Source organism: Salarias fasciatus, chromosome 14, assembly GCF_902148845.1.
Source record: "Salarias fasciatus chromosome 14, fSalaFa1.1, whole genome shotgun sequence".
NCBI lineage: Eukaryota > Metazoa > Chordata > Actinopteri > Blenniiformes > Blenniidae > Salarias > Salarias fasciatus.
The window spans coordinates 28,393,175-28,505,750 of NC_043758.1; the positions used below are offsets into that span (position 1 = coordinate 28,393,175).

The following is a 112,576-nucleotide window of genomic DNA, read 5'->3' on the forward strand; positions in this document are numbered from 1 at the left end:
GAGACCATCACTGAATGTGAATACTACATTCTGGGCTGGAAAAAAAATGACCAGAACTCTCTCCACTATTCTAAACATTCTGAGATTTAAATTCCATGTCAACATGTCCTCCTGAGATTCTTCTTCTTCTTCTGCTGCTTCTGATTGGGAGGAGCTGCTGTGAGCTTTTCTTCAAACACTTAGTCCTTTTGGTCAACTTTTCATCAATTTGCTCAGATCCAAACACCAGCTCATCAACCTCGGTCTTCCCCTCATTGTGGAGGCTGGAAGCGAATCTCCTGGACTGTGAAGTTGGTAGTTTTTATCATGACTGCTGGCAGAATCTGACCTACTGAATCATGGAATTCATTTTGCAGAAATTCTTGACGATTTTTATTAATGACTCGACTGACAACATTATCAGATTATTGAGTTAAGTATCAGGTGAATTCTCCTGATTGGGAATAAGATGGTTTCTTTCAAATATTCAGAGCACAGGCACTCAAGTAGTCACCAGAGCTTAAGTGTGTGCTTGTCTGTGTCAAAGTGAATGAGTCATGAATTCATACTGCAGTATAACCAACTGTACCATGAAATCCATCCCAAGCCCTCTGCTACAATCCCAAAGCTGCTGTGAATGAAACAAAGTGCCACACGGCGAAGGGAGAGCGAGTGAGAGACAGCGAGAGAGAGAGAGAGAGAGACTGCCATTTATTACCATTCAGTGACGCATCTTTCTCCGCATATACTAATACAAGGACGATGACTCATCCCGATCCACTTAAAACCTCTTACAGGTTCCTACAAAAGTAAAGGTTATGCTTTAAATGCCACAGGTTATGAACAGTACAGTGTTACATACAGTTTGAGTGAATCGATTAGCTTTAAATACTGGTGTCTCCGACTGAACAGGGACGAAAACCCGGACACTCCAAATGAAATCAATGAGGACTAAAAAGACGAGCACAGCCTTGGGAGATCCAGGTGAACCCCGGAGCACTACTTTTCAGATGCAGATGACGACTCAAGCTGTGCGCTTAATAAAACACCCAGATGATCCAAAATCCTATTAGCTTTCCATTCAGACCGCATGTGTTGCACTGAAGCTGCCAGATGTCATGAGCAAAGGAGATACAGAGCTTTTTTACAGCATCGATTCCAAGCAAGTGACACCATATCAGAACATTTCTCCAGTTTCAGTTGCTTCTCAAATGATGGACAGATTGCACAAATTGAAGGAACCAAGGAGGAGTTCAATTAATCCTCAAAAAAAAAAATAAAAACAAACAGTAGCAATTGGAACAACTGACTCTCATAAGCAGCAAAATAATGTACTTCTTCATCCACTGATCAGCCATAACATTATGACTACTGGCAGGTAAAGCAAGAAGACTCGATATCTCGTTGGCTGTTAGTAAGTGGGATATTTTAGGCAGCAAAGTGAACATTTTGTATGAAATTTCTGTGCTAGATGCATATAAAAGGGCATGTCTGAAGGTCAAATGTGATTGCTGCTGCAGCTCTTGAGTCGTATTCCAGGTCCGCGGGGGTCAGTATCAAAAGACGTTCAAAGATGGAAAATCAGTGAACTGCGGCGGGTGGTCCCTCGGAGGTGTAGTGGAGTCCATGTCTCCACATGTCAGGGCGAGTCGGAAAAATATAGGTCACAATGTCATGGCCGATCGGTGAATGTTGTGTTTTTACTGCTTTACAAACCCGATCACTTTCACACACAAAGATTTGAACAACAGAGCAACAGAGCTGCGATTCACACTTCCATTGGGGAAAACTTGGGTTCCGTCGTCTTGTCAACCTCAACAGAGATGAAGATGGAACTGGAGGTCCACCAACCGAGCCACAACCACCTCAAATCTAGACTCAGAGCAGCCATTGCTTTGCAATACAAAGCAGAAATTGAAATGCAAGGACTGAAATTATTATTGTATGAAGGAAATCTAAATATTGATTCACTGTTGTGGCTCTGTTCCACAATAATAATTGAAGTTAAAAATTAAATAGCTATATATGAATTTAGACCATAGTCATAATTTAGCAAACAGCTTAACATGCTCATTACAATGTTGTGAACAGAGAAATTAGTTGGTTCATATCCTTATGCGAAGTTAAAGAAAAACAAGGTAACCTTGAAAAAAAAATAAAAAAGATTCATATTGAGTAAACGGAATAATCCTCACCAAGAAGGCCGATATGTAATTATCAGAATAAATATGTCTATTTGTTTTTTCCAATGTCATATTACATATGAATGTGTAAAAACATTGGAGAAACACAGTGATGTTGACATCAAATGAAAAAAATAAAATGAAATAAATAAACAAATAAATAAATTCTATGTCCACTGATTGCACTGTATTGTGGTCTGTTGAGGCCTCTGCTGGTGGGTTTGTTGTTTTTGTCATCGATCAATAAACTGTAAAATCTGATGAATGATGTGAGAAATATGGCTCTAGAAAGCCTCACAGTATGAGTCTGGGTGACTGACACCAAAACCTGAAATTTATCCCTGACAATCCCGTCGGTCTGATCTGTCAAACAGCAGCAAGGCGGATAAAAAAAGACAAGATCAAATCAGTGCCGTCACATCACATGTAGAAAAAGGTGTTGATGAGTTGGAAGTCTGACATGAAATCAACAATCATCTCTGAAGTGACGCCTGACACCAGTTAATACGGACAATGAAACTGGATCACACAGCAGCCACACAGACCAAGCAAAGCACATTCACTCAGACATGTAACGATACATTCTTAATAACTCAAAAAATTACTCTCCACACCGACTGTGAATCTAATGTGAAGTACTAATGAAATAACGACAGGTTAGTGGTTAATTGAAATTCTTCTTTGTGTCATAGCTTTTGAAAATTATCTCACAGGCCACAAATAAGACAGCTGAGGGCCTCCAGTTGTCCATGTGTGCTTTAGTACAGTTGATTCTTCTCTGTTCAGTTCTGATTATGAATTTCTGAGCATTTATGGGTGTCTTTTGGCAAATAGAGTTACCTAAACACACAATACTGGAGTATGGGACGGATCACAGTTTTAACTTTCTGTCAGAAAGGAACTATATGGACATAATTATTCCTTAAAATCCACCAAAAAAAAAAAAAAAAAAAAAAGTATTTTAGCTGCTTCCTTGATCAGTTCCGTTGTGCTATTTCGTGACTTCAGCATGATTTTCAGCAGTGCTTTCAAAACCTTTGTCCAGGTTCTGACTGTCTGAGTCATTTACACAGGTCTGCTCCAGAGTCACGAAAGGCCCCATTTATACAGTACGGCAACATTTTCAAATGGAAAATGAAAAAGCTGCATTTTTCAACAGCCTGACTCTGTGTAAATGGGGAAATAAAACGCAACTTTTTGATAATGCTGACTGAACAGAGTGGAGAACAGTACGATGGTAATATTCAAAATCCTTTTAGCTTTGATTCTTCAGCGTGTAGGTCCATTCAGTCTCTACCGATATAATGTGTCTGCACTTATGCAGATGATGATGTAAATGTACACTTTAGAGACAAAGACGGGCACAATTGAAACCACTACTGTCGTTTCTCATTATCAATCAAATACGTTCAACAATTCTGAATGAAATAAATGAGAAATAAAAGTCTTACTGTTTGTATTTGTGTCTTACTTCATGGTGTTCAGGTCAATACAGCCTGATAACTCTAAAGAAAGTTCCTCATGAGCAGAGCTTTCCTGACCAGATGAAAAGCTGTGAAAATACTCCAGATAGAACGTGTCTTTACTTGAAATGCCTGTCTTCTATTTTGTAACGACGTACATCGACTGCACACATACTGAAGCATCCCCTCAAAATCTGCAGGAAGCAGGAACATTCTCCGGGGCCATAAGAGTTATAAAAATCTTCATCGAAAGTCGTTCGATGGGGCAGTAGGACTCACAACAAACATTAAAATCCTCAAAAAAAAAAAAAAAAAAAAAATCTAACTATTTCAACAACAAAGTTACATCCAAGTAGGCAATATGACAACTCTCCCAATAAAACAGAAATTCATGAAATAAATAAATAAATAAATAAATAAATAAATAAATAAATAAATAAATAAATAAATAACAAGCATGCGTGCCATTAAAACCACCCACCCCTGAAAACAATTACACCCCACATGTTCTCATTTCATACTAATTGCACATTGATTAATGCACATATTTGAGCTGAATACTGAAGTGGATGCTGCTGTGCTGCTTCCTATGGCTGTGCTACGCTAACACTCAAAAAGGTACAGGAACGCTTCCCTTCTAACCTGCTCCCTACGGATAAAACTTTACAGTCTTGTTCAAGTATAACAGTAGCATTATAAAACTCACGCTGCTGACCGATAGCTTGGAGGGGAAACTGTTAAAAGGCCGGAGGTGAAGGTTCAGGAGTCAGTGGACGAGCTGGAGCGGAGCTTTTTTTTTTTTTTGTTTTCTTCTTTCTAAATTTAACACTGTGATTGGACCACTGCAGTGACCCCCGTGTAAGGAAACATCGAAAGCTATAGAAAAATCTACAGCGCCAGACATGTAATGTCAATGCTCCTCTCAGGCAAAGGCGGGTGCACCGGACAGAGATAAACACACACTTTACATGTGTTCCATATTAAAAGAATAATGCTAACATCATCCGCTATCTTTGGTGTAAGCAGAGGGGAGAGGAATGATTGCAAATAAAAACACTGATGAAGGTTAAAGTTGCATATTAATGCATTTAGCAGAGACATGAGCTGGAGTTTAATGGGTGAGAAATTCAAGGAAAAGCCAACAAGGAGTAGGATTGTGTCTGAGGGTCTCATGTTAATAGTTGTCAAAAAGAAAAGGACTTCTTCTGAGCATCTTCTGGGCATTTTCTGAGCATTTTCATGTGAACCTTTAGGTTTTTTCTGGATTCCGCCAGAATGAAGCTCTGCTGCAACAACACAAAATAAGCTTTCATTTTATATTCATACTTATATCTTCCTGGGCTTCCGTCCAGTTAATATGTATCATCTTGCCAACATTTCCATCCAGCATTAAAGACACTGATAGTCGGTTCCAAAAAACACCATCTGCTTGGTTGAAATAGTCAGATCCAAGGAGCAAGACAGTTAAAAGGCTAATTTCTACTATTATACATTTGTCACAATTCACAGCTGCACTCTTTCACTTTTACTCGAGGAATCATACCTCTACTTCAACCAGGTTAAACTGTGTTGTTGGTGATGTTGTGTGAATTCTCAGATTAGGATTAAAGCATGAGATCAAACACTCAGTTCTTTCCTTTAACTTGTCACCCATCTGTACATCCACTAAAAATAAAGTACACCAAACGAGCACTTAAACTTCCACGATATAAATCCACATATGTTGATAATTTAAGGAGATGAAGTGAGATAAAATCACCTTCTGGACATTATATCAGCTGCAACTGTGCTGCTATACTATCTATTCCATGGCAGAGAGTTTTCTCCAAAAGAACATAAACCTGTATGTAGACAGTGCTGTGTTCACAGACACACTGCGGCCTGTAGGGGGCAGCACATGACATTACAAGAAAACTGGTTGGTGGTCTGCTGTGTGTGAATGCAAAAAGTGAGTGTCTCAGGAATTAAAAATTACTGAGGAAGGAAAACATCAACCCTGAAAGTGTCGTTTTGATTGTGTTATGTCAAAAAATGGTTGTTTTATTTACTGTTTCCAGGACTAGTATTACACTTAATTCCAGTTGCATTCAAAGACTGGGTTTGGTTTTCATTTAGATCAGGGGTGTCAAACTCGCTTTACTTCAATGGCCAAACATACAGCATAGTCTGAACACAACAGGGCCAGACCAGGAAATAACAGCATTAAAATCTATCAATAACTAGAAATCTAAATCTCTGTCTGCATTTTAGTGCAACAGAGTTAATAAATTAGTAGGAACTTCAATGAACTTTCCTTTGAAAACACATGACAAAACTCTAATTTGAATAAAAGTACTGCAATTTCAACAATACTGTCTCAGTTCACCAGGTGCTTTACAATTACAAATCACACTGGATTTTTATTAAACATTTACGTCTAAATCTTTCACATTATGCAGTTAAAGCATGTTTGGTAACTACGGGGGTTTGCTCTCATTTAAAGTGACGCTGTGAACATGCGTGGAACACTTTGTAGGTTCTTTGTGTTATGCCAGCTTCGTGCTGTGGGCGGTAATGTTGAGTCGCTGCTCACACGAGTGCATTAAGGTGTGTCCAAGCACATTTCTGCTAAACGAAGGTTTGACGATCACACGTCCGGTACGGCTCACATTTCAATGAGATCCTTGAGACATCAGCGCCGGTTGCACACGAACCTTTAGTGAAGGCAGATGGAACAATCAATAAAAATATGATGTTCTTCTGTTTGTTTGTTTTTGCAGGGGGAGCGTGCATAGAGTCGAAGTGATAACAGTGAATTAGCTCAGAACTGAGAGCTGTGCGACAAATAAACTGTGATCGCCTGACGATCGTCACAAACTGCAGAGTTTAAGATTAGTCGGAATATTCCTGCTATCACTTGCTAAATGTGCATCTGAAGGGACAAACAGAAGACCCTGGCGCAGGCAATTAAAAAATAAACAAATACAAACTCACACAAGTTCCTGCCGGCCTGATCTGGACACGTTAATTTAGACGTGTAGACGTTTAGACGTGTAGACTTTTGGCTTTGCTGATCTGATGTTTACATTTTTCTCTGGACCTTGACCCGGAAACAGAATCAGTTCGGTTCAGCAGCTCCACATGTCAGAAGGAAAACTGAGAAGCCACTCCTCTTAAAAGATCCTTGCATTTTGTCACGTTGTTGTACGGCTCCACTAACACTCTGTCTGAAATATAGTATGGAGATGTCGAGATATACAAACCATTCAGAAGAGAGTGGAGTGACTAAAGCTGCTCTCTGAGGTGTGTAGTAAACACAGCACACACATCACTGTTACTGTGTGTTGTGGATTTATGAAATCATCCGTGTTACCCATCAAACTACAGGAAACTTCTCAGTTCAACCCTGGTGTGTTACACACATCCGCTGTGAAAGCAGAATCACTCCACTGTGTGTTCAGTTTTTACGTTTCAGATTTGTTGGACTTCCCACTGACATGTCAGCCGCTGCGTCTGTGATGCTGCTGCTGCTGCTGCAGAGCTGTTACATGATGGTGCATTTCACTTCAGACCTGCTATTTAAACAATATATTCACTGTGGCAATGTTAAAGTAGTAAAAAAAAAAAAAAAAAAAAAAGCTGCTCCCGGTGACAGTTTACTGTGGTAATAAACATCTCCGTATGAGAATATTTAAATAGTGTGGGAGCTTAACGGACCGTCACTGCACTGCGATCCTGGAGACTTTTGGCAGTTGGGCCAAGTTGTGAAGAGTTATCTTCCTCTCACTTAATGGAATAGTTTTATAAAGTGTTTAAACCGCACTCCATTTGGTCACGTCTCTGTGAAGCATTATACACATACATCTTTGAGAATATGTCATGAATTCTTCATCTTCTGTTGATTACATTAAGTTTGCATAATTTAAAATCAACACTTACATGATATACTGTATTTTTAAAATTCTAAAGACTTTAACTGATTTTCCCAGCGTCATCAAGGCCCCGAGAAATAATCCCTTTTCTATATGCTTCTATAAATAAAAATGGCCAAACTCTGACTTCTGGCAGTTAGCTACAGATACGAGTATAAGGGAGAAACACGAGCGGAGCGACCAACGAAAGAGAACAACGATGGAACGGTGTGGAAGGAGTTCCTCTCTCAGAAAAGGCGGCACTCCTTGGAGACCCGGCGGTCTCCTCTACACTCCCTGGCACTTCTTCTGGTGGCATTTTGCAACAAGTGGGCAGGTGGGCGGTGTTGGATGCTCGCCTATGCGGGTGCGAATGGTGCATGCCGTGTGCTGAGAGGCGGAGCCGGGGCTGCAGCTCGCCCCGCCCTCGGTTAAAGCTGCTGACGGACCGCGGGGTTGCTCCACCCACCTTCCTCTCCGAGTGTGACGGACTCCGGCGGTTTCCCCCCCTCACCGTCACACAAAGCTGAAACAAATAAACAGTAAATGTCCTCCGGGTCGACTGCGTCCTGTAGCCAGCCCCCCGTCGTCCTCCGTCCTGGCTCCACAGTGGTCCTCATGTCACATCCTTTTTTTTAATTCCTCTTCCCAAAGAGCAGCTGCTGTTTGGGAGGCCTTTCCGATTAATTTGCAATGTCAGTGAACCAGGCAACAAAAATCCAGTTAATCAATTGACCGTGACGAGGCGTAGCGGGCCCGGAGCCGCTCACTTGGTCTTGGGCACCACCAGTATCTCGTCCCCGTCCTGGATGCTGTAGGAGTGGAGGGCCCGGGTGTTGTACTTCATCTCCTCGGGGCCGAAGGCGCTGCACTTGTCGATGTAGTAGAGCCTCATGCTCTGGGTGGACAGCTGCACCACAGTCGTCAGCTGCTTCTTCAGCTCGGCCACCGTCTGGTCCAAACGGATGTTCACCTGGTTGGAAGACGGAGGACATTGACAGCTCCCAGAAAGAAAAGCAGCCCGGCTCGGCGGGTGTTCGCTCATACCTGCTCCACCTTCTCCTCACAGTGAACCTCCACCTGGGCGCGGCAGCGAGGTCGGAGGTCGATCTCAGCCAGTGGCTCCAGCTTGCCGTACTTTGTAACCAGTGAGTGGTATCTGAGGAGGGAAGGAGAGGAAGGATGTGTCCACCAGGGAAACTCTCCTCAGGCACGGGATCAAGACTGAGCCGGAGCTGGAGGACGAGCGGCGTACCGATAAGGCAGCTCCTCCTCGGGGTAGTCCAGGTAGTAACGGATGAAGAACCTCTCTGCGTCCTCTCTCTCGCTGTCGCTCACCACGCTGCCGTTCAGCAGAGATATGGAGGGCAACCTGAAGGGAGGGACACGTGCGGTACACGGTGAGAGTGCAGAAGTTGTCGACACTTTATAACACAACAACACGTGCAAACAGAGGACATAACACAAGAAGCTCCTCCACCCCGTCTCGGCTATCAGAACCAGATCCAGGTTGTGCTTCTCTCTCCTTACTGTGCGATCATGAGGCTGCGTCGCTCTGCGTTGGTGTACGCCTGCAGTAAGGGGATGCCCTGCAGTCGAACCTCCTCCAGCTTCGGAAAATAGTTGAGCTTCTCGATGTCTTCCCACCGGTTGAGACCTAAAGACACACGTCTCTTTTCAAAGCCATTACTGAATCAATTTCACACACCTGTATTTGTCTGACTGCATATACAGTATGTAAAACAGGATGTGTATTGTAAGTAAAAGTCCTGAAGAAGAGTGTTTTCACAGAGTTTAAGAGCAACGTCCAGGTTTAGACCCCCTTCTCTGATCCCAGCATCACGTCGACTGGACGAGCTCGATCAGTGTTCACATGGCGTCGTCTGAATGTCTTTAGTCCATGTAATTTCAGCTAATGACTTCTAGCAGCGGAATCATTTTCGCCCTGGCAGCATCACGTTATTTCATCCCTGCCACGTCTCCCTTCAGCCACTTGAACGCTCGTCCATCTGGAGCAAATATCACGCAGAAAGATACCAAAATATTGACACTATGTATTAATAATTGGACCAATCATCAGTTTTTTCATCAAAGTTAGAAGCTGTTATGTTAATTAGGCACAGAGTTGGCATAAATGCGTCCTTCATGTGTGTTATGTAATGCTGATAAGGCATAAATGTCAAACACATGCTGCAGCTGACGATCCTTCAGAGATGGAGACTGACTGAAGCCTGACCATGTTTGGACCTCAGATGAAGCATAGCAGACAGAAATATTTCTTAAAGTTAACATTTTATAAGAAAATACCTTCAACTTCTTTCCCTTATAGGCTTTGTGGAAGTCTTGCTTTTTTTTTCCAATATTTATTTTCTTGACTTGTTATAAGATTTGCCAGGTGGTGTTGTACATCACCGGAGACTTCCAGTCACATCTTCCACCAAGAATAAAATCAGTTTCACTGGTTTGATCATTAGGCTGAACTCATATAGTGTCTGGAGTGAAAACTTTTATTATTTTGTGTTCGTAAGACTGTGTTTGGAAAGTGGAGGCAGAGAGGTTACAGGGGTGAACTTGGCTCCTTGAGTATAACCCTTGACCCCCACCTTCAGTTTCTTCATGAATCCAGCTTCTTCACTACAAAATGTAAACTGCACAGAGATATCAGCTGTGTTAGGAAGAGAGAGTCGATATCTTATTGGAGGATGAACATCCGGTTTCATGGAGCCCCTGGCATAGAAGATAAGCCAGATAAAAGCGAAATGACATCTGCGTGATCTTATCTTTGGATATTGTTTTAGGCCTTCTGCTTTGAGAAGAATTCTAAAAATAGACTCAACACTCACAGTCCCTGAAATAGAAACAAATCCAGAGATGAAGTCTGACGCGGAGAGGAATCTGTTGCGATGCTCCACAAATAACACAAAGCGTTGGGGATATGGTGACATCTCTGCTTGTGCTAATTTCATCAGCTGTTATCAAGCCAATTGCGTCATTTTTAAAGAATCTCTTAACACCTAACATGACATCTGCTGACCTGAGTTGTTCAGGTTGATGCTGCGTAGGTTGGGGAAGAGACGCTGGAGGATGTCCTTGTTGTCCTGAATGGAAGCCAAGTTGTTGTTGGCCATGACGAGAGTGTCCAGACTGGGGAAGAGCGAGCCGAACTTGCGCACTTCGGCCCAGTGCTGGAGGCTGTTGTCGGTGATGTGGAGCAGGCGCAGGGTGGGACAGGCCACGCTGGAGGCACTCACGCTACTGTACTCATTAAGGCACAGGAACAACTCCTCCAGCCTGCAGGGGAAACGCGCAGAGCAGAGAGCAGCAAAGAATCTTAGGGCATCATTCCAGCTGATTTTGAGCGAATGACCCAAAACGGTATGTTTTCACTGGAATTGTTGTGAGAATTCTCCATCTTACTCAGGTATCCCCTGAGCGAGCAGCAGCACGCTGGCCCAGGACACTTGAGTGTTGTTAAGGACGAGGCGCCGGACCCGGGAAAAGGCCTCGGCAAACCGCGGCTCCAGGGTGCCCCCCGCCAGGGGGTTGGAGCTCAGGTTGAGGAAATCCAGGTTTGGGATGTTGGCCACAATTTTACTGATCTAAAAAATGAAAACAGGAACAATATTAAAGATTAATATAAAATGACCTGAATCCACACAACTCCCTGATGTGTGTGTTTAATAAATGCTCAAACTGCTCGAGTGTTATGCTGTTCTGTTTGAAGTGGTGACTCCAGTGCAGTTCATCTTAAAATTGCAAACCAATTCATGCAGAAAACAGTCACATTTTGTAGCATCCACATACTTTTTCCTTTGAAATTGTACTTGCTAGCATCAGATCTTTGTCGCTTCTGAAGCGTTGAATGGATTTACTGACTGATGTGATGAAGGCAGTGACAGCGGCTACCTCTCGCCAGTCCTGCAGCTTGTTGTGGGAGAGATCCAGCTCCATGACATGAGAGCAGAAGGCAGCGATCTCCGCCTGGTCCCCGGCCCTGCTGATCCCACAGTTATTCAACACCAGCACGCTGGGCAGGTTCAGGCGGTCTGTGAGGAAGCAGAAATTCATTTCATTAAAAAGACGGGTGCTGGGAAGAAACAAACTGTGAACGTGCCTGTCAGGAGACTGCCTGATATCTGTGTGTTTAAGATCTCTAATCAGGAAGGAAAACCTGATTTTATGGGTTACATCATCAACCTTGAGGGAAATTTGATGAGGACGGGGAGGATTTAACCCCCCACTGCACAATGCAATCTGACGTCTGATGACTCATATCAGAGTGGATAATATCTGGCTCCTTTCACACTGATTAGAGCTACTTCACCATCATCTGGACAAAATACTATGAAATAAATCTTAATGAAGGAGAACAATCACCTCTCACTCCTGGTGGGTGGAACTCACCATATTAAATATAAGACGATGCACAAAACACATCAAGCCACAACTGCTAAAAGCATGTAAGTCCCCCACAGTTAATCCAAAGTAATCCTAAAAACGGGGTGTTCAAGTATCAGTCTTGGAGAATCCCTGATCTTTTTACTGCTGAATCTAAGGATTGCGTCCTCAAGAAAGCTCGTCAGCTGCAGTCAGGCGTGTTGAGGCAGCAATAGACCTAAAACAAAATCTGTTGAGATAAAATGAAACCATGGTCTAGGAGTCGGTTCACTCAACAGCGAGTTCAAGTGAAATGCAAAACTTTGGTGGTGTGTTTGGTGCATGTTTACACGATGATGGCGCTCAGCATCACTGAAAATAGTTCACAAAGTGGAACTTCTAGAAAATGCTCGAACTCCGGGGCCTCAAACGACTTTCCAGCTCACCTTTCATGGGGGACCCTTGAGGACCAACAGTGGGCACTACAACCATGCCAGGGCCCCTGCGGTATGGGAAGTTCTCCGGGCTGTACTTTTCGTTGATCACCTCGACGAAGGAGCGGCCATCTTGGTCCTCCGGTGGCTCCATGGCTCCTTCTCGCTGAGCAGCTTCCCCTTCGGCAGGTAAACACACTTTCACAGTGAACACCGGCAGTATGTTGAAAATGTGCAAAGTGCAAAATGTGGTCATAAATCCAACAATCATCTCTGACTGCTTTATTCCACTAAGAGACAGACTGTGGGTGAAGGAAAGATGCATCAGTCCATCGCAGGTCACGACACTCACAGCTACACACACGAGACGTTTGGATTCACCATTTAGAGCAACATGCATGTTTTTTGGACCAGAGTACACATGCACTGGGTAAACATGCAAACCCCAGACAGAGAGGAAGTGAAGACCAATGATGTGCTCAACTCATGCGGACACAATCACACTCCCGTTACACACCACTGCATTTAGATCTTCAAATCAATTTCAAACAACAATGAGATAAGCAATACATTTCTTTGTTAATTTTAGATTAAACATTCAACAGTTTGTGCTCTGAAGTGCGATTTCTGCTCTCAGGGTTGTGACTGTTCGTTTAAAACTAGCTCAAGGTCAGAATTTGTGCAGATTATTGCTGGAATAATATTAATTAAATAATTTAAATTACTGCACTTTAAACAGTTGAGATTTTTTTTGTGCTGGAAATATTACATTTAACTAAGATAACCACTGGCACTAGTACCTATTTCCACAACAGGATGGTGCATCTCGTCAGCCTACAACCATTGTACTCAAGAATGTTGCAGATTAAGCAGAAACACTGAAACGATACAGTTTTCATGTTGGGCCACCAGCAGACACAGTTTTGTTTTTCCCTGTTTACACAACAACGGAGTTTCAGCATTTTCAAACAGATCCACTGTGGTATCCTTTCTCAAAAAGTTTAATTTTCAGTGGCGCTGCGCACCATTGTCATGTAAACAGACACCCAAAACACAACACAGTTTTGATTTTCACTTGAAAACGTGTTCTTAATTATTCAACTCTTTCCTGTCGTCTGTGTTGTCTCCTTTCTTTCTTCTGTCACACACCTTATTTTTCAGAAATCCCACGAGCAGCAGGATACTGCAGCCATAACAAACGCTCATTTTCCAACACTTAATACTGCAGCGGCTTTTACTGAAGAGAAAAACGATCCAGTTATTTCATATATTCGTACCTATGTAAGCAACACAGACGCGCTTCCCTCGTCTACCTCGTCTGGTGATTTGATTTCTTCCCGAGTAACTAAATGTTGACTTCCTGACGGAAGAACTCCGAGGTGTTCTCAGCTCTTTATAAGTGAAACACTGGAAAAGTGTCCAGCAAACACAGAAAGCACTCCTGGCCGAACGCGTCGCTCAAATCTCTATAATTAAAATGATGAGCCTCTGCTTTAAAGTGCTGGTTGGGCTGAGCCTCGCTGTGCAGTCTGCTGCAGGAAGGGGAAGCATCAATTATGTAGTGGTTTAGCTGAAATCAAAAAAAAAAATAAAAGGCTCCTGTTACAGTATCATCTGTCACCAAAAAAACAAAACACAGGCTGTAATAAACTGTGGTAATTTATGACAAGTATCTGTTACTCCTCAGCAGACTTGTTCTATTTTTTTTTTTTTAAGAATGTAAGAAAAATAAAATCAGACGTGTGTGTGACCTGCTGTCACAACAGGGAGGAGCGCGGCCTATTTTTAAACTGGTCTTACCCGAGGAGACGTCTTCCCTGGTGTGACCGCCGCCGCCGCCGCCGCCGCCGCCGCTCACCGTCTTCTGTTTCTGTGCCGACGGCCTGGAAAAGAAACCCTGATCACTCTTTATCCACTTCAACACTCCTGAAACTAAATGCCACAACTATTCTTATTTTCAAAGTATGGGATAAAGCCGTTTGTGTCCTACAGCATCGTCAGTATGGTCTTACTCCAGAGTGGCAGCTGGGCTCTGAGAGGCGTCAGAAAAAACAACAACAAAAAAAAAATAAAATAAAAGGAAAAACAGAGCAGGTCCCTCTTCGGTCAGCTGGAGATTTTACTCTGGATGAAGCAGAGGAGGGAGGGATCGAGGGGAAGGCCCTTCACCACATGACACTGGGGAACAAACAAGGTCAAAGGTCAGTTTGTGCTTTTATGTGACAGGAGGGCATAAAAGTTCAGTTGGATTTCTTCCCAGTGCTTGCAGCTGGGCAGTAAGGACAATAAACACCTTCTATAAAGAACTGAAGCCATCAATTCAACGGTGGACTTGTAGAAAAGATAAATGAATAAATAAAACAAACCAAAACACAAAAATACAGAAACAAACAGGTTGAACGTTACAGTGCAGACCTGCAACAAAAGTGATCATTTTTGTAGGTCATGTACTTATTAGTGCTGAACCCTTTTAGAGATGGTAACTTTCAACGTATATATACACACACACATATATATCACATATATGTGTGTGTGTGTGTGTGTATATATATATATGTATATATGTATGTATAGTGAAGTCTAGTGGAAAGAGCATAAGCCAATTTTAGAGTCTATGTCAGGATGTAATAGGAGTAAAGTAGGAGTAAAGTAAATAATGCAGGTGTAGTTTAATAAAGAATAAAAGTCTTCTTTCAAGATACCTGGAGTGAATTAAAGAACTAGTTCAATTGAAGCAATCCTAAGACACAGGTATGTTTTGAAGAGTCCTGCTCAAATATGTGTACATATATATGTGTGTGTACATATATATATATATATATATATATATATATATATATATATATATATATATATATATATATATATATATATATATATATATATATACATAAAGATAAAAAAAAACACAAAGGTTGCAATTAAAGATAAGATCATAGAAACTTGATTTTATGGTGCAGCAACAGCTGTCCAATCCTAATTAATTCAGCCGATATGATGTTTAACTTCCGGTGATTCGTAAAAGTACAAATACGCGTACAATAAAAGCGAGTTAGATATTAATCCACAGACCAGATAATAAAATTAAGGTGCAACACAATTACAGAGTGAAATGCGCCAAACTCTATTGAGAAATCTTAGACATTTTATTTTCAAAATGTTATCTTCAGTTATACTGTTAAAAATCGGCAAAACAATATCACAGTTGGATTCGTAAGAACGATGCTATTTATTCGGGATATTTTGTTTCAGCAAAGTTGACGAAATTAAGGCAATATTGCAACTTTTATATGAACCATTCTCTGATTCTGTCCAGCGAGTGACATCTATTTCATGCACGATGCTTTTGACATTGGCCTGATAAAAGTTGATTATTTAGTATTGTTTAAGCTTTATATTTAAACAAACTGACGCCGATACGCCATTTAAACCAGAGCAACTCTATTTAGCTGTTAAGTGAAGGTTGTCGAGGCATAAATGTCGCATAAAAAGCGCATGCAGCTCAAAATTGAGCCAATTTTGAACAGAGTCTGGCTTTTTCCCATCACAGCAGCTCCATGGAGCCCGACTTGGTCCGATGGATCGGACAAAAACACCCGAGAGTCCGCCGAGGGCGGAGAGCTGAGAGAGATCGGGGCACCGTGAGGGGAAGACAGTGGCTTTTTGTGCCTACCTCAGATGTTCACTTTGGATCGCTGATGTTGATGAAAACAAACCAGCTGTCATCTTTGCTCCGCTTACTTCCCGGAAGTGACGTCGCTCCATCACTAACGAGCTCTCTTCTTCCTCTTTTTATTTTTTTTTTAATTTAATGACTTCAGTCCACCCTGAAAGACTCTAAAAAAGACACATAGCGTGTGTTGTGATACTGCTTATGAAGATTATATGAAATTTATTAATGCGTTTTTGTCGTAAATCTGTCCTGTCCACGGATGACGTCATTCCCTTGCTGCTGATAACGTGAGGATGAGGATGGCGTGAAGTCTGCAAAAATATCAGTGTCATACATAGAAATTGGTAGATTTGTGGATTCACACCAGGATTATAGAGCATCTTCTGCCTAACTCAGTTATTTTCTGTAACGCCCCCCTTAAACAATCTTTGCTTTCCATACAATAACAAAACACACTAATAAAATGAGCTGAGAAAATATCTGCAAGAACTTAAAACAATTTCAAAGTTCAATTTAATAATTCAATTTGGCTTTATTAATTTAAACCAATTTTCAGAGAAGAAACTGCAAAATGATTCACTGGGATGTGCAATTTTACAGACAGTAACATTCAAGACTTTTTTAAGCGGAACATTTCTCACTTGTCAGCAGTGTTGGGAAGTAAAAATATTTCTTAAGTAACTAATTACGAGGCAAAGTAACTATTTCATTACTTTAACAAAACGTCAAATTATTTTATTGTGAAACTAAATATATGACCAATGAAGTAAATGGACAGAATAAATTTAAAACAGAAAACACTACATTACTGTAAAATAATTTATTCAAATGTTGCTGTATGATAATATGAGACAAGATACCAATCACATTTGATTTGTAACTGTAGATAGCAGTTCTACACTTGTAAAAGAATTATAAAACACAATATATATGTCAATTGATATCTGTAATTCCATTTAAAAACTGCCTTTGAATGATCAGGGCTTCTCTGTCACGTCTCATGACACACTTTGCACCAATACAGTTCCTTCGTTCTGTGACATGACGTCATTTAGAACTTTCCTGACTGAGGAGTTTGCAACAATGTATCGGTTTTGAATGACATCATCATCGAATTTGTCCGAGAAATGTAAATTAGATGAAAGATGAATGACTAATTAAATAAATAGACACTTCATAGAATAAATTCCAAACAGGAAACACTATTATTAATGAAAAATTTTCAAATATTGCTGTGATAAGACACCAATCAAAATTAATTTGTTATTGTAGACAGCCTTTCTACATTTACTCCCGTCACTACTCATCAGCTTCATCGACTTATTCATTTTCAATAAGCTATGTGACTTTTTAGCTTTTTTTTAATGCAAAATATGCAGCGATATTGTTATTTTGGATGATCAGATGGGATGAAAGTGCATAACCTTGGCATTTACTTTTCTTGAAAATATTGTCTGTCCAGATGACAAAAACAGCAAAAGCCTTGACCCACACACACACACACACACACACACACACACACACACACACACACACACACACACACACACACACACACACACACACACACACACACACACACAGGTATTTAGTGGCTGCAGTGATCTTTTTTTGCATTGCACATCTTGTGATGGGATGGAGGCCCCGAGGAAACAGCCTTGTTGAAGGCAGTGTGACAGTGAGTGTTTGGTTTGTCGGAGGGGCCGATGGTGCAGACTGGCAGCCTCGCCTCCGTCAGTCCAGGGGAGCTGAGGCTACAGACGTAGCTTACTGCCATTGAGAATGGAATGAAGAAATAATGCAGCTGTATAAAGTGGCTTTGAGTGCCCAGAAAAGAGCTATATAAACCAATGCATGATTATTTTCCTATTTAAATAGGGGCTTTAAAATTTAAATAGCTTTGCTTTTCCTGTAGAAAGTCAATGACCCCACAAAAAACAAATGCACTGTATATAATTTAGGCCTGGTGTGATTTTTCCAAACAATGTAACTTCATCAGATCAGAATCAGGCTATCCTTCAGCGCCCTCTGGTGGTGATACCAGTTCTTTGACAAGGTAACGAATCACCGAATCAAAATACTTCATAGAATATCTAAAGCTGCACAAAGGGCTATTCTGTTCTATTCTATTCTATTCTATTCTATTCTATTCTATTCTATTCTATTCTATTCTATTCTATTCTATTCAGCTATTGCCATTGCTTCATTAATATTTGATGGCTGTTTTTTTATATATATTTTGGCAGCATCTAAACATATTTTGTGTATATTTTAAACCCTTTTGGCATCTAATTCCTGTCATTAAAAGGAATTGATATTTTTCCCACAGATATTCTAAATAAGATGAGATTAGATATTCCCTTTTTCGTCCCACAAACTGAAAATTTGCATTGTTGCAGCATCAAATGGCCAGTGAATAGAAGAGTAGCAATTGAAAGAAAAGAAAATGAACAATACATTAATCACAAAGTACAACAATAACAATAGCAGAAAAAAAAATTATAATCAAGACAATGACCATCATATGATTTAGCAAATAATTTAAGGATGTGAATTTAACATCCTTCCAAGCGTAATGCTGGTATTGACTGGTGATATTCCGCAGATGCTGTTGCTATTGCAGCTTAAATTGAGATTCAAAGGAAATATTGGCTGTTCTATGTTTTAGTTCCAGAATGCTGTGTAATTTTATAAATACAACAGCATCATGCAATATGTGAAAAATAGACAGAGAAATGCATTTGAAGTTCTGACAGGCTCAGTTTTAAAATGAAAAGAATGGCATTTGTTGCATTTGTTGTATTTATTTCTAGGGATATGATGTGTAAACTGTTTTCCTGTGGCCTCTCACCACTCACTCAAAGGGAGTTTTTTCTTGCACTTTGAGATCTGACAACTGTTCTGTTTGTTAAAATATATGTTGCCTGCTCAGCCTCTCTAATTAATTTCTCCACCATATAATTCAATACAAGGAGACTTGATGGGCTCACCTCTCTATTTTCAGTCCAGTGTGAAAATTGATAACAACAATGAAAGTCACAGATTAAGATTTAAAGCAGGTGATTTGTCAGAAGTGAATGTTGTTAAGAACTTTAAATACAGTTTTAAATAACAAAAGCTATGAGCTCTGTTTTTTTCTGTTTCAATCAGTAAATAAGAGATGAAGATGTTAAAAGTATCCTTTTTGGGTGTAAAATTTGTATATCCTCAACAAACAAGATGGCACAATTACTCAACTTATGTAATACTTTCAGCATATTCACTTCCGTGCTTTGATGAACATTATTTATTTAAAATATATTATACACATTAAAAAGAGAAATAAGATGTCCAAACTTAAATAACCTCGCAGTTATTGGAAAGTATATCAGTACAATTTAATGCAGGGGTGTAAAACACATTTTAGTTGAGATTTTGCATACAGGTTAGCCAAATTTCATCTCGACTTTGCCGTTCCAGGTAAATGTTACTATATTAACCTTTAAATTGAAGCTTTCAAGTTTTGCTTTGCTGTGATAAAGCATATACATGATGGAAATGTCTATATTTTCACCAAACCAAATAATTACTCCCAGAAATGACTACAATCACAACACAAATCTAGCTGTAATGATAGCTTCTGGTGCAAAATGCAGTGAAATATTAACAAAAATAGTTCCATTATGCATGTTTTTACAAACTCATCCTGACTTGTGACTTTTATGCTACTGTTCGCTTCATGGCAGCTTCACCAATATCTCAGCTTGGTTCTCAGTTATATCTGCTAAAAAAACAAAAAAACAAATATATTCTTTGAAATGTTTCCAATTTGCTTGTTAGTTTGGTGGGCCAGGTTGGAGCATCTCGTGGGTCGGTTTTGGCCCATGGGCCTTGCGTTTGACTCCCTTGTTTTATAGTCAAATGGGCCGTTTCTGAGGCATAATGCCCACAACTCCAAATGATCATGAACCTGTTGTTTAATCCATGTATTCACAAAACATTGTATACTTGTACCTTCTACAAAAATGTTCAGAAGTAAGCATTTTCTATTTAACTCCGCAAATGCAAAAAAAAGTTGCATTCTTTTGCACTCTGAATACTGAAGTTAGATTCTGTTACCAAATTAAAACCTCCATCAACAAAAACAACTCCATAATATTCATGAAACTATTTTTTTTCTTTGGTCATGTGATTGATGTATCCATCTATATAATGTTCTCAGATTTCCAGAAATATATCTTCTTTTTGTTTCTATTGGATTCTGACAAACTTTCATGAACCTGTTGAATGACCCAAAAAAGACAAATTGCCGCAGAAAAAAAGTTTTATTGAAATTTTTACTGGAATGACAAAGATGTCCTCAAGCTGCAACTGAAAAGAAGAGAAGACATGATCATCAAATTTTAGAACATAATTACCAAACAACTGCCAACAAACTAAACTAAAATAAACGTTTCCAGTGAATTTTACAGCACAATAATTGCACAATGAAGAACAACATGTTATCGACAGTGAACTCAAGAAAATACATGTTGAGTGGTGTTTTTCTGTGGATGTAGAAGAACATCAAGTGCTTGATGATGGATAAATATCTGTCCTATGTGTTTCACCATAATCTTAGGCGCGAAACATGACTGAGGTGTGCTTCAGTGTCATTTCCTCCAGAAAACAGGTGCTATTTGAAACAACTCCCAGGGATTTTAATATCTTTGGTTGGACAAAAATGAGAGGAAACTTGCAAAAATAATGTAAAAATTACCTGCGGTACAGGGGTAGATGTATTCTCTCTCAGCTTTGTCACCTGCAAGAAAAAAAAAAGATTCAAACAAAGAGGTAAAAACATTGAAACTTTACAGATTACACGTTGGACCTCTTTTAACTATGCACTGAAGTACATTTATTAGATTTGTCTTGCGCCTGGAGCTGGAAAGGGCCCTCAATTCAGGGCGGATGTTGTTTAAAATCAGTGACAAAGTGGTGGTATCTCTATATTTATCTAAAACAATGACAATATGTTGGGTCCCCAGGCTTGGTGTCACAGTGTGGCTGAAAGGATGAAGATTTATATAGTTTAAACAAAGTTGGCCTTTTGTTTAGATGTTTACATCACAGGAGTCGTTTTGGCAGGTTATTGAGTTTAATCAAATATTTAAATATTGATGAATGCTTTGGACACTTGGTAGCAGTAGGTGGGCTGAGGTTGTAGGGTAGGGGGGGGGGAGTAAACAGTTCTAATCAGATCAGCAAATAGAACAGGAACAAACTAGGACAAATATACAACTCCCCTCTGTTACCTTGGTCTGCATTGGTTCACTACTCCAGTTGTGCTCTAATGACAATATTGGAGACTGCGACACTGGGAAAATGTCATTATATTTGTAACCAAAGGTTCTTATTGAAGTATGTCCATATAAATGGTTAGTGTTTAGTGGAGGAGGGGTCTGGTGTGGATGGTTACTTGGCTGGTAGTAGTCATAGATGTGAACCACAGCGGGCTTCAGGTTCTGGACTGGGAGCTCCTGGACCAGCTCGAGGCGGTGGGTGACGGGCTTATCCTTTAACAGCTGTTCAGAGGAGAAACAAAGACTATGAGCAACGGATCCTGAGACTTCAACCTGTTTCCCTGCTGCTGATCTCCCTCACCTGCTGCAGGTACACCAGAACGTGGTCTTCCTTGTGGTCGACACGGTCCACCAGCAAAGCCCTCTGGAGCTGTGGGGGGAGATCGAATTAAAGAGGCTCATCTAAAGACCAAATATGTGAATGATTTCTATTTTAATGGAATTCATGTGAAAAAACTTGCTCTGTTCAGAGATTGTGAGTCTGGGACGAATCCAGAGAGCACTTTGATGTCCAGGATGACCATGTTTGTTGAGTTCTCCTGTCCGCTGTATCTAGAATGATGGACAACAGATGGATGATAAGAACAGTGTTTGGCTCCACAGTGTCCTGACTCCCAGTCCATATTCTTCTGGAACCTGCTAGTTTTGTAGTTGAGTCTCCTGCAATAACAATCTGACTCGGTCGTCTGTCCATATGAATGTCGGTATTCTTGTCATTGTTAATGCTTATAGTGTATCATTAATTATGGGCATGTGTATGTGATTTCATTAAAAAAACACACACACACACAAACCAACTAAAACAGCACCAAATATTGACATGTAGGCAAATCGTCAGGCACCTTGTGATCCAGGTCGTGTACGTCCAACATGAAAGAATGAAGTCTTTTGATGGGATTTACTCAATAGGTGAACTGTTCACAAGCCACACGGAACAAAACCCCAGCCACAGAAATGACAATAATAAAGAAATCAGTCCTATCAGGGTTTGTTGTCAATGGAAACACATCTTTTTCACAGATTTTTTTTTTTCATTCTAAGTAATGAAAGTGTCTGAGTGTGGAGGTGGATGCAGCGGTGCGGTGGCTCAGTACTTACAGGGACTTCAGCTCCAGAGTGACTTTGGGTTGGTGGGACTGTTTGGTGCAGTTGACTTTTGTTGTGACCTCCACACTCAGGGAGGTGGGGTCTCTTGGGGTTGGGATGTTGTAGTGAAGCGAAACCTGGGACACAGACACAACAAAGCAACCTGATTTTGGCCAAGCGGGACAGCAGACTGATAACTTGACATATGAATCAATCTAAGTGGTCTTCTAGGGTATTGCGAATTGAACTCAATCTGATGTACTCGTCCCTGCACAGAATAGATCAATATTGAAGATCAATTCAGTTCTTAAAATAATTATTTGATCATAGGAAGCTGGTTCTTTGTCGAGGGATCTGTGAGTGTGTTTATTGTGTCATTACAGCCTGAAACTGTGTTCACTGACCTGCGCTGAAACACATGCGGAGCCGTTCACCTCCAGGCTGAACTTCCCCGTCACGTCCTGCAGCGCGCTCTCCTGGTAGAGCAGCTTGTTGTCTGGATTCACCTCAAACATCAGCGGACCGCTGGGAGCCTGAAGCGTCACGGTGCTGGAACCCTCAGGACTGAACACCAGAGTGGAGTAGAGAGCCAGAGCCTGGAGAGCCACCACTGTGTCCTACAACACATGAGTGAAATGACATCTGTGGAGTCACTACTGTGAACCAACACAGTGCAACCGCTTTGACCTACTCCACTTCAGGAAAATGCTACATGTTGCCTGAAAGCACCAAACACACCTCAAATGGACTCCCCACATCAACCAAGCAAACAGCTGTGTTGGTTGGTAGCGCCCGGTCGTCATGTCAAAGTCAAACTTCAGTCGTACCTGTGTGGAGGAGAAACCGCCGTAGGAGTTCTGCTGCCCTGTCAGCCACCTGACGATGCTGGAGGCGTATCCCAGGTCCCCAACGGTCGGAGAGCCACCGAGTTTGGCCAAGAGCACGTAGGAGCTGATCTCCACAGACAGAGAGGCCGATGTTTCTGTGGCTTTCTGGGACCAGTGGAGGAAACCTCCTGAAAACAGAAACATTGTCAGCTTGCAGTCACAGTGATGGGATTGTCACTGACTGTCTTCTTCAGGAGGACGACTCACCTTCTCTGATTGCGACTGAGTCGAGGTGCTGCAGGAGGCGGTCCCGGGCATCCACGTCTCCTGCCAGGCTGAAGACGTAGGCCATCAGAGCGGTGGTGTAGGTGTTGCTCAGGTCACTCATGGACTCTTTGAGACACGACAGACTCCTCACCAGCACAGGATCCTTTAGGAGATCCCAAAAAAATATGCATTGATCTCACAGTCATTTGTCAAAATAATGAACTCTTCATCATTCAACTTACAAATATGAGGGAAATATCATTACACCTCACATACTACTTGACTCACATTCGAAGAAATGTTCATTTCCAAGAAAGCTGCAGTGATGTACGCACTGAGAGTCACTTCATCTGAGACACCTCCCTGTGGAGAGAAAGCAATACACAGAGTTAATTCACTGACCTCCAGACTACACCTCCAATCACTCACATGTAAATCTCCATTTCAATTAAAAGTACCAGGGACTTTTAGTTCAAAGTACTTCTCTTCAAGACACTAAAATATTGATGTTCTTGTTTTTGCTTGCAAGATAAAAAGCATAAAATAGAAATGGGGTTGCAATTCGGAAAAAGACCAAAAATTGCAACAACAATGCAATAGCTACAAGTCATCATGAGGATGAGAGCCATATTTCATATTTGGTGGATTCCGAACATGGACGAGGTTTCAGCATTTTTTTCCTTCTATATAATGCTTTATTGCTTGGTAAATTGGTTAATTGAGGCAATAGAGATAAGAGACAATCCCTCACAGCACAACTGGATCCAAAAGAACAAAAATGTTCCTTCCTTCAGTCAATCAAAGCCCAACTGAGATAAACAAAGAAAAAACTGCTGTTACAGTGAGTTGTCATCCAAACAGATACGCTACAGATCAAAACTAAAGTTTCTTCATTTTTGAGGGCCCTACCGATTGGACCAGGGATTTTTTTTGTGGTAAAACAATAAAGACCCTGGAACCAAATTTTGACCCTGGTTGCAGCAGTCACAACACACAAAGTTCCTACGATGGTTCCTGAAAGCTTCTGCGTTTGAAATGCAGCTAAAAGCAAGAGCTACAAGCAATGGAAAGTTCCTGGCTTGTGCTCTATAGGCCATTTGAAGCTTGTTTCATTAACAGCAGTGGCGTTTATGCCCTCTTAATTCAGGAGCAGCCCACCTTCATTCTGTTATTGAAGAGTTTTCCCGACTGTTGGAAGCAGCCATTTTCCTTTTGTTTATGGTTTAACCATGAGTTCGACTCTTTGATTTGTGCCGGGTCAATGTAGATGAAAGACTGAGCTTTGGCAAAAGATCTCAGCACGAACGCCGTCAGCCTGAGGGAAAGAAAAGCAAAGTTAGATGACACTGTAGTTTGCTATTGGAGGCCACAGAAGTCATACACTGTTAGCACGCTCATCTTTTAGCCAGGAAGTCCCGTGGTTCAAGTTCCACAGTCCAAAACATACATTTGAGGCTAGTTGGTGTAATTGCGTGACGTTGGCCTGTAATGGAGTGGTGGCCAGCCTGGCCTGGAGTCAGCTGCCTCCAGCGCTTGTACAGAACAAGAATGAGTTTATGAAAAAGTCCTAAGCATGTCCAAATTCAAAATGCACCCTAACTAGTTGTCGCATACTCTTGCTCGCATGTCTCTGTTGACAGGTTGAGGAAAGATACAGGAGACAGAGGTGAAAATCAGAGAAAATGATCTGCTGTGACAACACGTAATCAGGAAGTACTGTAAGGAGATGATAGAATCGAAATGCTGTTGACTCCTTATGAATGATTTATTTTAGATAAATACAATGGGTTAGGAATGGAAGACTTTTTCAGTATGAAGTGAGAGTGCTAACCACTGCACCACTGTGTATTTGAACATCACCATCCAACATCTAGACAGTCACATTAGCTTTATACTAAATGAATTTCATCATTTTAACAATCTGTATTCTTCACTGAGAAAAATTAGTCCAATGCAAACTATAGAAAACTTCAAAGAGAAACATGGAATTAGCAGACTTTGGGAACACAAAGAGAAAGAAACACATTGAAAAAATTTAGCAGAGTCCTCACCAAGTGTTCCCAGCTCCAGTCCCAAATGTGCTGTAAGCACCATCCCTGTGCTTGTAGTTCAGTTGTTTCTGGTAGCCTGTATATGATGACATTAGGACATGATTTGGACTTGTTAATCCACATAATGGCTTTGCAGTAATATTGGGATTTTGTCTCCAGTCACTTTCAGCACTTGCCGTTTTATTTTGTGGATTCTCTTTTTCCTCTTGCTGTATTATTAATAATGGCTTCTGCAGCATGTGTGCAAGGTAACATACTGTTTACTGAGCTTCTGTCCGTTCAGATCATTGGACCAGGAATTCCTAATATAGTCCCACAATGCTGTCACATTGAGTTTGTCTCTGTATAAATGGACTTTACTTACATAATTACGCTGATTCTCAAAGTACTGTACATTGACAATTACAAAGACTTGTTACTGATGACAGCTGCCACGTAAGGTGCTTTCCCACCATTGGGAATGGAACTCAAATATCTGGAACAGGGATGTCATACGTCTTTTAAGTCAGACAGCTTTTGATTTCATATCAGCTGCTGTATGTTACCATGGCTGCTTCATCTTAACGTTTGCTTGAGGATGGTTTTTTTAATGCACAACGTTGGTGTGTTGGTACTTCTAGTTAAGAAAAGAATGATACTTCTTCAAATACTTTACAAGGCATTGTTGCTTGATATAGTAATGAAGAACAGACTCACCACTGGTCAGGAAATTGGTCGCCTTCTCCCTGATGGCTGGGGTGAGCTGCTGTGTGCCTTTCAGATACTGCAGAATGTAGATGTTTGGGGCCAGCAGAGCCATGTTCTGCTCCCCACATCCGTATGGCATCCGTAGCAGTCCGTCCAGGTTCTTCAGGGCCCGGCCCAGGATGTCGCCTGCAACAAAAACACTGACTTAATCAGACCGAATACACAGCTAACACAACTTCTCCAATAAACATTTATTCTCATAAGCATATATCTGGCCTGTTAGAAGCTTAATCTAACAGTTTACCTAAGACAGACACGGAAGCTCGGGCCGATCCCCCAATCACATTCTCAGGAAGATGTACATCGATCTCATCTGTCAAAGCATCTCCTGTATAGACAGAAAAAAAATGACCTAACAGAAAGGAGCTGACAGCTCCAGCTGAAAGGAGGCCGAATCTGAAGTGATTAAGACGTCTACCATACTGACCATTAGGGCAGAGCAGGAAGTTGTAAGTCTTTGACATCTCAGTTCCTTCAGGCTGTGAGGACAGAAAGTGGAACGTGATATCACTTCTAAAGTTATAATCTTATGAAAACTGTTAATTTTGGTGTAAACCTTTTTTTTTCTCAACCTGTTTGAAGCCCACCCACCTTGACTATGAGAGACCGTGTGACCACGTCGATGCGACCTCTTTCTGGCACACTCACGATCTCGTTGTCACAGGAAATGTGTGACGCCACAGCCTCAGCAGACACAGTCACATTCACAACTCCTGGAAATGATCATCACACAAAAACCACTTCACGCAAAAAGCACCATTCATACAAATTATTCAATTTGCTTAAGAATAACAACGTCATTTTAAACCATACAAAAGGGAGAAAATTGGATGCGAGACACTGCAGTAATTTGTCTGTATCCTAAAGAAAGATACATTTTATAAGTCTTTGACCGCACTATCCTCACCTAAGGCTGATGGGTTGAAGGTCCAGGATAACGTCTTGCGCTCACTGCCACACAAACAGGATGTAAGCTGCTGTTCAGGGAGAGGCGTGAGGGTGTAATCTGAGGACGGTGAGGGGGTGACACTGATCTGTTCAAGATAGAGCACAAAGTCCTTTAAACATCACTGCTGGACTCTTTATAGCTACAGCTTCAAATCTCAGCACAATACTTTAGCGTTTCTGTTCATGACATTTCCAGATGATTGCGAAATGGGGGCAGGTTATGGTTTAAGCCACTGATTCTCAACTGTTGGGTTCAAATCTAAAAGTGGATCAGAGGTCAAGAATCAAGATAAAGATCAATGTACCATCCTCTATTTAACACACAATACACAAAGCAATATTGCCTTGTGTGTGTTAAATATTTCAGAGTGTAGAAAAAGACATGTTTGTTTGTAAATGTACAAGGTGAAACAAAGAAACACCGCAGAATAGGATAAATTATTCTTTATTTTGCTGAAATCAATGGAGGGTAATAATGTGTTTTAATCGGTGATCCTATTATCCTGTAAAAACCTCTGAATCCTGAATCCAGACCACTTGAGAACCAATGGGTTCATGGTCATATAGCAAGCATGCATTGCATATGTAAGGTGACTGGTTACCATCAAGCAGCTGGTCAGGTAGTTGAAGACAGTCGCCTTCAGCTCAAAGTTCTCTCCTCGGATGATGGAGTAGGGTATTGTGAGCTCCAGGAAGAACGGTTGGAAGACGGTGAACTTCTGACGAGGAGCCAGACCGAAACCCTGAGGGGACAAACAGAAAGCCTCCGTCTCCCAGGTGGTGATGGTGTCGGGCACTTTGAGGGGGACGTCCTTCCTCCCAGATTCTCTAAATCAGCACATTCAAAAGAGAAACATCATCTTTGTTTGCCTGATATTTGAATTCTTTAATTGATTGTTTTTGTGCGCTTCAGCTTAAAGTAATGCTAATTCTGAAGATATCCCATTTTAATCATGAAGAAACTTAAGTCAGAGCTCACATTTTCACAATACACACAGTTAAATGTCTTTCAGTAATCACAGAATTTCAATCTTTGCTCTTGGTTTGAACAAAATCCATATGATCCCTTTTCAGAAATGTTCAGGAAAAGACTAGAGTAAATAACGCATGATTGTTGCGTTCTCTTGTCTCTGGCTGTCTCATTCTGTGGTCACGCTTGAGTTGTCATTCCAAAAATGAAAATTAACCAGTCAGTTTGGGTTCACTTTACCCTCACACTGATAATTTCAAAATTATGACAAAATGATGCTACCAGATTGCATGCTGGGTGGCTGCTTTGATCGAGCAAGCGCAACAAACAAATCCAGGCATTCAAACTCAACATGTGTGGCATGATGTAGGAAGGTTTGTGGTAGACACTTACCCGACCTCCACTAGGTCCCATATCCAAGTTTCAGGAAAAAAATTTCGGACTGTCTCAATGGGTGGAGCAGAAGGAATGTGACTCCCCAGTCGGAATGCTTGACCTGCTACTGCTCTGGTCGGTTGACCCGAGAACGCTATTTCACCGGTAACTCCCCTGCTCCGAAATCCTGCAAACATGACTCCAGTTTCAGATTTTCCGCCAGAGAAAGGCTCACAGTGGCAGAGCAAGTTAATGACTTCATTAAAGGCTTGGAAGAGTGCAAAAGATACTGACCGAAGTGTCTCTTGAGGGTGTATTCTTCACCTTTGTACATGAGGCACACTGGTTTTCTAATGTCTAAATTTGTCACCATCTTCAATCCTGCATCCTGCATTGTCAAAAACATTCACCAACTCTTTACTTGTGCAGTAAAGAAAATATTTCTGTATTTACTGAAAAATAAAAAGGTTTACCAGGAAAACTTGGAAGACATCATTTTGATCATTTTGCGGGTTTGATATAATATATCTCTTTGTTCTCACTTGCAGGCATTTAACCATCTCGTGCGGAATTCGTGAAGTGTGGACAGATTTTCTCGCAGACCACATGTTGAACACCTGCAAAGGAATGAAAGAGAAAATGTTTCACAACTGGAAACGTGAAATAAGTAAAAAAGACAACTGTGCTCATCCCCAAAAGTCTTTCAGAGTGAGAACGAATTGGCATTTTGAAAAACAACATCCACACAGAAGAGTCAATGAGAGGCTATGAAGTTAGAGTACCACTGAGCACACTGTATGGCTGTTACAAATGTAACTATATATTCATCTAAGAAACATGTTTATTGAATCTGACATTTTCAGTTGATTGTTTGGTTTGTGCTCAATCTTGTTCTATAATATACTGAACACTTATTTATGATGATTTCTTTACATAAAATACAAGAATGGCACAGTGAGAACATTTAAGTGCTTTTAAACTGTTTTTCTTCATCGTGCCAGCCCACTTTTATACCTGCTGTTTCTAAGATATTTTCATGTTAATAAAAATGTCCTCTGTTGGATTAAAAAATATAAGCTTCAACAAAAAGCCTGTAGAAAATACCCATTATCTGTTCCAACCATGAAGCCACATCTGGCTGTCAGAAAAAGAAATTAAACACTTTTTTTCATCAATGCCATAAACTGCTGGAGACATGAGAAGGAGCCACCCAATGGACTAACATAAAAGAGGCAGATTATGAGGAACACTTCTCATTAACTTACAGCAATCTACAAAAATAGCAACAAATAACTTAGATAAAAAGAGCTTGGGTGGTGGTGGGGGCCTGGATTTGTGATTCACTCTGCCCCTGCCTTCCGGGGCGAGGGGGGTCTCAAACAGGGCATGATGGGTGGGTGGTGCATGAACATGAGGATGTTTGCATTAAGGCTGATGACTGGTGTGATATTGGAGAGGAGGTGTGTTAGAGGGGAGGATGGAGGTGGGGGGGAGGTGGGTTGGGAGTAGCAGGGTTGTGATACTCTGGCTCCTGGGGTACGTGACTGGAACGCCGGGGGGCACCGACTCATCCTGCGAGGCGCTTCTCCTGGGTGTGACGATGACCCTTTGCTTGAATGAGTGGGGTCGAGTTTGGGCTCATGGGGGGGGTTGCCGAGCGATGCCGAGCGATGCTGAGCAGTGCGGTGCTCACAAGGACCCACTCACACGGGGCGTCAGGGCACCCCTTGTATGGCCACGCCCCCCCCCCCCCCACCCCACCCCCCCCCACCCCCCCCCACCCCCACCCCCCACCCCCCCGTACATGGCGCCCTAGGCGGCCGCCTAGTTCGTCTATGCCTAGAGCCGGCCGTGAGGTTGAGCTATAAAATCTTTGCAAAGTCTACAGCATTCATTAAAGCGTGAATAAAAAACAAACATGTTTTTTGAGTTTTCACGTCAGAGAAGTTTTCTGTTTGCATAGCAATGTTTTGAAAACGATATCCATTTACATGAAAATGGCAGAAGTTCTGGGAATGATGTTTCCCTGCTATCATGCAATCTCTGATGCTCTGGCCCCTTGGAGGTCGACTGGGCTGTTTGTGCCTCCTGGGCTTGATTACCTTTTCTTCATTGAGAATACTGCTTGCATCCTCGATGAGGACACTCTTGTCAACAGCACTAATCCCACATATAGAGTTTGGCTGAGCTGCCACCTGCAGATCGATTTCTTCACCTGGAGCAGTGGAAGGTGGAGAAAACTCCAATGACACCTAACACACACACACACACACACACACACACACACACACACACACACACACACACACACACACACACACACACACACACACACACACACACACACCACACAAATGGAGCAATATGAATTAGTATGACATACATAAAAATTGAATTTTTTTAAACTCAATAAATACTAGAAAGTCTGCTTAACACAGCTGTTTGAACGATATTTACTTTTTCAAATGTATTAGATAAATAAAAAGTGACATTCCTCCAAATACCACCAGAGGGAGCATGAGTACCAGTAACAGAGGACAATCTAAGAATCAATGTGCCTGGTATGTCCACTCTGTTTGACAAGTGTTTTCATGGAGCTCTAGGTTAGAGATCCCTGACTTAACAAGACCCTCTTTTCCACAGTTAAGTTGCTTCTGAGGTTCAGCAACATTAAATGACCCTCAGTCATAGTTTAAATTCAATTACTTGTACAATGACCCCACGCGGTTTTCAAAAAGTTGTGTTTTCAGTGGCTCCGAACACCCAAAACTCAACAAAAGTTGTACATTTTCACATGAAACAGTCCTTGGAAACAGGGCCTGGGTTCATATTAAATGACTCTTTCAAGAGATACTCACACATTTTGTAGACATGCAATAAAGATCTGACAGACATTAATTCACACATTAACCATGTCCGATCTGCGTCTGACCTGTTGTGATACTGACCTTGTGACTGAAGCATTTCTCTGTGTTGAAGTCAGCTCGGTGGGCGATCACGGTCTCACTGGGCAGAACGGCGTAAGCCACAATCTTGAAGTTTGGGGCCATTTCCGGTGACACTCTCAGAGTGAAGAAAACCTCGCCCTCACTCACTAAACAACATATAAACACATGCTTTTTCTCAAGGAAGATGTAAATAAATTTGTGTATGTGTTTTCACTTGAAATAGACATCAATGACTTTTTAATCGTGAGACCAACGATTACGGCCTACCTGGACTTTCGTTCACTTCAGCTCTGCTAAAGCCCTGTGTGATGATGACATTACTGGATAAGACCTGGACGGTTTGAAGAAAAGAAGAAAAAAGAAGAGAGATTCATATCACAATCTGTATCTGGAAGTGTGTTGAATGTCTGTGTAAAACTCAAATAAATCTATATTGTGAGTTTGTCACATGAAAAATGATTAACTGTTTGAAGGGCAAGCATGTCAAATTAGGTCTCAGACTCCTGAAATCAGTAGTTCCAGGTTTGTTTTTAAATTAAATGAATCAAATTTGCCACAAGTTACAGGAGTTCTCAAAATGTGGCACCTTACACAGTCCAAATGCTTTTCACATTATAACATAATCTAAGTGATGACACTCATTATATACTTTTTGTTTAAAATATCTGGTCCAATTTGGCAAACCCATGGCTTTGCACCAATGATTATTAGTTATTAGTACATTCATAGTCATGGGTTCTTTCAGAAAACATAATTAATAGCTTTATCCTCCATTTATGTCCACCCGATACATTTGCTCCACCCTCAATGGTGAGTCCTGGACATGGGCTTACATACATCACAATCTTCCTCAGTAATTGTCAAACAGGTGTCATGTACAAGTACAGTTCACAGAGACTTCATATCAGATCACTCACCAGATACATGATATCCACAGATCCCTCAGCCTCTCCCACAATAGTGTATTTGATGGTGACATTGTATTTACTGTCACAGGGAAGGTTTTTATCTGTATTCTTCACCTGCAGAGAGCTGACTGATTTAGTGTCAGGAGAAGAAGGCCTCCACATTCTCAGTTGATGGGATTCAAGCCGAAAGTGTGGAGCCTTTGATCTAATGGGTTGCTGCTTCAGTGTGTTGGTCACCTGGGTTATAAAAGAGAAGCATAAACATTACTGTAGAAATCAGGGAGATCAGAGTGTACTTTGGCAGTTTAATCCTTGAAAATAATAAAAATAGCCTAAAGATAAGTGTTATCTGTCACACTTGAGGTGATCAGTCACACTCAATGCGTCTGTCACAAAAGTTTCATTGGCTGTATGTACATTTCTCTCTGCTCATGTGGGATTTTAGCTGGATAAAATGGGATCGTGACTCAGTGCACCACCTTGTGGTCGGAGGTGGTATTACATGTTCCGAGATAATGTGGTCCTAACGGTTATGTTTTGTTAGTTTGTCTGAGTACAAAAAAATAATAATTATTACGTCGTCTGAGGTGAATTTTGTTGATATTGCAAACTCTTTAAATGCTGCAATTCAGATTTATTGTGAAATCGGGAGAACTTTGCCACTCCTCCTCCTCAAAACAGGTCTTTGGTAGACAAAGGTACAGGTATCCTTTCAGACTTTCCATTTCCCGTACTCATTGCTAACTCTGAAGTCAGTGGGATTTTTTTACTTACAGTTAAATGGACGTCTCCCTTGAATGTGTCAGTCCTCATTGAGAAGGCTGCAGTCCCATTGCTGTCAGTGGTGAGGTTTTGGATCAGGTTTTGGAACCAGCTTTCAAACAGGAAGACTGGTAGGTCTGGAATGGGTGTGTTGTTGTAATGAAGTGCTCTAATCTGTGGGAAACAAGATGCTGTTTGATCAGTAGGGACGTGGTGGTTTATCGCCAGGCAGTTCAAAATCAATGCAGACGTGGTGAATTAAATCAGTAAAATAAAAAAGAAGCAAACAGCAGAGGGCGCAATCTATTTTTTTTAAAAAGACATTTTATTGTTTTTATGCACAAACAAAATGAACAAACCAAACAAACCGCCCACCATAACCCATCAGACACCAAGTGTCATACAGAGCAGGATTACTATTGCAACAACACATCATCAGAAGGGTAAAACTAACCTGTCCCACAACAGTCTAAACCCAGCTCACGTTCCCTATTAGTGGGTGAACAATCCAACGCTTGGTGAATTCTGCTTCACAATGATAGGAAGAGCCGACATCAAAGGATCAAAAAGCGACGTTGCTATGAACGTTTGGCCGCCACAATCTGTCCTCCCTGAGCTCGCCTATTTACATAAAAAATGCAAAATATAGAAGAAATATAAAAAACACAGAAGCCATTTCTATTACCCCAGCACCATATTCTGAATTTTTATTAGAATTTTCAGATTTTTTCTCCAGTTTAGTTCTAAGTTCAGATCAAATTATTATAGTGGGAGACTTTAACATTCATGCAGTTTTTGACACTACATTCAGTTCATTACTTAATACAATTAAACCAGAACAACTCAGGTTTCTCTTTAACACTATAGCCACACTGACAAAAAGTCACAGCTCCTTCAAACATCAGATCCCTTTAACCTTCAGCAGTAATGATTTTGTAAACTTCTTTCACAACAAAACTATAACTATTAGGGATAAAATTGAAAGCACTCTCCCAAAAGTTGTCACAGACCAATCAATCACATCCTCATTTCTGTCAGTAGAACCCAAGTTACAACTGTCCAGCTTCCATCCTATAGAACTGTCTGAGTTATCTTCAACTGTGGCCTCATCTAAACCTAAAACTTGTACATTGGATCCTATCCCAATCCCTGTTTAAAGACATTTCCCCCCTGATTAGTACATCAATATTAGATGAGCTCAACCTACCTTTAGGAACAAGTTATGTACCACTGGCCTTTCAGGTTGCTGTTATTAAACCTCTCCTCAAAAAACTCACCCTTGATCCAGGTGCTCTAACAAGTTACAGACCAATATCCAACCTTCCCTTTATTCCCTAGTCAGCTTTGTGACCATTTATATAACAATGACCTATTTGAGTCTCTTCAATCAGGCTTCAGAGCTCATCACAATACAGAGACAGCTCTGGTAAAAGTCACTAATGATCTTCTCACAGCCTCAGGTAGAGGGCTGGTCCTGTTAGATCTCAGTGCTACATTTGATACTGTTGATAATGACATCCTACTGCAGAGACTAGAATATATTATTTGGATTAAAGGTTCAGAATTAAACTGGTTTCAATCATTTTTAACAGACAGGTTCCACTTCGTTAATTAGTTATTGTTAGGGTTCTGTTTTAGGACCTATACTCTTCACATTATACCTGCTTCCTGAAGGGAATACCATCAGGAATGACTCCAATAACTTCGACTATTATGCAGATGATACACAGATCTGCTTATCTGTAAAGCCAGATGACAGCGATCAACTTGTCAAACTAGAAGCTTGTCTTAAATACATAAAAACCTGGATGAGTCGTAAATTATTTTATTTGGCCCAAAACACCTGAGAGAACAACTATCGAAACAAATAGTGACCCTGGATGGTATGACTTTAACCCCAGTAACACTGTGAGGAACCTGGAAGTGACATTTGACCAGGACTTATCCTTATTAGTATTAGTGTTTAGTATGCAAAAGAGATGAGAAAATACAGTTTGAATTGAATAGATATAATTAAAAGTTTTCAGTAGCAATTTGTTTTGAACATTTTTTTTGTAAAAAAATAAAAATATAAAAAAAAACAGAAAAAAATTATATAGTGGGCTCTTGTGCCATGAAACGTGTCGAACCATGAGCTTTGTAAATCGTTATCTGATTATCATGATGATTTTCTGGTGTTGACTGTGAGTTACGGTGCCTTACGGTGCATAACTATAACACGTAATATTACTTAACTTTCATTTATGATTGTTACTTAACATTTGAGTTTGGACTACAAGTTTAAGTTTCCTCCTCCTTTTTTTTTTTTTTTTTTTTTTTTTTTTAAATTTGTTTTATCCTTCCACACAGAAGTCTGCACTTCTGAAACAAAAATAACTTACCTTTCCTTCCACTACTGATCCTTGCTTGAAGCTTGCAGGCATGTCGAAAAAGGAGAGTGTTCCCACTTGATAAGAAAAGCGCATGTGTTTGTCTTTTGAAGCTGAAACGCCTATAAGAACGAAGGGCCACGTGTGTTTGTCAGCATCTGAAGACTTTGATTTGTTCTTTCAAACAAACTGAAGGAAAGACTTGCCGGTTCCCTCTTCTTCCACTTTGACCTTCACATTGAAATCATCTCTCAGCGCCTTTGGATCCAGTTTTGTGAACGTTGACACGTCAAAGGTGAAAGAGGTGCAGCCTTTCTTGTCCAACTGCAGATAATAATAATAAAAAAAGTCTGTTATCACCTGTGCAGTATTAGAATACATTTTTCAAGTATTTTGTAATGCATGCTTGCCTATGCACTGCATCGTTTTTGTTTTTACATCGTTTAAAGGAACTGGCATTGGTTGACAGACTGTTCCACTCACTTTGTTCAACCATTGCTGTGTGACAGTCTATTGTAAATAAAAAGGGTCTGGTTTCTAGTATGATGTGATGTGGTATTGTGCTCTGCACCTTTTGTTTATAATAAAGTAGTCATTTGTGGTTGAATGCAAGGATTTGGAAGACATTTTAGTGAATCTCTGTGGGAAATCATAGACAAAATAAACCATATATAAGTCATCGAGAGCTGCTCCTGATTTGACAAAACATATCACGGTTTAACCAGGAAATCATCTTTTTTCATCAGGATTTATTCTCTATATATTAAAATAGTAGGAGGGGTTATTCCAAATTATTTTAACTCATTGCGGATAAAACTTGTGTATATGACTGTCATGTTTTTATAACTGAATATAATGCTTCTATTATTACCAGCAAGAAATATGCAAACATCACGAAGAAAGGCCTGGCATGTGTTTGAAATTATTAACTTGCTGCACGACTGCAGCTCATATAACTGATCATTTTTAACCAGTTCTCAACTAATGGTGCAACCCCATCATCAAAGTTCAGCGATATCTGTCAATATCTGAGCTTTTCATTTCTGGTTTTCTTCCAATTGTTGCATTCCAGTTGTCTCTGTGCTCGAGAGATCAGGTCCCTTTCTTGGAAAAACCAGGTTTTACTGTTCCGATCAGGCACAATTTAGTGAGTTAGTCAAAAGAACTGATGTATTCAAACAAGCTGTCATATTAACCTGATCTGAGTGGAATGGCAGACGCCACTATTTCAATGAGAAATGCATCATAACTCGGCACCATAACAGGACTGCTTGAATGAGTCAGTAAATACATTAAAAAGAGATGATTAAAGCTTTTTGTACTCATACCTGTTTGGTCTGTTGCGAGCAGAGGTCAGTTAAATTCATGTGTCTGTATCTGTAACTCTCAATCCGTCTGCACACTTTGACTTCAGCGCTGCCCGGCACAGACTGCCCGTATGTATATCTGAAAGAAAAGACATTTCCAGCAACATCACCATGACGTGTATAAACCACGATCTTATTCAATCGAGTGTCGAGGATGAACGGATCACATTTACTTCACACATGCTTCAATCTGAAACTCCTCCTGCGCAACATTCACGGTGCTGGGTGCATTCACATGGACTTCGAATTTTGGTAAAACTGGAAACAAGATCATGTTATCATCATCATGATTTAATCCACAAAAATCCAGAGGACAGAAACTGAACTGACCGTATTTCTTGACCCTGAAGCTGTGATAGGTTTCAAAATTATTTGAACCCGAGTACGTAACGATCTTGTAGTGTCCTTGTTTGGCCTCAGAGTTGAGTGAATATGAATGCTCCAGCCATTTGCTTTTGGAAGATTCATTCAGCCACTGTCCAATCCTGTTGTTGTTCGGATCCTGGGAAATTATTTGAAGGTGAAATCATTAATAAATTCAGAGAAACTGCAAAATGTTACAGTAAGATACAATATTAATATGAAGCTAGTAACAGCTCATATGCCTCATAACCTAAAATATTTCACATATAATCTCCAATAATACATCACAATAAAAAGAAAAATCTATTTGTAGAATTTAGTAGAATATAAAAAAAACCCCCAATACATTTGGTTTACAAAGACTAGTTTACAATCAAATGCCGGGTTTTATTGATATTCTCAGTTTTCTACTCTATTGTTATTTAGGTCACAACATTTTCAGGAAAAGCAGTTGAGAAAGTTTCTTACCCTAATATGAATGTTATTGAACTGTAAAGAAAAAAGAAAAAAAGAGATTTATTATTAAGAAATTATTTATATATATATATATATATATATATATATATATATATACACACATACATACATATATATGTGCGTGTGTGTGTGTGTGTGTGTGTGTGTGTGTGTGCGTTCTCGTATTTCTATCCTTGTTGGGGCCAAATGTCCCCACAAGGATAGCAAAACGTGGAACGACGTGCCTTGTGGGGACCTTTTTCCGGTCCTAAGTAGGAGAAACAGTGTTTTCTTGACCATGTTGTTGTTACTGAAAAAAGTAAAAGGTCAAAAACATTTCTTTAGGGTTAGGCTTTGTTGTGGTGTGGGTTAGGGTTAGGGTAAGGGTCAGGGTTAGGGGCTAGACATGAATGGGAGTCAATGGAAGGTCCCCACAAGGATAGAAATACGAGACTGTGCGTGTGTGTGTGTGTGTGTGTGTGTGGACAGATATGGACAAACAGAGGTTTCAAACTCACACGCAGATCGATTGGTCTTAACTGGTTGTCCAGTGGGATGACTCGGAAATGAACTGGAAGACAGTCAAATGTTGTCTCTCATGAAGATTTTACAGAAGATTTGAAATCCTGTTACCACTGACGCTCACTTCATACCTAAACAGAAGCTCTACTTCTCCGATACGGCTTCTTTTCTGATGTTATTATATTTTTAAGAAAGAGAAACATCTAAATATTAATATATTGTAGTAAAATAAAGATTACAATATGAATAATACAAAAATAAATTGTAAATGATATGCAAATTATAGAGTTACATTTGAACATGTAACAAGTGCGACTGTTAGAAAGTACACATAGAGACTCACTATAAAATACTTGGATATTAAATAATTCAATTCTGAAATGTTGTTAGAGGATATAAACAATGTCAGAAAGATAAAGGAAAGAAATATCATTGCAGACATGAATCAAGAAACCATCATTTAGCTACATTCTACATTCTACAATAATATGAAGTTAAAGTTAATTTAAAGTTACCCTAAGTATCATAATTTGATATGATCAGGGTGAAAACGGCTGAAATATAATTGTTTAAGGTGACCTGCCAGCAAAAGTGGAATTACAGGTAGCATGCGGCCATCTTGACTTTCAACCTGTCTGAAGTGGCTCCAAGTGGTTAGCTACATTTAAATTTCCAAGAAGTATGAAATCTCAAAATCTTCCTGACTAATAATCTGTGAAAAGCAAGACATCATCCGGGGAGGTTTTTACCTGTTTGTCCAGGAAGGTAGATCGGTTTGTCTGTTTGGATGAATACCATTGGTCTAAAGACTTCAAACGAAACTTTCCTCATTTCTACTGAGGAGAAGTTTGAACCTTTTACCTCCACTTTAAACAAGTTTGTCGTTCCACTGTTCACTAAAGGAGCCTGTCACAAAAGACCAAAGGGAAACAAGCTAACATCAAAATCTTTATGTTCCACAATCCAAATTAGTAAAAAGCCTAAAGAGAATTAGTAGTTACTGGACGTAACTCCAGTTCTACAAGTGTGTGCGTGCCCACCTACGGGCTTCACAATTGGTACTCTCCTCTGGCGCCAGCCAATCACTGAGACAAGTCCAAAATCGATGCGCCAATCCCCTGCGCTGGCACACTGCCATGCCCCTCGCCGAGGGAATATCACCAGCGCCTGCACAACACACTTCCTTCTTCTGAAACAGCCATAGAAAAGGAAGCAAGACAGCTGGGCCTGTAGGTAGGTGGACACGCACACACTCATAGAACTGGGGTTACATTCAGTAACTACTAATTCTACTTCGTGTGATGCTTAGCTCACCTACAGACGTCGCTATTGGTACTCACCAAGGCGGAGGCCGTAGGGATGAATGTACTCCCAGCTGGCGTGCTGACAGGATTGGTGTGGAAAAAGGAGCAGGTCCAGAACAGTCCCACCAAAGCCTCCAAACACAGCGGCAGACAGCCTCGCATCGAGGCGCTGCCCGCAAACGTGCACAAGCATTGTAACAGCAGCACACACACGCCGGCCGAGACAGAGTCACAACGGCAGGTGGAATGAAACCCTGATCCACAACCCCCCACGGGGAAGCAGAAGCCAGACTGGACGAGAGTCAGCACGGTTATGCGACAAAACTCCTGTTCGCACTGAGAACCGACATGGCCACAGTGTCTGTGCACGTATCCATCAGATATGAACACACAAAAGTGGACGCGGAAGCCCAGGAAACATCCTGGCAGATGTCACCCACCGTGACACCTCTGCACAGGGCCACAGAGGCCGCCATGCTTCTTGTGGAATAAGCGCGAATCACCGCCGGTGGTGGGTGATTCAGTGCCTCGTAAGCAACTGCAATAGCGCCCCCAACCCAGTGGGCGAGACGCTGGGAGGACAACGGGGCTCCACGCCCCAGGTCCCGAACCGCACAAACAGCTGGTCCGTAGTGCAAAAGCCAGCCGTGCACTCAACGTAGCAACGCAGAGCCCTGACCGGACACAGCAACCGCAGCCAAGGGTTGTCCCCTGACGAGCCAGGCAGGGAGCCAAGCATCCTGATCTGGATCACTCTCGACCAAAAGTCCGAAGTGATCACCTTGGGATGAAAGGCCAGGTTAGGCCAAAGATGCACCAGTCCGCCATCCTGACTGAACACCATGCAGGAGGGATGGACCGACAGGGCGCAGAGATCCCCAACTCTCTTGGCGGATACCAGCGCCAACAGAAGGGCTGCCTTAAAGGAGAGAAAGCGGTCCTCCATCTGCTCCAAAGGCTCGAAGGGGGTCCCCTTCAGATCATCCAACATCGTGTGGAGGTCCCACGGGGAAACCACATGCCTGGGGGGCGGTCGCAGCCGACACGCCCCGCGCAGAAGCTGCTTCACCAGCGGGTGACTGAGTGCAGAAAAGTGGCCGAAGCCATGATGGCCAGCCGCGATGGCCGATGCAAACACCGCAAGACTGGATGCAGCGCAACCACTGTCCAGCAGAGCCTGTACAAACTCCAGCACCGTGCCGATGGCACAGGAGATCGGGTCCAAACCCCGCTCTGAGCACCACAACGTGAAAAGATGCCACCGAGACCTGTAAGCTCTGACTGTAGAGGGGGCCCTGGCGCTCCGGATGGTGGAAACCACAGTTGGGGGAAGATCTAGTCCCACTAGTCTGACCCTTTCAGCTTCCAGGCCAAGAGTCTCCTGCCCAGGACGGGGTGAGACCGGAGGGCGGCCCCCTGCCTGCAGTAAAGCGTTGGACCTGTTGGGGATCGGCCACAGGTCTGCAACAACCAACTGGACCAAGTCCGGGAACCACCGGGCGCTCGGGGTGTCTGGGGCTACCACAATCATGTGGAGACCTTACACCCTCACCCTGCGCAGCAATGGGGTCAAGAGGCGGGCCGGAGGGAACGCATACAGGAGGCCCGGAAGCCAGACCCTATGCGTGAAGGCGTCCACCCAGAGGGGGTTCGTCTGACGATCTGAGCGAGACACAGAGTGGGCACTGTGCCTTCTCTGCATTGGCGAAAAGGTCTGCCATCCGGTGGCCAAACCTGCGCCAGAGTCAGGCTGCCACCCATGGGGACAGGCCCCACTTGTCGCGGAGTGGGCCTCCCCGGGACATTCTGTCCGCGGCGACGTTGAGGGCCTGGGCACGTGTCGTGCTCTCAGAGAAGACAGGTGCCGGTCCACCCATAGCAGGATCTCTGCCGCCTTGCGGTGAAGGGGAGGAGACCGTGTCCAGGGTCGACAGGAGAGATGCACGCCTCTCCTCGGAGAGCCGGGCTGTCATGGTTGGAGCATCCAGCTCCAACCCCAGATAAGCCATCTGCTGAGCTGGGATGAGCGCGCTCTTGTCCCGGTTCACCACGAACCCCAGGAGTTTGATGTGGTGCAGGACCTGGGCCATGTGCTCCGTGCCTCTTGATAAGAGGGCGCTAGTATCAGCCAGTCGCCGATGTAGCAGTAGCGGCCTGTGGCGTGGGGCGCAGGTGGTGAGAGAGCTTGTTTTGTCCGCCCACACTGCCAGCCGCGGGCGGTGCGGTGTTAATTCACTTTCGCATTGACGGGAGTGCTCGTTTCCACACCTGCGCATTCAAGGCGCATTCCAAACAACACAACAGGTAGGCAACGATTATTTTTAATAAACTGGTTTCTTCAACACTGCCCGCCTGGAATGCGCGGGTATGGAAACGAGCCTCCTCCGAATGGGGATGTGGAAGTAGGCATCCGTGAAGTCGACCGTGGTCATCCAGTCCACGGGACGGACGCTCTCGAGGAGGTGCTTGACTGTCAGCATACGGAACCTCGTGGTGGCCACATGAGCATTCAGGACCCGCAAGTCCAGAATGGGTCTCATCCCACCGCTCCTCTTGGGAACCAAGAAGTAGGGGGAGTAAAAGCCTGAATGTGCCTCTTCCGCGCTCAGCTCCGTTAGGTAGGAGTGAGGTGAAGTCTGCGCCGGCGTCGCCCGGGGCGGAAGTCGGTGAAAAGGCGCCCATAAATGCCGCTCACTGTTCAGACTCTTCGAGCGGTAAGGCGATACAGGCAGGGCAGGATGCCCGCTGGCAGTGATGCTGCCAGCCCAGGCAGGTGAAGCAGCGTTTGTGGCGGTCATGTTCCAGGAGTGCTGCGCCGCAGCCGCTGCAGGTGAGAGGCCCGACGCCAGATGGCGACAAGGCACGGGCCAGTTTTTCCATCTTGAATCTTCTCATCTTCGATGTCTTGGAAGTGGCTTCGAAAGTCTCAAGGGCTGAGAAGGAAGAAGGAGGTACGTTATGCAGGCGTTGGTGATATACCCTCGGCAAGGAGCGTGGCAGTGTGCCAGCGCGCAAAGGGGATTGGCGCGTCGGTTTCAGACTTGTCTCAGTGATTGGCTGGCGCCAGAGGAGAGTACCAATAGCGAAGCCTGTAGGTGGGCTAAGCATCACACAAAGTAGAACTATAACAATTGTCAGTCAACAGGAAGAAGTCATTGGAGAGCCAAGGAATACATTTTAAAGCTTTCTACCAGAAACTGTCCAATAACTAAATTGACAAGTACATGACAAGTAATACTGAGTGGTATGATGATCTAATATGTAAAGCATATAAAGTGGCATGATAGAACTGAAACTTGTTTTGAGATTTTTTTGCTTGTGTGTGGAGCTGACCGTGAATTGTGAGCAGATGTGAAAGTCTTGGCTGGATGAGTGCGTGAATAAGGTCGTGTTCGCCTCGTTGGACATCAGAATGACAGTCATGACCAGAACCTCGTCGGGATGCATGAGGCTCGCACAGAACTGAGCCTCAGAGCCGACCTCCATCACCCCGGGGACGGCCACCATGTACTGCCTACACACACACACACACACACACACACACACACACACACACACACACACACACACACACACACACACACACACACACACACAAGAAATCCTGTTACATCACTAGAACCTGGATGAACCTGCAGTTTTTGTAACAACAGATCAACACCGTTCTTTGTAACACCAACCATCTGAAGCCTCTCTCCTCTCTGCTCTTATTTACACTGTCAGTGTAATGTGACCCAATTCCAGTTTTTTACTCTTTTGTGAAGCATGTATTTAGATATTTCGAGATGAGATGCAGGTTTTATTAATTTGTGGAAATAAATTAGATTTGTATTGGATATTTGACCATGCCATGGATTTTCTTAACATTGTATCTCAAACGTCATCAAATGTGTGACCATGCAGCTTATTTTGTCACATACTGTGCATCGTGAACACACAGTAAATGAATGAGAAGAATGGAGGATATCCAGTAGGCGCGTTGGTCAGGTGAGCAGGTTACATGCCTTCTTAGTCTTTGGGGAGACGAGAAAATAACTGCTGCATATACATAAGATGCATTTGTGGCCAGTTTCCTCCTCCTCTGCTCTGAAATCCTACAACGTTTGGTATACATGTACTGTGACATTAGCGTCAGATTCATGTCATCAACCATTGTTTCGGCGTTGCAGTTAACGCTTGGTTCAGAAGTTGCCTGAAGTTCACTAAATACAAGTAAGCATGCACAGTGTTTCTGATCTTGTCTGCGATCGTAGTTGTGAAATAGGGCTCACATGAAAAAAACGTGACTGCATGTTAAAAAATAAAAAGATTTAGCCATCAAATCTGATGTCAGTATCAAGACTTACAGCATGAACGTAGTCTTTCAGGCCCTGATATATATTAGAGTTCATTAATCAGTTCTGAGAGAGCAGGGAAACTTACGGCGTTGCCTCTCTGCCCTCCACACAAATCCAAAGCAGACAGAGAAATCGTGTCCATGTCCTCCTCTGTAGCGCAGGAAAACCCATTACTGTCTGCTTGCGAGTCACGTCTGACAGATGAACCTGCCTCACATCTGTCCTCCGTTTACCTACATCCCGTAAACGCTATCAGAGTATTTTAATTGTCAATTATTTACAGAAAAACCAAAGGTCTGATGTGCCAATCATCCACATGAACCGCTCTATTGACTTTTGCCACCAGACATGGAATCGAAATTTGAGGTTCTGTGTGTTTGGAATATGCAGATGGAATCAAATACTAGGCATGACCCTCTACTCAGTGACCCACAGCTGGCGCAACTATCTCAAGAAGCAGAAAAATATTCACAATTTATGAAGTTACACCCCCCCCCCCCCCCACTTTGCAGACTCTAAACTAATACATTTGTACAGAACAACAACATTTTCAGTCATTGTTGCACTCATACCCATGAACAGAAGATCATTTTAAGAATATTTTTAATAAATATTGAGATTTTTAGATATTCTGTACATCTTGAATTTGCATTTTTCACCTCCACCACTTTTTCCACCCATCTTTGCTGTTAATGCGAGCATTGCAGTGTAATGATGACTGCTGAAGACTTTCTAGCACACACAACTACAGATGTGTGAAATACTGAAAAATTCTATTCGGATAATATTAAAGGCTTCACAAAATGAAAATACAAAAGAAAGAAAGCAAACATCAACGATAGTGTCATGATTGGTGCACCATTAGACCCAGATGCCGAGAGACCAGACCAGGGTTGACATTTCAACAGGTTTGAGAACAGGGGTGATCAAAGATGGCTGCTGCCGGGCGGCAGCGTCACAGGTTGGCTCAGTCTTATTCCGACGTGGCAGTCTCCTGAGCCCGTAGGTGAAGGGGGAAACTCAAGCACGCAGGCCAGCTCTGAAACAAGCAACAGCAGTTAGAGGGTGAGGTGGCTTATGTGCTGAAGACTGTCTGAGTATGGACTGCAGGTGGACATTGCAGGACGTAGGTCTTGGAGAACCGAGGCAAGGCAAGGCGTGAGAAAAAATCTCCTTTCTGGGCTTGAAAGAGCAGTAGAATCCCTCTGCAGCAGCAAAGGTACCTAAAGAAGATAACGACCCCACAAGGAACAAGTGGCAAGGAGAGGTTAATATAGGCAGGCAGAGTGGCAGTCCCCAGGTGAATGCATTTAGCAATTGGATGGATCTACGGAGCCTGAGACTGCCCGCTGCCTGCCTGAACAGAATCCTGACAGATAGTGACTTTGCTTTTCCAGACATTCCTGATGAACTGTTTGGGCTTTACGGTAAATATGTTGTGTTTGAACTCTTTGTCAAACAACAAGGATGAGTCAGGATTTACTGAAGTTAAACAATGTTTGAGCAATACTCTTTCTCAAGGACAAACAAAAAAAAAAAAGGAGGCAGGATCCTGTTCAGGCGGGCAGCAGGCAGTCCCAGTCTCCCTGGGTCCTGCTGATTGCTGATGGGATTCACCTGGGGACTGCTACTCTGCCTGCCTATATAAACCTCCCCCAGCCACCTGCATCTTGCTGAATTGTTACGCTTTCCAGACTCCCTTGCTGCTGCAGAGGGATTCGGCTGCTCTGCCAAGAAGAGAGGAGGTTTTCATCATGTCTTGCCTTTTCTTGCCTCAATCACGCCACGACCTCGCCATGAGCCTGTTATGCTGCAGCCCTCGTGGTTTTCCTGCACGGAATAAACCTGTTCAATCGTCAATCCTGCTTCTGTCTCTCTGCGTTTCGGTCTAACGGCACACCGACAATGATAAATTCTTGATGAGTGCGACGCCAACCTGTTTAAGGTTACAGTATTATCATTTATTACAGATCCAGATTACATTTCCTACAGATCATTCACAGAAGGTGAAAACATAGACATACTGAACACACACACACACACACACTCGATGTGTGATTTTCATGAGTTGGGTTTTTATCAGTGACATTATTTGAAACTAAGGCCCCATCCACACGAAGACGAATCCAGGCCAAAACTCAAAAATATTTGATCAATTCACCCTGTCATCTACGCGAATTCAGCATTCCGTGGATCTGAAACCGAACATTTTTGAAACCAGGTCCAAGGGTGAACGGATCCAAAAACTGTTTAATCCATGGCTCCGTAATTACTCCTATTTTGGAGTGTTTCCTGATGCGCTTGCGTCATTGCGCTATGTCATAACAAATGCGCATGCGCAGAACACTAACAATGGCGCTGTGCAGTGTAGCAGACGTCCTGCTGAAGACTGCGAGCCTTTTGCTGCTTTCACAGCAAAATATTGTACTCCTTCAGTACCACTGGATACAACAAATCAACATGGAGAACGCCATGCTTCATGTAATTTTTTTTATTTTTTATTTATTATTGTAAATATACACATAGCTACATGGCAAAAATTATGCAGGGGGTAAACAATAAGCGATGAGTTTCTTTCAAACATTTTAGGTTTCACAGAGATACTGATAGTTTTTACAGCCTTTTTGTTTTCAAAGTCTTTTAACATTTTTATATAAGAGAGTACAACATTTTTGAAGAGAGTAAATGATGGCTTCTGCCTGCTATATTTGCATTTATGAATAAAGAATTTTGATTTTAGGATTAGTAATGATAAAAAAAAAATCCATCCTTCTTTTCCTGTTTTCTGAAGAAAAAAAAACACATTTTCCTCCCTCAAAGTAAAGTCCTTGTATACATTATTAATTACAAAGCAACAGAAATCCTTCCAAAAGATCTTGGAGTCATCACATGTCCAAAAGAGGTGTTGAGTTGTTTCAGGGTGATTTCCGCAGAAAGAACAGTTCACATCAATGTCACTTTTATATTTTGTGATGAAGTAGTTAGCAGGATGCTTCATGTAAAGATGGATCGACCAAGAAAAACATCACCGGCGGTTGTCAATGAAGAGCCACCTAACGGCCTGGCATGTTATTGCAACGTTTCGACCGTTTTGAAAACAGTCATGTGGACGGCCATAAATATTGAATCAACTCCGTCTTTACAGGCAAACGTTTTTGGAACTATGAGCGTTTTGGCTTTGTGTGGATGGGGCCTAGGTCCGGCAAATTTCAGTTGATGGTGAAGAGTTTACTGAGATGCTCATTGAACATAAAGAACCAAATCACATCTGTGTTTGAGATTTTCAGTATTTTCCAGATGTCAGCATTAGCAATAGTAATCACATTTCTTCCTCCTTTGTTGTAATCTGTGCGCTGAGTTGGAGGGCATTATCAGCAGAGGAGTTTACTTACTGGATTTGCAGTCTACTTTGGCCCGAGTAGTACGATTAGGAGCTGTTTGCCTGACAAAATCAAACATCCCACGCTGGGTAAAGTGCACAGTTCCAGGACTCCAAAGCCTCCCACAAATTCAGGAAAAATAGTCCTGCTTGCAGACTTTGTCACCATGAAGTGAAGCTATGCTCAGGAATGATACTGCATCTCTATACAGTTATTCAAACAACGAATAATCTTGCAAAGCAAGTAATACTGTTCAAATTAAATACGTTTGTCCCTCTTAAATACACATATATCAATACATTGTTTTTGAGTTGTTTCAAAAAGCCAATGTAAGAACATGTTTTACCTGCATCGTAAGCCCCAATGTTCACACACCAACTAAACGGTTATACAGCATTTTGAGGAAAATGAACAGTCCATATGTGGAGTGGGGTGTGTGTGTGTGTGTGTGTGTGTGTGTGTGTGTGTGTGTGTGTGTGTGTGTGTGTGTGTGTGTGTGTGTGTGTGTGTGTGTCATATGCAATGACATCGTAAGACTTGCTGTAATTGTGGGGACAAAAATTGTGACTCTCTTGAGGAAAATCACTGCATTTTAGGCTGAAGACAGGTTTTAAGGTAATGATTAGGTTAGAGTTAGGATGATGGGTAGGCTTGGGCAAGAGATAATTATTTTGAGAAAGTCTGCTTTAAATTGAAGCCAATGCAAGGTCTCTGCAAGGCAGGAAAACAGTGTTTGAGCAGCAGTGGCTCTGACAGAGCCACTCTTGCACACACGATTGTATCTAAAGATGCGTAAAGTCTTCTTTTTGTCAAAATAGTTGATTACGAAAGAGCATATTTTTTTCCAATTTCGATTGTATGAAATTCCATGCAGCATATTGAAGAAACAGTCATTGCCCAGTGAGGTGGCTGAAAATGAGGTCAGAGGTGAAACGGGGGAGGGATGAGGGTGAGTGAAAAGTGGGCGTGTTTCTGTCCTCACGGCTATTTAACGGATTCTGATTCGAGGGTTCGGTCCAGTCAGTCATGAAGTGTCTTGGGATGCAGATGTGGACGTGGACACTGTGTGTCCTCTTGAGTGGGATATGTGTGAGTCAGGCCGCTCCTGGACCGTAAGTTCATCCCTATTTCCTATATTCCTATATCCCTATCGCTATATTCTGTCTTCATTTCGGCAATGTTTTCACCTGGTTTGTGGAACTGGTGAAGTAACAGCTGCTTGTGTGTGTGTGTGTGTGTGTGTGTGTGTGTGTGTGTGTGTGTGTGTGTGTGTGTGTGTGTGTGTGTGTGTGTGTGTGTGTGCGTGCGCAGGCACTACTTGGTGCCCATCCCTGCAGTCCTGGAAGCCGGAGCTGAGACCACATTCTGTGCGAGTGTCATGGAGCCCAACGAGACTTTGACCATCACTGTAACTCTGGTGTCTGCAGAGGAGAACATCACTCTGCTCACACACACATCTGACAAAGACTTTCACGTCTGCAGGCAGTTCCAGGTCAGCTTCCAGGATAGGCCTGCTTCGTTTTCCTCGTTGAACATTCTTTAAAGGCTTTTAAAGATCATTTTAAAGCTTTTCTGTTTTTCTGTGACAGGTTCCTCAGAAACAAGAGGAGGTGCGGAACTTTAAGGTGGAAGTGCGAGGCAATACGTTTCATTCAAAAGAAGTTAGAAAAGTGATGATCAAATCCTATCAGCCCATAACTTTCGTCCAAACAGATAAACCGATCTATCTGCCCGGACAAACAGGTAACCTTCAGTTCACATGTGATGTGATGCTCATATGATGGGTATTGAGTATATTTGTTTATTATTATTATTATTTTTTGTAATTAAAAAACTAAATGAGTGATGCAAACATACAACAGGCAATGAGTTAAACCTCCCAATGCATTAAGTTGGCATTATTTTGTATTTATTTCAGTGAATTTCAGAGTTGTCGGCCTTGACTCCAAGCTGAGACCTGTCACTCGACTGGTGAGTGTTTAATCAATCAATCAATCAATCAATCAGTGCTTATTGTTATTGATTTTTTTAGTACAATAAAATGGAGTAAAACTGTTTAACAGGTTAAAAACAAAATAAAAACAGAGTGGTACCCACTCGTACACCCACCCCCTGCCATTGTATACAGTGACAAGACCCTGCCTGTTGGCGTTCCAAATAGATTATGTATTGAGGTGAATGGACTCCATATCCCGAGTCACGTCACATCTCCAATCAGGCGACCACAGCCAAAGGATCAAAAGTACGAGCAGGGCCTCTTTAGACAAACCTGTTTCTGCTGAGATGGCAAGTTTCTGCTGATGTTTTAAAGTCTGTGTTTACGCCTCCAGATTTCTTCATTGTGCAGAAAATAACTGTTGATGCAATCACTATTCGGCAACATACAGGAGATTTGTGCAAACATTTGAGTGTGATATAAACAAACAAACAAAAAAACTTTCAAAGCGCAACTGTTCAAAGGAAAACAGTGCAAAATTCATGTGGGGGGAGATTTACCAGATGGAAGGTGGTATGTGACCCTGTTTCAGTTCATGTGGTTATTGAAGCTTCTTCACCAAACAAAGTGAAACTTTAGTCTTCTTAAAGTCCAATTAAAGAGAGAACTTTGTGAGAAATATCTTATCTTATATTATCAAGGAAGAGAGGAGAAACATAGAAGGGGCCGCAGCAGGTAGAAATAGGAGTGGGCATGTGGGACTCCATATTTTTAGGTGATGTGGCTGGATAATCATGTAATAGAGGAACCAGTCATTCACTGATAATTGTTCAAAGTGTAAAAATGTTAAATTTAAGATTAATTTCTATCCATCAATTCACAGGATCACCAGATCACTGCAGTAGACCAACAAAAGTTAAACAAACGTCTTCTAAAATCCAAGTGAAGCAGAGTTGACAACCTAATGGATCATGAACAAAACTCAACTCATTAAGTGTCACACCAGACACACTGATAAACAGGTGCCTTTAATATGTTTACTTGACCTTCCGCTCAGAGTTTTTAGAAAACACATATTTGGATATAACTCTGTGTATTTTACCTGCAGTGTCCTCACAAATGATACCCTGTTTAAGTTGCTTTAACTCTGTTAAACAGAGCAATAAACAACTTGTCCTTGAACACAAACCTTATTTTCTTATTTGCTTTTTCTTTTGCAGTACGAAATCATTGAGATTGAGGTAAGAAAATATAGACAATGCCATTCAACTTTTCAGTATATCTCATAGTTTTATCTGAAGTCTGTTTTCAGAAGTAAAACAAGAAGGTGACTAAGTTGATTTTAGTTTCACCTGCATATCCTGACATTTGTGTGTCTAGTAAACGTTTGAATCCTTGGATGTTCTTGACTTAACAGGATCCCAACAACAACAGGATCGGCCAGTGGCTGAATGAAACATCAGACAGTGTAATCCTGCAACGCTCCTATTCCCTCAACCCAGAGGCCCGAGAAGGACAGTACCAAATCATTGTGAAAGTAGGGGATGACAAAATATATCAGAGCTTCAAGGTGGAGAAGTACGGTAAGTTTGCAAATTTATTTAGGTTTTTTTAGCAATCCTTTTTAATTAATCAGTAGTAAAAGTACTAACATGGATAACTTTTCCCACAGTTTTGCCGAAATTTGACCTAACTTTGGACGTTAAAGACGAAATAAGTGTGAAACAGGAAGAACTAAAATCTGAAGTTTGTGCAAAGTAAGTAGAATGCCATTTCTGGGTACTGAAACAAGTCTGACTCTGAGGTAGACCTTTTTCAATGAATGAATGATTCTCCCTGACCTGCCACCTTAAAGTGGTGGGGGAGTTTGAGTGCCCACGTGATCCCAGGAGCTATGTTGTCCGGGGCTTTATGCCCCTGGCAGGGTCTCCCATGACAAACAGGTCCTGGGTGATGGGCCAGACCAAGGGCAGGTCAATAGCCCTTATGAATATATTACAATCGAGGCCCGTGACGTCGCCCGGTATGGCGCAGCCGGGGCCCCACCCTGGAGCCAGGCCTGGGGTTGGGGCTCGCAAGCGAGCGCCTGGTGGCCGGGCCTTTGCCCACGGGGCCCGGCCGGGCTCAGCCCGAAGGGGCGACGTGGGCCGACCCTCCGGTGGACCCACCACCCGCCGAGGGAATCGTAGGGGCTGGGTGCAATGTGGACTGGGTGGCAGCCGACGGCAGGGTGCCCGGCGACCCGATCCTCAGACACAGAGACTGGCTCTAGGGACATGGAATGTCACCTCGTTGGGGGGGAAGGAGCCCGAGCTTGTAAGGGAGGTTGAGAGATACCGGCTAGATATAGTCGGGCTCACCTCCACACATAGCCTGGGCTCTGGAACCCAACCTCTCGAGAAGGGCTGGACTCTCCACTTCTCTGGCGTTGCCCGCGGTGAGAGGCGGCGGGCTGGTGTGGGTTTGCTTATAGCCCCGCAGCTCAGCCGCCATGTGTTGGAGTTCACCCCAGTGAACGAGAGGGTCGCATCCCTGCGCCTTCAGGTCGGGGATAGGTGCCTCACTGTTGTTTCAGCTTATGGGCCGAACAGCAGTGCAGAGTACCCGGCCTTCTTGGAGTCCCTGGGAGGGGTGCTGGACAGTGCTCCGACTGGAGACTCCATTGTTCTACTGGGGGACTTCAATGCCCACGTGGGCAGCGACAGTGAGACCTGGAAGGGGGTGATTGGATCGCATGGCCTCTCTGATCTGAACCCGAGTGGTGTTCTGTTATTGGACTTCTGTGCTAGTCACAGTTTGTCCATAACGAACACCATGTTCGAGCACAGGGGTGTCCATAAGTGCACTTGGCACCAGGACACCCTCGGGCGGAGGTCGATGATCGACTTTGTTGTCGTGTCATCTGACCTTCGGCCACGTGTTTTGGACACTCGGGCGAAGAGAGGAGCAGAGCTGTCGACCGATCACCACCTGGTGGTGAGTTGGATTCGCTGGCGGAGGAGAAAACCGGACAGACTTGGCAGACCCAAACGTATTGTGAGGGTCTGTTGGGAACGTCTGGTGGAACCCTCTGTCAGCATGGTTTTCAACTCCCACCTCCGGGAGAGCTTCTCTCATGTCCCGAGGGAGGTTGGAGACATTGAGTCCGAGTGGACCATGTTCTCCACCTCTATTGTCGAAGCAGCTGCTCGGAGCTGTGGTCGTAAGGTCTCCGGTGCCTGTCGTGGCGGCAACCCCCGAACCCGGTGGTGGACACCGGAAGTAAGGGCTGCCGTCAAGCTGAAGAAGGAGTCCTATCGAGCCTTGCTGGCTCATGGGACTCCCGAAGCAGCTGATGGGTACCGGCAGGCCAAGCGAACTGCAGCCCGAGCGGTTGTGGAGGCAAAAACTCGGGTCTGGGAGGAGTTCGGGGAGGCCATGGAGGAGGACTATCGGTCAGCCTCGAAGAAATTCTGGCAAACCGTCCGGCGCCTCAGGAGGGGAAAGCAGGTCTCCGCCAACACTGTTTACAGTGAAGGTGGGGAGTTGCTGACCTCCACTGGGGGTATCACAGGACGGTGGAAGGAATACTTCGAGGACCTCCTCAATCCCGTCGCCACGTCTTCCGTGGAGGAAGCAGAGGCTGAGGTCTCAGAGGTGGACTCGTCCATCACCCAAGCTGAAGTCACCGAGGTGGTTGGTAAGCTCCTCGGTGGCAAGGCACCGGGGGTGGATGAGATTCGCCCTGAGTACCTCAAGTCTCTGGATGTGCAGGGACTGTCTTGGTTGACACGTCTCTGCAACATCGCGTGGCGGTCGGGGACGGTGCCTCTGGATTGGCAGACCGGGGTGGTGGTCCCCCTGTTTAAAAAGGGGGACCGGAGGGTGTGCTCCAACTATAGGGGGATCACACTCCTCAGCCTCCCGGGGAAAGTCTATTCCAGGGTACTGGAGAGGAGGATCCGACCGATAGTCGAACCTCGGATTCAGGAGGAACAATGCGGTTTTCGTCCTGGTCGTGGAACAGTGGACCAGCTCTATACCCTGCATAGGGTGCTCGAGGGTTCGTGGGAGTTTGCCCAACCAGTCCACATGTGTTTTGTGGATTTGGAGAAGGCATTCGACCGCGTCCCTCGTGGTGTCTTGTGGGGGGTGCTCCGGGAATACGGAGTCCGGGGCCCCTTGTTAAGGGCCGTCCGGTCTTTGTATGACCGGAGTAGGAGTCTGGTCCGCATTGCCGGCAGTAAGTCGGACCTGTTCCCGGTGCATGTTGGACTCCGGCAGGGCTGCCCTTTGTCACCGGTTTTGTTCATCATTTTTATGGACAGAATTTCTAGGTGCAGCCAGGGGTCGGAGGGGGTCCGGTTCGGGGACCACAGGATTTCATCTCTGCTTTTTGCAGATGATGTTGTCCTGTTGGCTTCATCGAACCAGGACCTACAGCATGCACTGGGGCGGTTCGCAGCCGAGTGTGAAGCGACAGGAATGAGGATCAGCACCTCCAAATCCGAGGCCATGGTCCTCGACCGGAACAAGGTGGCTTGCCCTCTCCAGGTAGGTGGAGAGACCCTAGCCCAGGTGGAGGAGTTTAAGTATCTTGGGGTCTTGTTCACGAGTGGGGGACGGATGGAGCGTGAGATTGACAGGCGGATCGGTGCAGCGTCTGCAGTGATGCAGTCGTTGTATCGGTCCGTTGTGGTGAAGAGGGAGCTGAGCCGAAAGGCGAAGCTCTCGATTTACTGGTCAATCTACGTTCCCACCCTCACCTATGGTCATGAACTTTGGGTCATGACCGAAAGGACAAGATCCCGGATACAAGCGGCCGAAATGAGCTTCCTCCGTAGGGTGGCTGGGCGCTCCCTTAGAGATAGGGTGAGGAGCTCAGTCACCAGGGAGGAGCTCAGAGTAGAGCCGCTTCTCCTCCACATCGAGAGGGGCCAGCTGAGGTGGCTCGGGCATCTGTTCAGGATGCCTCCTGGACGCCTCCCTGGGGAGGTTTTCCGGGCATGTCCCACCGGGAGGAGACCCCGGGGAAGACCCAGGACACGCTGGAGAGACTATGTCTCTCGGCTGGCCTGGGAACGCCTTGGGATCCTCCCGGAAGAGCTGGAGGAAGTGTCTGGGGACAGGGAAGTCTGGGCATCCCTGCTGAGACTGCTGCCCCCGCGACCCGGCCCCGGATAAGCGGCTGAAGATGGATGGATGGATGGATGAATGATTCAAATGTTTCTTTTTTGTGTAAATGTTTAGGTACACCTTTGGGCAGCCTGTGCCAGGAGTGGTGAAACTCAAGGCGTGCCGACCTCTTAATCGCTATATGTCAAGCACTTATTTCTCCTATGAGCTTCAAGAGGAATTTGAGATTACTGCCCCATGCCACACAGAGACAAAGGAGGTACAGTAAAGACAGTGTCATCTTTCTGTGTGAATACCAAGATACCATTAACCGGGGGAACATCCTAATAAGCATCTGCAATGTCATTCTTTAGGTGATGACAAAAAGTTTGTGACCATAGGTGAGGGTGGAAATGTAGAGCAACTGGTAAACAGAGAGATTTGCTGTAAAGCTTAACTCCCTCTTCATCACGATAGTCCAGTACATTGATTGTATTACTGCCTGTCCAAAACTGGCTGATCTCACGATCCCTCCCTCACTATCACTCCTGAGTAAGACCCTAGACAAATAAACTCCTCCACATGGGGAAGTTGGAGTGTGTTTCCAGAGCCAATACTGTCATCATAATGGCACAACTGGCACAAAGGCTGTAGTATGTATGCATGCAGTGACCTGATTAGGGTTAACAAATGTGTATCTGTGTATTTGTTTTCATGCTGTTACATTTCTTTGATGACACAGACAAACAAAAACGGTTGTGCCACATTTACCTTCATGATGTCAAGTTTCAACAAGCTCGACCAGAAAGCTGTGCAGGATGTGCTGGATGTCACCGCTGAATTAGAAGAGGAGGGCACAGGTATGCTAATTTAATCTTTCCGTATTGAATTTTAAAATATTACCAGTGAAATCATGTAATACTATTCCTTTTAACATGTGTAGGTGTTTCAAGCCGTCAAGTCCGAAAAATAACCATTTCATATGTTATTGGAACGCTGTCTTTCATTGACACACCACAAATTTACAACAAGGGAACCAATGTGAAGGGAAAAGTAAGAATTGATTATTTTCTCAGGTTTTTTTCTTCAGTTTTGTCTTCAGTGTTAAAGCACAGTGTTGCTTTCAACAGGTCAAAGCAGTTGATTACAGTGGCAAACCCATTCCCGATATGCCACTTTACCTGTTTCAAGGACAAAGATGGTCTCCAACCAGACTGCAGAATCTCACCACAGACAGTGAAGGACTGGCTACATTTTCAGTCAGCACTGACAGCTTCATTGGGGACGTTGTCCTTCAAGTAAGTAGGAACAAGTCTGAAGACAACTAACAAACATTTCTGACTCGGAAGCCAAAGAGCCAAACCTATAATGTGCTAGTTGCTGAGTAATAGTGATGGGCCAATGCTTCGAGTTAGTAATGTATTTATCTCGAAGAATGCAAAAGAAATTGCCACGTGATGTTCAAAATAAAGGTAAGACCCTTTACAAACAAGGAATAGTAATAAGTATACAGTCTTTCATTACACCTACCTATTCCTTTTTGACTCTTGACTTGAATTTTTTGCAAATAGCAACCTCAATAGCAAGCTCAACAATCCACAGTAGTGGGCCATCAGCAGTGGGATTCAGAACTGTGAACAACTGATCCTAGGTTTACCTCTCCATCATGTATTTATTTTTACTTTGTGGAGAGTAGCACACCAAAAACAACACAGATGATTCGCCGACATCTGTGGATCATCACGGTGGTGGACTGCAGTACAAGATAGTACAAAGTTGCACAAGAAGTGGTACCCCAATTGACAATGGACTGTACACTTGAGGAAGGCAAACTGGCTACTTCTTGGCTTTATGAAATGCGTTACAAAATTCTGCAAAGTCAATACTCCACAGTTCAAAGCTTTCCAAGACTGACTGAGATTATTTTTTAAAAAAATCAACATGTTCAATATTTTTCCGTGGTCTGTAGCGGACTGACTGTACAGAGTTGTACCAGCCAATTTTGCTACCCACAAAAGTATGTATTCTGCTGTGAAAGGGGGCACCGCTTCCCAAACAACACTGCACCATCACACACTGCATCCCACCATGGTGGGGATCTGGTTCAGGTAGGGGGTAGGGATTCAAACCCTGGTGGGCGGGATTCCAACAATGGCTCAGTTAGGGAGTAGAGATCCAAAACATTGTGCAGGAAGCAGGTAGGAATTCAAACCCTGTGTAGCGTCATCGATATGACGCCGAGTTAAACCGCCAGAGAAGAACCAGGACCACAGGGGACATTTTGTTGCTTTAATTTTCTCTCCAGTCGGTGAAAACTTTAAAATATAAGAACACTTCCCTCAATAAACGCATCACAATACAAAGAGCATCAGCTCTGCACAAATCCTCACATCATAATTAAATAACACAAAAATACAAAAGTTAAAGGTGCATTAAGGAGTTTTACAACTTTAAAAATATTTATTTTCCACCATAAATATGTTACACATTTTTAATGATGTGTACAATGTGCCCTGACATATTCATTACAAGTACCTCTAACAGCGCTAAATTGTCACTTGAAAGTTGCAGTGCCGGTCCGGCACCAGCATTTTTTTGGGGAGAATTTGATGTAATGCACGCTCCGGCTGGCTAGGTTTCGTTTTGTCCGCCATTACTCCGCCAGATGCTTAGTGAGCAACAACTGAACAGGATCTTCCAGAAAGTAAGAAAAGACTGGCTTCTGGCACTGCCACAGCTCCAGCACAGACCCCACCACGTAAAAGAAACTTAAGTTTTACTTGAGCGCTACTAAACGAGCGAGGAAGGAGTTCCCCTCTTCCGTGCATGCGAGCCACAGGGACGAGTTTTTCACTAAGCTGCAGTATGCCCAAGGCCTGCAGGGGGTGCTGTTTCACATAAAACGTGCAAACTCCTTAATGCACCTTTAAGCCATATATTGATAAATCTACAAACTTACGGGATTTACTTGTAAAGCTTCACAGTGGATGGCATCAGATCATCACATACATGTTGCTCAGCTCCGCATGCGTCTTGTTTGCGATTGAAACTGAAACCGGAAGTCGCGCGGGGTAAACCGGACATGACGCGACAAAACCGGAAGTATAATTATTTCTCCTTATTTTATACAACATGCTTAAATAATGATGAAATTTGCACATAGGACATCTCTGAATGACTTACACTTTTTAACAAATTTTTAAACATTTTTAACCGTTTTTTTAATCACATGAACTTATGAACAGTAAACAATTGCCTTCAGGACAACACACCCTGGTTTGGGGAAGGGTAGACATTCTCTATCAAGCTCAAGAGAGAACAAACTGGACAGTATTTGTTCCATGAATTAAAACAAGTTTTACCAGCCTGATCCATTCAGTTAATTTAACACTGCCACTGGGACTTTCATTTGAATTCAACACAGTTTTAAATGCAAAGCTCAGAATAATAATTGTTTGACCTTGGTATTTAACATGTATTTTACCCAGTTAGTTTCTTAACTAGAGGAATCAAGGTAAAATGGCTTAATGAACACTAGATAAGACTCCCTATAATGCATTTTCCTTTCCACAACTTAGGTGAGCAATACGCCAACACTGGAGTACATTGGATACAGAGTCCCTTTCTATGACACCAAATTCCACTCGCTTAAGATGTTCCAACCTGTCTCTGAGGACACCAAAACTGTCAGCTCCCTGAAGGTGCAGAAGAGGGAGGATACCCTCTCCTGTGGCAAAGAAGAAGAGATCCAGATCGCTTACACTGTGGTGGGAGAGCCTCGGGGCTCTGTGGATTTCTTGTATCTGGTGAGTTATTTCTAGGTCTCTCTCAACTTTGTTTTTTCCATAAAAAATTTCCTTTTTAAAACTGAAAGGCACTGACTGCCAGCTGAATATGCATGAGTAATGGATAAGATCATATTTGAGGACATGTTTGGCAACAAAAACGAGAGAATAAAGTTTTAGTGTGCAGACTGCAATATTTCTTTGAGGAAACTTTTTATGTCTTAACATTTTTAATGAAGCATTTCCAACAAGGTGAAGTCATATAGATCACTTCTAATGAGATGAGACCATGGGTCATTGACAAGCGTTCTCTTTTTCAATAAATCAGTCAATCAATGAGTCAGTCAGTCAGTCAGCAAGGACGGATAATTTTTTCATAATTCCTTCACTATCACAGTGGCCTCAGATAACTGCAGTCACACCCTATGGATTGTAGAGCCAGACACTTTGACTCTCCTGTGTTCGCAAACACACAGTTGGTTCAGTAAATCCACCACTTCCAGTCTAGAGGCTATCCGATTTCTATATTATGAATACTGAGCTGAATCTTGGTGACTAAATTTGACATTTTGTGCTTCATTACTAATTCTTTATTCCTTATTTCACCTCAAATCTTTCAGATCTTAGCTCGGGGAGCCATCCTCATGCAGGGATTTCAAAAGTTTGAAGTGCAAGATAAACAAGGTGTGTTATTTAATTTGTTTTTCATTCATATTTTCAAGGTCATGTATTTTTCAGCTGAAGCAAGTGTGGATGATAATTGTTGAAAGAAATTAAACTGTGATTGAAATGATGAGACTTTTCTTCTTTTTTTGTTTCAGTGAATCAAGGCACAGTTTCTTTTAAGCTGGAAGTGTCTCCAGACATGGCACCTGAAATCCAGGTTGTGGTTTATGCCGTCCTCCCCAGTGAGAATGTGATTGCCAACAGCGCCGACTTCAACGTTGAGAAATGCTTTGGTCACAAGGTCAGTGTCGGAACAAACTATCAGAAGTTTTGCTGTTTACACTTAAATGCAAATTTCAAAAAGATCACTTTTCCCTGAAGATGCCCAAAATTAATTTTCAAAATGATTCAATTCAAAATAAAAAAAAAATGCCCTGAATCAGGTTTCGCTGGAGTTTGCACCAACAACAAGTGTCCCAGGAGAGGAGGTCGACATTCAGGTGACGGCCCAGCCAGATTCTCTGTGTGGTGTGAGTGCTGTGGACCAGAGCGTTCTCATCAAGGAGCCAGGGAAGACTCTGGAGGCTGAAAAGGTACCATTAAATCTTTAATAGATATTTCACTTTGAGGGTTGAAACCTAAGGATTTAACACATGCAGTGGAACATCTTGATTGACTCACTTGACTGTACTCGAAACCCTCATGCAAGGGGAATGGCCCACGGCCCCCATCAAACTTTCTTCCGGTTTTGACATCCCAAAGGACAAATAGATGTATGGACAGATGGACATACCGACAGACAGACCAACAAACAGACATGGTGAAAACAATACGGGTACTCTGTGGGCTGTAATGAAAAGCTTTTACATTTTCAAGTGAAAACACAAAACCTTTTTATTCCATTTTGGGTGTCCGTTTACACTTCAACAATGCTTGAAGCCACTGAAAACACAACTTTTTGAAACAGCTGTGGTTATGTATATACATGTAAATGGGGAAAACACAGTTTTAGTACACTGCTACTGTGTGTCACCCCAAGGCCATTGTTCATCTGTACCAGCAAATGGACAATACCAATTATACCAATTATTCTGTATAAAAAGCTGAAATCATTCATCCATCCATCTGTCAATCCAGCGCCTACTGCTTATACAGGGCCATGTCATGGGGCCAATAGTTGAAGCAAGGATGCCCAGACATCCTTGTTTCCAGACATTTTATCAGTCTCTTTTCTGATGATCCTGAGGCGTTCCTAGGCCAGCCAAGAGACGAAATCTCTCCAGCCTAGAATACCTAGGTCTTTTAGATCTTCCTACTCCCCATGTCAGGAGGCATCCAAGAAAGGTGCCTGAGCCACCTCATCTGGCCACCCTCAATGGAGAGGAGTTGCTGCTCTACTCTGATTTCCTCAGTGGTGAGTGAGCTCCTCAAGCTATCTCTAAGGGAGCGCCCAGCCACACTACAGAGGAGACTTATTTTACCTTATGTGTTTCATCCCACAGTCAATCAGAGGAGAGTGGCTTGTGCCCCACGGTCAATCTGAAGAGATAGAGGAGGATTAGAAAAACAGATGAAAAGTGACAAGATGCTAAATTTCTGAGCTTCGTGTTGGAGTCAATTTGTAATTGTGGTCAAAAATACAGCCTACATTGAATGTTGCCTAAATCACTGTCTTGACTGCTGTTAGTGTAGACAAAGTGTAGAGCAAAGCGTAGCTGAGGGACAAAAGCCAGCACCACCTTCCAAATGCCTACACTGTATTTGTGTAACAAGTGGAAAATGGAATTTTCTGCAATATTATCTGTCACGGAAAGCACCCCTTCTTTGTTGTTGTTGTCGGTTGTTTTTTTTTTTGTGTGTAACAATTCCTCCTGTTCTCTCTTTACCATTTGTGTCTTGAAATGAATTGTTCCATATACTTCAACGCTGATTTTCTTTAAATCAGTGGTCAAGAGAGACGTCTGACAAACAGAATTTACACCTTTGAGCCTCTAGCTGATTTGACCATTTATCAGAACTTGGGTGCTCTGGGAGTTCAATGGTTTCTGTTTTTCTTTTTTTTTCAGATATTTAACTTGCTGCCTGTCAAGAAATCGACCTATATACCATATCAGGCTGAAGATCCCACAGAGTGCTTGCACGTGAGACCAAGAAGATACATCATGCCGTATCCTGATTCTCAAGAAGATCCCCATTCAGTTTTCTCGGTACAATACAAATCATACCATCCTCTGTCTTTCTGTCGTTCATTCCCTCTTGTAGCTTTTCTTGTATCCTTCTTCAAAGTGATGTTGGTGTGTTGCTGACTTATCTAGAATGCTGGACTGAAGATGGTCACAAACTTATTCATCCGAGTCCCTTCCTGCCTCAAGTACAGAGGACGAGAATTCCACCAGGGCCATGGCCATTATGGTGACTTTTTTATGTGGCTGACATTCTCTGCTTTGATTTCTTCTGCCGATTTCTGAACACTTGCTCGTGATCTTTCAGGTTTAAGATATGCTGTTCCTGAAGTTGCCCGAATGCATACTGAAGTGGCTATGGCAGCTCCAGTTCCCGTTGGAGCAGGACTTAGTCATTACGACGTAGTTGACAATGCAGTCATAGAAACGGTCCGCACCTTCTTCCCGGAGACTTGGATCTGGGACCTGGTGGAAGTCGGGTGAGCAAAAGGATTTGATTGTCATTAAATGAAGAACATATGTTTCAGGACGAGAACTTCATTTTAAACTTCATGGAGAAAAAGACGTGGTCTGAGAAGGCAGGGTTCAGCAGAAGGTGATCAAAAAATCCAGAGAGAAGCAGAAAGTGACAAAACATGAAATGGTAACAGAAGGAAAATACATTTTATTGAAGGAGAGTAATTGCTTAGTCAGTTCAAATTCAGACAGGAGACAGCCCTGATTTGGCACTGAAAGTCTTCTCTGTGGTAAAAACAACATAGTCTAGCCATGTAGTATAATTGAATTTGCAATATATTAACTTGAATCATAAAAAATATAATTGGCAGAACAATCCATGAACAGTTTTTCACTCAACAATCTATTACAATCTCACAGTTTGTGTTGTCTCTGTTGATCCAGAGACTCTGGAAGGAAGGACATCCCCCTCAAAGTGCCCGACACCATCACCACCTGGGAGACGGAGGCTTTCTGTTTGTCCCCTCGGGGTTTCGGTCTGGCTCCTCGTCAGAAGTTCACCGTCTTCCAGCCGTTCTTCCTGGAGCTCACCATGCCCTACTCTGTCATCCGAGGAGAGAGCTTTGAGCTGAAAGCGACCGTTTTCAACTACCAGTCCAGCTGCATGATGGTATTCAGTCTTTTCACCCCTCCTTGGCTTCAGGCCCCGTATACATGACAACTTTTTCAAGTGAAAATGCTAAATTTTCATTGTGTTTTGCAGCTAGAGTGGTGGCCAGATTGGAGCAAGAGGCTCTAATCCGGTTGCAAAAACCACCAAGCAAATTCTAAAAATTTGCAAGTGACCATTGACTTTTTGACGCAGTTTTCCTAAGAGCAACTGACTAACACTGAAAGTCAAACTGAGATATGAATGATACTACTATGAAATCTGGCTACCTCATTGGTAAAAATACTACCATTAGCCTCAAGGCCATGCTGTCAGGGTGATTTTGTAATAACTTGCATGCAAGAGAGATTGTAGTAAATTTTGAGACTCATTTTTTAAAAAAAGCTATGCTCGGTGTCTCAAAAAATAAAAAACTTTTAAGTTTAAATTTAAAGGCTATCATGCCACTATTACAGCAATCCCTCCCACTCAAGATGAAACTGGCCTGTATGTGGCCAGTGATCACCTGTGTGTAGATAATACTTTGATTATTATTTGTTGGAGATCCAATTTTAAAACTTAATATTTTGTCATCTTTTGAACAGATGAGCGTGGAACCCACAGTCTCAACAGATTACACCCTTACCCCACTATCAGATGGCGTGTACACATCCTGTGTATGTGGAAGCGAGCGCTGGACTGTCAGCTGGACCATGACCCCCTCCACCCTGGGTGTGAACTTAAGTCCCCCTCGGACCAGCTTGTCTGGTTTTAATTACACCTTTGTGAAATCCGTCAAAATGAAAAAAATGTTTGATGCAAGAGGAATCTTAGTCATTTCTTTTTTCCTCAGGGGTTGTGAATGTGACTGTGTCTGCCAAGGCTGTGGCGTCCCACATCCTTTGTAACAACGAGGTGGTCGACGTACCAAAACAAGGTCGTGTTGATACGGTCACGAAACCTCTCGTAGTCAAGGTTGGTGCCTTACTCATCAACTGTGTTTTGGATAATTCAGTTGTTTTTTTTTGTTTGTTTGTTTTGTTTTTGTGAGTTGTGCTGTGAGCTGTGAGCTGACAGTGCTTCTCAATGTAATTGTTTTTTTGTGTGTGTGACTTTTCCCCCTTAGGCTGAAGGAAGTGAGGTGACAGACACCTACAACTGGCTTCTGTGTCCCAATGGTTAGTTTGGATTCTAGAAATTAACCCTCATTAAACATTTAGACAAAGCTGCATGTTACTATTTAGTGGGAACCTTGTTGATATGAGCTTTTGCTAACTTTGTGTCTCAGCTATTCTTTTATAAATAAACACATTGGCATAAGTACTTTTCTGATTTCAGGTATTATCAGTACAGCTTAGAATGACCCATCATGAAAACGTCATTAGAAAAATGACAGAAAAAACAGAGTTCTAACATGTGCGATGTTACTCTGAGCTACCTACATCTGTACGTTTATGTTAATAGACAGTTTTTACTATGAAAAAAAATGCTTCAAAAACTGAATCTTGAGCTTGTGGTTACATGAAGCATCTAGAGAAGAAGGCATTCTTTCTCCCCAATATTCTTATCATAATCCGGAGGCTTAAACAGGAAAAGACAGCAAATTGAAATTTACTATTGTTTTTATTAAAAATGTTTCATTCCATCTGATTTAAGATAAATATACTTAAAAAGTATATTTAAGTGTATTATTTTTTTCACTTGGTCTATTTCCTGATTTTTTTCCCCCTGAATTTAAGGTACTTTTAATGCCCCCCAAAAAAACAAAAAACAAAAACAAAAGCAAAAAAAATCTGCCAATAGAACAAGTGGAAATGTCAACAGTCTTGATTTACGATGTCTGAAAATAAGCTTTTAAACCTTTCAGATATTTGCAAGATGAATTCTAACATGAGGAATATCAATGTGCCTAACTCCTGTCACAGTTCATGTAATTGATGATTGTTGCTTTCTCATGTTGTTTGTTTCCACACTGTACTGGAGTAGACCAGCGATTCACATTTTGTCTAATACAAGCAGAACCTAACCAAGCCAGCCTCACCTCCAGTTGGACTTTCTTTGTCTGTACGCAGGAGGAGCTTTGTCAGAAGAAACAGACATTAGCCTTCCTGCCAATGTGATTGATGGCTCTGCCCGTGCTACAGTTTCAGTCCTGGGTAAACTCAACAATTTATTTCAACCAAGTTTTGCTTCAGCCAAGCATAGACATGAAACAGACTTGATTCTGTTGCAGGCGACATCCTGGGCCGGGCCCTGAAGAACCTGGACGGACTGCTGCAGATGCCGTATGGATGTGGGGAGCAGAACATGGCTCTGCTGGCCCCCAACATCTACATTCTGCAGTATCTGAAAGGCACAGAGCAGCTCACCCCAGCCATCATGGAGAAGGCGAAGAACTTCTTGACCAGTGGTAAGAATTCATGGAGCAAAACAAAGTTCAGTGGAGTCAAACTCCAGAATATCACTGCACATCATCAGTCTTATCCAAAATTAGATTAAGGTGCATTTCTTTCAAAAATCTATTCCACAAATAGCAATGAAATGCTTATCAATACATGCATGAAAAACTGACTTGTGCATCTTTCACCACAGCTGAGATGTTGAAGTCTTTTTCTCACTCGTACACAGAATGTAGTATAAGTTCATTGGGTTACTCACGTTTCACTCAATATAGCTCAGGTGATGAGATATATATGAATTACAAAGGAATTACAAAGAATACTTAATTCTTTGTAATTCCAAACCCTAAAATTAAATGTTGAACACTTCTACAAACTTTAAACTGTAATTTATTTCTCATGGTCCTTCTTTCAGTACCTTCATGATCTGTGGTGATTGTGTTGTGGGATTTTAATATAACGGTGTCAGACAGAGATTCAAGTCTGTGTTCCAAAATTCTACCCTGGAAATTTTAAAAATTACATTATCTGAAGAAACAAGAGTTATTTATGTAACTACAGTTCTATGTATCCCGGATGACTGACAGAAGGAGGTAACAGAAGCACTGAATGTTCCCTTCGTACGCACAGTTGGTATATGCATACCGACCACGTCATCCATGACCCCCTGGGTGACCCCTGAGTGGCCCTAGAAGGTATTAAATTCCGTTGTCACCCCGGGTTCGGCTCCTACAGAATCTTCTCGAGTGATCATGAGAATTCTGTGTGACAGATCACTCTGGCGATCATCTGGAATTTATAGAACCGTAGCTACATACGTAACTCTTGTTCTATTTCATCCCTCTTGACCGCCAGAGGGTGGTCCTGAAACCACTGAATGATGCATACCAGTGTCGTCACAAGGAATCCCAGAATCCACCTCACTGGGAAGCCCCTGTAGGGCCAAGGACCACACCCAGTGGATGGGGAGTGGCCGCGTTCACCCTGTAAAACCTGGAGAAAGTGTTGGGCATCGACCAGGAAGCAGCAGCACACATTTCTTCAAGGGGTACTCTCCTCACGGCAGCCTAGGATGTAGACACCAGGTAGTGTGTGCCTGGTGGCCCAATGCTTGTTAGGAATGGTGAATGGTGTCCACAACCCAGTGGGATAAGCACTGCTTTGAGACAGCAGAGCCCTTATTAGGGCCTCCACGGCAGACAAACAGCTGTTCAGGCATCCAAACAGCTGCAGTAGCATCCATGTAGGACCTCAGAGCTCTGAGTGGGCACAAGAGCCCATTGCCTCTAGGACTGCTCGACAGAGGGTCAAACCGAGCAAGTCATATATGCTGATTAGCACGCACCCCCGACGGCACCTTTGGGAGAAAAGCAGCATTCAGCCACAGAGTGACGCCCGCATCGTCTGGATGCCACCTCTGGCATGTTGGGTAAACAGACAGAGTGTGTAACTCACCCACGTGTTTCGCTTAGGTAATGGCCAGTAGAAAAGTAGTCTTGTGTGACATCCACTGTAGCGCCGCCATAGCCAAGGGCTAAAAAAGTGGCTGACACAAGCCCTCCAATACTAATTGCAGGTCCCAGGCTTCAGCCCATGCGGCTCTCAGGGGATGAAGCCTTAGAGCCCCTTTGAAGAAGGCTGACACCAGTATACGGCTCCTGACTGTGCTGCCTGAATTTCCTCATGCGAGGCTGATATTGACAGATCAGCAGCAAAAGACTGGGAAACCACAGCAAACCAGAACAAAGCATGTAGCTAAGAGCCACGGTGGGGTCCAAAGCTGGGGGATAACGCCATGTGGTCCCACCAGTAGTGGTAGCTAACATGAGTCGTGCTGCTCATGGCACTGGCAAAGCCGAAGCCTGGGAGCAAAGCCACACGGTCCCACCAGCAGCGGGAGCTAACACTATCCGTGTTACTAACGGTCAGCCACCGCTAGTAACCAGCTGGTGCGCCCTTGCTGCAACTAATAAGGTCTGAAACAAGGAAAAAAATTCAGTCACCTTACTGTCAGCCAGGAGGTGAGAACAAATCCCTTGTACTCGAGGAGACACCACAGCGGTGCCAACCCACCTTAAGGAAGTGAGGGGGTGACTGCCATCGCAGCCTTTGAAGAGCAAATTTCACTGCTCTGATTCACACGGTCGCAGGGCTCCCAGCGATGCAGTATAATGAAGTATAGGCTAGTCCCGTAATCTCCAATAGCATGTAAACTGCAGAGGAAAAGAGGAGCTGAACCTGAGGTGACACCAGAGTTTAATACCTTCTAGGGTCACTCAGGGGTCACCCAGGGGTCACGGGTGACAAAATAGAGCTCATGTTACCACCTTGCCAGGGTTGGCCATTACCATTTAAACTGTGCTGTGTAGGTGACTTTATGAAAACATGATAAAGCCTCCAAGAAATGTATTTTAAGTATGTTTTTGTCCACAGTCTGTGGAAAAACGCCCAAACTGGAAAAAGTCAGACTTACCTTGTTTTTCAGAATAGATTTAGTTGAAAAAATAAATAAATAAAAGGAAGGAAGAAAGAAAGGAAGACAGAAGGAATTTTATCTGATTCAAGATGTTCTCTTTGTATTTAAAAGCTAACATAGTTTTACTGCTCAGGCCCAGTTGAGATGAGATTAAAGCCTCTGAACTAACATCAGTGACGCCTGTGATGTTGTGTCCCTCACGTTTTCTAAAAAATATCAAATTAGAGCTCAGCAATGAAATGCAGACTTTCAGAATTAAACACTAAGTCCCGATGTCCTTAGTAGAACTGGCTTTTACTGCAGGGCACTTTACATGTCATGGCTGTTACTTTAAATGCAGTGTGTCCTGGTTATGAACTAATGAGCACCCATCACCCAGCTACATTTGAGCATTTCACTAGAGACAAGGCTAATTCAAGTCACTCAAGACATTAATGACTTCATCCAAATCAAGTATCAGTTTCAGCTGCTTTTGCATCATGGGTCTAGTTTGACCCATGATGCAATACATGTTTGCAATACATCTTGCACAATACATGTTTGTGTTTCAGATTTTACATTTTGAAATTTTAATAGCTACATTAGGACTACATTAGTTCGTAAAGTAGAAATTTTCTTGAATAATTAGTTGTTTTTTTTAATCTCATAACCTCAATATAAGAAAACTCAGTTGCATTGTTTTCTGTTGCTGTAAAGGCTACCAGAGACAGCTCAACTACAAACATGGGGATGGTGCCTACAGCACATTTGGAACGGGAGCTGGAAACACTTGGTAAGGAAATGACATTAAGTAATTAATCATTCATTCAACAACTTCTCATTTGATCCTTTCACTGTGGTCCTACTTAGGTTTATTGTCAGTTATCCGTTGATACTGACTGCCAATTTATATTTCAGGATGATATGTAGTCACAGTTGTGATTTTCAGTGTTAAGTTTAGACATTGTCTTTTGAAAGAATCTGCATATGAGATTCTCTCTGCACATTCATTAAATTGGAGGGAGGACGAACGTTGACAGAATAAAATCTAACGCTAAATCTTACAACAACAATCCATGAAACATATTACCAGGCTGAGCATTTCACTGTGTCACACAGACCACAGAGAGAAACAGAGCCTCAAACCTCGTATTTACAGATTTTATTCTTCATGAAGGTGACACTTCCGTGACTAAGATGTTTGCATAAGGTTTCTATTTCTTCAATCCTCCGTTGGATGTTGTCCTCCAACATCATCAGCTTTGGGCTAATTGTGTGAGTGTGTGTTAGCATTACAAAATCAGGTAATTTGCTGACAATATCCAGGAATCATGTTTTCATACTAAAGTGCACCTAAACTCACTAAAAGTGTTTTCATGACTGTGGATACCAGTACATTCAGAAAACTTCAAGTTGTGTTTTCTTGACCTATCTGCTCGACAATGGCTTACTCTTATTATATGGCACCGCTTGGAGGTGAACAACATAAATGTGAGCAGAAAGTAAATGATTAAGACAAAGTTTTTATATCCAACAAAAACAGCTGGTGCTCCTTCCAAAAACAGGTTTCTCTTGGTAACTCTGCTCTTCTTCTCCGCAGGCTGACCGCCTTTGTGCTGAGATCATTTTCCAAAGCTCAGTCCTTCATTTACATTGATCCAGATCATATCGACTTATCCACAAATTGGCTGCAAGCAAAACAACGTGAAAATGGCTGTTTTGAAAAGTCTGGAAAACTCTTTAACAACAGAATGAAGGTATGTGAATCCTCTTCTGATGTGTGTGAACTGCATGAACAGCTTACAGTTAGCCAGAGCCAATGTATTTCAAATCTAATTCAGAAATTAGCACTGTACAATAAACATTAGTGAATTTTTTTATTTATATAGACGTGATAAATTTCTGTGCTGTGCAGTCATGCACTGTAAATTCAAAGTCAGAGGTCAACATTGCCGATGTTTACATGCAAGTGTATTTCTGATTTCCTAATGACGTCCTGGTGACATTGATGCTAATGTGTGCACGATGCTCTGTCTGCAGGGAGGCGTGTCTGATGAGGTGACTCTCTCTGCCTACATCACTGCTGCCTTCTTGGAGATGAACTCAAAGGCAGATGTAAGCAAACTTTAAGAATGATTCAAATCATCCACATTTCTTTTTCTTCTGACTTGAATCTCTGCTTGTAGATGAAGACAAAGTGTTTCCAATTTATATATATATTTCTAAATATATATCTATATCTATATATATATATATATATATATATATATATATATATATATATACACACACACACATATACATACACATATATATATATATATATATATATATATATATATACACACACATACATACATATACATATATAGATATATAGATATATACACATACATACATATATATATAGATATATAGATATATACACATACATACATATATATATATATATATATATATATATATATATATATATATATATATATATATATATATACACATACATACATAAAACATGCAAACCTTCAAATCTGTTTGGAAGAGCTCAGATAAATGTGACCACAAGAAGATGGATTCCAACGGTCTTTAATAAACATGTGTCCTTTAACGTGTGAAAGAATCCTGTGGTAAAAAACAGCCTGGGGTGCCTCAAAGAGTCCATGAGTAACCTGAGCAACACCTACACCACCGCTCTGATGGCCTACGTCTTCAGCCTGGCAGGAGACGTGGAGACCCGCGACCGCCTCCTGCAGCACCTTGATTCAGTCGCAATCAGAGAAGGTGAGTGGTTCTCCCGAAGAAGATGATTTGTACTCCTTTATGAGGTGACGCTGTTTCTGTTTTCAGGAGGTTTCCTCCACTGGTCCCAGAAAGCCACAGAAACATCGGCCTCTCTGTCTGTGGAGATCAGCTCCTACGTGCTCTTGGCCAAACTCAGCGGCTCTCCCAGTGCTGGGGACCTGGGATACGCCTCCAGCATTGTGAGGTGGCTGTCGAGGCAGCAAAACTCCTACGGAGGTTTCTCTTCCACGCAGGTACGACTGCACACGACAGGAAAAACTTGAACTGGACTGGAGAAAAGCAGATAAACTGTTACCATCACGAAGAAAAATTAGAGGGCTAATCATGAGCTAAAAGTTGAAGGACAAATTCACAGAAGGTTGCTGAACAGCATCAGCTAGATCAGAATTATCAACACTGTAATTCCATCTAGACATGGAGGAATCAATGTGTCTCAGCAGGTAAGTAGTATGTTTCCTTCCTCTTCATGATGCATTTGTTTGATGGATGAGATTTGAGACGAGCTGTGACTTACAGTGTGGAAAAAAAGGTAATTACCGTAAATGGCTCTATGTAGTCCCACCTAGTGATCAGAAAAGTCTAAAGCATAAAGATCCAAAACCTTAAGTGTTGCTGCTTAAAAGTGCAAAGGCAATAGCAGAAAGTGATGGGGAAAAGAGGGTCAAGAGAAAGAGCACTGTTCATAGCATCATTTATCACAAGTCTATCATAACACACAGCATGCTGCATGTTCTCCTGATATCAGCAGCCATCGTTCAGGACCCTGTCATGTCTCATGTGTTGTAGGACACAGTGGTGGCTCTCCAGGCTCTGGCTCTCTACTCCACTCTGGTGTTCAGTCCCGAGGGTTCCAGCACCGTGAAGGTTCAGGCTCCCAGCGGTCCTCAGTTGTTTGAGGTGAATCCAAACAACAAGCTGCTCTACCAGGAGAGCGCGCTGCAGGACATGGCGGGGAAGTTCAGCCTGGAGGTGAAGGGCTCCGCATGTGCTTCAATCCAGGTCAGTTTCTCCATGAGTGATGAAATCCTCATCCGCTGGAAACAACTAAAATTCAGCCCGCTTGAATATGACCACCAAGAAAATCAAACCAAACTATTATTCATCTTTCATGCTGAACTCTTGTTTGTCTGATTTGTAGATTTCTGTTGACTACAACATCCCCACTCCCACTCTGGTCTCTACTCTCAGCGTGAAGATCACAACAGAAGTCGATACCAGCAAGCCCACCAGACCCAAACTCACTCTGAAGCTGCAGTCGCTGTAAGTCATCCACAAAGAGGTTACAGAGGAGTTACACACACTCTGAAAGTCTTTTCTTTGAGAGGACAATCAGCTCTTTATAACAACAGTGTCAAACTCTTTTCACCAAGGGCCCCATCAGCACGGCAGCTGTTCTAATGCTGCTTGTAATGTTTAATTCAGATTTGGCATGCTTAATAAACTTTGTATTATTGGCTTTAGTAATAACCATCTTACATATTCAGTCTTGTCCAGCCATTAGAGAGGAAAACTAAAGAATTAACTGAAAAACCATTAACTTGATGGCGATTTTCTGGAAGGACTGCAAAGCCTTGTATGATCCTGAGTCTTCTGTTTTGCACGATTGGACATCAATCCTTGTTTTTCACATTCCGCGGTCAGACCCCAATGTTTTGCATGCTTTAAGCAATTTTTTTTTTTGAAGTGAGCCGGAATTTAACTCTTTCAGACATAGAAAATTATTGTGTGAATGCCTGAGGCATTCACACGATTACATTCCTCTTCTGACTTCTTCGCCGTTTTTTGGCACGCTTCTCCTCCTACAAATTTTGTCCGATTTGAGCCATTTAGATATCAAATTGTGCAGCTTTTTAAAGACATTCCGGCTATGTTCTGGCTTTTTAATATCTCTTAAACTTTTTGAAATATTTCAACTTTTGTGCAGCTTTTTTCGCCATGTTAACGGATGGAGATTTTTTCAAACTTTGGAACCTTATAACTTCTTCAAATCTTAACCGATTTTCACCATTCAACTTTTGAAATGTTCAACTTTTTAAACCCTTTCTTCAACCTTTTTAAAGTTTTTCAACTTTGTTCAACTTTTTTAAATATTTCCACTTTTTAAAATTATTTTTAACATTGAAGTAGATGGGAAAACCCTTCAACCCTTTCAACTCCTTCAACTTTGACCCCTTACAACTTTGTCATACTTTGACGTAGACAAGTCATTTTACTTGCAAAATGTAGGAATTTTTGTCCTCTATTCAGGTATGTTATATCTTGTCCAGATGTTTTACCAAATTCAAACTGTGAGCCTTCAAGTACGGAGAGCATTTCAGCCGTTTTTGGAGTTTACAATGGGTGTGTATTGGAAAAGCTAGAGTGGGAGAAAGGAATTTAGAGTGCGGGAGGCTCTGGATTTAAACCAAAAAAATAATTCTTTTCTCGTCCCCCTGGCGACATCTCTAGCTAAATCCACACAAAAACCTCTGAAAACGTAGCCATTTTTGTTGTGACCCATACAATTGAGTCACTTTGTCTCTATCTCAAACGGTTCTCTCTCCAGCTGCATTTCTGTGAGGAGAGCGCAGGATTTTCTCCCATCCGCTCCAATGCATTTTGGAGAGAGATTTTCTCGCTCAAATCCAAAACTTCACTCATGTTCGCACCATCGCGGTGGCTGAATGGATGATCCTACAGACATGATTCCTGCACCATTAAATTCATGAAAGACTTCTGAATCTGATTGTGAAAAAATCTTTTTCAATTTCACCTCTGGGTTCTTGAGGAATGACATTTTCTCAATCATGCGCACTCCATGAGAACTGCTGATTCACTGTCATGGCTGCTGTGCAGCTGGTCTCCATAGCAACAGACACACCTGTTGTGCTGCTGCTGCTTGATTAGTCTGGACTTTTCCATTAAGACTGGAGCTCTATTGATCCTCTGTTACTCTGACACTGACTCTACTGCTTCTTCTACCTTTTTCAACCTTTTTCAACTTTTTGCAGTGTTTTCAACCTTTTTCAACTTTTTTCAACTTTTTGCAGTGTTTTCAAACTTTTTCAACCTTTTTCAACTTTTTGCAGTATTTTTAACTTTTTTCAAACTTTTTCAACTTTTTGCAGTGTTTTCAAACTTTTTCAACCTTTTTCAACTTTTTGCAGTCTTTTTAACCTTTCTCAAACTGTTTCAACTTTTTGCAGTGTTTTCAAACTTTTTCAACCTTTTTCAACTTTCTGCAGTGTTTTTAAACTGTTTCAACCTTTTTCAACTTTTTTCAACTTTTTGCCGTGTTTTCAAACTTTTTCAACCTTTTTCAACTTTTTGCAGCGTTTTCAAACTTTTGCAACCATTTTCAACTTTATTTCAGGGTTTTTCAACTTTGCTTATTGAGCTTTATCTGCATTACAGTTTAGCATTTTCAGCTCAGCATTCACACTTGCAGTTTCTTCAGGAATTGCAAATTCTTCTAGTTGTGTGAATGCTGAGGCATTCACACAATTACATTCCTCTTCTGACTTCTTCCGCCGTTTTTTGGCACGCTTCTCCTCCTACAAATTTTGTCCGATTTGAACCATTCATATATCAAATTGTGCAGCTTTTTAAGGACATGGGTGCTATGTTCTAGCTTTTTAATATCTTTTAAACTTTTTGAAATATTTCAACTTTTGTGCAACTTTTTGCCCCATGTTAACGGATGGAGATTTTGTCAAACTTTGGAACCTTATAACTTCCTCAAATCTTAACCGATTTTAACCATTCAACTTTTAAAATATTAAACTTTTTAAACTCTTTCTTCAACCTTTTTAAACTTTTTCAACTTTGTTCAACTTTTTGAAATATTTAAACTTTTTAAAATTATTTTTAACATTGAAGTGGATGGAAAACCTCTTCAACTGACCTTTCAAGTCCTTCAACTTTGAACCCTTAAAACTTTGTCATACTTTCACATAGAAAAGTCATTTAACTTTTAAAACGTAGGCATTTTTGTCCTCTATTTAGGTATGTAATATCATTGCAAGATTTTTCACCAAATTTAAACTGTGAGCCTTCAAGTACGGAGAGAATTTCAGCCGTTTTTGGAGTTTACAATGGGTGTGTATTGGAAAAGCTAGAGTGGGAGAAAGGAATTTAGAGTGCGGGAGGCTCTGAATTTTAACCGAAAAAAAAATTATTTTCTCGTCCGTACGGCCACATTTCTGGCTCAATCTGCACAATAACCCCTCAAAACGTAGGAATTTTTCTTGTGACCCGTACAATTGAGTCACTTTGTCTCTATCTCAAACGGTTCTCTCTCCAGCTGCATTTGTTTGAGGAGAGTGCAGAATTTTCTCCCATCCGCTCCAATGCATTTTCGAGACGCCTGAATCCAAAACTTCACTCGTGTTCGCACAATCGCCGTGGCTGAATGGATGATCCTACAGACATGATTCCTGCACCATTACATTCATGAAAGGCTTCTGAATCGGACTGTGTGAAAATCTTTTTCAATTTCACCTCTTGGTCCCCGAGAAATGCCATTTCTTCAACCATGCGCACTCCATTAAAAAGTGCTGATTCACTGTCATGGCTGCTGTGCAGCTGGTCTCCATAGCAACAGACACACCTGTTGTGCTGCTGCGGCTTGATTAGTCTGGATTTTTCCATTAAGACTGGAGCTCTATTGATCCTCTGTTACTCTGACACTGACTCTACTGCTCCTTCTACCTCTATCAACTTTTTTAAGTTTTTGTAGTGTTTTCAACCTTTTTCAAACTTTTTCAACTTTTTGCAGTGTTTTCAACCTTTTTTAACCCTTTTCAACTGTTTGCCTTTTTTTCACCCTTTTTTAACCCTTTTCAACTTTTTGCAAAGTTTTCAACCTTTTTCAAACTTTTCCAACTTTTTTCAAACTTTTTCAACTTTTTGCAGTGTTTTCAACCTTTTTCAAACTTTTTTAACTTTTTGCAGTGTTTTCAACCTTTTTCAACTTTTTTCAACCCTTTTCAACTTTTTTCAACCTTTTTTGAACTTTTCCAACTTTTTTCAAATTTTTTTAAACTTTTTGCAATGTTTTCAACCTTTTTCAACATTTTTCAACTTTTTACAGTGTTTTCAACCTTTTTCAACATTTTTCAACTTCTTGCAGTGTTTTCAACCTTTTTTGAACTTTTCCAACTTTTTCAAACTTTTTCAACTTTTTGCAGTGTTTTCAAACTTTTTCAACCTTTTTCAACTTTTTTCAACCCTTTTCAACTTTTTGCAGTGTTTTCAACCTTTTTCAACATTTTTCAACTTTTTGCCGTGTTTTCAAACTTTTTCAACCTTTTTCAACTTTATTTCAGGGTTTTTCACCTTTTCTTATTCAGTTTTTCTGCATTACAGTTTAACATTTTCAGCTCAGCATTCACACTTGCAGTTTCTTCAGGAACTGCAATTTTTTTCTAGTTAAACTTTGATTTTACAAAATGAAAACTTAAAAAACTGGTAATGGTTATTGACAATGCTGTGATCTAAAGGATACACAATAAAGGGTTCGTATTAAGTTAATGTTTATTTGCAAAACATGATTGCCAAAGAGAAATGTCGCTCAGATGACAAGAAGGTGTTTTCTTTTGCAGTTACAGTGGAAGGGAGAGCGATACCAATATGGTGATCCTGGATATCAAAGTGCTCTCTGGATTTGTCCCAGATGAACAGTCTCTGAAGAGGGTGAGTTGTTAACAGGATTTAGTTTATTTTATGTATATTACTTTTATTATTTGACCGGCTGGATCATCCTCTGCCGACAGCTCCGGGGGGCTTTGCTGGTGGACCGTGTTGACCGAAAGGAGGACCACGTCCAGGTGTACTTGCGGGAGGTGAGTGAGCTCTGCAGAATAATCCATTTGTGAGAATATTTGATGAAAATGTTTTGACTGTAACTTTTTTTTTTTATCTTCTGTTCAGTTACCCAAAGACACACCCATAAACCACAGCTTAGACCTCATCCAGGAGCTCCAGGTGAAGGACCTGAAGCCCGCTGTCGTCAAGATCTATGACTACTACCAGCCAAGTAAAAACAATCTATCTTTACCCTTTTATGCAGATTATAAAATAAAAATCAGTTTTAAATGTGTTGGATATCTGAACGCTGATCTCCCCTCATTCCTCAGGTGATCAAGCTGAGACAGAATATGTCTTGCCGTGAGCTACAGGTGACAAACTCTTATAAAATCTTGGAAAAAATGTGAACAACAGAAGAAAAAAAAATGACTGTGTTCTTTATTTTGCAGCTTGAAGCCATCGCTTACTCCAGCACCATGAAAGAAGTCGAATTTTATTAAAGATACTTTTTAAATACATTTCCTATCTCTGTCTTTTTTCATGAGGTTCAGTAGATGAGGGAGTGGGACAAACAATATATTGAATGACCAAAGCCCCATTTGGCTGCTGAGTAAGTGCATGAATGAAATGAATGAGTGGATGTGTCAGAACTTTTCACAACTTAACTCAGAGAAAACTGAGGTGAAGAAATAACGGTTTTCCGACCAAACTCAGAAAAATGCCTTGATGTAAATATTTACAGCAGACTGGATTATTGTAATGGTGTGTTTACAGGTCTCTGAGAAATCTCTCAGATGCTGCAGCCAGAGTTCTCAGCAATACAAAGAGGGAGGAGCACACCTGGAGTTTCAATCTCTGCTCTGGATCCACTCCAGAATCTTACTTCTGCTGGTCCAAAAAGATTGGTCTTGGGCCGAAATACTTCTCAGATTTACAGTACGAGTAAAATATAAAACATCCAGACCTCTGAGCTCCTCAGGCAGAGGTTAACTACGTTTTCCCAGAGTCAAAAGCGAACAAGCTTTGAGTTCCTACACTCATCTGTTGAGCAAACATCCTGAACACCTAAGGACTACTGACAGACTCACTACTTTTAAATCATGCTGGTGAGTTGAAACTCTCCTCCACTGTGAGGCTGGTGGATGCAGCCAAACACCGCCTCCTGCAGGAGACAGCCGTGCACGCTGGACCATTTTTCTTAGTGGTGCTGATGTGGCTTAGGACACAAAATTGCATCCTAAAATTCATAAGAACAATAAAAGAAACAAATTCAAAACAAATAAGAAACATCCTCTTACTCTTCTCTCCTCTCTTAGGGGGAGCTGGAGCTGACAGGCCAGTCCCAGCAGGGGGAGAGGTTCAATCCCGTACACCCTACGGTGGCCCTGAGGTGCAAAACACAACAGCAAAAGAGAAAACACGAATGCAAATAAGAAAACACAACACAAAAAGACAAAACACAACAGCAAAAGAGAAAACACAACACAAAAAGAGAAAACACAACGCCAAATCACAAAACACAACGCCAAATCACAAAACACAACACAAAAAGACAAAACACAACGGCAAATCACAAAACACAACACAAAAAGACAAAACACAACGGCAAATCAGAAAACACAACGGCAAATCACAAAACACAACGCCAAATCAGAAAACACAACACAAAAAGAGAAAACACAACGCCAAACAGAAAACACAACACAAAAAGACAAAACACAACGCCAAATCAGAAAACACAACACAAAAAGAGAAATTATTATTATTAACAACAATGCTTGTGGTGTAGCTACACAAAAGCCAAATGATGCCTTTAGGCTTCTAATGAAGGTCCCTCAGTGGACCAGTGCAAGCCGGTTGTTTGTGCAAAATAATGTCAGAACACTTAATGCTGTTATTATAAATTTTATTTTTAAGTTTATTAAGCGACTCATGGACTCTGATGATAAAATTATTCAAGCTTTTGTCAAACCTGGGCAGAGCAGTGTCTGGTACACTTCTGTGCTCTGGAGACACTGGAGGGAGTGTTTAGTTTATATGTGTAGTGCTGTTTTTCTGTTTTGTTGCTGTCTTTAGTATTTGTGTGTAATTTTAAGAACCATTTCGAGTCTAGAATGAAGAATGAAGAAAGAAGAAAGAGGAGCATGCCGCTGTTTGTCCATAGGAGCATATGAACATTGTAAGATCCTTACGGCCCGAACGCACTGGACACAGAAGCGTAGCGGAGGCACCGCACGCGCCGCGAACTTCTCTGCGCAGGCGCTTGGCTGTTCGTATTGGAGGCGCATCTGCTGCCTGCGCGTTCCGCCTTTTCACACATGGACTGTACTCAGCTGGATCCGTCTGCTCTCGGTTTTCCTCTGTCTCGCTCTGCCAGTATGGATGTGTGTGTTTTGGTGACCTGTGGAGAGACTTTTTCTCCTCCTGTCCTCTTTTTTTCTGCATCATGCGAATCTCTGTCGCTGTGTGTGTGTGTGTGTGTGTGTGTGTGTGTGTGTGTGTGTGTGTGTGTGTGTTCTTGTATTTCTATCCTTGTCGGGGCCAAATGTCCCCACAAGGATAGCAAAACGTGGAACGACGTGCCTTGTGGGGACCTTTTTCCGGTCCTAAGTAGGAGAAACAGTGTTTTCTTGACCATGTTGTTGTTACTGAAAAAAGTAAAAGTGCAAAAACATTTCTTTAGGGTTAGGCTTTATTGTGGTGTGGGTTAGGGTTAGGGTCAGGGTCAGGGTTAGGGGCTAGACATGAATGGGAGTCAATGGACGGTCCCCACAAGGATAGAAATACAAGACTGTGTGTGTGTGTGTGTGTGTGTGTGTTTGATTGGGTGCATACGTGCAGCATGTCTGTTTGTGTGTGTGTGTCCGTCTCTCTTGTGATTAGACCCAGTGACAGACGGACGAGCAACAGCGTAACTAATCGTCATTTAATTTTTTTATTTTGAAAATTGACCGGATTCTCTTGCCTTTTCTGTTTCCGTCTTCCTGTCTGGTCCGATCTGCTTGATCCAGCTTGACAATTGCCGCTCTCAGCGCTCGCGGTTCGCGTGAAAAATAGAACGAAGCGGCGCGCGTGGCGCTCCCCTGCGTGTTGTGTGCGGCCAATCAGATAGGACATGGGAGGCGATCAGAAGCGCCGTGCGGGCGTCCAGTGCGTTAGGGCCGTCAGTCCCTCAACTGAATACTGGATTTTCTTCTAAATTGGCTCACACTGCCATCTACTGGGCGAAAAAGGGAAACGTTTCTCATCAGCACACGCCATGCAGCTGACATGTCACAAAGTTAAAATGACCCACGTATTTTATGATCAACAGACATGTCACACTTATCGAAAAGGTGAACACTTAACGATCTCACGTCCGCGAATTAGATGTATGCAGGCCAGGCAGCAGACTTGTAATTATTATTATTATTATTATTATTATTATTATAGTAGTAGCAGTAGTAGTAGTAGTAGTGGTATTGTTGTTAATAATAATAATAATAATTATTATTATTATTATTATTTTCCAACATTATTACAAGCCTAGTAGTGTATGCAATAGATGCTGTGCAAAATAAAAAGGCTATTTAACGTAATTTATCTTTTATTACCCATTTATTAGTAAGGCTTTTATTTTGGTAGGGAGTCCATTTGACCCGTGACGTCAGGGGTCACGTGCTTCCGTTTTTTCGTTTTGAGACCTGAAATGAAAAAACGAAAAATTGAAATCCAAAAAACAAACTTCGGCCGTAATTTGCTTGTGTTGGTTTTGTTTTTGGTTTTGAATTGAGAAAGAAAAAAACGTTTTTTCGTTTTTTGGTTGAAAACGAAAAAAGGAAAATTGAGCCATTTTTTCCTTTTTCGTTTGTTGGTTTGGTCAGAAAAACAGATTATACTTTTGGCCCCTGACCATTTGGCGTTGTGTTTTCTCTTTTTGTGTTGTGTTTTCTGATTTGGCGTTGTGTTTTCTCTTTTGCTGTTGTGTTTTCTCTTTTGCTGTTGTGTTTTCTGATTTGGCATTGTGTTTTGTCTTTTTGTGTTGTGTTTTCTCATTTGCCGTTGTGTTTTGCACCTCAGGGCCACCGTAACACCCAGCCCTTTTTCATTATTTCATTGTCATGTCAAATCCCAGTAAGCTGGATGCACTGTGACGCACCAGTAGAGTCCATTCCAGTCTTGTAGGGATTCTTCCTCAAGCTGTGGGTCTGGTAGAAGAAGTTGAGGGTTGACCAAAATCTCCTAGAAGAAGAGGTGAGAGAAAAAACACCAAACCCACTGACTAGAAGACATCTGCTCAGTCAAGTGGCCAGCTTGTATGAGCTGATAGGGCTTGCAACCTGCCAAACAAAAAGGAGTCATTCTGGTCAGAAGAACTTTTCAGGAAGCTGGAGGTAAAACAATCACACACACGACACATGGGACAAACCCCTGTCTGAAAGGCTAACGCAGGAAGCCATCCACTTGTTTGAGGAATACACACACCTTAGCCAAGCTACCTTCCTCTGAAGCATCACACCAGTCAACAGGATTGGATTTCCCCGGGGAATAACATTTTCTAATGGAAACGACCAGAGCTATGGAGCTGTTGCATATTTCAGATGGGAGACTGAGCAAGGTATCCAGACCTGGCTCGTTGAGTCCAAAGCATGGTTCACACCACTCGACCAAAAGGGAGAACCAGTGAAGGCCGAGCTCTGTGGTGCTGTCTTCACTGTTTCAAACCTTCCTTCTTTTGACATCCAACCTTGTGAATGAACGACCTATTGATGCAAGAACTCAGAGCTGGGAGGACTGTGCGGAATACATCAGCCTAAATTCACTTCTGCTTGAAAGAGGAGATTCAGGAACATTTGACTTTGAAGGTCACTCTTACAAGAGATCAGGAGTCAGCCAAACAGAAGCTGACCGGTTCTGGAGGAAATGGAGCCAGTTATCCACAAACACAAGTGGCACACAGCACACAAGAACATACGAGGGGGTACCCAAAAAAAACGGAATTTGGTCAGAAAACAATAATAATAATGAGTTCTGACTTCTGGCTGTCAGATGTGCTGCAGGGAAGCCTCATGCACATCTATGAGAAATCTGAGCTCCGAGAGTGACACTGACGCCTGTCAGGAGCTATTTATAGCAACAGAGTGCAGAGGAGGTCTGCGATTTTTTCCAAAATGGCGACATTAACCGGAAAGCCAGAGCAGCGCGTAAACATTAAATTCTGCTTTTTGCTGGGAAAACACAGCAGCAGAAACACTCACCTTGTTGCAGCAAGCCTACAGGGATGATGCTCTGGGGAAGAATCAGGTCCATGAGTGGTTCGGGTGGTTTAAAAAGGGCCAGATGTCCGCGCGTCAGGTGCGCTCAGCCGTGAAAACAATGCTGAGCTGCTTCTTAGCTGTCCAGGGTCTCGTCCACAGCGAGTTTGTCCCTCCAGGTCAGACTGTAAATCAGGACTACTACATGGAAGTCCTCAGACGGCTCCGTGAGGATGTGAGGAGGAAGCGGTCCGCGGAGTGGCGGAGTGGAGCCCGGTTGATCCACCACCACAGAGCGCCAGCGGACACGGCGCTGCGCCTCACGCAGTTTCTGGAGAAGAATGAGATGAATCTCCTCTCCCATCCGCCTTATTCGCCAGATGTAGCCTCCAGTGACTTTTTCTTGTTACCCAAGTTGAAGAAGGAGCTGAAGGGACAGCAGTTTGCAGATGTGGAGGAGGTGACAGAAAAATCGCAGCCGGCAAAAAATGGCACAATTACGCGCGGGTCTGACGACGCATTCGTGAAGTGGGAGACACGGCTGGAGCGCTGCATTAATGCGGATGGAGACTATTTTGAAGGCGACGGTGGTGTTTTATTTTGAAATGTCATAAATAAAAAGTTATAATCAAATTCCGGGTTTTTTTGGGTACACCCTCGTAGCTACTGGAGATGTCGTCTGGCTGGTTGACCAAAACGCTCTGAGAGGTCAGTTCAGACCTGCCAAAGTTGTCAGCGTCAGTGCTGACAAGAAAGGAATTGTAAGAGGTGTGCATGTCAGAACCTTCCCCAGTCTCAACTATGAAGCCTGCTAAAAAAGTGGAAAAGCAAACAAAAATACCCACAACATTTCTTCACAGGGATGTCAGACGATCCTACTTCCAAGTGAAGAACAGTAATAACATTTACAGCTGAATCCAGGATGTCAAAAAACTGGTGACCTCCTTGGGTTCAAGAACCAGGAGGTCAAGTGGGAGGTGTCATGTCAAATCCCAGTAAGCTGGATGCACCGTAATGCAGAGTCCACTCCAGTCCTATAGGGAGCGATCAAGGTCTCAAGCCAGAACCAAGCGTAGGTGGAACCAAAACTCACACTGGCTGGGAGGGCGATGGAATTCACCTGCGCACTCTGGAAATGTTTGGTGGCAGCCCTGGTGGCCTTCTCATCTGCTCTGTTGGCTCTCACCTGCTCCCAGGAGGACACAGTCACAGCTCCTGACCAGTCTGAAGACACAACTGGTCGGAAAGACATGAATGGATTTGTTTGATGTTTTTAAGGCTTGATCAATTCATTAACAATTTTTGAGTTGAATATTATAAAATGCTGAATTAAAACGTAATGTTAACTTAAAAGGTAAATATGATACTCTGAGTTGCCCATTGTTACTTTAATCATTTTTGTACATAAGTTTGTAACTTTAAGTGTTGGATTTATGAACTTTGTTTACTTTATGGGGAGAGTAGTTGAAATGGTGAGATGTTTACCTCGTGTTTAGCTGAATTGAGAAATATTTGTTTGAACTGAATCAATTAATTGAAGAGATTTAAAATACATGTTTTGTGTTTATCCTGAAAGGTTATCAGCCTATTCAACTGTTCCAAAGTTCACCAAGAGAAAAAAATAAGGAAAAAGAAGAATGGAGTAGTTCCTTTTCGTCTTAAAGACTGATCATGCAGTTTTTCAAGTTTGGGCAGAGCCATGGTCCTTCAAAAACACACACATGATTTATTATTTAGTATTTTATTACTATTTTTTTCAGCCTTTTGTCAGTTTAGTCGAACCCAATATGGTTGTTGTTGTTATTTTAACATGAGGGTTTGATGGGTGGTGGTCGGCTCACTCTTGTAAGGAGTAAACCGAAGGAAGGAGAGGGATATGACCACAGTCTCTTCTTTCCTTCGGTCACACTTTTCTCTCACTCCGTACACCACACTTCCTCATTTCTGTATGTCCCCTTGTCATTCATCACGTCTTTAACAGACCAATGAGCGACTAGGAATATTTGAACTGTTAAACACATCGTAAACTTAAGCAGGCGCCATACTTCTGTAATTATTTTAAATATGTAAACACATCAGAAAGCAAATATGGAACTAAATGTTCAAATATTGTTAAAACTTTAACAAAATGCATGAACTAACTTGAACATCTTACATTATTAGTCTTGTTGCTGCTATTGCTGTGTCCATGCTTCATAAGTTTCTGATATACAACAAAAATATTTGAGAAGGTATGATCCAGATGTTCTACTTGTTGATCATGCAATGCTTGCATGCATAGACACATGGACTTACTGATTTATTGATTGACTGAATGATCGATTTACCCCAGAAGGGAAACAAAATTATTGTAGCAGCATGAATACACTCATCTTAATTTAAAGAAATTATGATAATAAAATAAATAATGAGCAGACACGGAGACAGGAAAGACATTCAAAAATTCTTTTAATAAAATGCAACTTCTTGCATGGTGCCTGAGTGAGTGATTGGCTTCAACCTGCAAAACAAAGAGTACAATAAGTTGTTTCTTCAGACTGAGGCAATCACTTCTGGAACAGTTGCTGACACAGTTTTTCCTGGATTTTAGAGTTCCTGGAGTTTGTCACCTGTAGCTCACGGCAAGGTGTATTCTACCTCAGCTCGATTACCTGAGGAATGAGAGGAGATCATCGTTCAGATTTTAACACATTTAAAACAGTTTTTTTTTTTTTTTTAAATATATATAATCATCTGTATGAAAGGGTAAAGTTTTTTTACTTGGCTGGTAGTAGTCATAGAGCTGGATCACAGCGGGCTTCAGGTTCTGCACTTGAACTTCCTGGACAATGTCTAAGTTGAGATTTAAGGATGCGTCTTTGGATAACTGAACAGAAGAGAAAAAAAATACAATCAAAACCATTTTCATCAAATATTCTCACAAATGAATATGCAGAGCTCACTCACCTCCCGCAGGTACACCTGGACGTGGTCGTCCTGTCGGTCAACACGGTCCACCAGCAAAGTCCCCCGGAGCTGTCAGCAGAGGACGATCCAGCCGGTCATCCACTAGTAATATACATGAACTAATGCATGAACTAAACTAAAGCCTGTTAACATCTCACCCTCTTCAGAGACTGTTCATCCGGGACAAATCCAGAGAGCACTTTGATATCCAGGATCACCATGTTGGTATTGCTCTCCTTTCCACTGTAACTGTAACAGAAAACACCATCATGTGAAAACTTTTCAACATGTCCCATGGGTCAAGTCGAGTCAACGTTATTCATAAAGCACGTTAAAAAACATCCAAGTTTGACCAAAGTGCCTTACAGAAAGAGACAACATAATCTGTGAGTAAATATGCAATTGAACAATGGCACATATCATTGTGTCAGACGTCAAATAGAATTCAAAGCCAAAAAGTACACGTATGTGTTGAGGAGGTGCTTGATGGAGTCAAGAGACTGAGCCTTTCTCATTTGAAATCAAGCAGTTTGACAGACTGGGTGCAGTCTCCAAGAGAAGTGACAAATTCATCCATATAAAAGGCAGATTTCAGTCACAGTGGAAGTTTGACTTGTTTTAAATTGTTGATTGTCCTCTAACTTGCACATTTTCAAAGAGAAAACTTTCAGAGTATCTATGACATGTATGTAACCTGCTGCTCGTGGACGACTTACAGCAATTGCAGCTTCAGCTTGAGTTTAGGTCTGCGGGGATTGCCGTCATCAACTTCTGTTTTGACCTTCACACTGAGAGTGGAGATCGGAACGGGAATGGGGACGTTGTAGTCAACAGCAATCTGGAAAACAGAGAAACAAGAGTTCAGCATGAAAGATGAAGAACAGTTTCGTTTGATTTTCTTGGATCAAGCAGGCTGACTTTTCTTTCCAGCAGATAAGATTTCATCACTCATGGTGAAACTGACCTGGATTGAAACACATGCGGAGCCGTTCACCTCCAGGCTGAACTTCCCCGTCACGTCCTGCAGCGCGCTCTGCTGGTAGAGCAGCGCGTTGTCTGGGTTCACCTCAAACAACAGAGCGCTGCTGGGACCCTGAACCTTCACGGTGCTGGAACCCCCAGGACTGAACACCAGAGTGGAGTAGAGAGCCAGAGCCTGGAGAGCCACCACTGTGTCCTACAACACATGAGACAAGACAGGATCCTCAACGACGGCTGCTGATATCAGGAGAACATCCAGCATGCTGTGTGTTATAATGCTAGACTTGTGATAGATGATGCTGTGAACAGTGCTCTTTCTCTTGCCCTCTTTTTTGTCTCCATCATTGTTAGAAAGGCTTGGACTGTGGATGTGGGGATTGAATGCATGTTATGTTTGCTGTTTCATTATTGATTGTTGTTGCATTATTATACTGTGGGATTACAGTAGATTCTGCTTGAGTACACTTTTGGTTTGGTCTGCCACCTACTGGTGAGAAATGTTATTACTATTTCCTGGTCCTGGATCGTTCTGTTAGCTTTGAATGCTGCTTGAGTGTGGGAGGAAAATGAAACCGAATACAGAAGTTGTGCGTTCCTGAGTAAATGTAAGTAGCACCCCAGCATGTTCACTTTGAGATCATGACCCGGTGATTGTGGAATGTTCATTGCATGTTGGAGTTTTGTGGTGTGATTTCAGCCTGTGTTCAGATGCTACTAGCCATGCTAAACGCTAGCTTGTTAAGAGCGATTGTATTGCATTTCATCATGTAGTGGGGTTTATGTTCAGTGCACGTGTGTCCAGTTCACCTGAGGAATGTGTTATTGCCTTCATTTGTCTTAATCAAGATGGGTTTCTGTAAATACTTCTTATTTGATACTTAATTGGAGAGTTTGTGGGTCTCTGTTTAATGTCCAGTAGGTGTCACTGTTGGCTAGAGTAATTCAATATGTGTATGCTGTTCAATCTAATCCTAATCAGTGTGTAGTTTCACTCCTGTGAAAGACTGATTTATGTTTGTAGTTTGCCATTCATCTCAGTGTATTTGTCCTTCTGTTCATCAGCTTAATGATGATTAATTTCTTGTTATAGGACCACAACACAACACAGTACTCTACATGGGTAGATATCCCCACTCCCACTGGCTGTTAACTAAGAAGAAATGTCTGCCTGCAATACTTCACTTCTTCTGACAATAAAGAAGAAGTTACTCCAGAAGCCCTGTCGTGGTTTGTGTGTCCTGACTGACACCCAGAGGCGAGTGTCACCAATCCACCAGCATTAGTCACTGTGGGTCCTCACCTACAATCATGTTAGCATATTGTATGTACTTCTAACCAGCAGTATGTTAAGTTTTACTTGTTTTTCCTTCATCTTTTTGTTTCTAACTTCTCTTGAAACCAGGCAAGACATAATTAGATCTGTCAGTCGAATAAAGTTTAATTACTGCCACCAAAGCTGAAAAGACTGAAGGGTATGAAACTACGAAACGAGCATTGACACTGTGCTCTACTACGGGGAAGCAGAAGTACAATATATTTTGATGTGTGAGGCAAAGAATGACGTTTAAACCACAGATTTAATTGCTGTTGCCAATTGTGTGCATAGAGGTCAGATAGTGGAATCTAAATAACCTACAACGGTTGAAGGGCACATGGTGACAAACCTGTCTGAAATGAAGCAGGCTGAACAACATTTCCCTCTCCTGAGAGTTCTTGCATCATCAGAATCAGCATATGAAACCCACAATGAAGCTTTTCAATCATTTTTGTGTTAACTATGCAAAATCCTGAGGTCAAGAGTTTGTTAAGGACGAAAAAAGGTTAGCTTAAGAACAGGATCACCAAATGACATGAAAATGTCAACTACCTGAAGAGTAACATTGATTCCATCTGCTGTTTTAGCACACCATTAGCATTTATATTGGCCTGAACCATCCCGCACTCCTTCACCCTTTACGTGTTCAAGCTTTACCTGTCTCAGGTTGGTTTGTGAGTCGTGTACAGGCGTACCTGTGTGGAAGAGAAACCTCCAAAGGCGTTTTGCTGCCTCGCCAGCCACCTGACGATGCTGGAGGCGTAACCCAGGTCCTCGGCACTTGGAGAGGCACTGAGTTTGGCCAAGAGCACGTAGGAGCTGATCTCCACAGACAGAGATTCTGATTCGTCTGTAGCTTTCCTGGACCAGTGCAGGAAACCTCCTGAAAAACAGAAACAGTGTCAGCTTACAGTCAGTAATGGAGTTTGATCGTCTCCTTCAGGAGGGCGACTCACCTTCTCTAATTGCAACTGAGTCGAGGTGCTGCAGGAGGCGGTCACGGGTCTCCACATCTCCTGCCAGGCTGAAGGCGTAGGCGGTCAGAGCTGCGGTGTAGGTGTTGTTCAGTTCACTAAAGGACTCTTTGAGGCACCGCAGGCTTCTCTTTACCACTCGATTCTGATAACATTGAAGGACACGTGTTTATTGATTTAAAGACAGCTGGAATCCATTTTTGTGGTTATATTTGTCTGAGGTCTTTCACACAGATACAAAGGTTTGCATGTTTTGTCAATGAAATAAAGAATTTAAGAAACATTTGCTATTTAGAGATTCCAGTCACCAGAAGAAGAAATGTGAATGATTTGAAACCTTGAAGTTTACTCACGCCTGGCTTGACGCCTGACTCCAGGAAGGCAGCAGTGACGTAGGCAGTGAGAGTCACCTCATCAGACACACCTCCCTGCACACAGAGCATCATGCACACGTTAGCATGCACGCTACTAGCACACCAAGAGAAAATCTTAAATACACTTGCAATTTTTTCTCAAAAGTCATTTCAGAAAAGTCAAAAATGTGTGTGTGAGCACATATACACACAGACACACATGTACCTGTACATATCCAGGGTCATTCTTGGGCATCAACTTAGTTCTTGACTGAATTTGTTCTAAACCCTCACGCCGCTGAATATGGTGCACATCCTTTTTCTGGTTTTCAAACACTCCTGTTCTGAAATTAGGATTCCCCTGTATAATCACCGTCTCTATCAGTGGAAAGATTCTGTAAGCTGCCGAGTAGTTGTTTATTCCTTCATACTTTGATTTAGCTGTTTTGAATTCCACCAGATCAGGAGTTTTAATTGGCTGGAATGTATAAATAAAGCATTAACGGAGTCCTAGAAGCCTGATGAACCATCTCGATGACTGTTTTCTGGAGTCTGCACAACAGGCACAGTGAGGATTTGTAGGAATTACCCCAAACTTCCACAAAGTGATTTAAATATGACTAAATAAGTGAATAATACGGGATATATGGAGCTTTGCTGTTTGTGAAGCATTTTGCCTGGCTGAGGACTAAAATACTTCAGATTATTTTGGTGTGAATATGTTTCATGTGAGGTTTCCTAGATATTGTAGCCCATCTCCCAACATTAACACCCAACACCAAATTTAATGATAGTTTATTTATGTCAAACTATCTTTTTAATTTGTTCAATTCTTAGGTGATTTCCTCAGTGAGCTGTTCTAAATGCTCCCCTTTTTGGAAAGAAGGCAATATGCCTGTCCTTGTCACCATTTTGGACTTTCAGTGCCTTTACCTCCTCGATCAACCTCAATATAGCTTTCTCCTGCAGCCTGACAGCAGAGAAGTCCCCTGACAGGAAGTTCACTGACTTTTTAATGTTATCCAGATCTTCTGTCTATTGTTTCATTGGCCGAATCCTGGCACACACACACTGCCGCACTGTCTGCCATTCATTACGAGCTCCCAGTGAAGTGTGAGAAGGAATACGGCCACCAGTGGCGTCTGGCTACAGGCAGCTGTTTGCTTGGTCTCCAGCTAGCTAGTTCGCTAACTGCTACGTGTCAAAAGTAGTCCAAAAGTCACATCAAGCCATGAAGTGTCCAGAACCCTGTGCTAATGTCCAAAAGTCATTGTCAAAGTCAAAAATAGTCCAAAACCAAGACTCAAAACACAAGAGCGCGGTCCACTGATAACACGTCAATTTGGAGAGCATGCAACGAAAAAAATCATTTCTCAGATTTCTAATTCTTTTTTTTTTTTTTTTCAGAAAAGCTTCTTGTGCAATTCAAATTTCTGAATTATCCTTAAACTATATCAGCTCTGGTTGGCTGCAAGCTGTCCATACAGTTCACACCCATCAGAAGGGAATCGACATACCTTCATTCTGTTGTTAAAGAGTCGTCCAGACTTTTCAAAGCAGCCACTTTCAAGTTGGTTGTTTTTCAGCCATGTCTTGGATTCATCAATAACTGCTGGATCAATGTAAATGAAAGATTGAGCTCTGGAAAAAGATCTCAGCACAAAGGCCGTCAGCCTGCGGATGAAAGGAGTAGAGTTACCAGGAGAAATCTGTTTTTAGAAGGAGCGCCAGCTGTCTTCAATGACAAAGAAACCTACAAATTAAACATTTTCTTTCATTTCAAATTTGTTTTTCATTTCCAAGTCAAGACTTTGTGAAGCAGATATGTGAAGAAAACGCCACTTGAAGTGCTGAAATTCAAAGGATATTCATGAAAATACTTTCAGTGTTTTTTAGCTGTATTTTCATCTGAAAGCACAATTTCTGCATGAATAAAATAGTGTTTGTTGGATTAAAACACATCTGAACTTACCAAAAATCACACAATGCACACTAAAAATACCCTTGAAAATCACAAGAGACTGACTTGATGTAAAACTGAAATACAATACTGACCATCAGTTTCAGTGGTTCACTTTGCTCATAAAACTGCTAACGGACCTCCGGAGGACCAAATGAGAACCTGTTGAGCGGATGACTTGATGTCATTTCCTTACCAAGTGTTCGCAGCTCCCGAACCAAATGTGCTGTAGCCGCCATCTTTATCTTTGTAGTTGAGCTGTCTCTGGTAGCCTTTACAACAAGAGAAACAGACCAATTACAGAAAGGTTCTCATGATTTGAGAATCTCATGATTCTCTGAGTGCTGGTTTACTGCAAATGTCTAGGTTTTCGGTAAGTAGAATGGGAGGCAGAGCTTCAGCAATGCCCCTCTTCTTGTCTGTGATTGTTCAATCTCTCCTGTAGTCTCTCTCTTCCTCCCTGCAGGATCCCCGACAATGGACCTGTTCTGATTCATCTGCAGTGAGTGGAGCTGGAGAATCCCGACTCCCTCCCGGAAAATCCCTAACTACTGATGGAGGGCCTGGGTCGCTGCCCCCGAGCAGAAACCGGGGTTTTCTTGAGTTGTTGCATCGTGAACGTCCTCTCGCTTTGCAACACTGAAACTTACCGCTGGTCAGGAAGCCAGTCGCCTTGTCGCTGATGGCTGGGGTGAGCTGCTGTGTGCTATTCAGATACTCCAGGAGGTAGATGTCCGGGGCCAGCAGAGCAATGTTCTGCTCCCCACAGCCGCGTGGCAACCGCAGCAGTCCGTCCAGGTTCTGAAGGGCCCGGCCCAGGATGTCGCCTGCAACGAAAACAAGTCTGTTTCATGTCTGTGCTTGGCTGAGGCAACACTGAAATGAAATGAATTAAAATGAATTGCTGAGTTTACCCAGGACTGACACTGAAGCACGGGCAGAGCCGTCAATCACGTCTGCAGGAAGGCTGATGTCTACTTCCTCTGACAAAACGAACCCTGCGGATAGACACACACACACGAGAAAAAAAAGAAAACTCCAGCTGGAGGTGAGGCTGGCTTGGTTTAGATCTGCTTACATTAGTCAAAACGTGAAACTCTGGTCTACACTGGTGTAGTGTGGACACGACCCACACGAGAAAGCAACAATTATGAAATAATCATCACATTTATAAACTCTCACAGGAGTTCGGCACATTTAAACTCCTCGTGTTAACATTCATCCTGCTAAATTTGAAAGTTTTAAATTTGGTGAGATATTAACACATATATTGATATCGATTAGGGGTTTCAGACTAATTTTAGTTCAGGGGCGACATTAAATTCAAATTATTCTAGAGTGGTTGGGACCAGCAAAAAGTAGCATTCTAATCTATGAATAACTTGGAGTCTAAATCTCTCTGTTTTAGTGCAGGAAAGTATTAATACATCACTAAAAAGTTTACATTTGAGAAACTGTTATTTTACAACACATGGCAGGCCTAATATAAAAGAATAAAAAACAATCAGTTTCTCAACTGACCAATCACAGATTTTCACTGCACTATTTATCTTCAAAGGCAGTTGGCTGCTTGTAGCTACAACTCAAAAGTATACAAGTAGGCCAACCGTATTATGATCACAACAACTTGTGAAAATATTGCAATTATCTTTAATGTTAACACATTTCAACATTGGTATTGTAATCTTGATCATTTGAACCAACTCACCAAATACTGCAGACTAAAGGGGAAATAAAATAATACCCAAGCTCTTCTGAAGTGGTCAAATAAATGACATAAAGTCTCTCTTAACATACCAAGTATCAGGAATGTGAAAAAACAGGGCAACAAATCTTCGGGAGATTTCAGTTTGTTAACTTTTCCTGTTTGAGCCTCCAGATTGTGGTGAGAAGATCCGGGAGAGGGAATAATTCCTTCTCTCGATGTGCCTTTGAGTTTCCACAAGCTAAAGATTCAGTCTGTGAAGCATCCTTTTCATGTAAAATTCTATATTCACTTGAAAATACAGCTGAAGGTAGCTCAGGGTAACACTGTAGATGTTGTAACTTTTTTTTCCTGTCGTTTTTCCAATAAAATTTTCATCATAAGGCCAGTGTGAGCTGTATTGATGCTCCCTGGAATCAGAAAAACTGCTTTTCTACATGATCGTGCCAGTGCATTCTGTTACAGAACAAGAGCTGTGATGCAAATTTGGGTGCAAAAAAGGTAATATTGATAATCCAAACTGACCATTGGGACACATAAGCCAGCTGTAGGGGTCTGTTTTCTCAATTCCTTCAGCCTAAAAGTCACACACAAACAAACAACAACAAAAACTGTTACAATGAGAAGCATTGTCAGACTTGATGATTGATGTTGTTCTGAAAGGCACCAACCTTGACAATGACAGGTTTGATGACAGTATCAATACGACCAAGTTTTGGTACTTCGACCACCTCGTTGTTACAAAGGACGTGGGACTCCACGGCCTCGGCAGACACAGTCACATTCGCGACCCCTGACGAAAGATCGACATGTCATTTCAAACGTTTTGTAATTTGGACGGATTTCACAGAGGTGGAATGATAACCAGACGTGCTGGTAGGAGGGAGACAGCTGTTCTTACCCAGGTTGAGGACGGTCACGGTCCAGGTGACGGTCCTGCGCTCTTTTCCACACAAACAGAAAATGTTCTGATCTTCTGTAGCCGATTCAAGGATGTAATTTGTTGAGATTGTGGGCTTCACTGCAATCTGTTCAAAAGACGACAAAGCACAGTATTTTAAAATGGGATCTCCAGCAAATATATGGCTCAAATCTAGAACACAGCCAATGTCAGCCAACGAAGGCAGGATGCACCCGTCCGTCACAGGGCATTATAACCTTTATACTTAAACTTTTTCCAAAAGTATAGCTTTTATATAAGTCGCAACTACTGACAAAAAAGACTTCAGTATCATCACTTCATTTTAATGAAGAGATAGGATTCATTTTGCCACGGTGCAGGTGGAAGGGCCCAAGCGCAGGCAGCACAAGTGCATGAAACTTTCTTTATTTTCCAAGACTCAGGAACCACAGAGCTGAGCGCAGACCAGGAACACAGACCAGGAACACAGACAGAACACACAGACAGACCCACAAGGAGCCGACAAGAAACAGCAAGGGAAGGAGGGCTTAAATAGAGGGGAACACAGGTGTCACACATTAGGGTGGTAACGAGGCCGGTGACCAGGCAGGAGAGCATGAGGAGCAGACAGACAGGTGAGACAGGGCAAGCATGAAGGGCAAAACGGGCCATGAGTGTCCCCATATGGCCGCAGGGGCACAGGGCGTAACACGTTTTTAGGACTAATTGGTGCTACTTACAGTGAAATGTCCAAAGATCTACTGTCACTGTAGCATTTTGCAGCTTTTTTGCTAAGAATGTTTTCGCAAACTCCCTTGGTTTGTAACAGCAGCATGGCTACGAGGCCGAACCAATACAGTAACTAGCTTTGATGGCAGTATCACCGATATTTCAACTCGGGTCTCAGTGTTTGACCACTACTCTTAAGAAAACTGTTTAAAAGTCAATGATTTCTTTGAAATTGTTTACAAATTATGTTTGAGACCCCAGAACAAGTGTTGTCAGTAATTCACAAAACAGTGATCAGTACAGACAATTTGATAAAAATGAATTAAGGGAAAGTTTGCAACAGCTGATCCTTCATATCACTTGGTTATATTGGATTAGGGGCAATCATCAACAACAACTCCATTCACGCTGTAACAGTGAGTTTTAAGGAGCTCTTGAAACTTGTTCAGAAGAACTGTTGACTGAGGCTGTGGTATTTTCTCTTCCTCCACAGAGACAAAACCTAAACACTTCAAAAAAATTGTGATTTCAGTGAGTCTGAGTGCTTCGGACGTGTTGTTTGAAAAAGTTGTCATGTATACGGGGTCTGAAGTCAAGGAGAAGTCAAAAGCCTGCTTACCATCAAGCAGTCGGACTGGTAGTTGAAGACGGACGCTGTCAGCTGAAAGCTCTCTCCTCGGATGATGGAGTAGGGCAAGGTGAGCTCCAGGAAGAACGGCTGGAAGACGGTGAACTTCTGACGAGGAGCCAGACCGAAACCCCGAGGGGACAAACAGAAAGCCTCCGTCTCCCAGGTGGTGATGGTGTCGGGCACTTTGAAGGCGACGTCCTTCCTTCCAGAGTCTCTGGATCAGCAACACACAAAAACATTACGTGAGACTGGAAATCAGTTGTATAGTTTTGGGCTAAAAACTGTGTTCATGTATTATTCTGTATAGTTACCACCACTAGTGAAATAAGCAAAACAAACAATGTGAGCTGCTGGATGTGCAGGGTGTGCATGTCTATGTGATGTTTCACTTTCTAAATTTAAAACAGTCTGCTGCATAGTTTAGAAGAATTGTACTGGTTATCCAAATTACTCTTGCTGGGTTTTTTTCTTTTTTGTTTTTTTGTTTTGTTTTCTTCCTGTCATTTCAAAGTGTGCTCACACCTTAATACGCTACAAATCAAACTATACTATACGGACGTGCTCAGAACAATCATGCATTCAAAACATATTATGTATTGTACCAAATTGCTACCAGTGATTGACAGGGAGAAGGTCTGTTGAAACCATTTCTGCTGCTGCAGGCTTTCAGCAGTGAAGAGTCTTCTCTTTTCAGACTCATTTGTCTGGTCTGGAATCTCATGATCTGGTCATGTCGTCATGTTGTCTCTTTCTCTCATCTTTTTCTGTCCCCCCATTTTTCATCCTTTGAAAGTTTTGTCCCCTGGTATCAGTCTGATGTCATCTCATTAACATTAAAGGGGACATATTATGATTTTTTCACTTTGTGGAGAGGTTCTTATAGTAGTACGTGTTGCCGTAGCCTCATTTTGACGTACAAATTTGAAAGCTGTCTGCTTCCTCCCTGTCTTGCTACACCACATTTTGTGAAAATGCCTGCTGAAACGGTCGAGTTTGAGTTTGGTCTTAACTTAACTCCCCCCCCCCACCCACCGACTGTGCCCTCACCGTGTGTGTGTGTGTGAGAGTGGGCGTGGACAGACGCGTTCATGTGCAGACCTGGAAGCAGGCTCAGAAACAGGCTGTTCAGAGGAGGGCTCCTCAGAGCGACTTTTTAGACTGCTTAAACTCCGAACAAAGGATGAATTTGGGACGAACAAACTTAAATGCTATGTTTTTGGGCTTCTGAGACCTGTATGACGTGACTGAAAAATAGCATAATATCTCTCCTTTAATTCTTCTAGTACCATGTCCAGGCGTTCTGGTGCTGCTTCATGTTTCCTCATGTTTTGTGCATTCAGAGTAAAGCCCTTATGCACTTTCACTCATGCTGTCTGCCCACGTATTTTTGCAGCTCTGTGTTGTCACATATCAGTGCCCAGTGATGTTGCTGATGTTGTGGTCTCTCCCATGATTCCAGGTGTTTTCTGCACCACCATCAATTTGTCTTTGCACTGTGAACAGATTTATATTCCCTTGGTTGTTGACACCTGGTTTCCCTGATTCCCTTGCTGAGTGTTCAGATTGAGTCCTCTGTCTCGCCCACATGAGTTTGTCAGATTATGACTCCACATTCTTCATTTAATGACCATCAATCAATTGCTTTGCTCACCCGACTTCCACCAGGTCCCAGATCCAAGTCTCCGGGAAGAAGGTGCGAACCGTCTCTATAACTTCATATTCATCAGAATCATCAGCTATATCACTGATTTCAACAATGGGACTGGATTGAGAGTATACACGCTCCACTTGTGGCTCCTTAAAGCGCAGCCTTCCCACAAGGAACCTGAAATCTGAAAGAGAACCAGGTAGTGTTCAGAAATCTGCAGCAGATATCAGAATCAGAGAATGTCAGACACATAAAAAAGGTCACCATGTTGGTATTCTCGTCCTTTGTACTTGAGACATGAAGGGACTTTGATCAATAGGTTTGTGGCCATCTTCAATCCAACGTCCTAGAAAAGTCAACAACACACCAACAGCACTTTAAGGAAGAAAGGATACAAGAAAAGCTACAAGAGGGAATGAATGAAAGAAACACAGAGGCTGGTATGATTTATATTGTACCGAGAAAACTGAAAAGGCATCATCTGGAGACTCAAGAGGATCAGGCGCGATGCTTCTTTTTGGTCTCACGGGTAAGCATTCTGTGGCATCGACAACCTCGTCTGGTATGGAGTTTTTTTTCTTGACAGGCAGCAAGTCATATATCTGAAATGAAAAACAAAACAAAAAAAAACAGCCTTATGAACCACCAGGGTTTATCAATGAAGTTTTGATTAATAGTCGAATCATCCAGAGGCTCACAGGTGTAAGACTGTCAGATATATATCTTGACCAATGGTTTACAAGAAAATCATTGTTGAAGTGTGCTGAATAATTAATTCCAGACCACAATGGCAAAGACAGAAGACAAGAGGAATCTTCACACAAAATGCTTTGAAAACATCTTTCGACTCTCTCAGCTTTTGACTCCTTGTTAGTTCTGACACGCTGACAGTTTTTTTAAAACATTTTTTTTGATGCACCCATCGGCACTTATAATGATGTAACTCTAAAAACAACAATGAAGGAGTGTTTTTTCTGACAGGTGATGCCACCACATTATAGAGTCTGATTATCAGTTGCTCGCTATCATTGATGGAAACACACAGACATATTGAGTCAACCACAGCTGGCCTATTATGCCAACGTTAATGCTACTGTGATTCTGTTGACATTTGTACATTGGTGTTTTGGTTCAGTGTTAGGAAGATTCGAAGAGAGCCCCAACAAAATGAAGGTCATGATAACTTTGGGTGTCTGGGGCACAATTTCGCCAATGTCAGCAGCCATCAGCGAAGGTTGATTATTTATCCTGAACAGTAGGATAGGATGGATAAAGAAAAGATGTCATTTTGTAGTTCACAGTTACACACCAGTTCTCCCAAGTCATGAACTCCTGCTGTCTCTTTCAATATTCAACCGACTGGCATAAAGCCAAAGTGTCTGGTTCTTCGAGGGAGTAGGAAATACCACTGTGATTGGCTGATGGGACTACACATATATATATATATTTTTTTTTTCAGATGTTCTACTGCATAAGATAAATCCTTACATTTGGACCCTTAAAGTGTAAAACTTTTTACAGGTTTTAATGGTACCTGTTCAGCCTCCAGAGTCTTCCCTGGCTCCTTGATGAGAACGCTCTGGTCCACAGCACTCACACCACACAGAGAATCTGGCTGGGCCGTCACCTGAATGTCGACCTCCTCTCTTGGGACACTTGTTGTTGGTGCAAACTCCAGCGACACCTGATTCAGGGCATTTTTTTTATTTTGAATTTAATTATTTTTATAATTAATATTAGACATCTTCAGGAAAAAAGTGACCTTTTTCAAATTTGCATTTAAGTGTAAACAGCAAAACTGGTGACACTTTGTTCCGACACTGACCTTGTTACCAAAGCATTTCTCAATGTTGAAGTCGGCGCTGTCGGCAATCACATTCTCACTGGGGAGGACGGCATAAACCACAACCTGGATTTCAGGTGCCATGTCTGGAGACACCTCCAGCTTAAAAGACAATGTGCCTTGATTCACTGAAACAAAAAAAACCAGCCACTGCAAATCAGTTTTCAATCAACAATTGCCATCGTCACTTTCTTCTGCTGAAGAACACAACTTTGCAAATATGAATGAAAAGCTAATTAAATAACACACCTTGTTTATCTTGCACTTCAAACTTTTGAAATCCCTGGGTGAGGATGGCTCCCCGAGCTAAGATCTGAAAGATTTGAGGTGAAATAAGGAATAAAGAATTAGTAATGAAGCACAACATGTCAAATTCAGTCAGGTAGATTCAGCTCAGTATTCATAATATAGAAATCGGTTAACCTCTGGTCTGCAAGAAGTGGAATTTCCAGACCAACTGTGTGTTTGTGAACACAGGGGACTGTGATTGTAAAAGAATTGTGGAAAATTATCTGTCCTTGCTGACTGACTGACTGACTGACTGATTGATTTCAAGTTATATATCAATTATTAAAATGGCTTAAAGTTGAGAAAGAAATAGAAATAACTCACCAGAATCAAGAAATCCACAGAACCCTGAGGCTCTCCCACCACAGTGTAAGCAATCTGGAGCTCTTCTTCTTTGCCGCAGGAGAGGGTTTCATCTCTCGTCTGCAGCTTCAGGGAGCTGACAGTTATGGTGTCCTCATCGATTTCCTTGTACTGCTTCAGCGTGTAGCCTGTGCTGTCATAGTAAGGCAGTCTGTATCCTCTGAACTCCAGTGTTGGCGTATTGCTCACCTAAGATATGGAAAGGAAAATGCATGATGAGGAGTCTCGCTGAGCATTCATTAAAATGTCTTTACTTGTTTGCTCTGGCTAATTGTTGTGAAAGTGAAAGTGTTTGGATTTTCTCTGCAACTGTGCTATTATTTAACATTACAGAAATAAAACTGAACTGAATTCAACTGAATATTAGGCCAGGTTAGTAAAATAAGAACTGTGCTTGGAGCCACTGCAATTTTCATTTTTTGGAAACAGTTCCTAAGGTGGAACTTTTCAAAAGTGCTCAGGCTCCATCTCCTTGTTGGTGACTAAAATGTTGCCAGTAGACATGCTCGTCTTGCCTAATGTTAATTCTGCACATACGTGAGTAGACAGACAATAACAACCATGGTGGCCTCGAGAGTATCATGCCTCCCAGTCCACAATCTCATGGGACGTGGTAGTTTTATATTTGGAACTAATCTGGAAGAGCAATCCAACTTGTGGTCCATCCATACAATTGTCCATGTATTCAACATTGTTAATGTTTATAACATATTGTTCTCTGTGTGGTTTCACTCAGTTGTATTTTCATTTCAGAAACTTCTCTGAGCTGAAAATACAACAGCGATGCATGTCTCTCTTCACAGGGCCTTACTCAGCAGCTGGTACATTATAGCTTTGTCTTGTTGGCTTCCCAGCCAGAAACGTTGCCTTCAGAGTCGTTCCGACTTACTTGAAGGTGAACGTCCCCAATGAAGTTGTCAGTGCTGATTGAGAAGTTGGCCAGTCCTTCACTGTCTGTGGTGAGATTCTGCAGTCTGGTTGAAGACCACTGCCCTCCTTCAAATAGGTAAACTTGCAGATCGGGAATGGGTTTACCACTGTAGTCCACTGCTTTGACCTGTTGAAAGCAACACTGCCTTAACAGTGCTTTAAAGACAAAACTGAAGGGAAAACTGTTTAGCACTTACAATTCCCTCCACATCAGTTCCTTTGTTATAAATTTTTGTTGTGTTGACGATAGACAGCGTTCCAACGACATATGAAATGGTTATTTTCTTTTCTTGGCGGCTTGAGACACCTGCATATGTAAAAGGAATGGTATTACATGATTTCAATGGTAATATGGTGCCCATCACTATTCTGAAAAAGAATGTAGAAGGATGAAAACCAGCTTACCTGTGCCCTGCTCTTCTACTGTGGCACTGACATCCAGCACATCCTGCACGGCTTTCAGGTCGAGTTTGTCAAATGTTGACAATGCGAGGGTGAATGTGGCACAACCATTTTGGTCTGTCTGTGTCATCAAAGGGAACATGGAGAAATGAAACAGCATATAGACACATATAAAAGAGACCTTTTGACATTTGGTCACCATAATCAGCTTTTGTGTCAGTTGTGCCATGATGACGATCATTGAGTCCTCAAGCTGTGGTGATGCTGCCGACTCACAGTGAATCGGATAAACCATGGAAATGTGGACGTGCTGCTACTTTAACCGAAACCCACAAGCATTAACCTAATTTCTATTTTAGCAAAAAAAAAAAAAAGTAATACCAGATCACAACAACATACAGCCAAATGGTCCAAGAAAAAAAAACAAAAAAAAAACAGCAGCTTTTGATGTTTTTTGTTTAGCTTTTACTTGAAATGCTTTCGAAAATGCCATAAGAAGGCAATTATACTTCAAAAATTAAAATAATATAATTACATTAATAGCACAAACATGGGGCTGTTTATCTTGCATTTTCTGTGTGGAGTCTGCATGTTTCCCCTGTGCAAGTGTTTTCTCTGGTTAATATGGATGGATGGATGGATGGATGGATGGATGGATCAAAGGATGGAAAGATGGATGAATAATGGATGGATGGACGGATGGACAAAGAGCTCTCTGGTAAACCTACAAGCTCTCTCACATTCAGTGCAGCCAGGGTTAGCTGGTATTCACACAGAAAGAAGATGCTGTATTTTACTGCACCTGGTTTTTCTCTATGTAGGTTGGAGGAACAAGCTGAAAATCATCTTGAAGTTCAATGGGGAAATAATGATTCAGAAGTCGGCGAGCCTTCAGTGTCACCTCTCCTGGCACAGGCTGCCCAAATGTGTACCTACACATTTACACACAAAAAAAACTTTGAGTCTTCCACTCACTGAAATAGATCTACCCCATGAGCAGTCCCCAGAAATAAATCCCCTACTTACTTTGAGCAAACTTTAACTTTTAGTTCCTCCTGCGCCACACTTATTTCATCTTGAACGTCCAAAGTTATGTCAAATTTAGGCAAAACTGTGCAGAAAGTTGTAAATGTCAGTAACTTTATTACTGATGAATTTAAATTGATTCTGAAAAAAGATAGCTAAAAAACGAAATATATTTGCTTACTTACCGTACTTCTCCACCTTGAAGCTATGAAATATTTTTTCTTCCCCTGCTCTCACAGTGATCCGGTATTCTCCCTCTCGGGCCTCTGGGTTGAGAATATAGGAGCGTTGCAGGATTACTCTCTCTGATGTTTCATTCAGCCACTGGCCGATCCTGTTTTTGTTGGGATCCTGTTAAATCAAGAACATCCAAGGGTTCAGATGTTTACGAAGCACAGAAATATCAGGATATGCAGGTGAAACTTCGAAGTCATCTTCTTTATCAGGTTTAAGTTTTACTTCTGGAACCAGACTTCAGATAAACCAATGAAATATACTGAACACCTGCCAGTGTTACACAGGAGGGGTCACTCAAAAACTGAATATCAGAAAAATCACTGATTTTGCATCACAATCAGTATTTACCATACAGACAGAAAGCTTGACACATAATAAACATTAACGTGCAGAAATGAGAGAATGAGATTGGCCATTTTTCTTACCTCGATCTCAATGATGTCGTACTGCAAAGCAAAAAAAAAAAAAAACAAAAAAAAAAAACAAAAAAACAAATAGAGATGTTAAAGGACAAGTTGTTCTCATCAAAATGTGTCTTAATTTTGAACAGTTCGCCACTGAGGATGAAATACATGGATTTTCATGAAGGTATGCATTTAAGAAAAACACAGAACTGAATGTAAAGAAACTGCAGTAAAGGCACATTATAATCGTTAGAAAAGGAAGTGGAGAAGTCAACTATAATCTAACAGAAACAAAGTCTGCAGGTATCTGTTTTTCAGGGGTTTTTTTTAGGATTTTTTGAGAGTGAAAACTTTAACAAAACTTCAGTCGGTTCAATGATCGCTCTCATTTATCCAAAACAAAATCTTTTTGAGAAATTAAAATAAATCGATCATTCAATCAAAACCAAACTGACAGGTACATCGAAGTGTCTGAACTGTCTGAGGAATTAATAAAGTGAGTTTTGTTTTGATCCACATAGGTTGGCAGTTCTGCTTTCTTTGGATCTTCGATGACATTTTTTCAGGTTTCTTGATTTGTTGAAGTGATCTGGTGATCCGATGAACAGATGGGTAAAACCTACTGCTTTCAATTAAAATAAACGAATCCTAAATCTAAAATGATTTCTCTAGGTTTTACAAGAAATGGCTCCTCAATTGCACATATGTTTTACTATCCAGTGAGACCACCTTAAAAGGTGAAGTCCCACTTGCATATACTTTTGGATCACTTCTATCTCTTTTCTGGAGCTGCAACTGCACCTTCGACATTCCCTTCCATTGTCCCATGCTTGATGGGATAATGGAGGCAAGTGGAAGCAGGCACAAAGAAAAGAGAAGAGGGCCAGACACCGAGCCTGGTGGGACCCCGCATGAGAGGGACACAGAGGAGGAAGCAGAGTCACCAAGGCTGAGGAAGAAAGTTTGATCTGCCAGGTGGAACTGCACTTTATTGTACTAGGAATGCTATACTGATAAAGATCGATTGATTGATTGATTTTCTTTGGAAATGAGAACAAAGTGGAGACGGTCCAAACACTCACTGTTCGACTGGCAGGTCTCAGTTTGGAGTCGAGACTGACAACTCTGAATTTCACTGAAATAAATAACAAGAGACTGTGTGACTGCAGGAACACTCCTGAAAACCATTGTCTGTGGACACAGTTCATCAAAGTGTCCAGAAATATAGTAGAAGTCAAAACTCGACTATGTCAAGAAACAAAATGCAGTGTCTTTGAGCCTGAACTGAGTCTCTGTCTCATGGTCACTTTCTTTTTACTATATTCAAATAAATATAGCTTTTTAAGTATTTCCACAGCATGGTTGCTTTTTAATGACGTTTTTCTGGAATGGGTTAGAAGCAGCCATGAGACTTCATAACAGTTACTGCATCAACCACTACAGACCTCAGATTAAAATGTATTCAATATATCACATGCTAATGAACCTTTGCATGTCAACTACTTTCTTCCCATTCAAATCGATATACAAGCTTTCAACATGACTTTCACTGATATTTATGAAACTTGTTTTGTTTTTGCTATTTTGTTTGTGATAAGTCTAAACTGTAATACATGCTTTATTGTCCAAAATTTAACACTCCTAAATCTGCTCCTTGTGTGTGTTTTCTTTTTTTTTTTTTTTTGTTTTTTTTGTTTTGTTTTTCCCCAATGTTGAAGAATATGTTTTTTCCAGCTGACTACTTCTTAAATGCCAACATAATTTTTTGGTGTTTAATCATTTTCTTAATTTCTGGCCATTCTTTTCACACATGCAAATCTTGATAAAAATACATTGGCATTTTAAATAATTTTTCTTTCATCAAACAAAGAAAGAACCACAAACAACAAACTTGCACTACCTGCTTTTACAAGAGTATTTAACTCAATTAAACAAAGATATCAAACAAACCGAATCCTTTTGCATATTTCGTGGTAATTCTTTCCTCGTCACTGCCATATTTAATCAATTTTACATGCCAACTGAATGCACTGTTTGTTACCTCCACCAAGGAGGTTATCTAATCACTTCGGTTTTTTTGGTTTGTTGGTTGGTTGGTTTGTTAGCAACATTATGGAAAAAGTAATGGACAGATTGCAATGAAACTTTGTGGAAAGGTGGGTCTTGGGCTAACTTAGAATCCATTAAATTTTGGTGATGATCCGGGTCACTGTCTCAATCCACAAATTTTCTTAAGGATTCTTTATCATTGACCGATAGGGTGTTCCGCCCAGCGGAACTTTAGTTTTAGTTCCTAGTCGGACCTGTTTCACGGGCAGAACAGGCACGTAGCAGCACGAGAAAATCTCGACAAGTTGGCTTCTCTTCAAAACTTGATCAGAGCTTCATCTGTAAGTGATTTCACCCTATGTTGGACTGTTTGTTTCCTTTATTATGCATCTCTGCATGTCCGTCATTGTGTTGTTTTTCATTGCTGAGTTACGTTGGGGTGATGACTTTCATTTTACTAGTGTAGTACTGTATCTATCTAGCCAGCAGAGGGCCTCAGTACTACGTCTTAAATTGATGACAGGCTTTGTTTACATCTGCTTAGTTATATTTATATATGGTGTTCTTATTGTTGTTGGTGACTGATTTGACCGCTGGCGGAGGTCTGCGCTCTCTGAGTGCCAAATTCTAGTTTGTTTTCTTTTTGTTTGCAGCTCACTGCCTGCTGTTTATTTGCTTCAGATGTTTAGTGTTGTCAAATAAAAAAGAAATGTATTTACTACCCATCACATGATCATTGAAGTGAACTTACCTGGTTGTCCAGGTAAAAAGACCGGTCTATCTGTTTGGATGAAGGTGAAGGGTTTGTAGGATTTGATCAACACTTTTCTAACTTCTTTTGAATAAAACGCATTGCCTCGCACTTCCACTGTGAAGTTCTGCACCTCCTTTTGTTTCTGAGGAACCTGTCACAGAAAAACAGAAAAGCTTTAAAATGATCTTTAAAAGCCTTAAAAGAATGTTCAACGAGGAAAACGAAGCAGGCCCATCCTGGAAGCTGACCTGGAACTGCCTGCAGACGTGAAAGTCTTTGTCAGATGTGTGTGTGAGCAGAGTGATGTTCTCCTCTGCAGACACCAGAGTTACAGTGATGGTCAAAGTCTCGTTGGGCTCCATGACACTCGCACAGAATGTGGTCTCAGCTCCGGCTTCCAGGACCGCAGGGATGGGCACCAAGTAGTGCCTACACACACACACACACACACACACACACACACACACACACACACACACACACACACACACACACACACACACAAGCAGCCATTACTTCATCAGTTCCACAAACCAGGTGAAAACGTTGCCAACATGAAGACAGAATATAGGGATGAACTTACGGTCCAGGAGCGGCCTGACTCACACATATCCCACTCAAGAGGACACTCAGTGTCCACGTCCACATCTGCATCCCAAGACTCTTCATGGTGGATTGCACTGATCCTTCGAATCAGAATCCGCTAAATAGCCGTGAGGACAGAAACACGCCCACTTTTCACTCACCCTCATCCCTCCCCCATTTCACCCCTGACCTCATTTTCAGCCACCTCACTGGGCAATGACTCTGTTTCTTCAATATGCTGCATGGAATTCATACAATCAAAAATGGAAAAACGAAACAAAATAACACCTTTCCTAACGAATCCAGTCTTAGTCATCTTTAATATACTGAGACAAGTAGGACCACTGATGCACACAAACACACACACACACACACACACACACACACACACACACACACACACACACACACACACACGCACACACACACGCATTTATTTCTCCCGATTCATTCGCTGCAGACTTCTTGTAATCATTCTCACTAATTGTCTAACCCTTTCACGATTCTAATACATGGAAACATCTAATAATTACCGTTTTATTCCACATATTGAATGTTAATTTTCCCCTGAATGCTGTACTGCCGTTTATGACGAGTGTGCCAAACATGGGGGCTTTACAGTGCAGGTCAATTATGCTCGAACATTGGCTTTCAGAACAAATCTCATCTCAAAACAATGTATTGATATACGTGTATTTCAATTGGAATAGGATCAGTCACATTACAATTAGTCATGTTATAATGTATGTTTTTGGTGTGCAAAATCAAATGAATCCATAAAACATTGGCCTGCTTTGGTGTAAAGGCTAATAGGAGATGTAGTAGTTTGTGGCTGTGACTTCAGGATCTGACTGTTAGAGATCCAGCATCATTCCTGAGGATCAGTTCATGGTGACAAAGTCTGCAACTGGAATTATTTTCCTAAATGTGTGGGAGGCTTTAGGGTCATGGAACTGTGTACTTAGCCAAGCGTGGGATGTGTGATCTTTTCATGCAAACAGCTCTGTATGTTATTTCTAGAGCCAAACTAAACCGTAGGTTCAGTCAGTAAACTCCTCTGTTGATAACAGCCTCCTACTCAGTTCACACATTACAACACAGGAGGAACAGATGTGATGGCTGTGTAATGCTGACATAAGCAAAAAACTGAAAAATATCAAACTCGGACATGTTTTGGTTCTTCCTGTTCAAGGAGCATCCCAGTGAACTCTCCACCACAGATACACATCAAATTTTTTTTTTCACTTCCATTTAAGTGCAGCCGATTCAAACATTGAAAATAAAGAAAGCCTAATCCACTGAAATGAAAAGTCTCAACATTTTATATGCATTTGGTGATTTGATTAAAAGAAAAAAAAAAGGTTTGAACATGGTGGCCTGAGCCCACGGAAACAGAAATGGCCTGTTTGACGGAAATTGCCTAATTTAACATTGCCGTTTCAGAAAAGTTTCAGGTTCAGATGACATAGTTTGTATTAAACATTACAGAAGTCCTGCAGTCTGTAATTTTATTGTTATTTTATGCCACCGTAGGAAAAAATATACAAACTAAGGAAAGGCACATTTTTTTAAAAAAAAAAATGCTAAAAGGTATTTTGAAAAGGTTCAATGAAGTCAATATGAACATATTTCAGTGTGTGATTCAGCAGGCTGGATTCAAAATGATGAAAAGACAGAATTATTATGAGTAAAATAACAATGTCAATAACTATGTTTTAACAGAATTAGAAAGGACAGCTTGATGAAGCTGACAGATTGGATATACTGATGTGAAAAGAAGTTTAAGATGATGGGCTCAAGTGATGCCCACCACTGTGTGCCCATGTTTGTGAGTTTCTATTCATGTTTTACTTGTAATATTATCTTTGCTTCACAATCCAGTGAGGGAGAAGCCACATCTCTCCTTTCTGCATTGTCATTTCAGATATGAAATATACTCAAAACTAAGGTGAACTTGTTCAGTAAACTTGTAAATGTTCTGTAGAAGTTTTTACAGAAATACAACCGACCATGTCACCTCGTTGGGGGGGAAGGAGCCCGAGCTTGTAAGAGAGGTTGAGAGATACCGGCTAGATATAGTCGGGCTCACCTCCACACATAGCCTGGGCTCTGGAACCCAACCTCTCGAGAAGGGCTGGACTCTCCACTTCTCTGGCGTTGCCCGCGGTGAGAGGCGGCGGGCTGGTGTGGGTTTGCTCATAGCCCCGCAGCTCAGCCGCCATGTGTTGGAGTTCACCCCAGTGAACGAGAGGGTCGTATCCTTGCGCCTTCGGGTCGGGGATAGGTGCCTCACTGTTGTTTCGGCTTATGGGCCGAACAGCAGTGCAGAGTACCCGGCCTTCTTGGAGTCCCTGGGAGGGGTGCTAGACAGTGCTCCGACTGGGGACTCCATTGTTCTACTGGGGGACTTCAACGCCCACGTGGGCAGCGACAGTGAGACCTGGAAGGGGGTGATTGGATCGCATGGCCTCTCTGATCTGAACCCGAGTGGTGTTCTGTTATTGGACTTCTGTGCTAGTCACAGTTTGTCCATAACGAACACCATGTTCGAGCACAGGGGTGTCCATAAGTGCACTTGGCACCAGGACACCCTAGGGCGGAGGTCGATGATCGACTTTGTTGTCGTGTCATCTGACCTTCGGCCGCGTGTTTTGGACACTCGGGCGAAGAGAGGAGCAGAGCTGTCGACCGATCACCACCTGGTGGTGAGTTGGATTCGCTGGCGGAGGAGAAAACCGGACAGACTTGGCAGACCCAAACGTGTTGTGAGGGTCTGTTGGGAACGTCTGGTGGAACCCTCTGTCAGCATGGTTTTCAACTCCCACCTCCGGGAGAGCTTCTCTCATGTCCCGAGGGAGGTTGGAGACATTGAGTCAGAGTGGACCATGTTCTCCACCTCCATTGTCGAAGCAGCTGCCCGGAGCTGTGGTCGTAAGGTCTCTGGTGCCTGTCGTGGTGGCAACCCCCGAACCCGGTGGTGGACACCGGAGGTGAGGGCTGCCGTCAAGCTGAAGAAGGAGTCCTATCGAGCCTTGCTGGCTCATGGGACTCCCGAAGCAGCTGACGGGTACCGGCAGGCCAAGCGAACTGCAGCCCGAGCGGTTGTGGAGGCAAAAACTCGGGTCTGGGAGGAGTTCGGGGAGGCCATGGAGGAGGACTATCGGTCAGCCTCGAAGAAATTCTGGCAAACCGTCCGGCGCCTCAGGAGGGGAAAGCAGGTCTCCGCCAACACTGTTTACAGTGGAGGTGGGGAGTTGCTGACCTCAACTGGGGATATCACAGGACGGTGGAAGGAATACTTCGAGGACCTCCTCAATCCCGTCGCCACGTCTTCCGTGGAGGAAGCAGAGGCTGAGGTCTCAGAGGTGGACTCGTCCATCACCCAAGCTGAAGTCACCGAGGTGGTTGGTAAGCTTCTCGGTGGCAAGGCACCGGGGGTGGATGAGATTCGCCCTGAGTACCTCAAGTCTCTGGATGTGCAGGGACTGTCTTGGTTGACACGTCTCTGCAACATCGCGTGGCAGTCGGGGACAGTGCCTCTGGATTGGCAGACCGGGGTGGTGGTCCCCCTGTTTAAAAAGGGGGACCGGAGGGTGTGCTCCAACTATAGGGGGATCACACTCCTCAGCCTCCCCGGGAAAGTCTATTCCAGGGTACTGGAGAGGAGGATCCGACCGATAGTCGAACCTCGGATTCAGGAGGAACAATGCGGTTTTCGTCCTGGTCGTGGAACAGTGGACCAGCTCTATACCCTCCATAGGGTGCTCGAGGGTTCATGGGAGTTTGCCCAACCAGTCCACATGTGTTTTGTGGACTTGGAGAAGGCATTCGACCGTGTCCCTCGTGGTGTCTTGTGGGGGGTGCTCCGGGAATACGGAGTCCGGGGCCCCCTGTTAAGGGCCGTCCGTTCTTTGTATGACCGGAGTAGGAGTCTGGTCCGCATTGCCGGCAGTAAGTCGGACCTGTTCCCGGTGCATGTTGGACTCCGGCAGGGCTGCCCTTTGTCACCGGTTCTGTTCATCATTTTTATGGACAGAATTTCTAGGTGCAGCCAGGGGCCGGAGGGGGTCCGGTTTGGGGACCACAGGATTTCATCTCTGCTTTTTGCAGATGATGTTGTCCTGTTGGCTTCATCGAACCAGGACCTACAGCATGCACTGGGGCGGTTCGCAGCCGAGTGTGAAGCGACAGGAATGAGGATCAGCACCTCCAAATCCGAGGCCATGGTCCTCGACCGGAACAAGGTGGCTTGCCCTCTCCAGGTAGGTAGAGAGACCCTAGCCCAGGTGGAGGAGTTTAAGTATCTTGGGGTCTTGTTCACGAGTGGGGGACGGATGGAGCGTGAGATTGACAGGCGGATCGGTGCAGCGGCTGCCGTGATGCAGTCGTTGTATCGGTCCGTCGTGGTGAAGAAGGAGCTGAGCCGAAAGGCGAAGCTCTCGATTTACCGGTCAATCTACGTTCCCACCCTCACCTATGGTCATGAGCTTTGGGTCATGACCGAAAGGACAAGATCCCGGATACAAGCGGCCGAAATGAGCTTCCTCCGTAGGGTGGCTGGGCGCTCCCTTAGAGATAGGGTGAGGAGCTCAGTCACCAGGGAGGAGCTCAGAGTAGAGCCGCTTCTCCTCCACATCGAGAGGGGCCAGCTGAGGTGGCTCGGGCATCTGTTCAGGATGCCTCCTGGACGCCTCCCTGGGGAGGTTTTCCGGGCATGTCCCACCGGGAGGAGACCCCGGGGAAGACCCAGGACACGCTGGAGAGACTATGTCTCTCGGCTGGCCTGGGAACGCCTTGGGATCCTCCCGGAAGAGCTGGAGGAAGTGTCTGGGGACAGGGAAGTCTGGGCATCCCTGCTGAGACTGCTGCCCCCGCGACCCGGCCCCGGATAAGCGGCTGAAGATGGATGGATGGACAACCGACCACAGTGAACATTGGAGGACTTGATTTTGTTTTTGAGACCCTGTGCCTGTCAAGAGAAGTCAAAATGGTGGCGTGGTATTTTAGTTATACTTTTCAGTATGGGCATCACATCTCTATTGTGTTGAAGAAAGGGTTTTTTTATGATTGTTATGGCAATTTTATTTAATAAAGGGCTTCCGCCGGTGAGTTCGTTTTGGTATCTTTTATTATGCTGTACAGCAGGAGAAGTCAAGCAGTCAACAGAGTAACAGAGTGAGTTCTGCCCTCGCAGGGGCGTGCAAGCCTCTAATAACTATCTGCTGCGTTCACTCCCAGGGGCCTTGACTGCACCGAGCCATAGGCTGGACACAGGAAGACTCCCACGAGTGCCCACAGCTGCTACACTAAGATTATCAGGAAAAGTAAATTCTAGACAAAGCATTCGCGGTTCCCCACACATCTGAGTGTGTGAGAGCTACGGGTATTTATAACAAATAAATCTAAGCACTGCAAAACAGTTAAGCATGCACTCAATAGAAATTTCCACCACAATGATCTAACTCGCTCCATGGTGTATTTTTCTTATGCTTAAAGGTGCATTAAGGAGTTTTTCAACTTTAAAAATACTTATTTTCCACCATAAATATGTTACAAATATTCAATGATGTGTAGAATGTGCCCTGACATATTCATTGTAAGTACCGCGAACAGCGTTAAACTGTCACTTGAAAGTTGCAGTGCCGGTCCGGCACCAGAATGTTTTTGGGGAGAATTTGAGAGAATGTGACGTAATGCGTGCTCCCGCTGGCCTGATTTCCTTAAAGCTCGTGCCCGGAGTTTTGAAAGAGAGAGTTTTTTTTAATCCAACGTCTCGAGGTTCCGCCCTCCCTCTGCTTTCATGAGCGCCCATTTAATTGTGCACGCTATTATCTGTCGGGTGAAAATGAGAGCCTCCGAGTCCCACAGCATCCTACATGTTTAGCTGTTTACGGTGGATGTTCAGCAGACAGTGGATATATCCGAGGTAAGCGCGGCGGCTGCTGCGTAGCTAACTCACCTCTGCCTGCGTGAGTGCGTGTGCTCTCTGGCTGCACGCACATGTTGATTGACAGCACGACAAGGCGGAAGCTCAAAATCTATTGGCTGATGCTGACCGGCGCTTTTTCGGATAACATGGGGGTCTATGAGACGAAGGCGGGGCTCATAAATAAAATTTTATATTGCTTTATGCTAATATTATATTATAGTATCGAACCAGACTGACACATTTAAGCTCTGTTGAAAAAATTGATACATACATTGGAAACGAACGGAAACTCTGGACACGAGCTTTAAGTTTCTTTTTGTGCGCCATTACTCCGTGCATGTACATGGACGCAAGCCACAGACACGAGTGTTTCACTACGCTGCAGTTACTCCCAAGGCCTGCAGGGGCCGTTGTTTCACATAAAACCTGCAAAGTCCTTAATGCACCTTTAATGTGTGTGTTCATAAATTAACTGTTAAAAACAGCTTAAAGACCCACTCCAAACACAGTCATGTTTTTCATGTTGTTCACATTTTCATGTAGCATTTCACTTATCCTACAGGACATGTGCTGAGAAAACTACACTCGAACTTGCATTTCTGAGTGCTTCTGCATTCAAATCGCTCTGAACGATAATCCGACCACAAAATGCAGAATCAAAACGAGCCACAAGCTGCTCTCTGTGCTACAGTACAGCCAGTTCGTTCTCTCTCCGTCTTCAGTCAAATAATGTCTCCTTCATTAAGTCAAAGTGGCATCCATGGGGTAAGGCTACGTTGTGTAGCACTCAACATGCGACAAAGAATGCACTGACACTGGAAACCTGTCTGTGAGATCTTGGTGACGTATGTGTGTTGCGCCCTCCGCTTCAGCAGATCGGGCGAGGTACATGATTTCCTTTCAGCTTGACAGAAAGAGAGGCGCAGCCGGCGTCTTCACTCCATGTTGGTTTATTCAGAAGTCAACACGTCATCACTGTGTGACCACACAACACGTATTTATACTTTTTGCAGTGCATACCAATCAACCATGAAAACAACTATAAACAACTTCACCTTTTAACTGTGTGCAACAGAGCAAGCACTTCAATACACCCAAACCTGTTACATGTGCACTGTGCACGTCAGCCAAATTACCACTCGACCAGGTGCATTCTGCCTGCGTCAAGAAATGACCAATTTGCAAATGGCGAGCTTTCAGCACACTTTCTAGTCAGTGTTTTGGATACGGAAGTGTCACTGCACCAAGCTGAATCTGCCGACACCTCCCCGGTCTACTAAATTACCAGTTTGGCTTTGCACAGTGCTGCGCCATTCAAAATTATCACTGCATGGGCTGCGCCATGCTACACTACCCTGAGTTGCAACACAAAAATAGAGCCCACACTCTGAGCAGCCATGACCAACATGGCGCCATCAACATCTTGCAGCTTCCAATAAATGGCTTTACTTAAAGGTGCACTTATTTTCCACCATAAATATGTTACAAATATTCAATGATGTGTAGAATGTGCCCTGACATATTCATTGCAAGTACCGGTAACAGCGCTAAATTGCCACTTGAAAGTTGCAGTGCCGGTCCGGCACTGAGACAATTTTAGAAGATGTGACGTAATGCGCGCTCCCGCTGGCCTGACTTAAGTTTCATTTTGTCTGCCTTTACTCCGCCAGATGCTTAGTGAGCAACAACTGAGCAGTATTAGAAAAGACCGGCTTCTTGCACTGCCACAACTCCAGCACAGACCCCACCAGAGAAAAGAAACTTAAATTTTACTCGAGCGCTACTAAAAGAGCGAGGAAGGAGTTCCCCTCTTCCGTGCACGTACATGGATGCAAGCCACAGACACGAGCGTTTCACTAAACTGCAGGTACACCCAAGGCCTGCAGGGGCCGTTGTTTCGCATGAAACGTGCAAAATCCTTAATGCACCTTTAAGAGTTCATGGTGTCCAAAACACAGAAAGTGCTTCAATACAGGGAATCGAGAAATGCATCACTCAGACACACACTACTTTCCATTCCATTTCTGGCAACCTGAAAACCTCCACAGCAGACCAAAAAAGCTCTTGGTGATGGGCACTATCAGTAGTGCCATAGCCAATCCCCAAGACACCTATCAACCACAGTCGCTGCCAACAACACGATCCGGTCATACAGTAGACTAAGCCAAATAACATCATGATTAACATATAGATCATCAATATCCAAAACGCAAGTAGAAGTTTGTTGTTTGATGTCACTGTGAGTTTCAAGTAATCTTTTGCATTAGGAGCTCACAGCCCTGTTTTATTTAAACCTTAAACGTCCTCTCTGAAAATAAAACAACTCGTAAAAATCACATGGTACATATATGTGTGTGTGTGTATGTGTTTTTCCTAAAGTGGAACAATGCAAGACCACTTGATCCAACCTCTGAAAATGCAGACTTCCGTTGTATCATGTTTTTTAGTCTCATCTGCTTACGACGTCCTACCGGCCTCCAGCCACACTCTGCATATGGGTGTAAAACAAACACGTTCCCATCCGCAACATCCAGGCCAGGGATTCCTGGAACACTTCTTCACCGACTGCCCACAAGCCCTTGGAGACAACCGCGATTGCTGGGTCCACAACCAGGTGATTAGGGCAGTTGCTGACGGCATAGTCAATGTAATCAACACCATCAGGGGCCACCACAGGTCAAAGAACATCATGTTCTGCAGAGTCAGAGAGAAGCCCCACACACAACCTTGGGCAAAGTCTGACCTTCCTTACTTTCACCAGTGATTGGCGAGTGAAAGTGGAACCTGGCAAACAGCTGAAGTCCCCAGCTAGCATAACAAACAGCATGACTTCAACTGGACATGATCAGCATGCCAGAGTCCACGAAGCA

The 112,576-nt window shown here is 42.5% G+C and overlaps 4 protein-coding genes across 4 annotated transcripts; 1 reads left to right on the top strand and 3 right to left on the bottom strand.

The window, feature by feature from the left end:
* Positions 1–8,176: 8,176 nt before the first annotated feature.
* tbcela (tubulin folding cofactor E-like a) lies at positions 8,177–14,143 on the bottom strand. Its single transcript, XM_030109400.1, has 9 exons — positions 14,127–14,143; positions 12,339–12,506; positions 11,422–11,561; positions 10,933–11,114; positions 10,550–10,806; positions 9,046–9,172; positions 8,771–8,887; positions 8,563–8,674; positions 8,177–8,488 (listed from the first exon to the last, which is right to left on the bottom strand). The coding sequence occupies exons 2-9, from the start codon at positions 12,478–12,480 to the stop codon at positions 8,282–8,284; spliced, it is 1,284 nt and encodes a 427-aa protein (XP_029965260.1). The 5' UTR covers positions 12,481–12,506; positions 14,127–14,143; the 3' UTR covers positions 8,177–8,281.
* Positions 14,144–20,338: 6,195 nt separating this feature from the next.
* On the bottom strand, positions 20,339–44,137 carry LOC115400036 (alpha-2-macroglobulin-like). The gene is made up of 35 exons (XM_030107688.1): positions 44,013–44,137; positions 42,924–43,104; positions 39,036–39,192; positions 38,283–38,335; positions 37,276–37,447; positions 37,119–37,203; positions 36,907–37,024; positions 35,785–35,902; positions 35,591–35,700; positions 33,222–33,383; positions 32,457–32,684; positions 31,807–31,870; positions 31,540–31,685; positions 30,694–30,843; positions 29,065–29,208; positions 28,849–28,979; positions 28,610–28,723; positions 27,849–28,074; positions 27,206–27,332; positions 26,890–27,011; positions 26,726–26,777; positions 26,543–26,626; positions 26,248–26,424; positions 25,552–25,627; positions 24,659–24,815; positions 23,789–23,863; positions 23,501–23,663; positions 23,234–23,421; positions 22,811–23,023; positions 22,419–22,543; positions 21,782–21,872; positions 21,622–21,690; positions 21,437–21,542; positions 20,738–20,779; positions 20,339–20,349 (listed from the first exon to the last, which is right to left on the bottom strand). The coding sequence occupies exons 1-35, from the start codon at positions 44,096–44,098 to the stop codon at positions 20,339–20,341; spliced, it is 4,323 nt and encodes a 1,440-aa protein (XP_029963548.1). The 5' UTR covers positions 44,099–44,137.
* Positions 44,138–48,333: 4,196 nt separating this feature from the next.
* Positions 48,334–75,892, top strand: LOC115401171 (alpha-1-macroglobulin-like). The gene is made up of 35 exons (XM_030109373.1): positions 48,334–48,419; positions 48,619–48,799; positions 48,897–49,050; positions 49,226–49,278; positions 50,464–50,484; positions 50,661–50,826; positions 50,916–51,000; positions 54,473–54,617; positions 55,080–55,197; positions 55,281–55,390; positions 55,468–55,635; positions 57,916–58,143; positions 58,743–58,806; positions 58,944–59,089; positions 59,232–59,381; positions 60,855–60,995; positions 61,104–61,200; positions 61,279–61,450; positions 61,872–62,097; positions 62,682–62,808; positions 62,930–63,051; positions 63,203–63,254; positions 64,149–64,232; positions 64,310–64,486; positions 67,648–67,723; positions 68,531–68,687; positions 68,971–69,045; positions 69,549–69,711; positions 69,778–69,965; positions 70,519–70,731; positions 70,871–70,992; positions 75,315–75,405; positions 75,486–75,554; positions 75,643–75,748; positions 75,849–75,892. Exons 1-35 carry the CDS (start codon positions 48,334–48,336, stop codon positions 75,881–75,883), a joined length of 4,368 nt encoding a protein of 1,455 aa, XP_029965233.1. The 3' UTR covers positions 75,884–75,892.
* Positions 75,893–83,369: 7,477 nt separating this feature from the next.
* On the bottom strand, positions 83,370–103,864 carry LOC115400037 (alpha-1-macroglobulin-like). Its single transcript, XM_030107689.1, has 35 exons — positions 103,776–103,864; positions 103,441–103,621; positions 103,190–103,343; positions 101,472–101,524; positions 100,411–100,431; positions 99,934–100,099; positions 99,749–99,833; positions 99,525–99,654; positions 98,726–98,843; positions 98,518–98,627; positions 98,280–98,447; positions 97,352–97,579; positions 96,989–97,052; positions 96,722–96,867; positions 96,431–96,580; positions 95,355–95,498; positions 95,145–95,242; positions 94,900–95,058; positions 93,237–93,462; positions 91,889–92,015; positions 91,659–91,780; positions 91,513–91,564; positions 90,197–90,280; positions 89,933–90,109; positions 89,479–89,554; positions 88,840–88,996; positions 87,323–87,397; positions 86,952–87,114; positions 86,691–86,878; positions 84,664–84,876; positions 84,416–84,537; positions 83,858–83,948; positions 83,700–83,768; positions 83,514–83,619; positions 83,370–83,404 (listed from the first exon to the last, which is right to left on the bottom strand). Exons 1-35 carry the CDS (start codon positions 103,859–103,861, stop codon positions 83,370–83,372), a joined length of 4,344 nt encoding a protein of 1,447 aa, XP_029963549.1. The 5' UTR covers positions 103,862–103,864.
* Between the last annotated feature and the right edge of the window lie 8,712 nt (positions 103,865–112,576).

Excerpts from the sequence above, each read along its gene's own strand:
- LOC115400037 (XM_030107689.1), bottom strand. The coding sequence starts at position 103,861 with ATGAAGAGTCTTGGGATGCAGATGTGGACGTGGACACTGAGTGTCCTC. Across the intron at positions 96,868-96,988 it reads TGAAGTGCAAGATAAACAAG|TGAATCAAGGCACATTGTCT; the intron begins GTGTGTTATTTA and ends TTTTTGTTTCAG. Across the intron at positions 95,059-95,144 it reads CATGGTGACCTTTTTTATGT|GCTGCGCTTTAAGGAGCCAC; the intron begins GTCTGACATTCT and ends CCTTGTGGGAAG.
- LOC115401171 (XM_030109373.1), top strand. The coding sequence starts at position 48,334 with ATGAAGTGTCTTGGGATGCAGATGTGGACGTGGACACTGTGTGTCCTC. Across the intron at positions 70,732-70,870 it reads CCGCATGTGCTTCAATCCAG|ATTTCTGTTGACTACAACAT; the intron begins GTCAGTTTCTCC and ends TCTGATTTGTAG. Across the intron at positions 70,993-75,314 it reads ACTCTGAAGCTGCAGTCGCT|TTACAGTGGAAGGGAGAGCG; the intron begins GTAAGTCATCCA and ends TTTCTTTTGCAG.
- LOC115400036 (XM_030107688.1), bottom strand. The coding sequence starts at position 44,098 with ATGGGTTTTCCTGCGCTACAGAGGAGGACATGGACACGATTTCTCTGT. Across the intron at positions 26,778-26,889 it reads CACGGTCTCTCATAGTCAAG|CCTGAAGGAACTGAGATGTC; the intron begins GTGGGTGGGCTT and ends CTGTCCTCACAG. Across the intron at positions 23,422-23,500 it reads CTCAGTCGCAATCAGAGAAG|GAGGTTTCCTCCACTGGTCC; the intron begins GTGAGTCGTCCT and ends TTCTGTTTTCAG.
- tbcela (XM_030109400.1), bottom strand. The coding sequence starts at position 12,480 with ATGGAGCCACCGGAGGACCAAGATGGCCGCTCCTTCGTCGAGGTGATC. Across the intron at positions 11,562-12,338 it reads TCAAGGGTCCCCCATGAAAG|ACCGCCTGAACCTGCCCAGC; the intron begins GTGAGCTGGAAA and ends GCTTCCTCACAG. Across the intron at positions 8,489-8,562 it reads GTGAGGAGAAGGTGGAGCAG|GTGAACATCCGTTTGGACCA; the intron begins GTATGAGCGAAC and ends TCTTCCAACCAG.